General features: G+C 40.7%; 3 protein-coding genes, 2 long non-coding RNA genes and 2 pseudogenes across 7 annotated transcripts in view; 4 read left to right on the top strand and 3 right to left on the bottom strand.

Moving 5' to 3' along the window:
• The window catches only part of CLPS (colipase), a 2065-nt gene extending 1888 nt beyond the window's left edge, over nt 1-177 (bottom strand). Inside the window, exon 1 of the mRNA NM_001003287.1 lies at nt 39-177. Coding sequence (NP_001003287.1) covers nt 39-122 — 84 coding nt within the window. The 5' untranslated portion in view covers nt 123-177. The remainder of the gene's footprint in view (nt 1-38) is intronic.
• A 6295-nt stretch (nt 178-6472) lies between these two features.
• LHFPL5 (LHFPL tetraspan subfamily member 5) lies at nt 6473-23805 on the top strand. Of its 3 annotated transcripts, XR_005367607.1 has the most exons (5): nt 6473-7261; nt 13377-13613; nt 13714-13862; nt 19661-19687; nt 23379-23805. XR_005367607.1 is itself a non-coding variant. In XM_038553850.1 (4 exons), exons 1-3 carry the CDS (start codon nt 6850-6852, stop codon nt 19669-19671), a joined length of 660 nt encoding a protein of 219 aa, XP_038409778.1. In that variant the 5' UTR covers nt 6480-6849; the 3' UTR covers nt 19672-19687; nt 23379-23805. The 3 variants fall into 3 exon arrangements, 2 of the variants coding, with proteins under 2 accessions (XP_038409777.1, XP_038409778.1); XM_038553850.1 differs by lacking the exon at nt 13714-13862 and having other exon boundaries at nt 6480-7261; XM_038553849.1 differs by lacking the exons at nt 13714-13862; nt 19661-19687 and having other exon boundaries at nt 6474-7261.
• A 4467-nt stretch (nt 23806-28272) lies between these two features.
• On the bottom strand, nt 28273-121144 carry SRPK1 (SRSF protein kinase 1). Its single transcript, XM_038553848.1, is given in 16 exon segments — nt 28273-30790; nt 32173-32265; nt 36035-36104; nt 40616-40723; nt 49588-49688; nt 50132-50551; nt 50927-51140; nt 51565-51590; nt 53337-53502; nt 54350-54456; nt 62742-62829; nt 64299-64386; nt 65697-65805; nt 68288-68406; nt 120556-121066; nt 121069-121144. Coding segments are annotated over 16 exon segments (2481 nt in total). The 3' UTR covers nt 28273-30605.
• On the top strand, nt 33488-50902 carry LOC111098232. Its single transcript, XR_005367608.1, has 2 exons — nt 33488-33616; nt 50182-50902. It is a non-coding gene; the product is annotated as an uncharacterized LOC111098232 (long non-coding RNA).
• Nucleotides 60399-62735, bottom strand: LOC111098233. The gene is made up of 3 exons (XR_005367609.1): nt 62092-62735; nt 61684-61723; nt 60399-60778 (listed from the first exon to the last, which is right to left on the bottom strand). It is a non-coding gene; the product is annotated as an uncharacterized LOC111098233 (long non-coding RNA).
• Nucleotides 121145-131170: 10026 nt separating the features above from the next.
• LOC100688609 lies at nt 131171-132274 on the top strand (annotated as a pseudogene).
• Nucleotides 132275-133910: 1636 nt separating this feature from the next.
• LOC106559591 lies at nt 133911-134392 on the top strand (annotated as a pseudogene).
• Nucleotides 134393-144179: the final 9787 nt, after the last annotated feature.

A 144179-nucleotide genomic window follows, 5' to 3' on the forward strand; every position in this document is an offset into this window, starting at 1 on the left:
GGATGTTAAGATGACTCCTCCCCTGAAGTCCCTCTTACCAGGTGGATAATGATCCCCCGAGGGTCAGGAACCGCGTAGACCACCGCAAGGGCAACGAGCAGAAGGACGAGGATCTTTTCCATGACGGATGGGGACAGCCGGTATAGGTAGCAGCTGGCAGGTCAGGTGGCAGTAGACAGAGCCAGGTGGGGTGGTAGAGCTATAAAAGGGGCCTGTCCACAGGTGACCCCCCCCTTCCCCACCCCACGGGGCTCGACGTAACCCGAGGCCCAGCTGTGGCCAATCTGTTGGGGGCGTGTCCTGATAAAGCCCTGGGCGGCCCCTGGCACCTTGGCAGGTGTGCGGGCGTGCACGCACGTGTCGGTGTCCGTGCTGATACTGCGTTAATGGTTGGGTGTGGACTCGGAACAGTTTATAGGCTGGACAAGTTATCTGTTCTTTTTTTTTTTTAATATTTTTTTTAAGATTTTATTTATTTATTCATGATAGTCACAGAGAGAGAGAGAGAGAGGCAGAGACACAGGCAGAGGGAGAAGCAGGCTCCATGCACCGGGAGCCTGATGTGGGATTCGATCCCGGGTCTCCAGGATCGCGCCCTGGGCCAAAGGCAGGCGCCAAACCGCTGCGCCACCCAGGGATCCCAAGTTATCTGTTCTAAGTCTCAATCTCCTTATCTGTCAACGGGATCATTTCGAGAGTTGGGAGGCCTGAGAAAATGAAAATGGTAGACCTACCTTAACACAGTATATATGTCACTCTGGCTGTGCTTTTCGCCTGCCCTCAACCAGGGGGCTGCCTCCATGAGTGATTTTAGGGGCCTTGGGACGTTGCTTCTCTGAAGAGTCTTTCCTGTTTCCTTTCTATTTCCCTTCCTAGCTGCATCCTGGAATTAAAGACCCACCTGGGTGGTTAAGGCTTCCTCTCACCTCCTCCCCTACCCAAGGCCACATGTGAGCGTGAACAGTAGTTGGTCCTGGCTGAGACTGAGGTCCTGTGAGCTTCAGATGACCCCAGGGCTGGAGGCTGGGAAGAGGCACAGCTGCCAGAGTGTGCTCAGGTGTAGGACCAGAGCGATTTTCCCTGGAGGACTGGTCATTGCAGTCAAGGACCCCTTCCCCATCCCAGGATGTGGAAGACTGCTCCACTGTGGAGGCCCCAGATTGGGCTGCTGAGAGCAAAGCTTTGATCCAGACAGACTTGTCTTCCAAACTCAGCACTCACTGTGTGACCCTGGACAAGTATCTGAGCCTCGGTTACTTCATCTATGCAAGGAAGTTGATGGCTCTTTCTTTGTAAGGTTGGGATTGAACAAGACAATGTATGTCAGAGTGCCTGGCGTGTAGTAGATGCTCTGCCCATGTAATACCACCCTCCTTTCTTCCCCCTGATACCGCTAGAGGGTGGAATATAGGGGAGCACCTGGAGGAACCAGCCAGGAGACCCTCAAAATGGCAGAAACCCACCAATTCTAGACAGAAAAATACCACTGATTAAAGAACCACTGTTCTTATTTTTATAGGTCTCAGTCTTTAAAACTGCTTTTCCCCCATGAGCTCATTCTGGCCCTTCCTTCGCTCCCTGCCCTCTCCACCTCATTACACCTGGGAGCTGAGCCACAGGGAGGGTAATGACGCTTTCCCACTCACAAGTCAAGGCCAGGAGGCCCCTGAAGGAACTGGAGGAGCTATTTCCACCTGTAAAGGGAGCTGTGAAAAATCCATCAGTCCTATCTCCAGCTGGGCACAGCCAGCTTCCCAGAGGAGAAAGAATGCATTTTTCCCTTATAAATGAAGAGTATAGCAAAGAGAACTTTGGCCAATGTTTGTGCTTGCAAAACATAAACAAAAATTAATTAGATTTTTTTAAGTAGTTTCCATGTCCAGCATGGAGCCCAACACAGGACTCGAACTCATAAACCTGAGACTGAGACCTGAACTGAGATCAAGAGTCGGACACCTAATTGACTAAGTCACCCAGGTGGCCCAATTAAATGTTTTTTGTATCAAAACCTCATAAGGCTTAACTACCCCATTCACAATCTAAAGAGTGTTGTGCTTTGGGTTTGTTCACTTCAAGAAGGAACCCCACGTGCAGTCACATGGATTAACCTGAGGCATAATACTGAGAGAGGAAAGCCATAGACAAAAACAGACTGTGTATTACATTGGCATGCAGTTCAAGAAAAGGTAAAATTTTTTTAAAAGATTTTATTTATTCATTCATGAGAGACACAGGGAGAGCGAAAGAGGCAGACACACAGGCAGAGGGAGATGCAGGCTCCATGCAGGGAGCCCGACGTGGGACTCGATCCCGGGACTCCGGGATCACGCCCTGGGCCCAAGGCAGGGGCTAAACCGCTGAGCCACCCAGGGATCCCCCAAGAAAAGGTAAAACTAACCTTTTAGTTTTGATGAAAGTCTGCAGCTATCCCCCTGGGAGGGCTGTTGACTGGGAGGGGGGCAGGAAAAAGCCTCCTAGAGTGTTAGAACTGTTCTAAATCTTGATTTGGGGTGTTGGTAACACATATGTAAAAATCCATCTGGTGATTTGCTTAAGATTTCAGTATTTTGGGCAGCCCTGGTGGCGCAGCGGTTTAGCACCGCCTTCAGCCCAGGGCGTGATCCTGGAGACACGAGATCTAGTCCCGCGTCGGGCTCCCTGCATGGGGCCTGCCTCTCCCTCTCCCTCTGCCTGTGTCTCTGCCTCTCTCTCTCTCAATCTCTGAATAAATTAAAATATATATATATATTAAAAAAGATTTGAGTATTTTACTGTGTGTAATGTAGATACTGCACCTCAATGTTATTCAAAAAGGAGGAGATGCCTCTCTGGTCAAGTCATACCACATGGATGGTGAGGGTTGAGGAGGTATCGTGTCTTTTGGTGAGTGGGGTTGGGCCACAGTGGCTGTAGACCTAGAAATGTGGCCAACCTCTTGTGGGTGTCACCTGCTCTATATTCTCCAAGATCTCCCAGGACACAGAGGGTGGGCCTCCAGCAGCAGCCATGTTAATAAATCAGCCCGTCTTGCTCTCCACCACTATGGACTGGACAAGAGACAGACACCTGACCCAAGCCTCTCTTTTCCTGGAATGTAGACTTGCATCCAATAGCTTGCCTTCAAGCTGATCTGAAACATGAAACTAGCAAAGCCCAGGAAGGCAGATCTCTGATGTGCTGACGAAGAGATGGAGAAAGCTGGTCTGCCGAAGGGAGGAAGAGCGGATCAGCCATTCAAGAAGAAGCAGTGGCAGCCATACCCTGACTTCTGATGGATTTCCATGGCTGGCTGCATCCCTGCCCCTGTGGGGCCTGAAGCTCCCTTGTGTTCCTATAGTACATCCCCTTTGCTTAAGCCACAAACACAGACAACTCACTTCTGGGAAGGGGCTTAGAGCTCTGGATCAAAGTTAGATGTATAGCAACCCTGGGAGTCAGAGCAGGAAGCAGACATGGAATCCACTCAAGATTCAAATTCCCCATTGGGAGACTTGCTTGTGTCTTCCAATCCTGTATGCATGAGCCTCACTGGAGAGAGCCCTGAGGCGGACAGCCCACCTGGGCCTCATGAAATGGGGAGGGACATTCTCCAAATAGAGAGTGGATTTTTGTTACCAAAGAAAGGGGAATGATTCTGGGCAAACCAGAATAATAGGTACCCCTTCCATTCCATTGGTGGCTGCCAAGTCCACAGACAATCCCAAGAAGTAGACTCAAATTACAACCAAGGTGTGTGATAATTGTGACTTCCAAATTTTCTCTGACTATCCAATCTCCAACTTCTTTAGGTGAGGGTAGGAAGCGAGGCATGCAGTGACTTTCAGTTTGACAGTCTCTTTTTATGTATTGTATTGTATTGTATTGTATTTTTTATTTTTGACAGTCTCTTTTTAATTCAATACTCAGCCTCAGGGATCCCTGGGTGGCGCAGCGGTTTGGCGCCTGCCTTTGGCCCAGGGCGCGATCCTGGAGACCCGGGATCGAATCCCACATCGGGCTCCCGGTGCATGGAGCCTGCTTCTCCCTCTGCCTGTGTCTCTGCCTCTCTCTCTGTGACTATCATGAATAAATAAATAAAAAATCTTTAAAAAAAAAAAAATACTCAGCCTCAAGTGTTCCTTTCACCACCTCTCTCTCCTGACCAAGGTAGGATGGAGCATGGAGGGAAGCTTAGGCGGCTTCAAGGAAGCAGGGACAGGGGTCTCTATGATCTGAGCCCTCAGTGGCTGCTGTAATGATGTCTCTGGTCCCATCTCATCCTTCTGGTCCTGTATTTTTTTTAAAAAGATTTTATGTATTTATTCATGAGAGAGAGAGAGAAACAGGCAGAGGGAGTACTAAGAAGGCACCATGCAGGGAGCCCGATATGGGACTCCATCAGGGACCCCAGTATCACGCCCTGAGCCAAAGGCAGATGCACAACTGCTGAGCCACCCAGGTGTCCTGTATTTGTAATCTGGGCTCTTATTTTTTTTCATTTTTTAAAAGATTTATTTATTTATTCATGAGAGACACAGAAAGAGAGAGGCAAAGACACAGGCAGAGGGAGAAGCAGGCTCCCCGCAGGGAGCTCCATGCGGACCCTATCCCAAATCCTGGGATCACGCCCTGAGCTGAAGGCAGACACCCAACTGCTGAGCCACCCACCCAGGCGTCCGGTAATCTGGGCTCTTAGTACAGTTCCTCCTTTTGTCTGGTCAACAACCAAGTGAACTCCTTCCCACCTCCCACCCCCATATTTATAATCCCAACTCCTTGCCAGTGCTCCCTTCAAATGTTGCAACTATCCTGTGTCAGATCAAAATGCTAGGGAGATAGCCCGATGTCTCACAAGTCACTGCCCCAGTGCTAAATTCAGGATGTCTGTGTGATGTTGCCTCTCTTTCAGTTTGGTCATGAATATCTCAATATTTTGAAACTTAGAGGCTAAATTGCAAAGTTAGTGACCGTCAAAGAAGAAGGAGGGATAAACACCAAAATGTTAATAGTGGTAGTAATAATGATAAACATTTGAGTACTTTTATATGTGAGGCATTGAGCCAGTTTTGTAATTTTACCTAACTCTTATGTGATAGATAGTACTTAAAAAAAAAAAAAGATTTTATTTATTTATTTACTTGACACACAGAGCACACACAAGCAGGGGGAGCAGGAATGGGAGTGGGAGAGGGAGAAACACACTCGTCGCTGAGCAGGGAGCCTGATGCAATGCGGGGCTTGATCCCAGGACCTTGGGATCATGAGCTGAAGGCAGATGCTTAACTGACTGAGCCACCCAGGCTCCCCGATACTATTTTTGTAAAAATATTTTGTTTATTTGTTTGAAGGAGGGGGAGGAACAGAGGGAGAGCAGGGGGACAAGCAGACTCCCTGATGAGCAGATCTCATCAAGCCCCGTGAGGCTTGATCTCAGGATGCTGAGATCTTGACCTGAGCTGAAACCAAGAGTCAGATGCTCAAAGGAGTGAGCCACTCAGGTGTCCCTGTGAGAGATACTATTATCTTCTCCATTTTATAGATGAAGAAACTGAGGTTTGGGAAGATTAAACCATGGATGGTCACATAGATTAGTAAGCAGTTAACTCAATCCAGATATGTCTAAAGCCAAAGTCTGTTTTTAAGATGATCTTGGCTCTCCTTTGCTCCCAGCGTTGGGGTTATGAGTGATTTATATTCTTTTATGTAATCTTTCCTGGATTTTCCTATCTCTCTACACCAAACATGTATTTACCTATGCAGTCAGGAGAAATACATATTTTGAAGAAGAGAGGTAAAAGAGGAATATGCAACAAAAACATAAATAGGAGAAAGATACTGTATTGAACAGAAACATGTTAAGGTCTGGGATGCTTCCTTTGCCGCACTTTGTAGTTGTCTCTTATCACACTATCAGTGTGCATTGCGAATATACAGACGCATATACATATATGTAAGCGTCTCACTGTCTTTGAGGGCAGGGGCCCTGTCATTTTTATCTCTGTAGTTTTGCTTAGGGAAGATATCCTCCAGCACAGGGCTTCAGGACATGGTACGCACTTGGTAATTGTTGATGGAGGAGAAACCACAGAGATGAGAAACCAGTGACTGGAAGACACAATCAGAAAAGGTTTTGCTGGACTCCACAGGGTTGGGAGTGCTGAGAGGGCGACTAGGGAGCCAGGGAGGAGTTTAATGGGACCACGTGGGTGTGGTGGGTACGGACAGTGCTCAGGAAAAGGTTTTGGTTTTGAGGCAAGAAGGCAGGAATTGAAAGGGAGGAATGTGACAGTCGCAACCCTCCCCTCCCAATTTTTGTGTGTTCCCCCCCCTCCATCCCCCACCCCCGGCTCGGGCGGGTGAAGAGGAGTCTCCGTTCCCCGCGGCGGGAGTGCGCGGTGGGCGGGCCGCGCCTCCCCAGGCCGGGTCCTGGGTTTCCACTCCCTCCCCCCGCCCGAGTCCCGAGCGCTGGCCGCGGTGCTGAAGCCGCGCTCTCGCAGGAGGGAGCAAGGAGGGGCCGCGCGGCGGCGGAGGGGCGGAGCTCTCTGGAGCTCGGAGCTGGAAAGGGGAGCGGGGGGCAGGGCGGCGCCAGTAGGCCTGAGACCCTGGCCGGCAGGAGAGGAGGCAGGACAGGGAGACAGCCTGGCTGGAGCGGACAAAGGCATCTGGACAAGCTTCCCCCAAAGAAACCAAGGTTGTCTTCCTTGTCTTATTTCCTAATTCTCTTTCTTCTACCTTGCAGGGACCCCCATCTTGCACCCCCCCAGCCTCCTCCCCAAACTCGGCTTAGGAGTGACCCACTTCTAGGCCTCCATCTGCAAAGCCACTGGCTTACAGCCCCCAGGATTCCAGCCCAGGGCCTACAGCCTCACCATGGTGAAGCTGCTGCCTGCCCAGGAGGCGGCCAAGATCTACCATACCAACTATGTGCGCAACTCGAGGGCTGTGGGTGTGATGTGGGGCACACTCACCATCTGCTTCTCTGTACTGGTCATGGCCCTCTTCATCCAGCCCTACTGGATCGGTGACAGTGTTAACACACCTCAGGCAGGCTATTTTGGCCTCTTCTCCTACTGTGTGGGCAACGTGCTGTCCTCTGAACTCATCTGCAAGGGTGGCCCACTGGACTTCTCCTCCATTCCCTCTAGAGCCTTCAAGACTGCCATGTTTTTTGTGGCCTTGGCCATGTTCCTCATCATTGGCTCCATCATCTGCTTTAGCCTCTTTTTCGTCTGCAACACAGCCACTGTCTACAAGATCTGCGCATGGATGCAGCTGGCTGCAGGTGAGCAGGATTAATGGGAGGGCAAGCAGGGGCCCACTTCAGGCTATAGGGTAAGCTGCACCATTCCATCCTCTGTGAAGCCTCCGGGTCTCTTACCCAGTCGTTCTCCTTTAGTTTAATTTTATTTTTTTTCAAAGATTTTTTTTTTTGAGTACTCTCTATACCCGACATGGGGCTCAAACCTGCAACCCCAAGATCGAGAGTCACTGGCTTCACCGACTGAGCTAGCCAGGTACCCTTTAGCTATTCTTCTTTAACCCAGTTCTACTCTATGCTCTGCCGAAGCTTCTGAGGAGTAGAAAATTTTAGAATGGCTAAGACCAAAAGGATGGTTGAGGTCAAACTGTTCAACCCTCTCATCTTGCAGATGAGAACTGAGGTCCAGAGAGAGGAAGTGACTAGCCCAAGAACACACAGATAGTTGATAGAATGTGTCCTGACTCCCAGGCCACCACATCAGAGGTTATTGTTGCTCTGGGAAGGAAAAAGAAGGAAGCCTCCATTGTTGGCCCTCTGGGAATAGTATCCAACCCAGGGCAAAATAAGTAAAGTACATCCTAGACAGCTCTATCTCCCACTTCTGGGTATTTGTTCTTTCTTCTTTAAGTATCCCCAGATCCCTGCCTTCAATCCTTCCCTCCCACCCCAATTGTTCTGAGGGAGATTCTAAGGTCAGTCATTGATTTGGAGTGTTATGCTGTGACCTTTCCCATAGAAATTTGCATTAAGTTCCCTCTTTCTCGGTGGAGTGAAAAGCTTTATTCCCTAGTTATCAGTTGCCATACTTGAGGCAATAAATGACAGTGATATTTTGTGATGGGGCAGTTGGGTGGTGGCTAGAGTCTTTTATTATTTTTTTTTTATTTTTTATTTTTTTTAAATTTTTTTATTTATGATAGTCACAGAGAGAGAGAGAGAGAGAGAGGCAGAGACACAGGCAGAGGGAGAAGCAGGCTCCATGCACCGGGAGCCTGATGTGGGATTCGATCCCGGGTCTCCCGGATCGTGCCCTGGGCCAAAGGCAGGCGCCAAACCGCTGCGCCACCCAGGGATCCCGGCTAGAGTCTTTTAAAACTATGTGGGATTGGTAGCTACTTATGGTGCCCAGAGGCAAGGCCTTCCCCTTTTTCTTGTTCCTGGCCCAGGCAGCCCTCTCAGTCTTTGGGTCAGCTGGTCCTGTTCTCCTCTAAAGCCTAGAAAGAGATGGCTCAAGGCCTTGCCCTGTAGCCCTTGGTCCCTTTCTACTCCAAGGTCATGCACAGACTGCCCATGCTAGGGAGATGTCCAGGAGCAGTGGTGGGACTGCAGACTCCAAAGAAAACCATCTTGACATCGTTGGTTAGAATGAGAAGCAGCATTATCCACAATAGGGGGAATGGTGCCAGGATCAGAATCCCAGACAACTGAACACATAGACTCAATACTCTGTCAGAGTTGGAGGGGACCCCAGAGAGCTGTGGGTATCCCCCCAGCTACAGATGAGGAATCTGGGGCTAAGAAAGAGGAAAAGACTTGACCAAGACTATAGCAGAGCAACTGGCAACTAAGGACCAAGGGGAACTAAAGCAGTGGGTTCCAGGAAACTAGATGTGTTCCAAAGATATTTTTATGGAAGCCACATATTTATGTAAGTATAATGACTTATAAAGCACTTTCATATATCTCATCTAGAAGAGCCCCATCCCTACCTAGGGAGGTAGCTAGTCCTCTTATTTTATAGATAAGGCTCTTCGTGGGTAACTTGTCTTTTAGCAAATGGACAGGACCTTTGATTCCGAATCTTGTACTCAGGCTACTGACTTGGCTCCAGAGCTGCCTCCCCAGTCTGTCCACCATCTCCCTCTCCTCTGGTCTCTATATGATGAGGGAGGGGCTGGGGCAGGGCTGAGGTTAATCTTGGGCAGTGGGGAGAAGGAAGGGGAATGAAGATTTAGCAGTTTTGTGACAAACTGGCATGCTTACCAGCTGGCCCTCCCTATCAGAACTATGGAATGCTGGAACCACAACCATTCCTTTCATTCTTCACACTGCCCCCTCCCACAACCTCCTGCAACAGGTGCTATTTGCTGAACAGGCAGTGCCTGGGAGAGTTTGGGTGGGGGAGGCATCATCAGGCCATTTGAATTAGACTCTATGTCATGGAGCTGGAGACACTGATAGTAGAAGTGGCCAGATGCCATCCTATGAAACATTTATGTCAGGGGAGAGCGAAGGTGGTGTCATGTTCCATTCTTTGGTGTAGGGGAATGGAAGATGAGCCAAAGGGAGGGACGAAGAGCGCATGTACTCTGCAGACAGCAACTGGGACATGCATCCATTTGAAGATGTCTCAACCAGTTAGTTTAATCGAGAAACCTGAGATCAGGGAAAGGGACAGGAGAAAGGAAAGAGGATAGATAACTGGGACAGTGTGGGGCTATAGTTTAACAATGTTAATTTAGCTTCTGGATGCCAGTTGTAAACTGTGTGTGGTTCTAGCTCCTAGAAACATAGGTAGGGCAAGTTGCATGTCTTTCTGAGTCTTGGTAACCTCCTCTGTAAGAATGTAGCAACAGTACCTCCTATCACAAGGTTCTGTGAGGATGGGACGTATAAGGCATATAAAACACCTTCTACAGTGCTTGTCACATAGTAGGTGCTCAGTAGCTGTGAAAAAACTCAAAAACAACTTTATCAGTTAGGATAGGTGAGGTAACAACTCTTAAATCCAAGTGTCTTAAAACAAAAGTTTATTTTTTGCTTGTGGTACATGCTTATTGAGGATCAGTGCTCTCACAGTTCTCTCCTGGAACCCTGGCTGATATAATATCAGGTGTCAACCAGCTTTCATCATTGCAGAGTGAAAGGGAGCTCTGGAAGGTCTCCTCCTAGCAGTTAAACACTCTACATTTCTGCTCATATTTTGTTGTCTAAGGGAAGTCTTATGGCCTTGCCTAACTTGAAAAGAGGAGACCAAGGAAGTATAATCCTACTATGTACCTGAAATATTTGTGAACACCTCTAATGCCATGCACATCCACTGAAGCTGCTTCCATTTGACTTTAGTGCCAATAATAATAGCAACAAATGGCAGTAACTGGCTGCTTGCTATGAATCAGATGCTGCACTGAGCATTTTCTCCACATGACCACACTTAATCCTCATAATACTGTTATGAGTCATGCATTATTATCTCATTCTTTTACAGATGAGAGACTGGAAATCAGAAAGGGTAGGAAAACTTGCTCGAGAATAGCATGCTGGCCTCCCCTTAGACCTCTGAGACACTATAAATAGGGTTGACCCCTACCATGTGTCCAGGTGCCTGGGTCAGGTGCTCACAGAGGGTTGCTTCCAGGTTAGAGGCCCTGGGATATTTTCCAGAGATGCTATGGAAGGAGAATTGTGCCAAGGGGAGGAGATGGGGAGAATGGAAAGTCCATAAGGAAGACTTCTTTCCACATTGACCTGTTCCCCCTCCCACCACGGTTAAGGTAGGGGCCATGCTAGTCACCAAAGCACAGGTCTTACACTAACTGGGGAAGGACATAGGTTTTACCAAAGAGCTCTGGGAGGGTTCCTGCTCTCCTTCCCTAGGTATATACCTGAAACACTTCTCATTTTGTCACTAGGTATGAAATGTCAGGACTAAATACATTCAGCTCTTTGGAGAAGTGTGTCTGGGAGTTGAGGGAATTAATTTTGGGGTCAAAAAAGTCAGGATGAGTTCAGGTGTTGGCTCTGCTCTAGCTGGATGACTGGGCAACTCACTTGGTTTCTCTGAGACTTCAGTTTTCTAATCTGTAAAATGGGATATTAATACATGGCCTACTTCACAGAGCTGTTGTCAGAATCAAGAGAAAAATGGTATGGGAAGTATTTTGTGACCTATAAGAGAACTATATAAGTAAGCTTGTCCTGTATAAAATCAAAGGAGAATTGATATACATTTAGGTGAGGAGGTGGGATCCTGATCTTTATATTTTACTGTACATTCATTTGATCTGCCGACCTTCCTTGCAAGCAGAAGCTGAGCTCAAGGTAGGTAACTAGGTCCTGTGAGGTTCTTCTTAGGTGCTCCTGGGTATGGTACAACCTTGGAACTAGAGAGCCTTCAGGCCTGTGGAAGGAGGATCAGGGATGGGAAAGTAGCACAGATCATGGAAGGCACCCCTTGCCTACATGGTGGTGGTCCTTGGGGTTGCCTTGGTCACATTCCAGGATTGTCACCTACTTGTGCAGCTGAGGTGGGATGGTCATTGGTGGGAGGGCATGGGAGAAGTGAAGAGAAGGTAGGGAAAATGACATTTTTGGCTGTAAATACTAAGTCAATGAACACACAGGATGGGATAATCGTAGCTAACACTCATGACGTACTAAGTATGTGCCAAGCACTTTTCCGTTATTAACCCATTTGAACCTCACTACAATCCAAATGAGTAGGGACTATTCATATTCCTACTTTACAGATGAGGAAACTGAGGCCCAAAAAATCTCAAGTGGCTTGCTCTGGCCCACGCAGTTAGTTAGCAAAGAGCTGGGCTTGGAATCCAGGCTGACTTTGCTAGTGTTTCCCCGCTTTTCCTATTGAGAGAATTACCTGAAAGAATGTTTTATTTTTATTTTATTTTATTTTTTTTTAGATTTTATTTATTTATTTATGAGAAACACAGAGAGAGAGAGAGAGAGAGAGAGAATGAGGCAGAGACACAGGCAGAGAGAGAAGCAGGCTCCACGCAGGGAGCCCAACGTGGGACTCCATCCCGAGTCTCCAGGACCAGGCCCTGGGCTGAAGGCAGCGCTAAACCGCTGAGCCACCCGGGCTGCCCTGAAAGAGTGTTTTTTATTTATTTATTTATTTATTTATTTATTTATTTATTTATTTATTTTTAATTTTTATTTATTTATGATAGTCACAGAGAGAGAGAGAGAGGCAGAGACATAGGCAGAGGGAGAAGCAGGCTCCATGCACCGGGAGCCCGACGTGGGATTCGATCCCGGGTCTCCAGGATCACGGCCTGAGCCAAAGGCAGGCGCTAAACTGCTGCACCACCCAGGGATCCCGAAAGAGTGTTTTAAAAACAGGGATTCTTGAGCTCTGGAAATCAGCATTTTATTTTATTTTATTTTATCTTATTTTATTTTATTTTTAAAGATTTTATTTATTTATTCATGAGAGACACACACACAGAGAGAGAGAGAGAGAGGCAAAGACACAGGCAGAGGGAGAAGCAGGCTCCATGTAGGGAGGCTGACGTGGGACTCCATCCCCGTTCTCCAGGATCACACCCTGGGCTGAAGGTGGCGCTAAACCACTGAGCCACCTGGGCTTCCCTGGAAATCAGCATTTTAAATAAATATTAGAGATTCTTAAATTCAGGAAAGGGTTAGCAACTGCACTGAACTCTACTAAGTAAGGCTTGAAGAGGCTTATTTGCTTGAATGAAAAGTTCATGAAGGAAGAAGCCAGAGATGGGGCTGGAAAATTTTGTGTATTCATTAAATCTAAGATTCCCAAGTTGTAGAACATGCCATTATTGTATGTGCTGTAAGGAGGAAAAATACTTTTTTTTTTTCTTAAATAGCAGAATGTGGGACTTGAACTTGCAACCCTGAGATTAAGACCTGAGCTGATATCAAGAGTCAGAGCTTCACCGACTGAACCACCCAGATGCCCAGGAAAAATACTCTAATCAAACGATGGCCTGAAACTTTCTTATTATACTTATTTCAGAGCTATTGGAGTATGAAGAGATATTCATCTTAGGAGTGATGAGTTCTCTGGGCTGGGACCAGATTTTGGCAGGGTTTGAAGCCAGGGTAGCCGATGCTTCATCAAGTCCACAGTGAGGGTCGTGGCTGAGGGCCTAGTAGGACCACCTGGTGCCATGGCAGGCTCTACTGAGGAGCTCTGCTTTCTGCCTCTACCCATGACCAAGGGCAATTGACTTTAGTTCTTGGATCTTTAATTTTCAACCATGTGTTCTACAAGAGTGATGGTAGGAGCGGTCCCATATGTCACAGGCTGTTAACACCAGGAGAAGGGAGGTGACAAGATGTCAGCAGTGCAGGGTGGGAGGTAGCAGGCAGAGCATACCCAGTCTGACAGCATCTGCACCCCCTGCTGCCCTCTCAGCCACAGGCCTGATGATTGGCTGCCTGGTCTACCCAGATGGTTGGGACTCAAGTGAGGTGCGGCGCATGTGTGGGGAGCAGACGGGCAAGTATACACTGGGCCAGTGCACCATCCGCTGGGCCTTCATGCTGGCCATCCTCAGCATCGGAGATGCCCTCATCCTCTCCTTCCTGGCCTTTGTGCTGGGCTACCGGCAGGACAAGCTCCTCCCGGATGACTACAAGGCAGATGGAAAAGGTAACTCTCATCCCCCAAGGAGGTGGGGCTTCCTTTCAGCCATTGGTCCTTGGCCAAGGGTTGGGGACACCAAGACCAATCAGACATGCCCTTATTCCAGAGGCCAACGGTCAGTGGGGGTTTGCAAGCCAGCAGGTGATGAGGTGATGACAGCAGCTGTCTGTGATAGAAGAGTGTCTTTCCTTCTCCCTCATGCCCTCACTCCTGTCAGGGTCTACAGAGGAGAGAACCCTGGTCCAGCCTGGGGAGGTAGGTATGGCCTCCTATAGAAGGCAGCACTGACTGGGTCTTAAAGTTCACTGGGAGTTTGCTCAGTGCAGAGAGAGGAACAACAGGTTAGCAGAGGGCTGAGTTGTGGGGGCTAGAGGAGAAAGGCAGGTTGGGGGCAGATGTGACAGCTTGTGGAGTGCAGACGGTGGGTGCTCCCTTGAGTTAAAAGTAGCTTTGGGGTTCTCTGTTTCATTGTTTTTTAATTTTTTAAAGATTTTATTTTTTTATTCATGAGAGACACACAGAGAGAAAGAGGTAGAGACACAGGCATAGAGAAAAGCAGGCTCCATGCAGAGACCTCTCCAGTCTCCTTTCCCCATAGTTGTCTTCACCCCATTGACCTGAACTAGAAGAAAGAGGCAAACTCCCTTGCCCCCTCGCCCCCCATGACCAAGGACCCTTCCCAGACGAGGAACTTAAAGCCCGGAAGGGAGACCCACCCAGAAGTACACAGAAAGGTGGTGCAAAGAGCCCAGAACTCTGGGCTTCTCTGGCTCAGCCCAGGGCCCACTTCTCCATAAGGAAGTAATCAAACATCTCACCCTTCTTTGTAAATAGAAGAGTGACTCCCACACCTAAGCTAAGTGGTTAAAGATGAAAAGCAAATTATTAGAATGAGCTGGGCCAAGGAGGAGAGAAAAGAGAGGTACCTTTCCATTTTAGGAGGTGCCTATAGCTTCTAGGTTCTGGGGATACTCAAAGCCTGGGTCCCTTGAAAACCCCATAAAGGGAAAGGAAATGGAACTAGCAATCCTGTGAGGACAGGTTGGAGGTGGCGAGTCTAGCAGCAAGCTGCACAACCAGCACTTTCTCCATTGATGGAGGGTTTTCCAGAAAGGCTTTAGCAGGAGCTGCTGGAGGCATTTTATTTAGCTCTCATCCTCAAGGCAGGGCCAGCCTTAAATCTGTCTGGACACAGCAGAGAACACCTTTATATAGCTCATTTGCATTCTTTCCTTTTCAGAAAGGATTCTTTCAGCTGGAAAGAAATTTCATTGACATTATCCACTCATTCACCTGTTTAGCTCACAACCCTGAGATCAAGACCTCAACTGAGATCAAGAGTCAGGGTCTACAGAGGAGAGAGCTACTTAACTGACTGAGCCACCCAGGCATCCCCACATACCTCCCTTTAAAGTCCTTTCTTTGGGCAGCCCAGGTGGCTCAGCGGTTTAGCGCCACCTTGGGCCCAGGGTGTGGTCCTGGAGACCCAGTATCTAGTCCCGCATCGGGCTCCCTGCATCGGGCTCCCTGCGTGGAACCTGCTTCTCCCTCTGCCTGTGCCTCTGCCTCTCTCTCTCTGTGTCTCTCATGAATAGATAAATAAAAAAATCTTTAAAAAAAGTGCTTTCTTTTAAAATCTTATTTTATTTTTGAAAAGATTTTATTTATGTGACAGAGAGAGAAAGCCCAAGGAGGGGGAGCAGCAGAGGGAGAGGGATAAGTTCCCTGCTCATCAGGGAGCCCGATGTGAGGCTCCATCTTAGGACCCTGGGATCATGACCTGATCCAAGGGCAGATGCGCAACCAACTGAGCCATCCAGGTGCCACTCCCCCCCCTTCCCCCTGCCGCCTCTTTAAAGTGCTTTCTTATGAAGAGATGGTTTTGTCCATTTGACACTTTTCTTTACAAATCATAATGTCAGTTGGCTCTCCTCTCCTTCCCTTTCTCCTTTCATATCCCCTCGACCTGTTTTCAATCTTTTCAGATTTTTTTCTCTCCATATTTTAGTTTCTTCACTATCATGCAGGATTTAATTCATCCTTTTTGTTTATTATCTGTTAGAAAATACCCAAATAACCTTTCTGAATACATCTAACTATTCAGTGAAGTAGTTATTGCCTCTGTCAAAGCACAGAATTGAATCAGGAAAGCAGAGTTTGAATCCCAGTTCTTCCAAGTCACTTTCTTCAAGGTAAAAAGGGCAACACCAACTCCTGCTCTGTTACCTCCATTAGTGTGTGGCATGAGCGAAACAATGAAAGCAGGAATGAAGCCTTGCACAAGTACAGAGTTGCTGATCCACTCTTTAAGAGTTAAGGAGGCAGAGGAGAATGAGTGTGGGCTTTGGAGTCAGACCTGGATTTAAAATTTGGGCTCCACTGTTATCTAACTGTGACTTTGCAGAGATTGATTAACTTCTCTGAGTCTCAGCTTCCTCATCTGAGCCTCATTTTTATGGAGAGAGATAGGCGGCAGGTTTCTCTTCATTTGTAAAAAATACCTACTTCAAAAAATCATGAACAAGATAAGGCTCAGCAACAAGATAAGGATATGTGCTCTTGTCACTGCTGTTGAAGACTGTACTGGAGGTTATAGCCAGGGAAATTAGGCAAGAAAAAGAAAGAAAAGAAATCCAGTTTGGAGAGGAAGAAGTATAACTATCTCTATTAGTAGATGACATGATTTTGCACATGGAAAATCCTAAATAATCCACTAAAAATCTATTAAAGCTAATATATAACATCAGCAAAGTTGCAAGATACAAGCAATATACAAGAATCTATTGCATTTGTATACACTAGCAATGAACAATCTGAACATGACATTAAAACAATTTCATTTATAATAGCATAAAAAAGAATAAAATATGTATAAATAAATTTAACAAAAGAAATATAAGATTTATACATGAAAATTAAAAAACATTGTTGGAAGTTATTAAAGGCCTAAATAGATGGAAACATCCATGTTTATTGATCAGAAAACTTAATATATTAAGATGGCAGTGCTCCCCAAACTGATCTACAGATTCAAGGCAATCCTTATCAAAATCTCAGTTGGTTTTTTGCAGAAATTGATAAGCTGATCCTAAAATGGAAATGCAAGGGACCCAGAATAGCCAAAACAATCACAAAAAAGAAAGAGATTGGAGGACACTCATGTCCTGATTTTGAAACTTACTACAAAGCTACAGTAATCAAGATGGTGTGGTACTGGTATGAGGACAGACATACAGATCAATGGAATAAAATGGAGATTCCAGAAATAAAGCCAAGCATCTATGGCAATTTTTCTTTCTTTCCTTTCTTTCTTTCTTTCTTTCTTTCTTTCTTTCTTTCTTTCTTTCTTTCTTTCTTCTTTCTTTCTTTCTTCTTTTATTTATTCATGAGATACACAGAGAGAGAGAGAGGCAGAGACATAGGCAGAGGGAGAAGCAGGCTCCCTGTGGGGAGCTTGATGTAGAACTCGATCCCAGGACCCGGGGATCATACCTGGAGGCAAAGGCAGACACTCAACCACTGAGCCACCCAGATGCCCCAGGGAAAATTGATTTTCAACAAAGATGCCAAGACCACTCAGTGAAGGAAAAGAATAGTGTTTTCAGGGATCCCTGGGTGGCGCAGCGGTTTGGCGCCTGCCTTTGGCCCAGGGCACGATCCTGGAGACCCGGGATCGAATCCCACTTCGGGCTCCCGGTGCATGGAGCCTGCTTCTCCGCCTTTCTCTCTCTCTCTGTGTGACTATCATAAATAAATAAAAATTAAAAAAAAAAAAGAATACTGTTTTCAATAAATGGTGCTGGAACAACCACATGCAAAAGAATGAAGTTGGACTACATAGCCACCTCACAATGTATATAAAAAACTCAGAATGGATCAAAGACCTAAATGTAAGATGTAAAATTATAAAAATCTTAGAAGAAAGCAAAGGTATAAATCTTTGTGATCCTAGATTAGGCAGAGGTTTCTTAGATGTGATACCTAATACACAAGCAACTAAAGGAAAAATATAAATAAATCAGATTTCATGAAAAACAGAAACTTTATTTTTTTAAATCCTTTTTTTTTTAAGATCTTATTTATTTATTCATAGAGACACAGAGAGAGGCAGAGACACAGGCAGAGAGAGAAGCAGGCTCCATGCAGGGAGCCCGATGCAGGACTCGATCCCAGGTCTCCAGGATCACACCCCAGGCTGCAGGCAGTGCTAAACCGCCGCGCCACCGGGGCTGCCTGAAAAACAAAAACTTTAAAGATTATCAACCAGAAAGTGAAAAGACAATCCAAAGATTGGGAGAAAATACTTGCAAATAATGATTCTAGTATCCAGAATATATTAAGAACTCCTACAACTTAAGTAAAAAATATAAATAACCCGATTTTTAAAGTGGGCAAAGGATTTGAACAGACATTTCTCCAAGGAAGGCATCCAAATAAGCATATGAAAAGACAGTCTTCGTCACTAGTCATCAGGAAAATGCAAATCAAAACCCCAGTGAGCTATTTTACAGTCACTAGGATAAAGTCAGTAAAAAAGATGAACAATAACAGGTGTTGGTGGGCACGTGGGGAAATTGGAACTCTCATATGCTGCTAGTGAAAATGCAAAATCATGCAGTTGCTGTGGAAAACAGAAGGGCAGTTCCTCAAATGGTTAAACATAGAGTTACCATGTGACTAGATATGTAGATATAATTTACTCCTAAATGTGTGTGCAAGAAAATTGAAAATATGTTTGTACCACAACTTGTATACAAATGGTCATAGCAGCCTAATAGCCGAAAAGTGGAAACAACCCAAATATGCATCAACTGATGACTTGGGTAGACGATATGTGTATATCCGCCCAGTGGAATATTATTTAGCTTTAAAAAGGAAAGAAGAGGGGTAGCCCAGGTGGCTCAGCGGTTTAGCGCCGCCTTCTGCCCAGGGCGTGATCCTGGAGAGCCAGGATCGAGTCCCATGTCAGGCTCCCTGCATGGAGCCTGCTTCTCTCTCTGCCTCTCTCTCTCTCTCTCTCTCTGTCTCTCATGAATAAATAAAATCTTTAAAAATAATAATAATAAAGAAAGAAAGAAAAAGGAATGAAGTGCTCCTAAGTGCTACCATATGGATGAACCTTGAAGACATTGTGAGAGGAGCCATACACAAAAGACCATATGTTGTATGGTCCCATTTATATAAAGTGTTCAGAATAGGCAGATCCGTAAAGAAAGAATGTAGGTTTCAGTAGTTGTCCAGAGCTGTAAAGAGGGGGAAACAGGGAGTGATTGATAATAGGTTTCTCTTTGGGGCGATGGAAATGTTCTAGAATTGGATATCAGTGGTGGTTGCACAACTCGGTGATTATACTGACAACCCACCAAGCTGTACACTTTAAATGAGTAAATTTTATGTTAGTAAGTTATACCTCAATAATAAAAAAAAAGACAGTGTGAGGGATCCCTGGGTGGTGCAGCGGTTTGGCGCCTGCCTTTGGCCCAGGGCGCGATCCTGGAGACCCGGGATCGAATCCCACGTCGGGCTCCCGGTGCATGGAGCCTGCTTCTCCCTCTGCCTGTGTCTCTGCCTCTCTCTCTCTCTCTCTCACTGTGTGCCTATCATAAATAAATAAAAAAATTTAAAAAAAATATTAAAAAAAAAAGACAGTGTGAGGGATTAGATAGTGTGTATAGAGCACTAACAGTGTCTGCATGTTATACAGGTGATTCATAAATATTAGTTCTCTCCCCCTTCTGTCCTTCCAGCATCTCCAACTTTTCACAGCATCCATCTGCCCACCCAGTAACAGCCCCTGCACTCCATGTGCCCACCGACAGGTTCAGGCACTGGGGGTACAGGATTGAGGGAAGAAGTCTAATTGGACCTTCCCATCTGATAAGGGACACCACAGGCAAAATGGAATCACAAGCTGATGAACATTATGAAGAAAAAAACCCCTCAAGGCTTTTTGAGAGTGAATGAAAGAAATCTGATCTAGTTTGGAGAGGGAGAGGGAGTTATCCTGAAAACAAGGCTTGGTTGTAAACAAATGATGTTCTTTTTCCTTGCAGAGGAAGTCTGAAGCAGCTGAAGGGTTGGTGAGTAATTCCATTGTTGGGTGGTCTTCGTGCTTTTGCGAGGGCTGTGGCCTCCCTGGCTGGTGGGGCTGGGGAGAGGAACAAGGACTCTGGCAGGGGCTCACTGGCATCTGAGACCCTCTCGTTCTACTTCTGTCTCCAGAAGGGGAAAAAGAACAGGAAGAAATAATTTATTTTTTTTTAAAGTTTATTTATGATAGTCACACAGAGAGAGAGAGAGAGGCGGAGACATAGGCAGAGGGAGAAGCAGGCTCCATGCACCAGGAGCCCGATGTGGGATTCGATCCCGGGTCTCCAGGATCGTGCCCTGAGCCAAAGGCAGGCGCTAAACCGCTGCGCCACCCAGGGATCCCGGGAAGAAATAATTTAAAACAGGCAGGTAGTTTCATAAACTCATCTTTCTCTGGAGCCTGGCAAAAAAGAACAGACTGTTTAGAAGTCATTATTCTAATTTGGGCCTTTATTTTCAGGAAGATTTTCAGTGGTTTGTAAGAAACATAATAGAAAACTTAGTAAAATAAAAAATAAAAGTCACAGAGAAAAACAAATATTCCCAAAAGCTAGGCTAATAGAAATACTGTGTTGAGTATTAAATTTAGCTTTATGCTTCTTGATAGCTGAGGCAAAAGAAAAATATGATGTAACCAGTTTTAATGTCTGGTTGAAAAGGAAGCACAACATATCAATTTCCTTATTGTCTTTTAAGTTTCCAAAATACGGAATATTAAGGAACACATTAAAAAAAAAGCTCATCATAGTATCACCTTCCAGATGCTGCCACTTAATGAGGACCTCCAGCAGGCCAGGCACTTTGGGGAGGAGGGATTATCTACATTTCAGCTATTTAAATTTTTGCAAAGTACCTTCCAATCCTTGACCACATATACTTTTCTGAATAAATGTAAATTAGTATTGCTCTCCTCCTGCATATTTATTAGATGATTCTCAAACTCTAATATGCATACAAGCCACCAGGGGTCTTGTTAAAATCAGCTTCTGATTCAGTTGAAGTGGGGCCACAGACACTGTGTTTCTAACCTGCTTCTCATAATGGTTACACTTTGAGTAGCAAACTATTAGACTATTAGAGCATGAACATTTTCACATCTCTTATCAATGTTCGTTACTAAGTATTTTTTTAAGATTTTATTTATTTAAAGATGTTATTTATTCTTCAGAGACACATAAAGAGAGACAGAGACACAGGCAGAGGGAGAAGCAGGCTCCCTGTGGGGAGCCTAATGCGGGACTTGATCCTAGGATCCTGGATCACGACCTGAGCCGATGGCTGACGACCTGAGCCGATGGCAGACGCTCAACCCCTGAGCCACCCAGGCAACCCAAAGATTTTATTTTTAAGTAATTTCTATGCCCAATGTGGGGCTTGAGCTCACAATCCCAAAATAAAGAGTTGCATGCTCAATCAACAGAGCCAGCCAGGTACTCCCATTATTAAAGTTTTTAAAAGCCACCAACTCCACAGCACTGGTGTACCATTTAATTGCTAAACTAGACCTTGGTTTTTACCCATTTAGGATTGTTCTCACAGATAATAACTTTTTGCTTCTGCTGATAAATCTTGGATTGGAATGACTGAATCAAAGATAACTACACTTTTTTCTTTTTGCACTCTTTCAAAAAATCTGAATAATGGGGACGCCTGGATGGTTCAGCAATTGAGCATCTGCCTTCGGCTCAGGTCGTGATCCTCAGTTGGCGATTGCGATCGAGTCGCGCATTGGGCTCCCTGCAGGGAGCCTGTTTCTCCCTCAGCCTGTGTCTCTGGCTCTCTCTCTGTGTCTCTCATAGATAAATAAATACAATCTTTAGAAAAAAAATCTGAACAATGTATTTAAAGATTTTATTTGAGAAAGAGGAGAGAGAGAGAGAGAGTGAGCATGAGCAGGGGGAGGGGTAGAGAGAGAGGTAGAGGGAGAAGCAGAGGCCCCGCTGAGCAGGGAGCCCAATGAGAGGCTCAATCCTGGGACCTGAGCTGAAGGTGAATGCTTAACTGACTGAGCCACCCAGGTGCCCCTGAACAATGTATTTTAAAAAAACAGTTCACCCATTTCTTACACCTCACTGTCCATATGTTTGTTATTGTTGTTGTTGTGTGTGTGTACCTTTCAGGATTCCACATATGAGAGTATATGTAGTATTTGTCTTTGGCTGAGTAATATTCTATTGTGTATATGTAGCACAATTTTTAAATCTATTCATCTGTTGACACTTAGGTTATAAATAATGCTGTGATGAACATGGAAGTGTGTGTATCTTTTTGAGTTAGTGTTTTTGTTTTCTTTGGATAGATACCCTAAAGTGGAATTGCTGGACAATATGGTAGCTCTATTTTTAATCTGTTGAGGAACCTCCATATTATTTTTCATGGTGGCTGCACCAATTTATATTCCCACTAACACTGCACAAAGGTTCTCTTTTCTCCACAAACTCACCAACACTTATTTCTTGTCTGATAACAGCCATTCTAACATGTGTGAGGTGCCCTCTCACTGTGGTTTTGATTTGCATTTCCCTAATAGTTGAACATCTTTTCATGTGCCTGTTGGCCATGAAGAAGACATATGTCTTCTTTGGGAAAATGTTTATTCATATCCTTTGCTCATTTTTTTTCTAATGGATCATAGGTTTATTTTTTTAAGGACTTTATTTATTTATTCAGAGAGAGAGAGAGAGAGGCAGAGACACAGGCAGAGAGAAGCAGGCACCATGCAAAGAGCCTGACATGGGACTCGATCCAGGGTCTCCAGGATCACGCCCTGGGCTGCAGGCGGCGCTAAACCGCTGCACCACCGGGGCTGCCCTCCTTTGCCCATTTTTAAATTAGATTGTTTTCTTGCTACTAACTTAAATGAGCTCTTTATATATTTTGGATATTAATCCCTTATCAGATATATGACTTGCTAATGTCTCCTATTCAGTAGGTTGCCTTTTCATTTTGTTGGTGGTTTCCTTCACTGTGCAGAGCTTTTTGTGTAGTCCTGCATGGTTTTTCTGCTTTTGGTGTCAGATTTTTTTTTTTCTTTTTCTTTTTTTTTTTTTTTTGGTGTCTGATTCAAAAAGCACTGCCAAGACCTACATCAAGGAGCTAACTGCCTATGTTTTCTTCTAGGAGTTTTATGGTTTCAGGTCTTATATTTAAGTCTTTAGTCCAATTTGAGTTAACTTTTGTGTATAGTTTAGGATAGTGGTCCAGTTTCATTCTTTAGCATGGGGTTGTCCAGTTTCCCCAGCACCATTTATTGAAGAGACTGTCCTTTCCTCATTGTATATTCATGGCTCCTTTGTCATAAATTGACCAAATATGCAGGGGTTTATTTCTGGGCTTTCTACTCTCTTCCACTGATTGATGTGTCTGTTTTTATGCCAATACCATACTCTTTAAGCTTATATAGTTTGAAATCAGGGAGCCATGATGTGATGCCTCTAGCTTTGTTCCTTCCCAGATTGCTTTGGCTTTTCTTTTTTTACAACATTTTATTTACATTTTATGAGACATAAGTTATTACCTGAGGCACATTGAATACTATCTTATACATTAAGGAAATGTGCATGTCTGGGTAGAACTAAATCAAAATGTGAACATACATGGGGAAGTTTTTGTTTGTTTTGATTTGCTTTTTTAAAAAATGTCAAATTTTATACTCTTGCCTTTTTTTTTTTAATACCACAGGTCATCTATTTCCCTGACAATGGAAAATTAAGGAATCAAATTCTTCAGAGATAAGAACTTTTTCCTTCCATGCTTCCCTGTCCTTGGCTACTATAGGCCTGATGTTCTCGTTCTGAAGCCTTTCATGATAGGATTAGAACCTGACATTCTCCTGAGACAAGACAGAAAACTTACAAGTGAAGCAGAACTACAGTGACCCGCATCAAAGATATTCAGAGAGACAATGGGTGGTACTCTACCCAAGCCCCAGCTCTCTTCTTATCCCCTTTACACCAGCGATCACTTTACCCTCTAGAGGCTTCTCTGTAAAATGAGAGGGCTAAATGAATCCATGTATTGGGGCCCCCGAGGTCAGATTCTCCGACAGACTGCATTGAACGCACATTGGAAACTGCCACTCAGCTCTAAAAGGGCAGCTGAGAAAGAGGTGATTGTAAGCCTGCTAGACCATTTCAGATTGAGGTATTGGGGGTCCTTTGCTTCTTCTCACATTTTTTAAAAAGATGTTCTTTATTTATTCATGAGAGACAAAGAGGCAGAGACACAGGCAGAGGGAGAAGCAGGCTCCATGCAGGGAGCCCAACATGGGACTCGATCCTGGGACCCCAGGATCACGACCTGAGCCTAAGGCGGTGCTAAACTGCTGAGCCACCCAGGCTGCCCACATTTTGTTTTCTTATTGATGATCAGGGGTGGGTAAGGAATGGAGGGGCCACTGAACCTGAATCCATCAGGAAGTCCTATTAAGACTGGGTGAACACAAAATCTAAAAACTTAGGACTTTAGACTACTCCCTGCCTAGGGGATGGTACATAGAAACAGGGTTTTGTTGATCATTCACAGTGGATAAACCTGAGGAACAGGTGTTTTTTTCCTGGTCGTGTGCATTCACTAAGAAGATGTGGCTGCTGGTGGAGAGGAGAGGAGGTAAATGATGAACTGTAATGGATCTTGTTACTTGACCAAGGAGCTGTCACTAACACAGTAAACCATAGGTTTCTCATTCCTGGGCTGCAAGGCATGCTTTTTTTTTTTTTTTCCTTAAACACTACCCCCAACTTATAACCTAGGCGAGGGTCCCATGTTCTACTGAATGAGCCAGCCAGGTGCCCCATAGGGCATGCTTTTTAACCAATGCACCAACAACCCACTCAGTCAGTGTGGTTTCTTGTACAGTTCAGATGGATTAGGAATGAGTACCCCAACACTGTCCTGTTGTTGGTAATGGGAACTAGTAGAATGGGACTCAAGGGTGATGATGTTTATATTTTTGTGTGTTGATAAAATTGTCAGGCATTTTATGCAGACCTCATGAATGACAGACTCCCAACAAATTCCATAGCTTAGTGCCTTTTCGAGTTATATTCGTTTACTTCTCATAATTTTACGTTTTATATAACTTTTCTAAAAGTCTACCTTCTAAAAATTTCTTGCTAAAATAGTAACTGTGGTGGTCCACAGAAGCTTCTGGGGCACTTAGGGTGCGCTTGCCAACAGCCTGCACCTTGCTCTTGGCAGGAACAGCACGTTTCACCAAAGCACTCAAGAGTCAGTTTACCAATAACCAGTGCTGGGAAGGATCTGCAGATTTAAGTCAGATGACCCAGATGACCTTTTGCTTTATGTTAAAAAAAACTCAGAATTCAACCTCTCAAATCACAGTATTGATTTTGGTTGATATCTAAGTAACTGTTTATCAGCTCAAGTGGCTTTCCTTTTAAATTCTTTTTTAAGATTTTATTTATTTATTCATGAGAGACAGACACACACACACACACACACACACACACACAGAGGCAAAGACACAGGCAGAGGGAGAATCAGGCTCCATGCAGGGAGCCCGACCTGGGACTCAATCCCAGGTCTCCAGGATCACGTCCTGGGCTGACGGCGGCACTAAACCGCTGAGCCACCCGGGCTGCCCTCCTTTTAAATTCTTAAAGGCAGGAATCTCATCTCTGAAAGCATTAGAGAATCAGTAAAGTCAGCACTCCTCTAACCAAGTATTCCTCACTTCAGGCTTGCCTCTGTTGGGCTGGGCTGTTGGGCTGGTTGTGAGGCCCAACTGTTACCAACAGTGACTAGGCCTGAGTAGATGTGGTCGAGAGGACCAGTCATTTGTATCAGAGATGTGAACTGGAAGGATACTGGAAATGCTTTCATTGTCTTACATCCTTGTATTAGTTATCTGTTGCTGTATACCTAACATGTTACCACGGAACTCAGTGACTTGAAACGTTTTAATTTTTGTGGGTTAGAGATCTGGCAAGAGTTAGTTAGGTGTCCCTGTCTCAAGGTTTCTCACAAGGCTGCAAGTTGTCTAATCATTCTGAACTCAGTGGTTGTCTGCGGGAGGCAGTTTTTCACAAGCAGCTGGACTGAGGGCCTCCCCAGAAGGTTCTCACATGGCAGCTTGCTTCTCCAGAAGAGTTCCAGGACAGAGCAAGGGAGAGGCACAAAGAACAGCAGCCACAGCCCTTTGTAACCCATCTCAGTAATAACACCTGTCATGTTCACCTTAATCTGTTACAACAGTCACAAAGTCGGCCTGAAGTCAAGGTGAGGGGATTATACAAGTGCATTAGTATCAGGTGGGAATCACTGGGGTCTTTTTTAAAGTTGTTTTTCAAGTTATTCATGATTTTCTGCCGAAATGGGCACTTACCAGAATGCTTTTATTGAAATGAAGGTTAGATTATAGTAATCTTACTTGCTGATGGCTACATGTGTTTTGTAATAAATTACATTGAAGATCAAATGAGGGCTCAAACCCTCAAAACTCACCCCTTTTGTTATCTCAATTAGACTGATAGTAGGGTCCACTAATTTCCAACACCAATAGTACCTTATTTACTTATGAAATCCAGAGCAACAAATGCATTGTCCTAAGGGCACAACTTCTAGGAACATAGTTCAAATTGTAGACAGCCAATGCACTTATACAAAGTCCAGTTTTGGCAAATGGGAGGACAAGGCTTGTCACTAAAATGGGCAAAAAGTAGATCTGAATGAAGGACAAAGATTATGATGACAAAGCCTCATCGCTTATAAGAAATGGTACAGCCAGCAACACTACATACCTAATGTAAATTTGCTTGATTTTAAAGAACTTCTAAACATGATCTCAAATTTTCTGGCTTTTTAACTGGGTTATAGGATATCACAAGGAGTTGGTATGAATATTTGTGCAAATACTTAAAGTGCAAAGACAAATGTGTATCGGACATGTAATTTTTAAATTCCAACTTTTAAAAACAAGACTAGAGACATAAAAACAAACTTCCTTCTCAGGAAGTCTCAAGGTTCATAGATTTTATGTATGTTTACATATTTAATCTTCATATACTGCAGAGTGTGCAAGACATCTTAGTTACCAATGCCCTGCTAACTCCAAAGGGACCAAATTGGTGGGCAAAACAAAAAAGGACTATTCAAGTTTCTCTGGTGTCATCAGGCCTTATTTTTCGAACAAATCTCTAATTTTATTATCAATAACTCACCAGTATACAGTAATTTAACAGCAAATCCCTTTCCTCGTAGGGACAAACTGGAAGACTCAACAGGCTTCAAAAATAGAATGGGCAGTAATAAAGTTCACTTGCAACCTGGGCTGGCTCTGGAGCAGCTAAATGGTTCCCCTGTGGACACCTGAACCCTGGTTTGCTGGTTCTCCTAGGATAGCGGTTAAGTTTCCCCAAACCCTTGGGAGTTCCAGGCCATACATTTAACACAAGGCTTAGAGAGACTGCCTACATTGGTCAGTCTGGGGAGCACACTGGCTTGATAAATTCTAGTTTAATTGTTTAGGTTGCTTTTTAAATGTTACATTCTCTTCTGGTCAACTACAATATGAACACAACTATGTATGTCTTATATGACGCAATTAACTAGAAGATTTTATATAGCTCAGGGCTGGGGAAGAACTTTCTATGAACAACACTTAACACCACAAATAAAAATGAAAGGCAAATTAAAAACTGGAGAAGTAGGTGATGGAAAAATGACTAAAATGCATGATCTTTAATACAGAATAAATCTTTATCAAATATGGAAGCACACCAAAGAAAAAAGCTGGGCAATGTAGCACATAACCCAAAAAATACAAATGGCCAATAAAACCCATCAAAGTTTGACTTCACTAGTCATCCACTATGCAATTTAAAACAAGATTCTCTTGTTTTTTGGCAATCAAATTGGCTATTGGGAATAAAACGAGTGTGATCATAACAGGCCCATTCACATACTGTTCATAGCACAAGTCTTCACTCTTCTTCACGTAAGTTAGGGGACATTACAAACCATAAAAATTTGCTTATTCTCTGGCCCAGTCATCCCATTTTTAAGAATTTATCCGAAGGAATGAATTAGAGAAGGGTACGAAAGCCTGTGTACAATAGGGTTTGTCATGCCAGTCCTTAGGCTGAGTTCATAAACCTTTGGCATTTGCATATACTGTGATTGTAATCTGAGGGTGGAGTGGTAAGGACACACTACAAATATTCTGGGAAAATACCATTGAATATAGGGAATAACAACTGTCCTAAGATTTTCCAAGACGTACTCTGTTAATGTCACCTACCCCCCAATTTCAAGATAGAAGAAAGTGCACCTTGGTGGCTCAGTTAACTGTCTGGCTCAGGTCATGATCTCAGGGCCTGGGATCACCCGTATTGGGCTCCCTGCCCAGCAGGGAGTCTGCTTCTTCCTCTCTCTGCTCATGCTTTCTCTCTTAAATATTTAAAAAGGAAAGCTAACATCATAAAATGAGTATGTTCCAGCTGTACAGTTTCACTGCATATTTAAGTTCAAAAAGCATACTCAACCTTTCCTGCATTTTGAAGCATGGATGAGACCAATTTGGGCAACAAAGGAACAGAAATGCTCTGGAAACATGTAGGTTATTAAATAATTTGTTTATTGTACTGCATTTATAAAGAAAACAGACAATGCACCCAGTAGAAAGAATAAAAATGCATTTGGGGTTGTAACTGACAGCAATAGAAATCCTTTAGTGAGATCATGGCAATTCGACAGTATTATGATTAAGTTCAATAAAGGTAAATGGGGTACTTGGAAGATCAAATTCTATAGCTGCCTCTTTCTACGGCTTCTAATTCATCTGGCTCCTTAAATAATAGGGGGAAAGCCCTTATTTGGTGGGAAAACATTTCCAGAAAGAAGTTATAGGTTCTCTCTTATTAAAATTTCTTCTCACACCAGTTGATAAAACGGGGCCTTCTGTATGTGTTTTGGTTATTTCACTTTTAATATCATCACCAGAATTCCTGTAATTTAATTGCACAATTGTTATTTTACAGTATAGACAAGAATTCAGTTCTAGTCTGCTATTGCTTTAGATGTATATATCGCTGAAAAGCCAAAGTGGATTAGAATTGCCGAAGGATTTTCCCTGCCGTTGTTGGATACAATCGCTTTTCTTTATTCTTGATAGGTGCATAGACAGCCTCACTTAAAATTCTTTCTACAGGAACATGTCTGATTTCAGGACTACCCAATCAAGGATCCGATGAATGGCTGGCCATAGTTACTTAGGGTTCTAGGTTTATGAGTTAAATGGATTGCATAATTGCACCACTTTTTCCTTTGCTGTTGTTGGTGGGGAAAATGGCAGAATCTGGCCTCCAATCTCCCATGTAGAGAGTCAGCTACCTGAAAGTCTCATAGGCAGCTCTGCTAGTAGAGCCTCAACTTGCACCTCCTTGGCTTTCGGTCAATCAGTCCTGGAGCCGCCTCCGCAGAATGCTGCAATCCCCAAGGCCCACCTGGTCTGTGCTGAACAAGTGGCTGGGACCCCAAACCTGCCCTTCTCTTGCTTTCCAATATGACCCGAGGAATAGGTAATGTCTAGGACAAGTCTAGAAGAGGCCCATCCTAAAATAAGATTCGCAAAGCCTTTTCTCGTTTAAAAAAAAAAAAAAGGTAAAGAAAAAAGCCTCAAGTACATCTTAATTATCTCAAAATTGCAGTTAAAAACTTACATTATACAAAGAAATAGCAGCAGAGAGTGGCTAATCTTAAACCAAAAAACAAACAAAAACCCCAATAAACAAAAAAACCCAACCCCCAAACCCCAAAAAGTGCCATCCCCCCCTCCTACTTGGCCTTGGTTCTTTTATGTTGGGATTTCATTCAAGACCTGAAGCCTCTGAGAAAATGAGAATGGCAAAGCCACAGAGGAAAACTGCTTCATGGTTAAATTTTGGACAAGGTAAAGAAAATGCTGTAAATAGAAGTAGGGGACTGACTGGAAAAGAACCAGGAATTCTAGGACATTTTCTTCTTAGATGGGAAATCTCAAACCCAGATCTCCTTTCTAAAGTCATCCTGAATTCTTTAGTTATGGGGCAGTAAACTCAAGTGCAATGAGTAAAGTGCCAGCCAGATATTAAAACAAAAACCAAAACAACCAATCAAAGTAACTCCGCAGTTAGGGTGACAGAAGACACACAGAAAAGGACTTTTTGTAGAACATCTGTGGTTCTGAAGAAATGTCCATGGTTCTATCTGTGTCCACCAAAAATCAGACCAAAGATTTAAGAATCTCAGAGTCACGGGAGGATGAAAGGAATTTCATAGTGCTTTGAACAGTGATAAAATGGTACCCAAATTTGGTGTTTATATAGCACACTTAAAAAAAGATAGTAGCTTCAAAGTCGCAGGACAAAATGTGAACATGAGAACAACAGAAACAATCCAGGATGATGATGCAGCCTAGATACAGCAAGTTTAATGTCTCTGCTGTACACAGAAGTAACACCCTTTTCCCGTTCTCATCCTTATGATGGCAATAGGAGATGCACTAGAAAATTTGACTCTTAGAGTCAGTGAATAAAAGGATGAGCTCATCATCTTCATAGCTCTTTTTAAAAAGGATGCTTATAATTTAAAGGGTGTTCTAATGGAAAGACAAGGGTACAGGGTGAGAGGCTGTTTCACATTTTAGTCTTTGGCAGAGCCCAATCAAGGCCAAATTCACTTAGGATGCCCAATTGCTGTGGGGGGTGGTGTGTGGGGTCTCCACAGGGTCAAGTAAGCAAACCCAAATGAACATATTGATTAAAAAAAAAAAAAAAAAAAAAAACAAAACCCAAAAAACCCAGGAAACCCTTGAAGGAAGAGCTTCACCCTAAAAAGGGAAGAGGGAAATGCCTGGCAGAGAGGGGCGAGGGTCAGCATGTGATCTCTGCTGCGGTGCTGGGCTGGGGCTTAGGAGTTGAGCCAAGGGTGCCGGAGACAATCGGCGGCAGTGGCTCTCTTCTCGGGTATCAGCTCCAGCATGGGCAGTAAGAAATCCGTGAAGCCAGCTGCCTCTTCCTGAGACCACTCATACTTCTCCACTAGAACCTCAAAAAGGCCCCAGGGTTTCAGTTTCGTGATGTGTTTCAGGTCACCTACAGTAAAGACAATACAAAAGAAAATGACTGACATGGACAAGTGAAAAGATCCTTTCATGGAAATCCAGGAACTAATCCAGGTACTCTATAAAGAGCCAAATTTTGCCACCAGAATCTAATCCTTTTCTATTCACAAAGCTCTTCCTTATCACATTCCTTGGAAGTGTCTCCATTTTCAGTGAGGGTCTAAAAACTTAAGAATAATTTGTTTGCTCTACCATTTTAGGACATTTTGTCCTGGTCAAATTGGATAGGCCTAGCAGGAACTAGGCATTCATTAAAGTAAGTATTAAATGCTCATATGGTGTTCAAAGACAGTTTATCATCACATAACAAGAACAATTTGTCAGACCTGTAAAAAAGCAACAAGACTAAAAGAACAAACCCCATACAGCTTTCAGATATAGCTACATCAACACTTTGTACTATTCTGAAATGTCATTCTAATTCTTGCTTGACATTGACCATCTTTACTTATACAACACTTAATTGAAGCCTTTTCTGTTAGCAGCAACTGCAACTGTCTAATTAATCACCTACTAGGCACACACATGCCATTAATTGGTCTTTGCACAAGGAGGAATTCTTATGAAGCACTTCACAATTTTCCTGCCAAAAAAGAAACATTAAGAAATGTTTCTGAGGATACTTGCTGTCAAGTGTATAGAGGTTGTGAGGAAAAAGGGAACCACAGCAAACAAGGGAAAGGAGGCCAGTTTTCTAGTCCTTTCTAAGTCACATTTTCAAATATGAGCTTTTAAATTTTATTTGGATGCATAAGAAATACATAACTATGCCAAGATATATTATCAAGTCAAAAATTTGAGGTGAGAGTATTATCTTTGTTTGCCTCCACTAATCGGTGATAACAACTTATAAAACTGGAGGGTAAAGTTAATTTGTGGGACTAATGTGCTTCAGTGACTGTGTTAGGTATCATTGGACTAGAAGATGAGTGAGATATAGTTCTGCCCAAAGCTTAAACTAAACTACTTGCCCTTTGAGAAGAGGCAGTTCTTAGATCAAATGCTACCAAAAATCTGCCCATTTTTCAGAAGTAGTGTAGTAGAAGTAATCAACCAATTGTGTGCCAGGTACTACACACACAGTAACTTATTTAGTGTGACGTAAACACTTAAAATCCCCATTTAGAAATCAGCAGACCAAGGTCGTGTACAAGCAGCTGGAATATGAACCCAGATAGTGCGGCTCGTTTCTGCTCTTGACCACACTAATTCACCTTTCTGCTGTTACAGCTCAGCATTCAAAGCAGGATCATTCTTCTGTAGGTGCTGGGAACAGGTACCCAGCTGTACTTACCTTTCCATTTTTAAACACTTTGCCCCCTTAATGTCTGGGAACAAACACATTTATTTTACCTTTTTTGGTGAAAAATTCCTTGGAATATTTTCCTGCCACAATGAGCTTGCGAGGCACCTTCCCCAGAAGTTCTATGATCAATGCAATGTGATCTGTATGTTTCAAACGTTTCAGGAGAGGGGGAAAAAAAACACATACATAACAGGGGTAACAAATGCAGTTCTAGACAATGGCAGAAAGAGTAGCATGCACACCTCTTTGTAAAGCATTTCAGCCTTGCTTTCTGTCCTAAATAGGAAGAGGACTCTATCCATCTAATGGAGAATCCAGGAAACTATAAAAAATCAGGTGTCCACTCCAGTGGGACTTGAGTGGTAACTAAAAACAATCTTGGTGTGAATGCTCTGCTTCCTGAAGTTGTATCCCTGGGGCCTAGATGAAAACTCATGTTAATAATACTACCTCTGCGATTGAAGAAGTCCTGTGAATATTTCCCACTGAGGGCAAAGCGTCTTGGAATTCTGCCTATCAGCTCTATAATGTGCACAATGTGGTCTAAAATAGAAGGGTAAGAAGAACAGGATCAAGGACAAGCTGTAAAAGAGTTTTTTAAAAAACTGAATAGATTTCTCAGGACTGTTTAAAAGTAACTACAAATATAACCAAGGATACTCCATGGCAGACTGGGAAGGTCAAGAATTATTTCAGGTGGTTAATCACCTGATAGCAGCTGGCAAGTCCCACTCTATAGAGTCTGAAGGTTTATTTACATCTTTAGTTCTATTTTGTCTATACATCTACATTTAAGTGGGTTAAAGTAAAAAACTACCAATATGCTTTAGACATTCTAGAACCTTTATTTATGATACTGCTCGAGATTTCAAGTAGTAATAATATCACCTTAATTTTTTTTTTAATTTTTTAAAAATTATTTATGATAGTCACACAGAGAGAGGCAGAGACACAGGCAGAGGGAGAAGCAGGCTCCATGCACCAGGAGCCCAATGTGGGATTCGATCCCGGGTCTCCAGGATCGCGCCCTGGGCCAAAGGCAGGCGCTAAACCGCTGCGCCACCCAGGGATCCCCAATATCACCTTATTTAATGAAGTTCGTGACAAAGCACTCACATGATTATCTCAATTTTTATTATAACTCTGTAAAACAGGTCAAAATTAATAAATACCCCCATTTTAATGATGAGAAAAGAGAACCTCCGAATAAATGGCCTACTTGAAGGTACAGGGCTAACAGGAACTAGAACTCAAAATGAACTCACATCTTATCATGTTTAGTTCGGAGCTGCGTGTTTGTTTTAAAATAAATCACATCTTAAAGTAGAAATTAGCACAAACATCTACTTGACTTCTGTAGAACACTAAAAGGTGTCCATATCATAGTAGTGCCTTGTTATGTCACAGCATGAATATGGACTGTGAGCATGCTAGGGAGTGTGCATGTCACCAGGCAGTGAGCCTGGGAACAGGCGGCATCCACATGTACAGGTAACTCTACTACTTTTTTACTCTGCAGATGAAAGCAACTGAGAATATGAAGAAATTTTAAAAAGTGATGGGTGTTAGTCATTTTTGTAAATGACTTTAATCCTGTAGTTATATACATTCCTTAAGGTAAAAAGGAATGAGTATAAAACTTCGACTAATATTATCTGACAGGGAAATAATAATATGCCAGAGACATTAATCTATCTGAGAATTTGTAAAAGTTTCAGGTCATATTTATTTCTCATATAAAGGACTCAGTGCTGTCATTTTAAAAGGGCTTTACATCAATTCACTACAAACTTTTGTCAGTTTTGACTGAACTTAGTTTGCTGACAAGAACATTGGCTGCCAAGAAATTTCTGCCTATTTTAGGCAAAACCCGCAAATAAAGGTCTTTGTATAACTAATTATAAGTGAGACTACAGTTTATCTTACTGTAAACTTCCAAGTGAAGTACTGGTTCTTTTAATATTTTTCCTAGACCAAGGAATTATTTTTCCCTTGAATGTGTTATTTTACATTTAATTCCAGCAGTCTATCTCTGGCATATCAGTTAATCATAGGGCTGATATACCTGATAGGCAAAATTGTCAAATATTATTCCAAGAGTCAGGGCTGTAGAACACCAAGACATCAGAAAATATGCTTCCCAGGTAGGGCCCAGTCCTATCCTGATTTGTAATAAACTATGCATACACTAGCTAGGGGTTAAGAGTTTGCTTTGTTTCTGCTCTTGTGTGCCAAATTGCAATAGTCTGAAGTTTCATCTAAGGACTATTAGTACTGACTGGTATGGGAGGAAATAAATTTGGATCTAAATACCTAGAATAGATGGTTCTCCCTTGCTGCTTACTTTGGACTTTTTATATACATTTCAATTTTCAGGTTTGGTAGTTTAAGATCCTACAGAATATAATTCCAGCTGCTATCTGTGTATTCTGTAACACATACTATTTACAGGGAGTCTAGGAAAGTAATGAGGGGAAAAAACCTCAATTACTCTCTTAAACAGATAAAGTAGGGCATTTCTAAAAGTTTATAGCCCCAAACTTAAAACTGGCACACACACACACACACACACACACACACACACACACAAAAGACGCAGATTAGGGAAAATTGTGTACATAGATAGTAATTACAGTATATTCTTACAAGGACTCATATATAGAAAACACTGTACCCACTAAAAGAAGTATTTGGTTAACGAAATTAGTGTAACTTTTCCCAAACTACATGTGTTAAGAGTAACATTGTGTATTAATATCCCAAGGGACCATGGTTTAAGAAATGGAGAACATTCTTGGTTTCAGAGAATAAACCTGATTTTCCTAAGAACTGAGGAAAGTGCAGAAAATAAAGGACGTGTTTTCCACACTGGGAGGGAGGGTACATTGCTAGTGTTCCCTCAAAGTTAATTCCCATTAATCCTAAAAATAAAATCTGCTGAAACTGTATAATAAAGAAGGCAAAAACATTTCTCTAATAGTTTTTCGACTCACGTTATTATCTAAGTTATTTGGACACCACCATGATTTAAAAAAAAAAAATCACATATTCAGTTGTGTGCTTTTGACAACCCGTCAGATGGAGCAACTGACAGCTTGGGCCTTTCCCATCAGCTATCACAAAATGTTAAATGAGTAACACTTTTATTTTATTTTATTAAAGATTTTTTACTTATTTGAGAGAAAGCAAGAGAGCACACACACAAGCATGGGGAGGGACAAAAGGAGAGGAAGATGCAGTTTCCCTGCAGAGGGACTTGAAACCAGGACCCAGGGATCATGACCTAAGCCCAAAACAACAGTCAGCTGCTTAACTGACGGAGCCACTCAGGTACCCTAATAACACTGTTTTAAAATAGAATTCTAAATGTTAGTATCATTTACACACACAAAAAAAGTATGGCTTTAATTTTAATTTTTACAAAGGGTAAAAAGATTGCTAAATTTTAGAGAATTTATATAAACAAACAGAATATAGTCTTTGCATTCACAAATACTACTTAAGTAGTGTGTCTGTATATAAAATGACTGACATCCAAATAAAGTTACAGGCATAACTCAGCAGTAAGTTGATGAGCATGCAATTCAAAGTGGGTAAAGAATGAATCACTGATTTATATATAAAGAAAAATAACCAGATGTTTTAGAAGAAATCATCTGGCAAACACAAGTTGTAGTGTAATGAATTGTGGCCGTTCCTCTCGTCCTCAGAGTTCTTAAATAGCCATTATAAAATATCTAGTTACCTAATACTTAATATACATAAATCCTATATATTTCTATCTTTTCTGGAATTTATATATCCTTGGCACACTAAAAAGACCAAGTGCTTCAGTACTAACAAATCATGTTAGCCACATGTGAGAAGTGTAACTGCCATGCATAGACATCCTCAGTTAAGGAGACTTACCTTCATCTCGAGTGTACTCTTCCCCGGAATGAGGTTCAAACAAATAGTCGCCTGTGGCCAGTTCAAAGGCCTAAGAAAAGGAGGACAGCATATGAAAGCATTAAAACAAAACAAAACAAAACAAAGAGGCAGCCTCTGGGAAGCTTATTGCTTGCTATTTATTTAGCTCAATAGGAGGTAACATTTTCTTCTTTGAAAAAGCCGCAATGATCATTCAAAAAAAAGTCTGATATTATTTCTAAAGAGCTTTCCTTCCACACCTGTATTTTAGTAAAATACAGAAGGACAAGAGCAAAAACTGTTAACATCAACATATGGATGTTGATAACATCCCCTTATCAGTAATTCAGCTCTCTTCAATTTCTTTTTGCCCAGAGAGGGCCATATGTGGACATTAAGGTGATTCTAAGTTAATTAAATTATTCGTGAGAAGAGCACGTCTTATTTTCTTATAATTTCACATGGCTAGAAATTAAGATTCTGTACACAAAATCAAAACCAAAAAACTCAGACATCTCTCTTCTTATGACTCTTAATTATAAAAGTACATTTTTAAGTTTTCCTTTGGGAAGTACTCCCTAAACTGTTGAGCAGAAGCCCCAATTCCCAAATTTATAGAAAAATCAGAAAAATATTATGTGTAAATGCAGTGAAGAGTTATTCATGTTTTATGTGACTAGCAGGTTTGGCACTCACCCACCAGGAAGAGATAGGTACGTGTCTTCTACACGAAAACCTTTTGTAAACAGTGTTCAAGAAATAGGAAAAAGTGATTTCCTTTAGAATACATGCCGAGCAGTATGGAAAAACAGCACCTGAGTGATAGAGCTATATTAATCTTTCATTGATTAAAAGGACTATACTGGTATAAAAGTATAGTTTAAGTGCCAGTTGCAGGTCAATTTTGATTAAGTCAATGGTCTGGACAATTTCAGGAACTGTGGGGTGGATTCTGGAGTACATTCTCTAATTTGGTCCTAGGTATTAGGTCTCAGTGGCTTGCCAGAGTCAGCTTCTGCAGTTTCATGAGAGAACAGCTTTTCTCAAAAACTATTATTACCTGAACTGTACTACCGCCCAGGTATACCTGGTTTTATACTGAAGGTGATACTGGCTCTACCCTCCCCTCTAACTGTCCTGAGGCTTAGAGTCCCAAAGCAGAACAGAAACGAACTGTGATTCTAATTTATCAAAATTTGTTAATCTCTTCAGAAACTAGTATTTTTTCAAAGCCTTGTAGTGTGACTTCAGTAAAAATACTGTAATTAAAATTCAAAGAAATAAAGAAAATGCACAACTAAACCAAATAATTACAATGTCAGAACTGAAACTAGCAGAAGCTCTAGGTTACAAAACACTTTAGTCCCCTCCCTTTATAGATGAGAAAACTGGCTATAACTGAAAGGCAAAAAAAAGCCCAGCCTAGAATCCAGGTTTCCTGATTCCCACTTCTGTGCTTGTCTCACACTAACCAAAGAGCCTATTCTGTGACAGTCATGCTGACAAACAGAGGCAACATCAGTTATGAAATCCAGTGTGCTGGTGTATCTAGACAATGCAGTATTATTTAGTGCAAAAAAAGAAAAAGCTATCAAGACATGAAAAACCATAGAAGAACCTTAAATGAGTATCACGAAGTAAAAGAAGCCAATCTGAAACATCTACATACTTTATGATTCCAACTACATGACATTTTGAAAAAGGCAAAACTGTGAAGACAATAAAAAGATCAGTGGTGGGGCAGCCAGCGTGGCTCAGCGGTTTAGCGCCACCTTCAGCCAGGGCGTGATCCTAGAGACTTGGGATCGAGTCCCACGTTGGGCTCCCTGCATGGAGTCTGCTTCTCCCTGTGCCTGTGTCGCTGCCTCTCTTTCTCTCTCATGAATAAATAAAAAATCTTAAAAAAAAAAAAAAATCAGTGGTGGCCAGATCAATGGAGGAGATGGAGCAGGGATAAACAGGCAGAGCACGGAGGAATTTTAAGGCAGTTAAACTACTCTGTATGATACTACAGTGGTAGATACATGTCATCATACATTTGTCAAAATCTACAGAATGAAGGATTTAAAAACATCTATTCTTTGTCAACTCTAAAATGGCCTTCACAGAACACTCCCTTGTTATAACTGCCCTCTCACTGGGTAGTCTCAATCACTACGGAGGCAGGCAATTTCTTTTATCTCTCAGCAAAGACTCCTATCTTTCCATTAATTACCCTGGATGTAGGATGACCTACCTTTCCAGGCATTTCAGATATTCTGGGATTTATTTATCTTTACTTCCTGGTTATGGCTAAAGGGAAAGCAACATTCCTACGTCTGTTAGCAAAAGGAGAGAAACTTCGGGAATGGGAATAAAGGGGCTCAAGTTTCCATGACACGGTCTCATGTCAGGTAAGTGCTTTCCCTCTCTTGGTCAAGAAATTCCTGCATATGAGCTGCTCCAAACAGGGGGCAAGGTTAATTCCCTTTTTGTCTTATTGCCTTAGTATTAATATACTAAATAGTAAGCAGGACTTACTGTCCCCAAACAACCCATGACTAAGAACCACATCATAATAAATCAGATGTGATCTATAAACTGTTTTGTATTTAGTGGCAGCTCTATCACTTATTTTGTCTCACAAATCAAATTCCTCAAAATACAAAGCTTTAAAGTATGGCAAGAAAGAAGCTAGATTTTCTTTTAATATTCTTTGATCTTGTGCACACAGTATAAACTTGAATTTCACACAGTCTACCATCTGAACAGACTACTGGTGTGCCATAACACAAACATTTACAAGGTCATGCCATATAAACAATACGGTTTTAATTCTATTACCTTTGGAAGACAAAGTTTTTTTAAGAATGTGGATATCAAGAAATCTACGACCTAAAATAGGTTGGGGCCTCTAGTCTGTAGCTTCTCAAGTTTTCCCCCAAAGCTGACTTTGAATAATGTTAATTGAAATGACAGTTTAATAGGTTTCTGGTTTAGTTTACTCATTCGATGGTCCATCAACATTCAGTAAGTACTATTATATAATAGATAATTTGTTTGGTCTTGGAAGCCTCTCAAAGCTTGGTATTTCCACTTGATGAGTGCCCTTTGTCATTCATGGTACCCCTTCCAGGTGACTCACGGTGACTCATGGTGGGCTCCTACGTAGTTTTTAAGAAGCTTCACCTTTGCTACCCTCTTAGGCCTCACTCTATGTGTGTTTTCATTTGACTGGTTCTAATTTGTAGCCTTTATGACAAAACTGTAATAGCAGTTGAACGCTTTCCCAAGTTCTGTGAGTCATTCCAATAAGATACTGAATCTGAAAGGATAATGGATCCTCCCAACCTGTAGCCAGTGGTCAGAAATGCAGGTGGCCTGTGGACTCCAGAGTTTGCAGGCAGTGTCTGAAGGGAGGGGGCTTGTAGGGAATTATGCCCTTAACCTGTGAAGTCTGCCATAACTCTGGGTAGTTAGCACCAGAATTGCACTATTAGAACCTACTGGAAATGTGCCAGGCCCTGAACCAGACACTAAGCTATATATAACAGACATGGTTCCTGTCAGCATGACACTTAAACCTAGTAAAAGAGAAACAAGTAAAGAAACACATAATTACAAACTGAAGAGTGCACTCCATAGAACACATTCCAACATAGGCTATTTGTGGGAAACCATTCAATATCAAGTACTTGAGTACTCGAGTAGTTGTTTGGCAGGGACAAAGCAGCAGTTTAAGAAATTTAGGATGACTGGGCTTTCACATCTTTTGAGGTACAAAGATGTTTGAGGAACTGTCAAACTATACAGAATGAAGTAGTTTCCAAGGGTTTCCCTAATCTGAGAACAGGTCAGAGCTGAAAGGACAAAGGTACTCGTAACCAGGGGCCTGGGTAGCTCAGTCAGTTAAGCTTCTGTCTTTGGCTTGGGTTGTGATTCCAGGGTCCTGGGAGAGTTCTGCACTGGGTTCCCTGCTCCACAGGGAGCCTGCTTCTCCCTCTCTGCCATTCCCCTTGTTTGTGCTCTTGCTCTCTCTCTCTGATAAATTAGAAAGAAAAAAAAAAAAAAAAAGGTACTGATAACCTCCTAATCAAAAGTGGTTTACCACTTTAGAGCAGTTGTTTTTAATCCCCTTTGCCAAAGCCCACAATAAGAAAGTCTGATGCTTTCAACCAACAGCAATTTGGCAGAACAAAACAGAATGCTGGATTTTTTTGACAGAGAGGGTAAGAGTGAGCATGCACATGTGCACGGATGGGGTTGGGGGGCTTGGGGTTAGGGGGAGAGGCAGAGAGACAATCTCAAGCAGGCTCCACGCCCAGAATAGAGCCCAATCTCATGAACCTGAGATCATGACCTGAGCTGAAATCAAGAGCTGGACGCTTAACCGACTAACTGCTAACCACTTAAGCCACTCAGGTACCATGGAATGCCAGATGTTTTTAACTGGCTTTTGAATTCCCACCTCTCTAGACAGATTTAAAGTGCATCACATGAAGTACATCACAAAAAATTTTCCTGTTTGTAAATTTGCAGGTCTACTAAAATTAACAAACAGGGCAAGGTGTAGAAATACCACATAAGGGGAAAAAACATTACCATGCATGCTGTGCTCCAAATGTCAGCAGGGGTATTATAGCCAGATCCTATCAGAACTTCCAAGGAACGATATTGCCTTGTTTGAATATCTTCAGTGAAATGTTTGTGCTGAGTAAATAGAGAAGGAAACAGTATTTTAAAATTTATTTATTCTAAAAAGTAACAAATCATGAAGAAAAATGGAAATTAAAATAATTTCTCTTAAGTTTTCCTCAAACCAGTTTTCATTTAAGTATCATTTTGATACTATAGCTTCAAAGAGTACTTTAACACACTTTCTACTCCAAATTATTTTTATAAACACATGTGTCTAACCTTAATATAGATATACATTCTTAAAAAATGCTATTTAAGAAATGGAAAACTTATTACCCCAAACAAAAATTAAGTTGGTCATTTGTCTACAGTTAATAAGCACTTCAACAAATATATGACACCAATTTAGATTCAAATGAAACTTTCCTTCTTATGTGCTCATTATGAAGAAATAAAAGATTTGGTTTCAAGTTTCAAGAATCTTGTAACCACCTATAAAGAACTCTTGGCCTCATTCTCCCCCATCCCCATCACTCCAAAAAATTCAAACATGATTCTAGGGGAAACAGAGACCATGTTAAGTACCATGGGAATGCAATCAGCAAAACCACTGGAATTTCTTTAACACATAAACTGTATGGGAAGAAAAGGGAAAAAAGTATAGTAAAAGCAATTCAAGAGACATAGTACCTACTTTTGTATTTATAGATTTTACTTGGATCCCATTTCAAATAAACAAAATTGAAAGAATGTTTACAAGGTAAAAACTGATTGAATACTTGTTATTGGTGAATTGCCAACTTTTTAGGTAACAACTGTGTCATGGTTACCTGCAAGAATCGTCTTTTAGAGAGCCATATTTAGGAATGAAAATAAGATACCTGGGATATAGTTCAAAATAATTTGGAATGGGTGGGAGACTGGGGCAATAGATGCAAACAAACTGGCAATCAGTTGATAATTGCTGGGTGACACTAGTTTAATGGCACAGGATTTCATCACTGTTCTATTCTCTCTATTTTAGTACAGGCTTGAAGTTGGCCATAATAAAAAATATTGCAGAAAAAAGTTTAGAATGAGTCATACATACAGAACACAATACAGATAATATTAAAAAACATTTAACAAGAATGTGTGGAAGATGATTCTTTAATTTTCCTGGAACTCATAAACAAGATCAATTGCTTTTTTTGCCCCATTCATTCAAGTTTTATTTATTTAAAGTAATCTTTATACTCAACGTAGGGCTTGAACTCACAACCCTAAGATCAAGAGTTGCATGCTCCTCTGACTGAGCTAGCCAGAAACTCCAAGAAAGAACATTTGTGAAAAGGAGATTATTAGGAAGAGAAAGCTTCAGGGAGAAAACCAGTATTGACCAGAGCTTCTAAGGGACAAAGACTGACCAAAAAGAGCAACTTTTGTACTTCTGGTAGAGACAACATCACCAATTGAACAGAAAGACATCTGTTGAAGCCAAATACAGTTAACCGCTAGGTTAAACAGTTTGGATTTCATCTGGCATCACTGCATGTTAATGCGCAGGACAGAGTGCTACAAGAAGACTGACAAGGGATCCCTGGGTGGCGCAGCGGTTTGGCGCCTGCCTTTGGCCCAGGGCACGATCCTGGACACCCGGGATCGAATCCCACGTCGGGCTCCCGGTGCATGGAGCCTGCTTCTCCCTCTGCCTGTTGTGTCTCTGCCTCTCTCTCTCTCTGTAGGACTATCATAAATAAATTAAAAAAAAATGTAAAAAAAAAAAAAAAAATTTAAACCCCAAGCTTTGGCCTTTAAAAAAAAAAAAAAAAAAAAAAAAGACTGACAAGAAATCTGAGGACATCATTCCAGTGATTTTCTGGTTGGTGGCCAGATTTAGGTTTAGGAATGAAAATCTGAACACTGGTTGTGGAGATAGGAGAGGGAGGACTAAACATAAGGACAGTCAAAGAAAGAATAAGCAGAATTTAAAAATTTGATGGCTCTATGTGGGAGGTAAGGAGGAAGAGCCAAAAAGAACTCAGTGGCAGAGGCCTAATGGATTAGCTGTCTGTTGAAAAACCAGAAAAGACTTAGGGAAGTGGTTTTACAGAAAAACAATGGGTTCAGATATTGAGTTTCAAGTGGAAATGTACTGTAGGTGATTGTGTGTGTGTGTGATCATTCATATGTATGCATCATTCAAAATGTATTTCTCATATATATTTGGTCTTTATCCACTGTTCTTGGCTCACAACTCCCTAAATCCCTGGAATTTCTGGAGCACTAAGAGTAATGGGAACATATTTGATATAAATTGTCTCCTGTCCTCAGTTCCTGAAAACACTCCAGAACTGTAAAGGTAAAATGGGTGTCTTATTATTCTAAGAAGCCCTTTTCTACCACAACTGAATCTATGTTCATGAACCAACTTTTGGAACCCACCTTAGGATGGGGACTGGTTGCTAGAGGAACTAACTATGACTAGAGGGTGGGAATTTTCAGTCCATATCTCTGATTTCTGGGTGGGGGGAGAGGGGTAAGGGACTGAATAGTCACTGGTGGTGAGTTAATCAATCATGCCTATGTAATAAAGCCTCCATAAAAACACAAAAGGAGGGGGTCTGGGAAGCTTCCACATGGGGGAACCAAAATGCTTCCAGCACATGGCACTGGGGCAGGCCCCCAGCTCTGTAAGGACAGAGGTGCCTTTGAGACCTCACCCTATATATCCCTTCCTCTGGCTATTGATAACATCCTTTGCAATAAATCAGTAACGTAGTGAGTAAAGGGATTTTTCTGGGCTTTGTTAGCCATTCTAGCAAATCAATCAAGCCCAAGGAAAGGGCTGTGGGAATCTCTGCTTTACAGCCAGTTGAGTCAGAAGTACAGGGAACAACCTGGACCTGTGATTGGTATCTTGAGTTGGTCAAGAAGCAAAGGTAACATGGGCTTGCCACTGGCATCTAAAGTGGAGGGAGGTCTTGTGGGACTGACCCCTTACCCTGTGGAATCTCATTATCTCCAGGTAGATAATGTCAGAATTGAACTGAATTCTCAGACTAGTGCCCAAGAATTGTTTGGTGTGAGAGAGCCTTCACATACACATACACTTTAGCATTGGGTCCAGGCATCCTTTTCAGTGATATATTTAGAAAAATGGACACACTGTTCAAGGGAGTTATCTTTACTCCTCCTGTCTCACTACTGCCTTTAAAAAGACGCTGTAAAAAAAATAAATAAATAAAAATAAAATAAAAAGACGCTGTAGAGATGCCTAGGTGGCTCAGTGGTTGAGCATCTGCCTTCGGATGGGGTTGTGATCCACGATCCGGGGATCAAGTCCCACATCAGGCTTCCTGCATGAAGCCTGCTTCTCCCTCTGCCTCTGCCTCTCTTTCTCTGTGTCTCTCATGAATAGATAAATGGAATCTTTTTTTTTTTTTTAAGACACTGTAATGATAAATGAGGTCCAGAATCAGCAAAAGTAAAGAAGGTGGATCACATACACACATTTACTCACTCCTAAAACTCTACCTTAGTAAGAATTGTGTTAATTTTTATTTATCTTTTTTAAGGATTGATTGATTGATTGATTGATTGATTGATTTATTTATTTATGAATGAATGAGACTCACACAGAGAGAGGGGTAGAGACACAGGCAGAGGGAGAAGCAGGACCCATGCAGGGAGCCCGACATGGGACTCAATCCCGGGTCTCCAGGATAAGGCCCTGGGCTGAAGGCAGCACTAAACTGCTGAGCCACCAGGGCTGCCCCACAGTGTTAATTTTTAAAGGATAAACTAACGAAGATAATGGCAAAGAAGTTAGAGTAATAAAATTTACAACATGAAAACCAGATCACTGGTAAATATCTTAATGGATCCAAGAAAACTGAATAAACCACTGGTGAAAGCTGAGAAGCAGCGTGATGTATACCACAGTACCCCTTGCCTCAAGGATCAGGGTTTGGCAGTATCAGGTATCACAAGAAAACAGGGGTGAGGGTGGGATTTAATCAGAAATGTGCTTTATAAAAACATCTTTTAAAGATGGGGCACCTGAGTGGCTTAGTCAGTTAAGTATCTAACTCTTGGTTTCAGCTTAGATCATGATCTCAGGGTCATGATATCAAGCCCTGTGTTGGGCTCCATGCTCAGCAGGGAGTCCGCTTGTCCCACTCCCTTTGCTCCTCCCCTCTACCCCACACCTCTCACTCTTTAGTACACTCTTTAAATACATAAAAATAAAATAACAACAAAAACATCTTTTAAAGAAACAGGGCTCCAGAACAGAGGGCATCATGCACTCTAACAGCCCCTTTCTTGGCCAGACAGATCATTTGGAGGTTTTCTCCCAAGTGGGTAAAACAGGATCTATGAAGGATGCTCCACACAATTGAGGGGAGAGTACCTCTGAGAGGTAATTAGAAAACCAAAGAACTTGGAGGAAATAAACGAATAAGTAAACCCCCCCGCCCCCCAAAAAAGAAAGAAAACCAAAGAACTCTTGAAAAGTAAAATGCAATAGGAGAAATGAGAAAAAAATAAAGCTAGTTGAGAAATCTCCCAGAAAATAAAGCAAAAAGAAAATGACAGAAAATAGGAGAGAAAGGTAAGATAAGATCTGCATAAAAGGTCTAACATTTGGATAATATTTCAGAGCTAGAGAATAGAGACCAAGGAAAGAAAAGAAAGAAAACAAAAAACCAAACAGACAAACAAACAAAGCCAAAACCAAAGAACTAGAATTTCAATATTAAGTGTACACACACCAGGGGTGCCTGGCTGGCTCAGTTGGAAGAGCATGTGACTCTTGATCTTGAAGCCCTACACTGGGTGTACAAACTGCTTAAATAAACTTAAAAAAAGTAAGTGCACATCAAGTCCATAGTATAACGGATAAAAACAGACCCAAGTGAGGCATAGCACCATGAAATAACAATCTTATAAGACTTTCACAGGGGAAAAGGTTTTGGATCAAGAATCAGAATAGCATTGGTCTTTAGCAGCAACAAGTCAGGGAATTAGAAGATAATGGAGCAATGACAAACATTCTGAGAGAAAATTATATCTATCTATCTATCTATCTATCTATTCACCCATCCATCCATTCATTCATGAGAGACAGAGAGGGAGAGAGGCAGAGAGGGAGAGAGGCAGAGACACAGGCAGAGGGAGAAGCAGGCTCCGTGCAAGGAGCCCGACACAGGACTCCACCCTGGGTCTCCAGGATCATGCCCTGAGCTGAAGGTGATGCTAAACCGCTGAGCCACCCAGGCTGCCCGAGAAAATAATTTTCAACCGAAAACTGCATTGCAGCCAACTGAGTGTGAAAGTAGGACATTAGCAGACATGCAAGACGCCCCTCCCAGTCTCACATATTTTCTTAGGAAGCTACGACAAGTTGTACATACTCCAAAAAACAAAACAAAACAAAACCACAAACAAAGAACAAACAAACAAAAATGATGGAGAAAACCAAGAAAGAAAATCAGAGGGCAGCCCGGGTGTCTCAGTGGTTTAGTGCTGCCTTCAGCCCAGGGTGTGACTTGGGGTCCCGGGATTGAGTCCCACCTCAGGCTCCCTGCATGGAGCCAGCTTCTCCCTCTGTCCGTGTCTCTGCCTCTCTCTCTCTCTCTCTCTCTGTCTCTCATGAATAAATAAATAAAATCTTTAAAAAAAAAAGAAAATAAGAGAGACAGAAAGTAGAGGATATAAAGATAGAGTAAACATAATCTCCAGGAATGATGGGGAAAGGAAATCTGAATGGCAGTAATGCCATAGGCATATGAGGCAATCCAACAGTGAACTCAGGGTAGAAGACTCAGGTTCCACACAGAGCTCTTCAGGAAGAAGTTGAAAGAGTACCCAAGGTATCTGTATGCATTAGAGTATATGTATTTATACCACTTGGTGAAAGTATGCGGTTGAATTAAAGTAATAAATAGTACAAAGACAACTAAGCAAATGAAACACAGTGTTAGGCAGAAAAGGAAAAGGAATCAGTACAATTTATGCTCAAAACAGCACTGGGTCCCAATAATGCAAACATGGAATAAATAACCAGCCAAAATCATATATTAAATTGGGAACATGGGGGATGGGTTTAGTGATAGTATGTAAATCCTGTTTTCTAGGAAGAAATAATGCTTAATATTGAAAGAAAAAAATTGGGAGCAGTATAGCTTAGATGTTTATTAGTGATATGAAGGTAAATACTGTCGTGTGGGGAGTAACAAATTGGCAAAGGGAAAGGGCAGATTTTTTTTTTAAGATTTTATTTATTCATAGAGAGAGAGAGAGAGAGAGAGAAGAGGAGAGAGAGGGGCAGAGACACAAGCACCATGCAGGGAGCCTGATGTGGGGCTTGATCCCGGGTCTCCAGGATCATGCCCTGGACTGCAGGTGGCGATAAACTGCTGTGCCACCAGGGCTGCCCAAGGGGCAGATTTTTGAAACAACATCCAAACTATATACATGCAAAACTAGTAAGAATATTTTTTAAAAATCAAGCAATTTGAATATCATATACAATCCCATTACTGAATGCTAGATGCTGCTCTGCTGCAGAGAGTAGTAAGATTCGAGATTTGACCAGGATCCAGCAGGTAAGATACCGTTGTCTAGTTCACACTGTGTCCTACTAGTAGGTCAGAGCATGTGCCAATGTTTGCTGAAGGAGTGAATTAATGAAAAGAAGGCAAAGTCTTTTATAGCACAGAGACACATTTAAAAAGAGAAGAGACATGCAGATTAAAAAAAGAGAGTAACTGTAAAAGTGACAGGAAAAATGTAGCAGAATAAAGGTGTGTCAAATGTGTTAGAAAATAATGGAAGAAGGATGCCTGGATGGCTGAGTAGTAGAGTGTCTGCCTTTGGCTCAGGTCCTGATCCCGGGATCTGGGATCGAGTCCTGCATCCGGCTCCTTGCAGGGAGTCTGCTTCTCTCTCTGCCTAGGTCTCTGCCTCTCCGTGTGTCTCTCATGAATAAATAAATAAAATATTTAAAACAATAATGGAAAAAAAAATAAAACAATAATGGAGGAAGGTGTCCTATACACAAAGGCACAGAAGCTTGAAGCATCTGATGCTTGTACAACGTGGTGTCTGGGACAGAGCCAATGTGTTTCTTACAATTCATTTACTTGCATATTTATTTATTTTTTTAAAGATTTTATTTATTTATTCATAGACACACAGAGAGAGGCAGAGACATAGGCAGAGGGAAAAGCAGGCTCCATGCAGGGAGCCTGTTGTGGGACTCGACCCGGGGTCTCCAGGATCACACCCCAGGCTGCAGGCGGCACCAAACCGCTGCGCCACCGGGGCTGCCCTACTTGCATATTTATTGAGAACCTCTTAGGTACCAGGTTCTGTTATAAGTACTATTATACAGCTGTGAACAAAAAAAATCTGTCATGATGGGATGTACATTTAGGGAGAGGGATGGTAAGCAGACAATTATATAGTATCAGACTGTGTGTGATAAGTGCTATGGGGAAAAAAAAATTGAGGGGAGAGAGGAAGAAAGAGAAAATACATGAATGAATATAATACAGGTGTACGGGTTTGGAGAGTAGTGCTTTGCTAAATATGTTAGGTGTTCAGGGAAGGAGCTCCCTGGTAAGACGACAGCTGAATAAGAACTTGAAGAAAATGAGTGAGTTGTATACATTATCTTGGGAAGAGAATTTCAGGCAGAAGGAAGACATCATTTGCTTGGTGGTGTGTGGGACATGGTAAAGACTGTGGCATTCATCTTGAGGGAAGTCACTGCAACTCACATTTAAAAGGATCACTGATAGCTGTGTTGTCAACTCCGTAGGGGGCACAGGCAGCTGAAGGGAGAGAGTGAGTAGGCTACTGCAGTAATCCAGGTGAACCCCGGCTGGCCTAGACCAGAGTGATTTATCGTAATAATTTTAATAACTTATCATAACTTATGGTAATTTGATTTATGATAAATTAATAGTGGAGTAATTCTAATTACTTGAAGAGTTTTTCCCCATTCCTACCAGTCAGTGCTAAGCTCTGACTTCATTTTTTTTTCTAAAAAGTTATCACAATATCCTAGAAGTGAGGTACAGAATGTCTCATGGAATAAAAAATCTGAAGTATAAAATAAGTGTAAAACCTATTAAAGTCGATTTTCAACAATGCATAGTTTTTGCTTCAGCAATCTTCAACATTCCTGTTAGAAAGTATAGGATTCCAAGTACTGTCATTTATGTGCAAATCATTCTACTGTCGATTTTTGAGATGTTCATTCAAAAATAATGTGCCCCCCTCTTAATTCTTCACTAATTCTTAACTAGATAAACAACAGTATTAATATGACACTATACATCAAAAACCCCTTTTTTAAAAAGCACCCAACTTTTGACTTTGGAATTCTATGTCTAGGGTATGTCCTAAGGACAACCACACAAGGATCATGAGCAAAGATACTCATCACAATGAGCCATCCAAAATGTGTAAAACGTACAATACCTTAGGGAATATTACATAATAAACATAATTTGATGTAAATTTCTGGGTGACAAAGAAAGGTGTCCAAAATATGTTAAGGGACTTAAAAGATTACAATGAGTTAAGTTAGATGCCAATTTTGAAAAAGGGAAGTACAAATATAAGCACTGTGCATATGAAAGTGAATGAGGATACAGATAAAACAAGACTGGCCAGGAGTTAACATTACTGTATCTGGGTGATAGGTACCTGGAGTGGGAGTGAGGAGTATACCACTCTCTCTACTTCTGGAAATATATTTGAACTTTCCAATAACAGAAGGCTAATAAGAAAACAGTGAAAAAAATGTTCACTAAAATGTTAACTGGCAACCTGGATATAGATCTGCAGATGTTTTTTCTTCCTTAGCACAATTAAAGTTCAAGTTCTCATTTATTCCTAGTCACTTCAAAACACAGCACTAAGATAAAATAAGTTTAACTTACCACCCAACAGGCATTTCCAAGATCAGCAATCTTCACTTGGAGCTTTTCTGCATTTTTTGGCTCAAGGGGATTAACAAGAAAATTTCCAGCAGTGGATTTTCCTATAGACAAAGGATACCATTAGTAAGACTGTTTAGTGAACACACAAATACCCCAAAATTAATAAAACTCTCTGAAGCAATATACCTAGGTCCTTGACTGGCAAAATTTATCTAATTTTTGTAAGATAAAAAGAGTATAGTGACACCTTCAGTTTACACAATTAAAACCTACCTCTAAAAAAAAAAACACACACACACAAAAAAACACACACACACACACAAAAAAACTACCTCTGCCTTTGGAGCAAAAAAGTGAAATGCTGTGCGCATACTACATGACTAATACAACTCAAAATTAGTTAGAAATGTACACAGTGGAAGGTAACTTGGGTACTTGCTGTAGAGCTTTATTTATAAAAACAATGAATGGTAGCTTCGGTCTAGAAATTCATGAATATACTATTCAGGGAAGGAGTATTGGGGCAGTATGTCTATCTAGGTACCTTTGTTGTCCAATGGTCCATTTTGTTCTTGCTCTTGCTCATCTTCACAGGGTATCTCTGCCCGGATGCTTTCCTGAAGTTGGCTGATGTCCTGTTCATTGAATGACTGCTCTGCATTTGGTGAAGCCTGGCACATCATGGTATCTGATACCTCAGAGGTTATAGGTGTACAAGAGTCTGTTTCTTGAGATGTGCTGCTGTCTCCATTTTGGGAGCCTAGGAAACTAGGTTCCTGCTTCAAATTTTGGACATCACAGTCATTAGCATTATGTAGATCCTCCTTAAGCCTCAATGTTTCTTTATTACTGTTTTCAGTATAATTAATGATTTCAGTTACTCCATTGCAATTAATTTCTGGTGCACCACCCTCTACACCACGTTCCATAAGTGTTTGATCCTGGTCAATGGTACTTGACTCTTCTAAGAACAAACAGACAAAAAGGATGTATGTGTTATGTGTATGAGTAAAAGAACAAAAAAATTTTCTCCACAAGATTAAAACGTTTTCTAGAACTTACACAGGGTGACATAAAAACATGACTGAACATCTACGACCTATTTATGGAAGGACAAAGATCTTATCCTTATTCAATTGCAAAATGAAGTCTATGTTGCATTTCCATAGAAAATTCAGAAATTACATTTAAATATTACCTGCCTGACATTTATGAAGGTTCTGTACTCTTACTGTATAAGGACACCCCCAGAGATGTGCTGTATGCATGAAACCAGTAATATTATAGAACAATGATAAATTAATGTTAAAGTAAATTTTTGTGTATGCTCTATTTATACCAAGTTTTTCTTGGGTCATTTTATTAGGTGGGTTCTCTTTCAAGGGTCTTTCAACAGGACTCTCTGATTCTTCTTGCTTGTTTGGTCTTTTTTGCCCAGGGCCCGACTCTTTCTCCATTTCCTCAATTTCCTGCATTCGCTTCTCTAGTAATTCTGCCTGGCGCTTCTGCTTCTTCTTCAATTTCTTCTTCTTATTCTTTGACATTTTGTCAGCCTGGGCGGAGATTACAAACAGATAAAGCCTTCAGGTGGCTAATCCATTACCCCCAGTTGGAGATAACTGTTAACTTTAATATTTCCTAATTACATTTCAATCTTTCCCTAACATAGCACTGAAGTTTCTCATTAACTTAAACAATGTGGATACCCTTATGAAACCAAATAAAAACAAACTTAACAATAAATTTTGGTCCTCTGAGCTGTGTGTGGGGCTGGTGTACTCTCAGATACACTCAAGTTTACAGAAGCCTCACCAGTACAAACTTGTTAAAAATGCAAGAGAATTTATTGGAGAAAATATAGAAGCGCAGGAATATGTTTTTCTTTGGTTTTCATACTCTATACAGTGATCCCTAAAACAAGAATCCCTGCCCACTGCCCAGAGATCAGAATTAAATATAGAAACACCTTATACTTACTGGTTTAGGCTGGGGCGCAGTACTGACTGAAAAGAAAAGAAAACCAAGTAAGAATCCTGGCATTCAGCAAGCAATGCAGGTTTATGTTACAGAGAAAACTACTGTTTTTAAGCAACTTCGATAGAAGTACCATTTAAAAAAAAAAGAATAATGCATATACAACTTGGCAAAATTAATTAAGTTTAAATAAATTCTTTCCCAGATAAAACCTGTAATTGCAAAGAGCCAAGTCCCCATATTTTGTTTCCACTATTAATGCTGCAAAAATCTCACTCCTATATATGCTTAAAATAGAAAATGACAGGCAATAACCCCATCGTTCCCACCCAGAACCCCGTCTCTTACTTCTTCCCCTTGGCAGTGGTCAGTTTTAAATGGAGCATGGCATCAAGAATTATATAGTAATTTATTACACATCATGTTATAGATGTTAGTTTAGCTTAGGCAGGAGGTAGAATCTTCCGCAAGAAATTTTTTTTAAATTGTAGGAAAATCCACACTAAGTAAAATTTCCCTCTGAACCATTCTTAAGCATACAGTTCAAATAGTGCTAATTATACTCACACTTTTGTGTAATATTTCTAGAATGTTTTCATTTTGGAAAAAATCAAACTCTATGCCTATCAAACACCTTCTCATTTCCCCTTCTTTAGGCTTCATTATTATTATTTTTAAAGATTTTATTTATTTATTCATGGGAGACAGAGGCAGAGACATAGGCAGAGGCAGGAGCCTGATGTGGGACTTGATCCCACTCCGAGCCAAAGGCAGACGCTCAACCGCTGAGCCACCTAGACATCCCTAGGCTTCATTTGCCTTGAGGATCAAGAAAGTTCCTCAAAAAACCCCTCAAATATAATAAAACTATTAAAATTAAAAAATATATATTCCAAATGGCAAAAAAACCATCATAATCAGCCATCATTTATTTGGCACAACACTGTGTGGCAACCTATTAACTGCTTTAACATGGAACTAAATCTCAAGAACTCCTGCATGAAAGAAAAGAAAGTCAAAGCAAGTCAAGAACTTGCTCAAGAACACCCAGCCAGTGATGAAGCCAGGATTCAAACCAGGTCTGTCCACTCCAGTGCTTAAATTCAAGTTCTTAATAGCAAAGTTATTTTGCTCCCGCACAGATCACACTGATCTATAAGCAAGCATACAGGTTATGCTCATGGTAAGAGGTAAACACACCAAAAATGGACACTAAATCACAAGAGAAAATATTTTAAAACAAGAACATGAGGGCAGCCCGGGTGGCTCAGCAGTTTAGTGCCTGCCTTCAGCCTAGGGCCTGATCCTGGAGACCCAGGATCGAGTCCCACGTCCGGCTCCCTGCATGGAACCAGCTTCTCCCTCTGCCTGTGTCTCTGATTATCTTGCTCCCCTGTGTGTCTCTCATAAAATAAATAAAACCTTAAAAAAAAAACAAACAAACAAACAAGAAGATGAGTCAGCTTTTATAGCATACAAATGAATGAGTAGCAGAATTAAAATAAGAACTTCTCTTAACTTTTTTTTTTATAGATTTATTTACATATTTGAAAGACACAGAGACAGAGTGGGTGAGCAGGAGGTAGGGTAGAAGGAGAAGGGAGCAAGCAGACTCCCTGCTCAGTGGGGAGCCCGACTTGGGGCTTGATCCAAGGACCCTGAAATCATGACCTGAGCTGAAATCAAGAGTTGGACATTTAACCAACTAACCCACCCAGGTGCCCCAGAACTTCTCTTAACTTCTAATGAGACCAAAGTCCTCAAAGAAAACATACCCGCAGATCCAGAAGGTGGAGGAGCTCCAGATCGCTGCCACTCTGTTGCTTCTGCAGCCAGTCTTCGGATGTACTGCTCATTCACTGACAACAAGATGTTTTCTGGTTTAATGTCAGTGTGAATGATACGGCACTTGGTGTGTAAATAATCAAGACCCTGTAACACCTGGATGGGAATAGAGCAATAGACTTGCAAACACAGAATACAAGTCTTTCTGGAGAAGAAAGAAATCACAACACAACATTTAAAAAAATAAAAATATAAAAACAATATGGTAGTTTTCAACAGAGAATAAAGCATTTTTAATAAGGCAGAAAGAAACTTCCCCAGAAAGATAACTTGTCAACTATGAGCAAAGGTAAGAGTTTATAATAAAGTTTTAAAAAGCTAATTGTATTTGGAGATATTTAATGAAGTACACAAAGACTCAGAAAAAAGGTCATTATGCTCTTTAAATGTTGACATATGTGTGATGAAAGAGATTTGGATTATGTCTTTAATTCAAATTTCCTTGCTGATATAGAACTGAGATCTCTTGATTCCTAGTTTGGAGCTCTTTCCACCAAAACACATTACCCAAACAATTATTTGCCCTTTCAAATACTAATATTTTCCTGAGAGTAAACTCCTTTACTGTATATTGAAACCTATTTAGAATATTAGAAAATGCCCTTGAATAATATTCTATAATGATATTAATAATTTGACATAGTAATTCTCTATTACCACATAATCAATATTTGCAACAGAACTCCTGGGTACGGGCTCCAAATTTCCAACATCAGTCACTGAACACACCTTCCCCTCTAATGATTATTACAGGAGATGAATCTGGAAAAATGGTTATTGCTAAGACACTTAATGACAGAATAAACACTAGGGGCTAAACCACTTAATTTTAGCAAATAAAATTCTCTAGTTTTTAAAATAAAAATTCTATTGGATATAGGAAACTCTTGCCACTTTTAAGAATCTAAAACAATCAGCACATAGAAAATACTAAAATACATACTTGCTGGATAATTTTTTTAACACAAGGCAGTGGAAGCCCCTGATAATTAGACTTGATGATCCACTTGAGCAGATGATGCCCCAAGACTTCAAACACCATGCAGATATCTAGGAGTTTGTTAAGGAAGGAAGAGGAAGGCACAAGAGAAGAAAAGAGGCAAAATAATGCGCTCCACCCCAATGAAATTATTACTGTTTTATTCCTTCAGTATACAAAGATAGAGTATGACTAAAAAGATATCTGGCTGTCAATATTCTGAATTCCAAAGATTCATGAATGCTTTAGTAACTGAAAACAGCCAAGAAATAGAAAATTTCAGGGGGTGGGACGGGACTGGTTTATCAATAAAACTGTGCACATTAAAATACTCAGTAGTGGGCAGCCTGGGTGGCTCAGCAGTTTAGCGCCACCTTCAGCCCAGGGCGTGATCCTGGAGACCCAGGATCGCGTCCCACGGGCTCCCTGCATAGAGCCTGCTTCTCCCTCTGCCTGGGTCTCTGCCTCTCTCTGAGTGTGTCTCTCCATAAATAAATAAATAAGATCTTTAAAAAAATTAAATTAAAATACTCAGTAGTAAAAGAACAGGGAAACCACATCCAATTAGTGGAAGCACTAGGCTTAGGCACTTTTCCCTGATGCAAAATTAATGTTCAGAGTAACAATCCCTACTCTCACAGTCTCAAAGCAGGAAAAAAATAACTTCTGTTTTAACAACAGGAGATAATGTACCAAAACTTAACCTAAAAAAAAAAAAAAAAAAAACACCGTGAAGGCCAACATTTTCTAAAAATAAGAAACTGGCTTGCTTTATGCTCTGTAGATTACAAAACTAATCTTGATTCTACTGCCACCATGTGTTCTCTTTATGTATGAGAACATAAGCCCAATCAACATAAGCAGGAATAACTCTACAAACCTACTAGCCTGCAGGGCACTGCTGGGATTTCAGTAGTATGTTGCTACCTTGTACCTCCAGAAATGGCAAAGTCAAGATATACATATGTAATAATGACCTAGTACCCACATTTTTCCATTAAATAAGATTCTCCACTAAAGGAAAACCTAGGTTCCTTAAGAAATGGCTAAATCCCAGGCGAACCTGGAAACCTTGCTGTGTGAACAGTAATGGAACATATCAAAAAGGAACAGGAACCAGCTTGAAGAGGATACCAGCCAAGCTGAAAACATTTTAAATAATGAAGTTATGACTTAACTCAAAAGTAAAAATTGAATGAGTCCAAACAGATACTAAAAAAAAAGGTATGTGTTGTGAATAAGGAATTATCTTTTTTAGTTTTAAATTTTTATTATTTTTAACTTTTTAAAGATTTTAAGTTATCTCTATAGCCAACATGAGGCTTGGAGTCATGACTGCAAGACTAAGCCAGTCTGATGCTCCTGTAAATATTTCTTTATAGAAAAAGTCAACTAGGGGCAGCCCCAGTGGTGCAGTGGTTTAGCGCCGCCTGCAGCCCAGGGCGTGATCCTGAGAGCCGGGATCGAGTCCCACATTGGGCTCCCTGCATGGAGCCTGCTTCTCTCTCTGCCTGTGTCTCTGCCTCTCTCTCTCTCTCTGTGTCTCTCATGAATAAATAAATAAAATCTTAAAAAAAAAAAGTCAACTAAATAAGTATACAAAGAGACAGAAATAGAAAATCACACTTTTACAATTCCTATAGTGATAATTGATTCAAGTATGAATCAATGAACACTAAAACTACTAGTGAAAGACTGTTGGGAATAAAGTCACAATGTCACAGTATCATCCCAGATTGCTTATTAATTATAAAAGGAAAAAGGTACCAGACCAAATGTAGGGAAGGATGTGGAACAATTAAAACTCTCATATTTGCTAACGAAAGTGTAAAATTGTATAACCACTTTGGAAAACTGGTTGGCAATTGCTTAAGAGCTAAACATTTACCTAGAAACTTCTGCTTCAGTCAAAATGGAGTTAGCAAGGACTGGACTGACCTTCCTAGTTAAAATGACAACAACAAAAGCAGACAGAACACATAAACAACAGATTTATTGACCCTGACATTAGGCAACAAAGGCAGTGATCCTTGAGAAAGGAGAAACAAATGAGGTGAATCCTATGATTGCCCCATCTTACTGCCTTGAGCCTTTCCAGATCCCTTGAGTTTAAGAGATGGAGCTAAGAGTCTTGGGAGACCAAGGCAGCTACATGTCATAGAACAAAGTACCAGAGGGAGACAGCTGCAGAAAGAGAATCCCGGAGATCTGCAGAGGGATGCCCTCAAGTATTTAGCACAGACTAATCAGCAGAGGTATACAAGGAAACTACTGGAGGCAGGGGGAAAGTATCTGAAGGGATTAGAGGGAACAGTGGCCACTGTTTCCAGAGGACTCCAACAATGTCTGTTCTCATCAAAAAGGCTAGACAAATTCATGGTCATAGTCATGGGCCAGAAATAAACCCATATATATAGTCAATTCATTTATGACAAGGAGTTGTAAATATACACTGGGGAAAGAACAAGTCTCTTCAATAAATGGTGTTGGGAAAATTAGCAACATGCAAAATAAAGCAACTTGAACACTATCTTACACTACATACAGAAAATTAACTCAAAATAGAGACCTGAACATTAAGATCTGAAACTATAAAACTCCTAGACAAAAACATAGGAGGTAAGCTCCTTGACACTAGTCTTGGCGATTATTTTTTTGGATCTGACACCAAAAGAAAGCAAAGGCGACAAAAGTAGAAATGAACAGAGGACTAAATCAAGCTAAAACTCTGGGCAGCCTGAGTGGCTCAATGGTTTAGCGTCACCTTCAGCCCAGGGCCTGATCCTGGAGAACCAGGATCCAGTCCCACATCAGGCTCCCTGCATGGAGCCTGCTTCTCCCTCTGCCTGTGTCTCTGCCTCTCTCTTTCTCTGTGTCTGTCATGAATAAATAAATAAAATCTTTAAAAAATAAATAATACTCTTCTGCACACCAAAAGAAACCATTAACAAAATGAGACGGCAATGTACTGAATAGGAGAAAATATCTGCAAACTATGTATCTGATAAGGGGTTAATATATAAGGAACTTGCACAACTCAATTGAAAAAAATCTTATTAAAAAATGAGGTGTGGGGATCCCTGAGTGGCTCAGTGGTTTAGCGCCTGCCTTTGGCCTTGGGGCGCGATCCTGGAGACCCGGGGTCGAGTCCCACGTCAGGCTCCCTGCATGGAGCCTGCTTCTCCCTCTGCCTGTGTCTCTGCCTCTCTCTCTCTCTATGTCTATCATGAATAAATAAAATCTTTTAAAAAAGTAAAAATAAAATAAAAAAATAAAAAATGAGGTGTGCCTGGTTGGCTCAATCCATTAAGCATCTGTCTTTGGCTCAGGTCATGATCTCAGAGTCCTGCAATTGAGTCCGGAGTTGGGTTCCCTGATCAATCGGGAGACTGCTTCTCCCTCTCCCTCCACCCTTTCTCTGCTTCTGCTCTCTGTCAAATAAATAAAATATTTTTTTAAAAATGAGCAGAGGATATAACTAGACATTCTTCCCAAAAAGACATTAAGATGGCCAACAGGTAAATGAAAAGGTGCTCAACATCACTAAATCATCACAGAAATGCAAATCAAAACCACAACAAAATAGCACCTCACAACTGTCAGGATGACTATTATCAAAAAGAGAGAGAGAACAAGTGTTGGTGAGGATGTGGAGAAAAGGGAACCCTTGTGTGCTGCTGGTGGAAACATAAATTGGTGCAGAAAACTACAGAAAATAGGGTCAGTGGTTCCTCAAGAGATTAAAAATAGACCCAGCAATTCTACTTCTGAGTATTTATCTGAAAGAAATGAAACTGTTATCTCAAATTAAGTTACCTACATCCTCATGCTCATTACAGCATTACCTACAATAGCCAAGACACAGTCCACTGATGGAAGAATGGATAAAGATGTGGTGTGTGTATACAAACTTCCAGTAATTTTTTTTTAAGATTTTATTTATTTTTATTCATGAGAATACACATAGAGGAGAGAGAGGCAGAGACACAGGCGGAGAGAGAAGCAGGCTCCATGCAGGGAGCCTGACGTGGGACTCGATCCTGGGACTCCAGGATCATGCCCTGGGCTGAAGGCGGGGCTAAACCGCTGAGCCACCCAGGCTGCCCCAAACTTCCAATTATAAAATGAATAAGTCTTGGGGATATAATGTACAGAATGGTGACTAGAGTTAACAATGCTATATTGTGTATTTGATAGTTGCTCAGAAAGTAGATCTTAAAAGTTCTCATCACAAGGAAAGATTTACTTGTTATTCAGAGTTACTCACCTGCAACAGGAAAAATGTTAACTCACTGTTACAGGTGAGTAACTATGAATGGTAATGGATGTTATCTTACTGTGGTAAGATATGTTTTATCTTACTGTGTATAAATCATTCATTTGTGTACATTCAAAATTAATGTAATGTCACGTGAATTTTCTATGTTCTACGTGAATTTTATCTCAATTAAAAAAACATAAAGGCTAGAAAAATTCATAGTCATGGGTGTGCTTGGGTATTCAGGGAGGTGTTGCCTCAGTACAGGGAATTAATAATTAGTCCTAGACTGAACACTACCCTGGATCTATCTAACAAATCATAAATGTAAAATCTGAAAAGGATCCAACTGTTTCCAAGTGATATAACTGCATCCCAGAACAAAGCTCAAGAAGATTTATGGGAATGGAAAATATCCAGCAGCCAAATGCAAAAAAAAAAAAAAAAAAAAAATCACAAGATTACTAGGCAGCAAAGATGCAAGAAAACAAACCTGAAAACTCCAATAATCAATCATTCAAAACGAACCAGAACTGACATAGGCGCCAGAATTAGCAGACAAGGAAATTAAGCAGTTATAGCTATAGTCTGTATGTTAAAAAGTAGAGACATAGTACTATAAATATATAAACCTAAAATGAACTTCTGAGATGAAAAGTACAGTGTAAGAGATGAAAAACACACTGTATTGGATAAATGGCAGATTAGGCACTGCAGAATGAAAAGATTAGTGAACATGAATGGCACAGCAATAGAAACCATGCAAAATGATAAATACATGGAGAAAAAATATCGAAACCAACTAACCAGCTTACCCACCCACAAGAATAAGCTGTGGGGACAACTTCATGCAATGTAAAAAATAAAAAATAAAAAATAAATAAATAAATAAATAAAGGAGGGGAAGAAGAGAATGAAGATTTCTGCTCTTTGCCAACAGATCAACAAATCATAAAAGTAATGGCAGTTAACAACTCCATGACAATGTGTACTTCTAGTGCTTAGATTATGCTTGCCATTTCCTACTAAAAGGAATTAAGGCTTAAGAAGTAATGGCCAATTCCAGGTTCAGGACAGGAAATGTACAAGAGCCTGGAATATCTCGATGTGGCAAAGAATAAAGAAACTGCAAAGACTTATGTGTACCCTGACCTAAGTAAGAATTAAAAACTGAAAGAACAAAAAATATGAGACATTTAGAGACTGAAACACTGACTAGATTAGACACTGAATAACAAAAAAACTGGTCCCAATTTTTTTTAGGTGTAATAATTGTATTGAGGTTATATTTTAACATCCTTGTCTCTTGGAGACACATTCTTTTTTAAGATTTTATTCATGAGACACAGACAGAGAGAGAGAGAGAGACAGGCAGAGACACAGGCAGAGGGAGAAGCAAGTTCCATGCAGGAAGCCCGATGTGGAATTTGATCCCAGGACCTCAGGATCATGCCCTGAGCCAAAGGCAGATGCCCAATTGCTGAGCCACCCAGGCGTCCCTGGAGATACATTCTAAGATAACTGTGAGTGAAATAATATATCTAAGGTTGGCCACAAAATTAGCAGGAGGTAGACAGAGACAAAACAAGATTACACAAGATCTAAAATGGGTAATGTGTCTTGTGGGGATTCATTAAACTATTCTACTTTTGTATACATGAAATATACCAAAACAGGATTTTTTGAAAATGCAGGTTCCTTAAAGAAACAACCCCCCCCCAAAAAAAACAAAAAAAATTTAAGTTATTCTCTTATATTCCTAGTTTCAATCTTTAATTTGTTGAAAGCTTACAATTTGACAATGGTATTTTAATCTGTAAGCAGTGATATAAAAATGACCAAACATTTAGTAGCTTAAGAAACAGAAAGAACTAGATAGAAGGATACATGAAAATTTTTTCTTGGGGAGGTGGTGTAAAGAAAAAACTTACAAAGTACTAAACACTGACGAGTCACATTTAGAGCACATTATGAGTAAGAGGAGCTAGGAAGAGGCAAAATACATATTAAAAAAAAGAAGTCTCCTAAAGACATAGTAGGTCATACAGATGGCCAAAAAAGGACACTCACCAGTTAATGTCAATAGTATATATAGAACAGTTGTCCCTCTTTCATCACTTCTTGCCCCTTACCACCTACGGAAGTAGAATGAACGATGTATACTGAAGTCTACATAACTGACTTTCTAGTTCAAGGCCCCTTATATTTCAGTATGGGAAAGGACAGTGCTCTGGAAATGCTCAGATGCAAAGAAAAATACAGATATATACCTCCATGCAGACATGCTTATGTTGTGAGAAGAGAACAGCATAATCCATTAACCATTAACTCAGTGCTCTGAGTTTTATCCTTTTCAATCTCTATTAGCAGCAAAACTGCAGTAGCCAAGATACTTGGGAGACAAGCAGAAGGAAGGGCAAAGAGAACCGGGCTCAGGACAAAGGACTCAGTGGATAAAACTACAGAGAAACCACCTGTTAATACTTGGGAAATCCCTTGGAACTTTAAATTCAAATCCACTAAGATTTCAATAGTTAAAAGCAAAATCAAAAACAAAACCTTTCTTCATTAGACTCCAAAGGTACTCAGCATTACTGAAGAGACTATTTAGAATATTTCTAATTTTACTTGTAACTTTCCCAAATGAGCAGAGAGTTGGCATGACATTATAAGATCAAATAATAGGGAAACAGAATCTAATGGCCATCGTGACATCCTAATGTATGATTTTAGATCTTGGTTATTAGCCTTATTATATGCACACAGAGTAAGCCATCTACAAAGTGACCACAATAGTCACAAGATTCTATTTTATTTATTTATTTAAAGATTTTTTTATTCATGTATTCGAGAGAGATAGAGAAGAGACAGAGAGGCAGAGGGAGAAGCAGGCCAAAGGCAGAATCTTAACCCCAGAACCACCCAGGCATCCCTGTGATTTGTACTTTTCCAAGGAAGTAACTCACAACTAAATTCAGAATGGCAGGTATAATACACATTATCACCTGTTTTCTCTCATTTTTCCATTCAAATCTCTTACCATAGTCCACATGATGCCAGAATCAGATGAAGCCCATCTCCTTAAAAAAAGATCATAATTGGCAATTAACAGTATGTGTTAATTTAGCTTCTCTTAAGAAGCTAAATATGTAAGAATAGTAGAATGAGAAATGAAATTTCTTTCCTTTTACATTTTTCAGTAGTTTATGAACAGGCAGTTTTAGACTCTCCAATCCAAGTGAGATTCTACTTCATCTTTTATTTTGAAAAGTCTGACAGGCCTTCATAAGCATGGCTGTCACAACAATCAATCAGCTCACTACTTGTCACTTTGATATTAACTTAGGAAAATATCAGGTAAGGTTCCTTCCAACACTAGAAATTCTAAAAATGCAGATAAAAACATAAAACAAGTCAGTTTTTTCAATATGCTAAAATGCAATCATACCTGTTTAAATTCTAAGCATAACCTATATGCACAGTCTCCTCAATGCTGAAGGCTGGAAGATAATAAAATGTGTTACATTTTTCTTCGCCCAGTGTTTCTCATGAAAAATTACTTCCATTAAAGTTTCTGTACTAGGGATCCCTGGGTGGCGCAGCGGTTTGGTGCCTGCCTTTGGCCCGGGGCACGATCCTGGAGACCCGGGATCGAATCCCACGTCGGGCTCCCGGTGCATGGAGCCTGCTTCTCCCTCTGCCTGTGTCTCTGCCTCTCTCTCTCTCTCTCTGTGACTATCATAAATAAATAAAAATTTAAAAATTAAAAAAAAAAAAGTTTCTGTACTAATTGATAAAAATCTCAGAACCTATACTACTACTGTTTTTATTTTTTTACGTTTTTCTTTTGACTTGGTTTGATTTGCTTGGGAAGGGGAAAAAATGTAAAGCAATACCTTGACATCGCTCTACAACACTGTAAGTTACAACATATAAAGATAAACAAGATTTACATCTGTGTTCAGAAGTTTACAATAACACAAAGTAGTTTGATTATACTTTGCCTTGAGAAAAGAGATGAATGCTATAAATCTGGTTCCTTTCATGGAGATAAGGTTATTTCGTGATTTATTTTCAAACAGGTTCTTAAAAGGATACGTGTTCCATTAACTCCTGATATTTTAAAGTCATCTAGTAGTTGAACAACCATTTCTCTATTTGGATCATTAGGGTCTGAATTACGAACCTACGGTGGGAAAGAGACAGTATTTAGTGTAAAGGAAATCACTGAAATAAGCCAAATGGTGGGGAGGGAACACCTGCAACATATGTAACAAAAGATTAATGACAAAGAAAAACATTAAAATTTTAGTAACTCAAATATGCAAAGAAATAAATGGAGCACAAAAGGAAATACAACTGACAAAGACTATTGCTCTAATTCAACCATTTTTCTACTAAAAGTGTGACTCCCAAATTAACTGCTGGTTACCAAGCCATAAGGAATTAAGGAGTTTTACAGGATGCAAATCAACCATTGAACCAACATTCATCATGCTGTTTACTCAAGCTGACCTTTCCCCCGCATAGGAAAACCTTCTCAATGAAGGGAGCAAGCAGTACTGATTTAATTTTCGGACACAGGCTTGTCAGAGTGGCACTTTGAAAATTACTTTTAGAGCTCTCCTGGTCTAACATCCTCACTTTACAAATGAAAACTCTAAGGCTCAGAAGAAATGTAGTGATGACCTGGAGGAGAATACTGGACTAGGGCTGGTCTTAAAGCCCAGGTTTTACAACTCTGAATTTAAGCTCCTTCTACCATAGCTTCCTAATTTATAACAAAACTAAGTTTTTATAAATTTGCCAAGTTTTCAGATATAAAAGGAATAAGCAGTGTTTGTTTTATAGATTTTTGTAATACTTTAAAGCATAAAATAGAAGTGATATACTTATTCACACTTTACTTTTTTTTTTAATTAATTTCAGAGGTATGGTTTAGTGATTCAGCTATTGTATATGACACCCAGTGTTCATTACATCCCGTGCCCTCCTTAATGCCCATCACCCAGTTACCTCATTCTCCCAACCTCCCCTCTAGCAACCCTATTTATTTCCTATAGTTAGGAGTCTCCTAAGGTTTGTCTCTCTCTAATTTTGCCATATTTTACTTTTCCTTCCTCTATGTTCATCTATTTTGTTTCTTAAATTCCACACATAAAAAAAAATTCCACATGACTGAAAACATACTTGTTTTTCTCTGACTTATTTCACTTAGCATTCCATCCACATCATAACAAATGGCAAGGATTTGCCATTTGATGGCTAAGTAATATTCCATTGTATATACACACACATCTTCTTTATCCATTCATCTGTGATGGACATCTGGGCTCTTATTTTGGTTATTGTCACACTTTACTTTTAACCTCAGTAGGAAAGTAAAACATATTTTGTGCTATCTGGTATATAAAACATGCTCAATAAACATTTCCATTTATTTGAAAGTTTTTTTCAGTGTTTATGATGGAAATCCACCACTTCCCCCATCACATGCACAGAATGTATAAATATTGTTATCTGCCTCTACATCTTTAAAGGATATTGGAACTTTACAATAAAAATTAGTCATGCTAAAAAGTCTACATTTGGTATATCTTAATTCAGTAAAATTTTGCTTACGATGCTTTTTCACACATATGATCTAATACTCACTGATTTCAGCAACCGGATTTCATCTAGTGCTGTTTCAGTATAATGTTCAGCACTTTTAACTACTTTCATTGCCACAAACTTCTTCCCCCTGAGAACAAACACAAGCAGTTTAGACTAATGCTCTATCCTTACTTTAGGAAGGTAAGATTTAGCCATAATCGGGAGGCAGTGACAAAGTACAAATAATGATCCATGTTTCCTTGTACTTTAAACATAGATTATTTCTATGCAATCACGTGTAAGTGGTAATGGGACTAACTGACCAGATTTCGTTTAGAGAAGGAAGAAAACCTGTTCTCAGGTAATGTCAGCCACACATATTTTCTCCAAGTTAAAGTCTATCTTCTGAATGTTTCTTTGAATCCAAGTAAAACCACAAAATGGGAGTAAGCAAGGGGGAGAACCACATCAGACCAGAAGTATCCTGTGTATCTATCTACATGTTGAAAGCTAAAAGCTTAAAAACTATAACCAAAAAAAAAAAAAAAAAAAAAAACCCACCTATAACCCTTTGCTATAAGAAGCCAGAAGAAATACTTGGGGTGAAATCAAACTGATTTAAAAAAAAAAGTGTTTAGATCTCAATTACTGTCTCATCAAAGATTATCTATATTTGTAGGTAAGCATCCAATGTTAATTGCCTATACTTTTATGTAGGAAAAATTTTAGAGGTTGAGCAAATCTGGGGCAGCCCTGGTGGCCCAGCAGTTTAGCACCTTTGGCCCAGGGCAGGATCCTAGAGACCTGGGATTGAGTCCCACATCAGGCTCCCTGCATGGAGCCTGGTTCTCCCTCTGCCTCTGTCTCTGCCTCTCTCTGTGTGTCTCTCATGAATAATAACTACCCCAATTAAAACAAAACAGACAAAAACACTCTATGAATTTATATACCACACTTTCATTGAATATTTGCAATGCTTTTAATTTCTGAGTTCCAAGTGCCTTATGAATACTAATTTAAAACAATCTTTTGTCTTTAAGGTGCCTCTTTCCCAGAGGAAAGACAATCTTGCTCAAGAACATAAAGATTATCAGGCGGCCCCGGTGGCGCAGCGGTTTAGTGCCGCCTGCAGCCCAGGGTGTGATCCTGGAGACCCGGGATCGAGTCCCACATTGGGCTCCCTGCATGGAGCGTGCTTCTCCCTCTCTGCCTCTCTCTGTGTGTGTGTCTCTCGTAAATAAATAAAATCTTAAAAATAAAAAAAGGAAGGTTGTGTGTGGCATAACCTCCACCGCCATCCTTATAAAAAAAAAAAAAAACATAAAGATTATCAACAACAAAATTCTGATCAAGAAATCAGCCTAGAGCTAGAGTGAAGGCAGGATTATCTCTGGAAAATCATATGAAAAAACTAAGGCATTACCTAACTAATTCTTTTGCAGGACCACTACAACTTACTGAATATCCCATGATAACCACACTGTTGAAAAGTGTCCCCAGCCCAACTTTCGGATGACGTGATATCTCCCATTGAATAAATCTCCAATTTTCACAAGATGATAACCTCCTGGAAAAAACAAGAGGAAGTAAACAATCACTTGAGTAGTAAGAAAAAATACCTCTCATTTCATTTTTTAACATCTATACACCGTTCATCAAGTAAAAGTGGCTTCTTCTATATAATCAGTTGAATAGACAAAATTTAAGTCAGCTACACAGTATTACTGAACTCATAAGAAAAAATCTTAGGGATGTCTGGGTAGCTCAGGTGGTTAAGCATCCAACTCTTGATTTCAACTTAGTCATGATTCTCGAGGGTCATGAGATAGAGTCCTGCACTGAGCTCTATGCTCAAGAGGGAGTCTGCTAGAGATTCTCTCTCTTTCTGCCCCTGCCCCCTCTCTGATGTGCTCTCTAGATAAATCAATAAATCTTAGGGACGCTTGGGTGGCTCAGCGGTTGGGTATCTGCCCTTGGCCCAAGGCGTGATCCTGGAGTCCCAGGATCCAGTCTCACATTGGGTTCCCTGCATGGAGCCTGCTTCTCTCTCTGTGTGTGTCTTGTCCCATCCCCTCTGTGTCTCTCAGGAATAAACTTAAAAAAAAAAAACTTTAATAAATAAATAAATCTTTAAAAAGAAGCCTTAGAGAGTAAGATTAATGATTTATTTATTATTTTTAAAGATTTTATTTATTTATTCATGAGAGACACACAGAGAGAGAGAGAGAGAGAGAGAGAGAGAGAGAGAGAGATGCAGAGACACAGGCAGAGGGAGAAGCAGGCTCCATGCAGGGAGCCTGACATGGGACTCAATCCCGGGTCTCCAGGATCAGGCCCCGGGCTGAAGGTGGCACTAAGCTGCTGAGCCACCGAGGCTGCCCAAGATTAATGATTTAGAGTAAGCAAATAATCTTTTGTTGAACAACCAAGTTACTTAAAAAAAAATAAGTCATTCTCGGGATGCCTTGAGTGGCTCAGTGGTTGAGCGGCTGCCTTTGGCTCAGGGCGTGATCCCAGGGTCCTAGGATCGAGTCCCACATCGGGCTCCCTGCGTGGAGCCTGCTTCTGCCTCTGCCTGTGTCTCTGCCTCTCTCTCCGTGTCTCTCATGAATAAATAAATAAAACCTTTAAAAAAAAAAATAAGGGATCCCTGGGTGGCGCAGAGGTTTAGCGCCTGCTTTGGCCCAGGGCGTGATCCTGGAGATCCGGGATCGAATCCCACATCAGGCTCCCAGTGCATGGAGCCTGCTTCTCCCTCTGCCTATGTCTCTGCCTCTCTCTCTCTCTCTCTCTCTCTCTGTGTGACTATCATAAATAAATAAAAATTAAAAAAAAAAAAAATAAGTCATTCTCAAACAAAAATAAGGCTATGGGGCAGCCCAGATGGCTCAGCGGTTTAGCGCCACCTTCAGTCCAGGGCGTGATCCCGGAGACCCGGGATCGAGTCCCATGTCAGGCTCCCTGCATTGGGCCTGTTTCTCCCTCTGCCTGTCTCTCTCTCTCTCTCTCTCTCTCTCTCTCTCTCTCTGTATCTGTGAATAAATAAAATCTTAAAAAAAAAAAAAAAAAGGCTATGTACGACAATATTCTCACCCCTCAATAATCGATTACTTATCTAAATATACACGTTTATAAATAAAATCTATTTATACTTGTAGTCTTAGGGTGTATTTTTATGAGATTAATTAATTCCATTTAACTAAAAAGAGAGAGTGGGGGGGCAGGGTGCCTGAGTGGCTCAGCAGTTTAGCGCCCGGGGTGGTCCCGAGGTCCCGGGATCGACTCCCACATTGGGCTTCTTCCTGCATGGAGCCTGCTTCTCCCTCTGCCTGTGTCTTTGCCTCTCTCTCTCTCATGAATAAATAAATAAATAAAATCTTTTAAAAAGAGAGAGAGACAGAGACAGAGATAGAGATTCTTTTCATAAAATACAACACAACACAACACAACACAACACAGGAAGGCCTAAAAAGGCTGCCAACAGTGGCAGGAATCAAGAATATTTTTACATCTCTCTCTGCTTGCTCAGAATAACACAAACCAGGTTCTCCTAGATGGTAAGATACATTCTGTCATTACTTGCCACCCAGAATCCTAGAAAGTCTCATAAAGAAACAAAAAAGATCCCAGGTAACTTTAACAGTTGAAGTATCTCTAATTTCAGTTTAACTTAGCTTAGCAATCAACACTATGAAAAAAAGGTAATGAAATGGTTTTTTGAAGTCTATATACCAAATCTCATCTGTGGTTATTTCTGGGTGATACATATTACAGAGGACTTTTCTTTTTTAATATATTCTGAAATTTTCTAAGGAGAAAGTGCACTAGCATTTTTAAGGAGAAAAAAAGGTAAAAACAGATTTAATATAAAACCAAGCTTTAATAAACTAAATTGAACTGAGAGGAAATACTATTTTTTATACTTCAAGAAAAGGATGCAAGAAGCAGAAAACATCAAAACAGCTTATGTTTATAGACCAAACAGTCAGGTGAGATAGGGCATTACATGAATCAGGTCTTACTTGGTATCTCCTCTTCAAAAGGCTTACCTTTACAATAGTCATTGGGATCTTCCTGCTCATCATCATCAGATCCGAGAATCTCCTCTTCCTGCTCTGGTAGATCACTTTCAGAGTGGGGAGCAGAGCCTCGGTGCTGAGTTTCAGATCTAAGAAATAATACAAACATGTTCATTCCATAAGGACAGAATAAAATGGGACATTAAGAAAACATCATTATCAAAATGTCTCCCCACTCAACAGATAATATAAACAGAATATTATCTAGTGGCATCCTAAGAAAGTATTAGCTACAGCTACCACTTTATCTTCTTAGGAAAATAATACTTAAAGGAAAAAAAAGGATTTATTTGAGACGGAGAGAGTGAGTGTGCATGAGTGGGAGGGGCTGAGGGGTAGGGAGAGAGAATCTCAAGCGGACTTATGCTGAGCCCAACATGGAACTTGATCTCCTGACCCTAACTAAGATCACAACCTAAGCTGAAACCAAGAGTTGGGAGACTTAACTGTGCCACCCAGATGCCCCAGGAAAGCAATACTTTAAAAAAAGTTAATACATGATTAAATAAAATCTGGGAAACACATAGAAGTACAAAAGGAAAAAAATTACTTAAAAAAAAATATCCAGGGATCCCTGGGTGGCGCAGCGGTTTAGCGCCTGCCTTTGGCCCAGGGCGCGATCCTGGAGACCCGGGATCAAATCCCACGTCGGGCTCCCAGTGCATGGAGCCTGCTTCTCCCTCTGCCTATGTCTCTGCCTCTCTCTCTCTGTGACTATCAAAAAAAAAAAAAATTAAAATAAAAAAAATATCCAAACAAAATTGCTGATAAAGCTATTTTTTTCAGTATTTTCCTATACTTTTATGAAAATATAGATCTCTAATCACAAACTACATAAACAAATTTGTATCCTGCTTTTCCTGTTTTAAGTTTTCTCCCATTCCTATGCAATCTCTTAAATCTCACATATTTCCCTTACACATATCACCCTCACTTTGGCACATACTAGTTGAGTGTTTGCCTTCGGCTTGGGTTGTGATCTCAGGTCCTGAGATCAAGTCCTGCATCGGGCTCCCCACAGGGAGCCTGCTTCTCCCTCTGCCTATGTCTCTGCCTCTCTCTGTGTCCCTCATGAATAAATGGATGGAATCTTAAAAACAAAAAAGACAGAAACATTCTCCCTATTTATAAAAATAACATGTTATATATAGAAAATTTGGAAAATATTTTAAGACACTTCTCCTCTGAAAAAAATTAATATTTTAAACTATTTCTTTCCAGCCTGTGGCCATGAATGGCTTTTAGAGTTATTATATAACTATGACTTTTCTAAAGGAGTTGTAACTGAGTTATATCTCCTGCCATATCTGGGCTTCTGGTATTTGAGTATTAACAGGTTTGGAAAATTTAGCTTACTTCATAGGTAAAAATGGTTTCTCATTTTATAATGAGTTAATTTTAGTAATTCCTTTCTCTACATGCCATCAATTAAATGTAACATATTTTGTACACTGAGACGTTCAAAGGCAAAAAGACTTGGGTTTGCATTCAGGTTAACACCTATTACACCTCCCTGGTTTATAAAGTTTTAAGCACAATAAGCTGGGTACACAACATTCCTTTCAGTAGTTATAGGAAAAGGAATTTTAATTCTCATTTTTCAATACATTATTTACCTTTTCATCATCCTCTTTTATCAGATTGTTTTTTCTGACTAATGATTCAGATTTAGACTTTTGGTGACCTTTCCAACCTGCCTCAATTCTTGGTATTTTTTTTTTTTTGTCTTCCAAGAGTACAAAAGTAGCTATAATATATGATTCAATGTGTTCATTTTTAGTGAAAACAAGTCTTTGGGATACTCATTTAGTAAAGAACTACTTGGCCGACTTTCTTAGGTGGAAACAAGGAGTCTGAATGGATATTCCTAAATTTAAGATTAAGATGAATTTCTAAAACAGATTCTCTAATTTCAAACTTGTACCTTTCACAATTAAAAATACAAAAAATAAATTATACTTTGTAGGAACTACAATTGTATGTGTGCTGCTGAAGCAAACACAAGAACTACAATTGTGAAACTTCTGAAAAGTAGTGAGATACAAGCAGTGAAAACCAAACATAAAAATACTGAAATGGGGGGATCTCTGGGTGGCTCAGTGGTTTAGCGCCTGCCGTTGGCCCAGGGCGCGATCCTGGAGTCCCGGGGTCGAGTCCCGTGTTGGGCTCCTGGCATGGAGCCTGCTTCTCCCTCCTCCTGTGTCTCTGCCTCTCTCTCTCTATGTCTATCATAAATAATAAATAAATAAATATTTTTTAAAAAAATACTGAAATGGGACACCTGAGTGGCTCAGTGGTTGAGTGTCTGCCTTTGGTTCGGGTCATGATCCCAGGGGTCCTGGGATGGAGTCCTGTACCAGGCTCCCCGCAGGGAGCCTGCTTTTTCCTCTACTTATGTCTCTGCCTCTCTCTGTGTGTGTCTCATGAATAAATAAATACAATCTTTTTTAAAATGCCAAAATATGGGATCCCTGGGTGGTGCAGCGGTTTGGCGCCTGCCTTTGGCCCAGGGCGCGATCCGGGAGACCCTAGATCGAATCCCACATCGGGCTCCCGGTGCATGGAGCCTGCTTCTCCCTCTGCCTGTGTCTCTGCCTCTCTCTCTCTCTCTGTGTGACTATCATAAATAAATAAAAATTAAAAAAATAAAAATAAAAAAATAAAATGCCAAAATATTAGAATTCTACAAATATCATGGGATTCGTAACATTAAAAAATTATTCTTTAAAGATCTGGACATTCTTTTTTTTTTTTTAATCCCTGTTTGAATTTTAAAGATTGATTGATTGATTTATGAGAGAGAGAGAGAGAGAGAGAGAGAGGCGCAGAGACACAGGCAGAGGGAGCAGCAGGCTCCATGCAGGGCCCAACGTGGGATTCCATCCTGGACCTGGGGATCAAGCCCTCAGATGCTCAACTGCTGAGCCACCTAGGCGCCCCAATTTCCTGTATTTCAATGTAAATTTAATCCTTTTCATTATGTCTATTCTCTCTGGAACATGTTTTTTTCAGACACTGGACTCTAACTGACTACCTTAGTTTTCTTATATTTTCTATCTCCTTAGATTTTATTGTTCTTCTACTTTTTAGATTTATTTTCCTAACTTGTGCTGTTACACTTCTACCATATTTTAAATTTCCTACTTTAGGTAAACTCTATGCCCAATGCAGGGCTTGAACTCACAACCCTGAGATCAAGACTTGTATGCTCTTCTGACTGGGCTGCACTCCATTTTTGCTCTTTTTTTTACAGACTCCTGCTGAGGAGTTTAATGATGCACTGCCTTTTTTTTTTTTTTCTTAAAGATTTTATTTATTCATTATAGACAGAGAGAGAGGGAGAGAGGGAGAGAGGGAGAGAGAGAGAGAGAGAGAGAGAGGCAGAGACACAGGCAGAGGGAGAAGCAGGCTCCATGCAGGGAGCCTGATGTGGGTGGGACTTGATCCCGGGACTCCAGCATCATGCCCTGGGCAGAAGGCAGGCACTAAGACCACTAAGCTACCCATGGATCTCGATGCACTGCCTTCTTTAACCTTAAGGATACTAGTTATGGCTTTAAGTTTCTTTCTGATCCTGTATATCATCCTGGTTTTCTCAAACTGCCCATGTTTAACTAAAGCCTTGCTTTTATAAACAATGTCCCTCAAGGAATATCAGGCAACTGAAAAAGTCTGTCATAAAAAGATAAAAACAAAAATAAATTTTGATGAGACAGTTACTATTAGATAATGAAGATAATATGGTGACAGGATTAAAGAATTCAGAATTAGTGTTAACTTTCACTGATGAGGAGTTTTAAGAATAAAAAAACGGAAAGAAATGCTACAGAAAAAAATTTCAACTTAATATTAGGAGCTAAAACCCATTCTTCCTAGAACAAAAAAGAGGGTTCTAAAATAGTTTCAGTCTGTGCTTTTGAACTTTTCATACCTACACCTCAAGCCTCAAATTTTGCTATTTATGTTCTGAAGAAAAAAAAATATGTCAGCACTTTAAAGATCTCAAAGCGGGGGATCCCTGGGTGGCTCAGCGGTTTAGCGCCTGCCTTTGGCCCAGGGCTTGATCCTGGAGTCCCGGGATCGAGTCCCACATTGGGCTCCCTGCATGGAGCCTGCTTCTCCCTCGGCCTGTCTCTCTCTCTCTCTGTCTCTCATGAATAAATAAATACAATCTTTAAAAAATAAAAAAATAAAAGTCTCAAAGCATGTAAAATTTAAACCATTAACATCTATAAAATCTCATACAAATTGAAATGGACAAAGGATCAAGTATTATTTCAAAAGAGATAACCTGATCAAAACAGCAGTACTGTTAGAAATAGTAATATACTTGGCTAGGGTACAGAATGAGGCCAAGGCAAAAATCTGTGAGGAAGGCAGAAAGCAATGGGAAAGTTTGACAGTTTTGCTCCTTTATTTCCAAGCTAGTCTTGACAGAGAAGGAGTAAAAAAAAAAAACACAGATGATAAAAGTCAAATTAGTCAAGGTGTGTTCCCCCTTATTTCTAAGCATCCCCCCCCTTTTTTAAAAAGATTTTATCCATTTATTCATGAGAGACACGGGGGGGGGGGTGGGGTGGTGGGCAGAGACACAGGTAGATGGAGAAGCAGACTCCATTCAGGGAGCCTGACATAGGACTCAATCCCAGGTCTCCAAGATCACGCCCTAGGGTAAAGGCGGTGCTAAACCACTGAGCTGAGCCACCCAGGCTGTCCCTCTAAGGATCCTTTGGATTCAGATTCCATTTGTGATATAATCCTCATTCCTTGCTTCTCCCTCTGCCTGTGTCTCTGCCTCTCTCTATCACAAATAAATAAAAATAAATTTAAAAGGGGGGTGGGGGGATCCCTGGGTGGCTCAGCGGTTTCGCGCCTGCCTTTGGCCCAGGGCGCGATCCTGGAGTCCCGGGATGGAGTCCCAGGTCGGGCTCCCAGCATGGAGCCTGCTTCTCCCTCTGCCTGTGCCTCTGCCCCTCCCCCCTCTCTTCTCTATCATAAATAAATAAAAATAAATTTTTAAAAAAATTCTCATTCCTAACCATCCTTCACTCCAATCTCTTATCACCCAAATAAATAGTAAAACCAAAGTGCCAAACAAAAACTTACTGTCTTTTGTGAGCAAATACTATATATTCCTAACTGCCATAAAGAATAGGATAGTTATGAGTTTTCACTTACACATTTCATGAATTTATATATTAACATTAGCTACATGAGCTCCCCACTTGGACACCTCCCCCCACCCCTTTAAAACGTCTATTACTAACCCAGGTCATGATTCTGGGGTCCTGGGATCTAGTCCTGCATCAAGCTCCCTGCACGGAGCCTGCTTCTCCCTCTGCCTCCTTGTGTCTCTCATGAATACACATACATAAATCTTTAAAGAACCCACTTTTCAATATATATGTCAATTATATCTCAAATAAAGCTGAGGAAAAAAGTAATTTAAGAAGCAAGATAGGGCAGCCCGGGTGGCTCAGTGGTTTAGCGCTGCCTTCAGCCCAGGGTCTGATCCTGAAGTCCCGGGATCGAGCCCCACGTCAGGCTCGCTTGCGTGGAGCCTGCTTCTCCCTCTGCCTGTGTCTCTGCCTCTCTCTCTCTCTCTCTCTCTCTCTCTCTCTCTCTCGAATAAATAAATGTTTAAAAAAAAAAGTGAAGAAGCAAAATGATGGAGAATAAAGAAACTGAGAAAATAAAAAGAATTTGTGATCACTAAACCAGCCCTTCAAGAAATATTAAAAGGAATCCTTTAGGAACGCCTGGGTGGCTCAGCATTGAGTGTCTGCTCAGGGCATGATCCTGGAGTTCCAGGATGGAATTCACAAGAGAAAATTTGGAAAGAACTCAAATATATGGAGGCTAAAAAGCATCCTACTAAAGAATGAATGAGTGAACCAGGAAACTAAAGAAAATTTTTAAAAACTCATGTAAACAAATGAAAATGAAAACACAACTGTTCAAAACCTTTGGGATGCAGCAAAGAAAGTCCTAAGAGGGAAGTATATAGCAGTACAAGCCTTTCTCAGGAAACAAAAAAGGTCTCAAATACACAACCTAACCTTACACCTACAGGAGCTGGTTCTTTCAAAGAATTAATAAGACTGATAAGCCACTGGCCAAATTTATCAAAAAGAAAAGAGAAAGGACCCAAATAAAATCATGAATGAAAGAGGAGAGATCACAACCAACACCAAATAAATGCAATTTTAAGAACGTATTATGAGCAACTGTATGCCAACAAATTAGGCAATCTAGAAGAAATGGATGCTTTCCTTGAGACATTTAAACTACCACAAATGGAATAGGAAAAAGAGAAAACCTGAACAGATGGACTACCAGGAAGGAAATGAAGTAGTTATCAAAAATCTCCCAACAGGGGCAGGGCAGCCCGGGTGGCTCAGCAGTTTAGTGCCGCCTTCAGCCCAGGGCATGATCCCGGAGACCCGGGATCAAGTCCCACGTCAGGCTTCCTGCATGAGCCTGGTTCTCCCTCTGCCTGTGTCTCTGTCCCTGTCCTCTGTGTGTGTCAAAAAAATCTTCCAATAGGGATCCCTGGGTGGCGCAGCGGTTTGGCGCCTGCCTTTGGCCCAGGGCGCGATCCTGGAGACCCGGGATCGAATCCCACATCAGGCTCCCGGTGCATGGAGCCTGCTTCTCCCTCTGCCTATGTCTCTGCCTCTCTCTCTCTTTCTCTCTGTGACTATCATAAAAAAAAAAAAAAAAAAAAAAAATCTCCCAATAAACAAGAGTCCAGGTCTGGATGGCTTCCCAGGGGAATTCTACCAACATTAAAAAAATTAATACCTATTCTTCTGAAGCGGTTTCAAAAAACAGAAATGGAGGGGCACCTGGGTGGCTCAGCGGTTTAGTGCCTGCCTTTGGCCCAGGGCATGATCCTGGAGTCCCAGGATCGAGTCCCAAGTCGGGCTCCCTGTATGAAGCCTGCTTCTCCCTCTGCCTGTGTCTCTGCCTCTCTCTGTGGGTCTCTCATGAATAAATTTAATAAATCTTAAAAAAAAAAAATCTGTCTTTAAAAACAAAAAAACAAAAAACACAGAAATGGAAAGAAAACTTCTGAACTCTATGAGGCATTATCTTGATCCTAAAACCAAACAAAGATCCCACAAAAAAGGGAGAATTACATACCAATATCCCTGATGAACATGAATGCAAAAGTTCTCACCAAGATACTACCCAATAGATCCAAGAATACATTAAAAGGATTATTCACCACGACCAAGTGTGATTTATATCTGGCCTGCAAGGATGGTTCAATATCCACAAATCAATGTGACAAACTATATTAGTAAAAAAAAAAGGGACAAGAATCATGATCCTCTCAATAGATGCAGAAAAAGCACATGACAAACTATAACATCCTTTTTTTTGGTTAAAACTCTTCACAGTGTAGGGATAGAGGAAACATTCTTCATTATCATAAAAGCCATATATGAAAAGCCGACAACAAATATCACTCACTCTTCACAGATGACATAATACTCTGGGTGGAAAAACCCAAAAGATTCCACCCAAGATTGCTAGAACTCACACAGGAATTCAGCAAAATCAGGTGCATTTCTATACATTAACAGTGAGACAGGGACGCCTGGGTGGCTCAGTGGTTTAGTGCCTGCCTTTGGCCCAGGGCATGATCCTGGGGTTCCAGGATCAAGTCCCACATCAGGCTCCCTGCGTGGAGCCTGCTCCTCCCTCTGCCTATGTCTCTGCCTCTCTCTCTCTCTCTCTCTGTCTCTCATGAATAAATAAATAAAATCTTAAAAAAAAAAAAAAAAAACAGTGAGACAGAAAAAAAGAGAAATTACGGAATCAATCCCATTTATAATCGCATTCTGCCCCAAACCGTAAGATACCTAGGAATAAACCTAACCAAAGAGGCAAAGGATCTGTACTAGAAAACCAAAGAACACCCATGAAAGAAATTGAGGAAGACACAAAGAAATGGAAAAATGTTCTATGCTCATGGACTGGAAGAACAAATATTGTTAAAATGTTTGTCCCAACTAGGGCAATCTATATATTCAATGAAATCCCTATCAAAATACCATCAACTTATTTCACAAAATTCAAACAAATAATCCTAAAATTTCTATGGAACCAGAAAAGGCCCCAAATAGCCAAAAGAATGTTGAAAAAAACCAAAACTGGTGGCACCACAATCCCAGACTTCAAGCTCTATTACAAAGCTGTAATCATCAAGACAGTATGGTACTGGCACAAAAAGACACATAGATCAATGCAACAGAATTGAGAACCCAAAAATGGACCATCAACTCTATGGTCAACCAATCTTTGACAAGGCAGGAAAGAATATCCAGTGGAAAAAGTCTCTTCAACAAATGGTGTTAGAAAAATTGGACAGCCACATGCAGAAGAATGAAACTGGACCATTCTTTTACACCAAACACAAAAACAGACTCAAAATGGATGGAAGACTTAGATGTGAGACAGGAATCCATCAAAATCCTAGAGGAGAACCCAGGCAGTAACTTCTATGACCTCAGCCGCAGGAACTTCTTGCTCCAAAGGCAAGGGAAACAAAGGCAAAAATGAACTACTGGGACTTCATCAAGATAAAAAGCTTTTTGCACAGCAAAGGAAACAGTTGACAAATCCAAAAGACAACTGACAGAATGAGAGGGTATTTGCAAATGCCTTATCAGATAAAGGGCTAGTATCCAAAATCTATAAACAACTTATCAAACTAGTATCTAAAGAACAAATAATCCAATCAAAAAATTGGCAGAAGACATATAAATGGCCAAGAGTCACACGGAAAAAATGCTCAAAATCTCTCGGTATCAGGGGAAAAAATGCTCAACATCACTCAGCATTGAGGAAATACAAATCAAAACCACAATGAGATACCACCTCATACCAGGCAGAATGGCTAAAATTAACAAGTCAGGAAACGACAGATGTTGGCAAGGATGCAGAGCAAGGGGAATCCTCATACACTGTTGGTGGGAATGCAAGCTTGTGCAGCTACTCTGGAAGACAGTATGGAAGTTCCTCAAAAAATTGAGAATAGAGCTACCCTACCACCCAGCAATTACACTACTAGGGGTTTACCCCAAAGATATAATGGTAGTGCTCCGAAGGGGTACCTGCACCCCACTGTTTATAGCAGCAATGTCCACAGTAACCAGTTTGGGAAAAAACCAGATGTCCATTGATAGATGAATCGGTAAAGACGTGGTGCGTGTATGTATATATGTATATACATGCATACACACACGCACACACAAATATATAGACTACCCAGGCACCAAAAAAAAAAAAGAAAAGAAAAATCTTGCCATTTGCAATGATATGGATAGAACGAGAGCGTATTATGCTAACCAAAATAAATCATACCAAGACAATTATCATATGATCACCCTCATATGTGGAATTTAAGAAACAAAACAGGATCACAGAGGAACAGAGGAAAAAACTAAGACGAAATCTGAGAGAGAGAGACAAACCACAAGAGACTCAACTAGAGGAAACAAATGGAGGGTTGCTGGCTGTAAGGGAGGTGGGGAGATGGTATAACTGGGTGATGGACATTAAGGAGAGCATATGATGTACTGAGCACGGGGTATTTTAAGAATGATGAATCACTGACCTCTACCTCTGAAACTAATAATATACATTAAGTGAATTTAAATTTTAAAAAAATTTAAAATAACAAAAAAGAAAATACACAACAAATTCAGAGTAACTATAAATTCTATAGTGGATGGATCCCTGGGTGGTGCAGCGGTTTGGCGCCTGCCTTTGGCCCAGGGCGCGATCCTGGAGACCCGGGATTGAATCCCACGTCGGGCTCTCGGTGCATGGAGCCTGCTTCTCCCTCTGCCTGTGTCTCTGCCTTTCTCTCTCTCTCTCTCTCTCTGTGTGACTATCATAAATTAAAAAAAAAAAAGTATTTAAAAAAAATTTCTAGGGGCAGCCCCGGTGGCGCAGCGGTTTAGCACTGCCTGCAGCCCAGGGCGTGATCCTGGAGACCCGGAATCGAGTCCCACGTTGGGCTCCCTGCATGGGGCCTGCTTCTCCCTCTGCCTGTGTCTCTGCCTCTCTCTGTGTGTCTCTCATGAATAAATAAATAAAATAAAATCTTAAAAAAAAATAAAAATAAAAATAAAAAAATAAAAAAATTTTCTATAGTGGAGCTACAAATATAGGGATATTTCAAGGAGGAGTACACATGGGCATCAACTATATGATAACTTAATAATATAAGTCGATACTTGTATGTATACTTTATATCTAGTTTTTCCAAACACATCCAAAAAAAGATCCCAATTAGGCATATATAAAATACAATAAAAAATATCTTAGATGCTGATTTAAAGAGAATGAAATTTAAAATTTCAATGTGGGTAGCCCAGGTGGCTCAGCAGTTTAGTGCCACCTTCAGCCCAGTGCCTGAGACTGGAGACATGGGACCGAGTTCCACATCAGGCTCCCTGAATGGAGCCTGCTTCTCCCTCTGCCTGTGTCTCTGCCTCTCTCTCTCTCTCTCTCTCTCTCTCTCTCTCTCTGTGTCTCTCTCACAAATAAATAAATAAAATCTTAAAAAAAAATTCAAAGTGTTTAAAAAAGAGTACATTACATATTAAAATCTATGAGTTGGGCAGCCCTGGTGGCTCAGCAGTTTAGCGCCGCCTGCAGCCCAGGGCGTGATCCTGGAGACCCTGGATCGAGTCCCACATCAAGCTCTCTGCATGGAGCCTGCTCCTCCCTCTGCCTGTGTCTCTGCCTCTCTCTCTCTCTCTATCTCTATGAATAAAATATTTTTAAAAAATAAAAATAAAATCTATGAGTTTCACTTGAGAAACATTTGTAACCATGAATATACCAATTATAAAACAAAAGCTGTTACTCATGAAATATTCACATCACTTAAAAAATAGGTAAAATTTTAAAAAGATGCAATTCAGTGTTAGGTTGGTAAGAGTATACGGACAGGACTGCTACTTTCATACTCTGATTCATCTTCTAACCAGCATTATTTCCTTTCAGGAAATGACCCTCTACAACTTGCCAAGGCTGCCAATCACATGGCCCTATCCATCCTATGTCCCTATGGGGGTGGACACATGATCCAGCAAGATCCTTTTGAGGCAGAAATGATGGATGCTGGGAACTCTATTTCTGAAATCTTAAGCAATAATGACCAAGGAGTTGTCCTATATGATTACTGCTGCCAAGGAGGGACAGAATGTCTGCGAATGATGCCAAAATAAAGAAAACTAAGTCATTTACTGACTAGGGGTGGAGGAAAATTGGCACTGAATGTACCTCCAGGATTCATAGACAGCTCCCTACCTATTAGTCTCTCTGGATACAGGCTATGAGTTTCAATTTGAGTACTTCTAACAAGAAGCATTCTAAATAAGACATACATAAACATAATTAGGCAATAATCACAATTTAAAATTATTTCACTTCTAAATATGTATTCTATAATAAGATAAATATACATATAAACATACACTTTATATCAATGTTAAATTCCTAGTTTTGATATAGTTACATAAGCAGTAACTACTGGGGGAAACTGGAAACTCCCTATACTATTTCTGCAACTTCCTGTAAATCTGCAATTATTGTTAAAATTTAAAAAGCTTTAAAAATTTGTGGAAAAATTAAAATATGTACAAAGATTTGGGCATAATAATAATGATGGTCATCACAGCACTTATTATAACAAAAAACTAGAAACAAAAACTTTAAGATAATGGATTTTACAACTATATTTATATCATCTTCCTGCTCAAAGCCAACAAAAGTAAAATAAAGGAATAAGGTTTAAATCTAAAACAATGTGGAGGCAAAAAGAGCAATGCCCTGGCAACCCAGAAAAACAAAGGTAGGGTGAACTACATACAGTGGTGGAGGGAGACCACCAACCTGTGATACCTGATTAAACTATGGATACATGGGTATGATGGAATGCAGGTATGAAATGAGGGATAAAGAAAGAGATCAACTGGAAGTTTGTAAAATACTACTGACACCCTAACACAACACAGTAGACAGCCTAGCAGTTATCCTTGTAGGGCTATTGTCTAAAGAAAATGAACAGAAATGGAATAACAAAGGCTATCAGTGTGGATTGGATGCTGGTACTCCAGAGTAAGTTCTCCAGATTCTGGTGCCCGGGATCGTGGACAACTCTCTCCTTATTCACTGAAAGCAAAAACCTTGCTAGGAACACAAAGTTTTCAATCAGTTCTCTAATGGCTCATTTCATAAATACAAAAAGCTGACCAAGTATTAGTAAACATTTGAGGAACACCCAAAGATAGAGTATAAGATAAATAACTGGAAAACGGATCTAAGAGAAATGCATTTTTTAAAAAAAAGATTATTTTTCTTACACATTTAAAAGAAAAGATTTTCATTCATTCATTTTGAGAGAGAGGGAAGCAAGCATAAGTGGGGCATGGGAAACACAGAAGGAGAGAGACGGGAAGTAGACTTTAGTGAACGGAGAGTCATGGAGTTTGATCTCAGGACCCTGAGATCATGACCTGAACTGAAACCAAGTGTCAGATACCCAACTGAATGAGCCACCCAGGTGCCTTATGAAGAGCACAGTTTTTAAAACTACAGTTGACCCTTGAACAACATAGGTTTGAACTACACGGTATTACTTATATGCACAATTTTCTTGATTATAAACACAGTATAGTCTTATAAAATGTATGTTCCTTATGATTTTCTTAGTAACGTTTTCCTCTCTCTAGCTTACTTTATTGAAAGATTATGGTATATAATACATACAACATACAAAATACCTGTTAATCAACTATGTTATTGGCAAGGCGAGGGTTCAGTAAGCTTTTGGAAGTTGAGTTTTGGGGGATTCAAAACATATGTGGATTTTTTACTGTGTTGGAGTTTGGCATCCCACCCCCTTTGTTGTTCCAGGGTCAACTATAATTTATGTGAATGAAGAGATCTTAAATGATATTGACTTCCAAATGGAAAGAGGTACTCTAAAAGAGAAGTAATTAACGTGAGAAAGAAGCTTTGTTGGGGATCCCTGGGTGGAGCAGCAGTTTGGCGGGGGAGGGGGGGGGGCACGATCCTGGAGACACAGGATCGAGTCCCACGTCGGGCTCCCGGTAGATGGAGCTTGCTTCTCCCTCTATCATAAATAAATAAATAAATAAATAAATAAATAAATAAATAAATAAATAGGAAAAGGAAAAAAGTAGGGAAGGAGGGAGGGAGGAAGGAAGGAAGAAAAGAAAGAAAGAAAGAAAGAAAGAAAGAAAGAAAGAAAGAAAGAAAGAAAGAAAGAAAGAAAGAAAGAAGAGAAAGAAAGAAAGAAAGAAAGAAAGAAAGAAAGAAAGAAAGAAAGAAAAACTTTGTTAATATACACAGTCTTCTAAATGTGTGTGGGGGGGGGTGGGAATCACCTATGGAAATGATAAACGCACCAAAAGAGGTAAGAGACAAAGACAATCCATTTAGAACGTCCATCATCTGCATGGGAGTTGCAGAACAAGAAACTTACATTTGGGGGGGGGGGGGCGGATATTATTAAAGGAGTACAAGAACTGCCTGGAGATTAAATGGAATCTCCATTTAAAACAGCCCTCCTGGTTCTAAAATAGGATTACTTTAATCTATATATAGAGATGACTAGGGAAATTTCAGAATCCAGAATCCAGTATTAAGATCCTAATGACTTTTAGAGGCAAAAAAAGGTTTATAAGGGCAATAATAATCGCACTGGTACCAAATGTCTCATTAGAAACCCAAGATACAAGGCAGCCGGCGGGGGGGGGGGGGGGGAGTTGGCCTCAGCAGTTTGGCGCCACCTTCAGCCCAGGGCCTGATCCTGAAGACCGGGAATCGAGTCCCATGTTGGGCTCTCTGCATGGAGTCTGCTTCTCCCTCTGCCTGTGTCTCTGCCTCTCTCTCTCTGTGTCTGAGGAAAAGGAAAAGGAAAAGGAAAAGGAACCCAATATAAAGAAAGACCATGAGGCAATGACTCCTCTAATTTCTGAGAAAAATAATTTCTTTTACCCAATCTAACTCTGAATAGCATTTGAGGGCAGTCTTTTAAATATAAAGGGATATAGAAGTTATCTATCATTAGGGGATCCCTGGGTGGCTCAGCGGTTTAGCGCCTGCCTTTGGCCCTGGGCATGATCCTGGAGTCCCAGGATCGAGTCCCACGTTGGGCTCCCGGCATGGAGCCTGCTTCTCCCTCCTCCTGTATCTCTGCCTCTCTCTCTCTCTCTCTCTCTCTCTCTCTCTCTCTCTCATAAATGAGTAAGTAAATAAATAAATAAATTTTTTTTTTAAAGAAGTTATCTATCATTCACCTTTTCTTTTTTTTTCATTCACCTTTTCTGAAGAAGTCATTTGAGGACAGCAAACAAAAGATTATAGATAGAAGACATGAGATCCAGGTAAACAGTGAATCCAAACAGATGACAGGAAAAAAAAAAAGTTCCAAGAGAATAATTGTAAAGAAAATCTATGAGGACTAAGGAGTACACTTGTGATGGACAATGGGTCATGTATGGAATTGCTGAATCATGATACTGTACACCTGAAACTAATATGGCACTGTGTATGTTAACTATACTGGAATTAAAAACAAATCCTGGAATGTATTTAATCGAAGATTAATCTACAGTCAGAAACTGGAGGGCTCTAAGAGGGAGGTCTCAGGGAAAACACACAGACAAGAAAAGTATACTTGAGACATTGGAGATACATGATAAAAGGAGATGACACAAGGGAAAAGTAAGAAAAATTCCAGAAAACAACCAAAAGCCAAATGAAAAAGGATATATAATTACAGGCATAATAGTTAAAGTAACATTAGTTATTGATAGATTACTGAATTTCTACTTTGAAAATCAATATAATTAAACATGCATCTAAGGGCTGACTAGTCCTTTCCAGAGACTTCAGAGGGTAGGCACTATCTCTGCACTCTCCTGTCATGCTCTGGAGCACCACTGACTCCTGGAGGGGAATTTTACATATAGTTGGTGCTCTGGTTTTTATGTTCTATGCCCTGGTATTTTGCAGCTGCCACTAAGAGGATGCCCCATCATCACCTGGTTCTGGTGCCTGGTAGGGCTTGCATTCCTGGGTACCATGGGTCTCTGGCAATCAAGGAGATAGTTCCCAGCCAGGAAGCTACCTCCAGGGTACTGTACAGACTGCATGTCAAGGCACAACCCCCGGTCTTTCTGTGAAGGCCTCCTGGCTTGTCCTGGAGCTTTTATTTTATCATGTATCTCCAATGTCTCAAGTATACTTGAGATCTGTGGCACACATCTAGTAGACTAGGGAACTGCTGTCAAGATACATGGCTGTGGACACCTCTTGGCACTCTTGCTCTATCATACTCCAGCTCACCAGTATCTCCCAGAAAGAAATTATACACTCATCTGGAGGCCTGATTTTTGCAACTGCTCCCCAGGGGACACTGCCAGATTGCCTGGCGAGAGAGGCTTATGCTTCTGGTCCCACAGGAATGTATATATCTGCACACATTTAAAAACTGCTGCCTAGGGAATCCTGGGTGGCACAGAGGTTTAGTGCCTGCCTTTGGCCCAGGGCGCGATCCTGGAGACCCAGGATCGAGTCCCACATCGGGCTCCCGGTGCATGGAGCCTGCTTCTCCCTCTGCCTGGGTCTCTGCCTCTCTCTCTCTCTCTGTGACTATCATAAATAAATAAAAATTAAAAAAATATATATATAACAGGCTGCTTGGAAAACCACAAAGGTTTGAAAGACAAGAGAGTTGGGGCAGGGCTAAACAACAAGATTCAGGGCAGCCCCAGTGGCGCAGCAGTTTAGCGCTGCCTGCAGCCCAGGGTGTGATTCTGGAGATCCAGGATCGAGTCCCACATCGGGCTTCCTGCATGGAGCCTGCTTCTCCCTCTGCCTGTGTCTGCCGCTCTCTTCGCTCTCTCTGAATGAATAAATAAATAAATCTTTAAAAAAAAGGTTCGTCTACATAAGGCTACTCTTTCAAGACGCTGACAGGTGGTGGTTTCCAATAAATCAACAGAGTCAAGCAAAATGATGAAACAGAGGAATATGTTCCAAATGAATGAACAAAATAAAACCTCAAAAAATAAACCTTAATGAAACAGAGATAAATTTGAAACAATGGCTATAAATACACTCACCAATCTTGGGAGAAGAAGGGATGGACACAGTGAGAACTTCAAGAGAGAAGTAGTAAATACTAGAAAGTACCAAATAGAAGTCACATACATAGCTGAATACAATAACTGAACTGAAAAATACACTTAGATACAACAGCAAACTAGATGAAGTAGAAGAAAGGATCAGTCAACTCAAAGACAAGACAGTGAAACTCAATCAATGCAAGAAAAAAAAAAAGCACGGATATAGCCTAAGGGGCTTATGGGACAAGATCAAATGGACTAACATTTGCATTATAGGGGTCCCAGAAGGTGAAGAAAGACGCAGAAATCTCTTTTGAAAAAATAATGGATGAAAACTTCCCTAACTTGGGAAAAGATCTAGGAAGCCAACAGAATTCCAAACAAGATGAATCCAAGGACAGCTACCACAAGACACACATAACTAAAATCTCAAAAATTAGGGAGCCTGGGTGGCTCAGTCAGTTAAACATCTTTCTTTGTCTCAGGTCATGATCCCAGAGTCCTAGGATCGAGCCCTGCATCAGGCTCCCTGTTCAGTGGAGCCTGCTTCTCCCTCTGCTTCACCCCACTCTTGTGCTTTCTTGTTCTCTCTCAAATAAATAAAATCTTAAAAAAAAAAAAACTAGAAAAAATCTTTAAAAAAATCTCAAAAGTTAAAGGCAAGCAGAAAATTAAAAACAGCAGGAGAAAAATAACTCATTATGTGCAAGGAACCCTCATGAAAATATGAGCAGACTGTTGAGTAGAAACTGCAAGCCAGAAAGGAGTAACACAATACACTCAGAGTACTTCAAAAAAAAAAAAAAAAAAAGTTCCAGCTAGGAGTACCCTATCCAGCAGTTATTCTTCAATGTTGAGGAAGAGATGAGAGTTTTGCAAACAAAAGCAAAAGGAACTTCTTCTTCTTCTTTTTTTTTTATGATAGTCACACAGAGAGAGAGAGAGAGAGGGGGGGGGGGGCAGGCTCCACACACTGGGAACCCGACGTGGGACTCGATCCCGGGTCTCCAGGATCGCGCCCTGGGCCAAAGGCAGGCGCCAAACCGCTGCGCAAGAACTTCTTTAAGCTGAAAAGGCACTAATTGGCAACAAGAAAACATATGAAAGAAATCTCACTGGAAAAGTAAATGTAAAGAAAACAGATTCATCATTTATAAAGCTAGATGGAAGTTAAAAGATAAAAGCAATAAAAATAATTATGATTTCAATAATTAGTTAAGGATACACAATAAAATGTGACATAAAAAACAAACCACAGGGGTGGGAGAATAAAAATGTTAAGCTTTAGAATGGCCTCAAATGTAAGCTGTCAGTAACTTTATAAAATAGATTATTAGATATAAGATGTTATATATAAGCCTCATGGTAACCACAAAGCAAAAATCTATACACAAAAGGTAAAAAGAAGGGAATATATAATTATACCACTAAAGAAAGTCATCAAAGAAAGCAAGAAAAGAAGAAACAGAAAGGGACTACAAAAACAGACAGTAATCAATTAACAATAAGTATATACCTGTCAATAATTACTTAAAAATGTAAATGGAGTAAATGTTCCAATTAAAAGACACAGAATGGCTGAAAGGATAAAAAAGACAAGACTCATATATATGTGGCCTAGAAGAGACTCACTTTTGAGGTAAGGGCACACTCAGACTGAAGTAAAAGTATGGAAAAGTATTCTATGCAAATGGAAACAAAAGAAAGCTGAAATAGCTATACTTTTATCAGAAAAAAATAGATTTTAAAACAAAGACTGTGGGATCCCTGGGTGGCGCAGCGGTTTTGGCGCCTGCCTTTGGCCCAGGGCGCGATCCTGGAGACCCGGGATTGAATCCTATGTTGGGCTCCCGGTGCATGGAGCCTGCTTCTCCCTCTGCCTGTGTCTCTGCCTCTCTCTCTCTCTGTATGTGACTATCGTAGATAAAAAAAATTTTAAAAATAAATAAATAAAACAAAGACTGTAATAAGAGACAAAGATGGCATTACAAAATGATAAAGGGGGGATCCCTGGGTGGCGCAGCAGTTTAGCGCCTGCCTTTGGCCCAGGGCTCGATCCTGGAGACCCGGGATCGAATCCCATGTCGGGCTCCCGGTGCATGGAGCCTGCTTCTCCCTCTGCCTATGTCTCTGCCTCTCTCTCTCTGTGTGTGTGACTATCATAAATAAATAAAAATTAAAAAAAAATGATAAATGGGTCAATCCAACAAGATGACTTAACATTTGTAAATATTATTGTACCTAACATAGGAGTACCTAAATATATTAACGGACCTCAAGGGAGAAAATGATACAAGGCAATAATAATAAAAATCTTAATGTCCTACTTACATCAATATATCATCCAGACAGAAAATTAGTAAGATAACTATGGCCTTAAATGACTCATCAGACCAAATGGACTTAACAGATACATACAGAATATCCCACCCAAAGGCAAAATACACATTCTTCTCAAATACATGCAACATTCTCCAAGATAGACCACATACTCACAAAACAAGTAATAAATTTTAAAAGACTGAAATATATCAAGCATATATTTTCTGAGCACAATGGTATGAAACTAGAAATAAACTACAAGAAAACTAGAAAATAGAGATTAAGTAACATGCTACTGTACAACCAACGAATTAAAGAAATCAAAGTAAAATAAAAAATACCTGGAGACAAATGAAAATTGAAATGTACCAAAATTTATGGGATGCAACAAAAGTACTTCTAAGAGGGAAAGTCATAGTGATAAATGCCTACCTTAAGAAACAAGAAAAGTCTCAAACAACGTAACTTTACACTTCAAGGAACTAGAAAAAGAAAAACAAAGCCCAAAGTTAGTACAAGGAAGGAAATAACAAAAACTAGAGCTGAAATATATAAAACAGAGACTAAAAAGACAATAGAGAAGATCAACGAAACTAAGGGTCGATTTTTTTGAAAAGAAACAAAACCGACAAGCCTTTAACTATACTAAGAAAAGATAACTCAAAATCAGAAATGAAAGAGACGTTATAACTGTGCTATAAATATACATAAGATCCTAAGAGACCACTATGAACAATCATATGCTAATAAACTGGACAAACTAGAAGAAACTAATAAACTGCTAGAAACATACAACCTATACCAATAATGAATCAGGAAGAAACAGAAAGTCTGAAAAGACCATTAACTAGTAAGGAGACTGAATTAACCCAACAAACAAAAACCAATGGGTTCACTGGTAAATTCTACCAAAAAGTCAAAGAACAATGCTAATTCTTCTCAAACTCTTCCAAAAAATAGAAAAGGAGGGAACTCTTCTGAATTCATTTTATGAGGCCAGACTTACCCTGATAACAATTACAGGTTAATATCCTCAATAAACATAGATGCAAAAAATCTTCAACAAGATATTAGCAAATCAAATTCAACAGATTAAAGGATCATCTCTACAATAGTGGGACTTATTCCAGGGATGCAAGGATGGTTCAACCTTCACGAATCAGTCAGCATGGACACATTATCAAAATGAAGGATTAAAGGAATATGATCGGGGCAGCCCTGGTGGCCCAGCGGTTTAGCGCCGCCTTCAGCCCGGGGTGTGATCCTGGAGACCCAGGACTGACTCCCACATCAGGCTCCATGAATGGAGCCTGCTTCTCCCTCTGCCTGTGTCTCTGCCTCCCTCTGTGTTTCTCAAGAATAAATAAATAAAATCTTAAAAAAAAATAAATAAATAAAATATGACCATCTTGAAAAAAGAGAAAGATTTAACAAAATTCCACACCCATTCATCATACAAACTCTCAACAAAGTAGGTATAAAGAGAACAAACCTTAACACAATAAAGGTTTATATAAATACAGCCCACAGCTGATATTGTATTCAACAATGAGAAAGCCTTTTCTCTCTAAGATCAGGAATAAGACAAGGATGTTCATCTCACTGCTTCCAGTCAACAGAGTACTAAAGTCCTAACCAGAGCAATTAGGCAAGAAAAAGAAATAAAAGGCACCCAAACTGGAAAGGAATAAATAAAACTGTCACTATTTGCAGACAACATGATATTATATACAGAAAAATCTAAAGACTCCACCAAAAAACTGTTAGAAGTAATAAATTCAGTTGAGTTATGGAATACAAAATCAATACACAAAAATTGGTTGTGTTTCTATATACTCATAATGAACTATCAGAAAATTAAGAAAATAATGTCATTTACAATTGTATCCAAAATAACAAAATACCTAGGAATAAAACGAGGGAAAACACCTGTATATTGAAAACTATAAAAACTTAATGAAAGAAAATTAAAAAGATACAAATAAATGGACAGTCCAAGCTCTTGGATTGAAAGAATCAATGCTGTTAAAATATCCATACTACCTGCCGCAATCTGCACATTCAATTTAATTACCATGAAAATTCAAATAGCATTTTTTCAAAAAAAATGGAATAATATTACAATTTTTTAAATCTTACAATTTGTATGGAACCATAAAAAAACCTCAATAACCAAACAATCTTGAGAAAAATGTACAAAGCTGGAAGTATCATGGTCTCTGATTTCAAATTTTATTACAAAACAATGGTAATCAAAAAAACAAACAAACAAAACAATGGTAATCAAACAGTAATAGTACTAGGGATGCCTGGGTGATTGAGCCTGCTTAAGATTCTTTCTCCTTCTTCCTCTCCTCCCTCAGCCCTTGCTTGTGCTGTCTCTCTCAAAACAAAAACAAACAGGGCAGTCCGGGTGGCTCAGCGGTTTAACACCTGCCAGCCCAGGGTGTGATCCTGGAGACCCGGGATCAAGTCCCATGTCAGGCTCGCTGCATGGAGCATGCTTCTCCCTCTGCCTGTGTCTCTGCCTCTCTCTCTCTCTCTCTCTCTCTCTCTGTCTCTCATGAATAAATAAATAAAATCTTAAAAACAAAAACAAACAAAAAACCAGTATGGTACTAGCATAAAAACAGACATATAGATCAGTGGAACAGAATAGAGAACTTAGAAACAAATCCACATTGGGATGCTTGGGTGGCTCAGGGGTTGAGTGTGTCTGCCTTCGGCTCAGGGCATGATCCTGAAGTCTCAGGATTAAGTCCCACATCAGGCTCCCTGAATAGAGCCTGCTTTTCCCTCTGCCTGTGCCTCTGCCTCTCTCTCCCTCTCTGTGTCTCTAATGAATAAGTAGATAAAATCTTAAAAAAAGAAATAAAATATTTTTTTCAATTTTTATTTATTTATGATAGTCACAGAGAGAGAGAGAGAGAGAGAGAGAGGCAGAGACATAGGCCGAGGGAGAAGCAGGCTCCATGCACCAGGAGCCCGATGTGGGATTCGATCCCGGGTCTCCAGGATCGCGCCCTGGGCTAAAGGCAGGCGCCAAACTGCTGCGCCACCCAGGGATCCCTTAAAAAAAGAAATAAATCCACTCATATATAGTCAATTAGCTTATGACAAAGGAGCTATGAATATACAATGGCGAAAGGATAGTCTCTTCAATAAATGTTGCTGGGAAAACTGGACAGCCATAGGCATTAAGAAAGAAACTGGACCACTATCTTACATCATACACAAATAGATTAAACACTTAAACATAAGATCGGAAACAATGAAACTCCTAAAAGAAAACATAGGTTGTTAACTCATTGACAAAAGTCTTGATTTTCCGAATTTGACACCAAAAGCAAATACAACAAAAGTTTTTAAAAATAAGTGTGAAATCATACTTAAAAAAAGCTTCTGCAGAGTAAAGGAAACCATCAATAAAATCAAAGGTAAGCTACTGAATGGGAGGAAACATTTGAAATCATGTATCTGATAAGGGGCTAATATCCAAAATATTGAAGAATTCATACACTCAACAGGGGAAAAACAAACTTCAATTAAAAAATGGGCAGAGGGATCCCTGGGTGGCGCAGCGGTTTGGTGCCTGCCTTTGGCCCAGGGCGTGATCCTGGAGACCCGGGATCGAATCCCACGTCGGGCTCCCGGTGCATGGAGCCTGCTTCTCCCTCTGCCTATGTCTCTGCCTCTCTCTCTCTCTCTCTCTGTATGACTATCATAAATAAATAAAAATTTAAAAAAAAAAATGGGCAGAAAAAAAAAGGGGAAAAAATGGGCAGACGATCTGAAGAGACATTTTCGCCAAGAAGACATACAGATGGCCAAAAGGTACTTCTCAACATCAGGGAAATGGAAATCAAAACTGTAATGAGATAGCACCTCACACCTGTTTGAAAGGCTATTATCAGACAAAAAATAACAAGTGTTGGTGAGCATGGGGGGAAACTGGAACACTCACAGACTGCTGGTGGAAATGTGAAATAATGCAAATACTTTGGGAAACAGTTTGTCAGTTTCTCATAACGTTAAATATGAGCATTACCATTTGACCCAATAATTCTACTTCTAGGTATATATCCAAGAGAAATGAAAATATACCCACACACACAGAAAAAAAAACTACAACTGTTCACAACAGCATTAACTATAATAGTCCAAAAGTGGAACAACTCAAATGTCCATCAACTGATGAGTGGATATATAAAAGGTAGTATATCCATGTGACAAAATATTATTCAGCCTTAAAAAGAAATGAAGTACTGACATATCCTGCAACATGAATGAACCTTAAAAACATTATACTAAGTGGAAGAAGTAGCCACAAAAGACCACATATTATATTATTCCCCTTATATGAAATGTCCAGAATAGGCAAATTCCCAGGGACAGAAAGTAGATTAGTTGCCAGAATCTGAGAAAAGAGTATAATGGTGAGTGACTGCAGTGAGTTTGTTTTATTTTTGGGGGGAGGAGGGTGCAGGGGCAGTGAAAATGTTCTAAATTTAGACTGTGGTTAAGACTGTACAACTCTGATGTCAGAAAGGAGAGTGGAAGTAGGATAAATGAATTAAATCTTCTTTAACCATAGCACAAGTTGATGGTAATAGCTAAAGCCGATCAATCAAGAAATAGCAATAAGCATGATGGAGCTATACATTAAACAAAAGAATATGAAATGAAGGACGCCTGGGTGGCTCAGCAGTTGAGCATGACTTTGGCTCAGGATGTGATCCCAGGAGTCCCAGGATCGAGTCCCACACTGGGCTTCCTGCATGAAGCCTGCTTTTCCCTCTGCCTATCTCTATCTTTCTGTCTTTCATGAATAAATAAAATCTGGGGCAGCCCCGGTGGTGCAGCGGTTTAGCGCCGCCTGCAGCCCAGGGTGTGATCCTGGGGACCTGGGATCCAGTCCCACATCAGGCTCCTGCATGGATCCTGCTTCTCCCTCCTCCTGTGTCTCTGCCTCTGCCTCTCTCTCTCTCATAAATAAATCTTTAAAAAATAATAAATAAAATATTTTTTAAAAAATGAAATGAACATAATGTTACATGTCAATTATATCTCAATAAAACGAAACCATCAACTACACAGACACAGGTCAAAAATAGTTGCTTTAAGAAAGTAGGCTCAGGACTCAGGAAAGGGTAGGACAAAAGACTATATATATATGTACCTTTTACTAAAAGGTTTCCATTCTGGGGTGCCTCGGTGGCTCAGTTAGTTGAGTGTCTGCCTTCGGCTCAGGTCATGATCTCAGGGTCCAGGATTGGGCCTCCCTCACATAGGTTCCCTGCTCAGGGGGGAGCCTGCTTCTCCCTCTCCCCCCATGCTCATGCTCTTACTATCTCAAATAAATAATAAAAAAAAGTTTCCATTCCATTTTTTAATACCAAGAGACATAATTCCTTATGGAACAAACAAAAAGCCTAAACACCCAGCAAGAAAGGGCTAAGTAAATTTATTGACTGTTTAAATCACCATTTATGTAAACTTTGATTGCTAATTTGTTCTTTTAATGTAAAGATTGTAATTTCTGAAAGGATTATCTATTTGTACCCTTTAATCAATACCTTCCACTTTATTTTATTTTTTAAAATATTTTATTTATTTATTCATGAGAGACGGCGGGGGGGGTGGCGGGGAGGCAGAGACACAAGCAGAGGAAGAAGCAGGCTCCACGCAAGGAGCCTGGTGTGGGACTCAATCTCGGGACTCCAGGATCATGCCCCAGGCCAAAGGCAGGTGCTAAACCACTGAGCCACCCAGGTGTCCCAATACCTTCCATTTTAAATGTTTACTATTCCTTAAAATGTTTCTGTGCAATGAACTTCGAAAGTATATATTACTATCTTTTTTTAAATAGTCAGTTTATCATACTATCACATTTTTCCAGTGTCCCATATCTACTTTCTTGTCTACGTGTTTTCCCTAAGACTTCCCTCTTAGCACCTTTTGACCTCTGGCTCCAGTTCAGATTTTCCAAAACAAACAAACAAACAAACAAACAAACAAAAGACAACAAAAACATTGTATATTAACACATGCAGGAAAAGAAAAAGGAGTTATTAGCATTATTTCTGCATCTTCATAGTCCCAATAAGACTAAAGGACAATATAAGGGAATTCATGGCAATTCAGATTATGTAGAAAAAGAAAACAGGAGCACTTGGTGGCTCAGTCGGTTAAGCACCTGCCTTTGGCTCTGGTCAGGATCCCAGAGTCCTGGGATCAAGCCCCACATTGCCCTCCCTGCTCAGTGTGGGAGTCTGTTTCTCCCTCTCCCTCTGTCTGCCTGTGCTTTGTCTCAAATAAATATTTTTTAAAAAGAAAAAGAAAAAAGATTCTCCTCTATATGAATTGACCGTAAGACCTTTGATTCTATAGACACATATGTGCCCTGTTGTCTCCACTCTTCCAGAACCTCAATGCCAACTATCACATCTTACGAGACATTATAATAGAGTGTAAAAGCATGGACTGCAGCATAACATGTTTGTAGTCAAATCTTGGCTTTGCTTTTATTCCGTGTGATCTTAGGCAAGTAATTTAACCTGTTTCCTTACCTATAAAGTCATAAAAATAAAAGCACTAAGTTTATGAGGTTGCAATGAGCATGAAATGAGTTAGCAGTACTTATAAAAGGCTTAGGATAGTTGTCTGGCAACAGATACTATTATTTCAAATAGAGAAATTTGGATAGTCTCTTTGGCTGGAGCTCCTCTCTGTGACAGTTTGATATTAACAAATATTGGCAGTGAATCTGAGGAATGCAACTTTAAAGTTCTGGGAGAAAGGTACATGCATATAACCCAAATAAAATTAATTTTAAGACAGGATACTTAAAAAAAAAAAAAAAAAAAAAAGACAGGATACTATTTGAGAGAAAAATACTCTCTGGAGGGACGCCCGGGTAGCTAAGTGGTTGAGCGTCTGCCTTTGGCTCTGAGAGTGATCCCGTGGTCCCGGGATCAAGTCCCATATCGGGCTCCCAGCATGGAGAGCCTGCGTCTCCCTCTGCCTATGTCTCTGCCTCTGTGTATCTCTCATGAATAAATAAAATCTTAAAAAAAAAAAACTCTCTGGACTTAAAAAATGTTTTTTTTTTTCTTTTCTTTTTAGAGTGCCTTTTTTGTCAGTTGAATCATCACTTACTAGGATACTTAAAGCCATGGATGCACGGATTCTATATGCTATCCCTGTCAATAAATAAGGGATCTTCTTTTGTTGCTTGACACTTAAAAATATATATATATATTTAAATTACTTCAGTAAAGCTTCTTGTGTGATCATGTACACAAAAAGCACTCTGATACAGAAAGAATAATGGGGGTTTTTCCTGTAATTATGAAGTTGCTTAGCTGTGCTCATCTATTTGTGCTTAATGCTTATCAAACACTGACATGCCAGCAAACAATTAATTTTGTTGCTTCTCTCAAGGGAGAGTAATTGTTCATCAAAAGTAGAAAAAGGACAGGAAGAAAAAAAAGTCTTATTATGTGATTTTCCTCCTCTTTATTCTATTGGGAGATAGTCAACTCATTCATGACTATGCAATAATTTGCTGGTAACAATAACCTTAAAATATCTCTTGACTTCAAATTATTATGTTACCTAGAAAAGGCAAGGGACATCTCCAATCTAAGACAGTTTCTGCACTCCAAAAGAATATAGTTTAGAAGTTTCAACCCATAAGCCACGTTACAATCTTCCCTCTCCAAAGAGGGATCAGATTTAAAAGAAGCAATAGTTTTTTTTTTTTTTTAAGATTTTATTTATTCATGAGAGAGAGTATTCATGAGTATGTCTCTCATACACAGAGAGAGAGAGGCAGAGACACACAGGCAGACAGAAAAGCAGGAAGCAGAGACACAGGTAGAGGGAGAAGCAGGCTCCATCTGTGGGACTCAATCCTGGGATTCCAGAATCACGCCCTGAGCCAAAGGCAGACGCTCTACCATGAGCTACCCAGGACTCCCAAAGCAATAGGTTTTAAACAACAAAAATATCAACCTTAAAAAAGTTCATACACCCCTACTTTTCAAATTAGTAATACCAAAAAGACCAAGCCTCCTTGTTTCAGTCTAATTCAAAACACAAGGATATTAAACTCTACCATTAAATAAATAAATAAATAAATAAATAAATAAATAAATAAATAAATAAGCTCTACCACTGCTTTACGTAGTGGGTATGTACATAATGGAAGAAAAGTTGTTTTGAATATTTTACCAAAGTACATGTGAATATAGAACAAAATTGCAAAAACACCCAAAAAACAAAATTGCATTGCTGATCCAGAAATGAAGCCATTATACTTCCTGTCCAGTTCTTTAAGCACTACTGAAAATAGCAGTCCAGGAGAAAGTATGCGAGAAAATAAAAACTCACTCTCCTGTTTGAGGGACAGAGAAAGCCATCAGGTTCAATACATTCACAAATATTAATGTTTTCTAGTGTAATCAAAGGGGATGTACATTGTAACACGGTTTTACCTTAAAAATTATTTAAAAACTAGCTTCCAATAACCATATGGTCAAACTTCCCATTACAAATAATGATACAGGGATCCCTGGGTGGCGCAGCGGTTTAGTGCCTGCCTTTGGCCCAGGGCGCGATCCTGGAGACCCGGGATCGAATCCCACGTTGGGCTCCCGGTGCATGGAGCCTGCTTCTCCCTCTGCCTGTGTCTCTGCCTCTCTCTCTCTCTCTCTCTCTCTCTCTGTGTGTGACTATCATAAATAAATAAAAATTAAAAAAAAAAAAACAATGATACAATAATATGCAGTATACAGCATCTTGATTGCTCTCAACAAAATATTTAACTAAAACCTAATCAATCTTTTAGTCTGAACTTCCAGTTTTAAGAAAATACAATGGAGAGAGAACAAGTTAAATCCAGAATGTGGGATATTTTCCAAGAAAATATGAAAAAAAAAGAAATTCAGTTATTGGGGTAGTGGAGGGGAGGGAGATGGTTTTAGATGAAGAGATAAACATACACCTCTAAAATAGGAGAACCTGGGGAACCCTGGGTGGCGCAGCGGTTTAGCGCCTGCCTTTGGCCCCCAGGGCGCGATCCTGGAGACCCGGGATCGAATTCCACGTTGGGCTCCCGGTGCATGGAGCCTGTTTCTCCCTCTGCCTATGTCTCTGCCTCTCTCTCTCTCTCTGTGTGACTATCATAAATAAAATTAAAAAAAAAAAAGGAGAACCTTGTTTTAATCAAGATTTAAACAGCAGACATTTATTAGGCAACTGGGGAGATATGACTATTAACTGGCTGTAAGATGATACTGGGGAATTACTGCTAACCATAACACCATTACTGCAGCTGACAAAAATATGTAAAAGAACATCCTTATTCTTCTGAGGAGCAAGCTGAAGTATTCAGGGATATGGTATCATGGTTTCTGCAGCTTACTTTCAAATAATTCAGCCAAAAATAATTTATATGCATATGTCTACATATACATATCAATATAATACATATATACCTAAGTAATATACCTAAATAGCCAAATATACAAAGTATTTATAATGCTATCTTTCAACTTTTCTAGATTTTTGAAATTTCTCATCACTGAGATAAAGGATTAGGATAGAATCGAACTGTCTTATGTTTTATATATATTTTATTAAACATTTTATAGCCATTATTGCACTTAAAAACATTAATATTCCACATAGATGCATTGTTATTTCTAATTTTCTGAAAATTTAGGTTTCTGTGATTAACAACCTCAAACATAAAAAAGTGGGATACACAGGAAAGCATTAAATGAGCACTTTCTTGACATGGTGTAACTATAAACTAATAAATGATTTTCTTGTGGCTTACAGAAACTTAGTATAGGTAGATTCAATAATGAAAAGTGTTTTGTGTGTTTTCTTTAGAGACAGAGAATGCACGCATGTGTGTGCGCGTGTGCACGCACATGTGCTAGAGTGGGCAGGAGAATCTCAAGCAGGCTCTACATTCAGTGTGAGTCCAATTCAGGGCGCTTGATCCCATGACCTGAGCCGAAATCAAGAGTCTGACACTTAAATGACTGAGCCATCGAGGCACCCCAATAAAGTGTTTTTCTGACACCTGGCAAACCAGGGTTAGTCAACAGTTAGAATATCTGTGTAATAATACTAATTTTTCTTTGCCCTCACCAATCTGAAACTAAGCTGTAATTTTCACAAGGACAGGGACTGTGTCTTATCCATTTTTGTTTTACATGTGCCCTAATTTCATAGGCATTCAAAAGTTTACTGAAAAAGACTTATTTGACACCTATTAATAAATCATAATCATCTTTCAATTTTACAGAAGTTTTTATATTATCTACCGATTTCCATGAAAAGGAATGCTTTCTTGTTAAGAAAACATTTTGAGGTTTCTCCCAGGTCCAATCCTAGTGAAATGAAAAGGTATGTTCAAAGATTTATACACAAATTCATAGAAACTTTATTCTTGGGCAGCTCGGGTGGCTCAGCGGTTTGGCGCCTTCTTGAGCCCAGGGCCTGATCCTGGAGACCCAGGATCGAGTCCCATGTCAGGCTCCCTGCATAGAGCCTGCTTCTCTCTCTGCCTCTCTCTCTCTCTCTCTCTCTCTGCGTGTCTCTCATAAATAAATGAATAAAATCTTTTAAATATATATATACATTTAAATATATTTCCTACCTTTACCCTCTATGCCTGCTGAAAAAGCCTAGAAACAACAGAATCCTAATAGCAATGAGCAGGACCAGCAACTAGACCCTCATTTCCATATATAATTCCTCACTAAAAAGCACAAAGGGATTCTTTGGAGCAATAGGTGATTCCAGTCTTGGGCAGAGAAAGCATAAAGAATCTGGAATATCTCCTTATGCAGAATAAGACATAACTAAAGTTGAAGAGATGTAACCAAATGTAATGCTCAAACTCTTGACTAAATCCTAGATCCAAAAAAAAAGGTGTAAAAGACATATTTGAGGGGATCCCTGGGTGGCTCAGCGGTTTAGCGCCTGCCTTTGGCCCAGGGGGCGATCCTGGAGTCCCGGGATCGAGTCCCATGTCGGGCTCCCGGCATGGAGCCTGCTTCTCCCTCCTCCTGTCTCTCTGCCTGCCTGCCTCTCTCTCTCTCATAAATAAGTAAATAAATAAAATTTTTTTTTAAAAAAGACATATTTGAGATAATAGGAAAATCAAAATATGGTCAGAGTGTTAGATGATATTGAATTAATATTCACTTTCTTAAGTGTGATCATTATCAGTATAATAACATTATTGCTTTTATTAAAGGAAAATGTGATTCTTAGGAGAGTATCTTGAAGTCTATACAGATGATGTGTCATGAGATCTGCAACTTCCAAATGTTTCAGCATCAAATTTACCATGTCGACAGCTTTATTTCATAAAGGCCAAAAACGGGAAACAACCTAGATGATTATCAAAAAGTGAATGGATAAACAAACTGTGGTATATCCATAAACTGGAATACTGTGCAGTAATAAAAAGAAATAAACTACCAATACACATAAAGCATGGATGCATCTCAAAATCATTATGCTGAATAAAAGATGCCAGGGATCCCTGGGTGGCGCAGCGGTTTGGCACCTGCCTTTGGCCCAGGGCACGATCCTGGAGACCCGGGATCAAGTCCCATGTTGGGCTCCCGGTGCATGAAGCCTGCTTCTCCCTCTGCCTGTGTCTCTGCCTCTCTCTCTCTCTCTCTGTGTGACTATCATAAATTAAAAAAAAAAAAAAGTATTAAAAAAAAAAAAGACGCCAAATACAAAAGAATACATGCTGGGCAGCCCCGGTGGTGCAGCGGTTTAGCGCCACCTGCAGCCCAGGGTGTGATCCTGGAGACCCTGGATGAGTCCCATGTCAGGCTCTCTCCATGGTGCCTGCTTCTCCCTCTGCCTGGGTCTCTGGGTCTCTGCCTCTCTCTCTCTCTCTCTGTGTGTCTCTATAAATAAATAAATAATATTTTTTTTAAAAAGAATACATGCTGTGTATTTACATTTATATAAAACTCTAGAAAAGGTAAACTGATGTATAATGTCAGAGAACAGAGCAGTCATTGCCTGGGGGCAACAGTATAGGAAGGGATGGGAGCATGAGGAAACTTCTGGACACAATGAAATTTTGTGTACTTTGGTGGTGGTTTCATGGATGCATACAGCTAGCTGCCAAATCATCAAATTGTGTACTTTGTTATAGAAAGATGGAAGAAAACAGGGCAAAATGTCAGCAGTAAGTAACAGTAACAGGAGAAGAATTATAGGTTATCATACCATTTTTTTTTCAACTTTACTACAGGCTTAAAATTTTTTTTCAAAAAAAGTTGAATGGAGAACAACTCACAAAAAGATAAAAATGACACTCCACACATATTTTTTAAAAAGGTCAAACACCCTGAAAGAGAAATGTAAATTCATTACTGAGTTATCATTTCTCATCTATCAGACTGCCAAATAATTACAACACATTCTGTTGGTGAAGCAGTTGGAAAATGAGCACTTACACACTCAAACTAGTGAGAATGTATGCATAGTACAATCTTGCTGAAAGGAAATCTGGTAATACTTAAATGATAAATCTACTTGGGTTCCAACCCAGCAATCCAATTCTAGGAATCTGTCCTGAAAGATACACCTTCAACAAATTGGAAATACATTTACAAAAGGCTATTCACTGCAGTCTTGTTTGTAATCACAAAATATTGAAAACATCCTAAATGCCCATACATGGGAGTGGCTGAATACAGTGCGTTATATGCACACAACTGAGGAACATTGTACAGGGAGCCCGATGTGGGACTCTGCACTATGCAGCTGCAAAAGAAAAAAAAAAAAAAGGATGACGTTCTTTATGAACTGATATAAGGTAATAGATAACCAAGACATACAGCCAAGTGAAAAAAGGAGAGTGCAAAGGAGTATCTATAGGACACTACCCTCCAGGGAAGAAAGAAAAGGGTATTAAAACAAATACACATACCTCCTCACCTGTGCAAAATAAAGCACAGGAATAACAGAGAACTAAAACAACAACGGGCAATGGAAAGAGGTGGAAAAAGAGGGATCTGGGGTATCTGGGATGGGAAGGAAGTGCACTTCTGAGTAGAACTCTTTGTATAGCTCTGGATCTTCAGAACCACACGTAGTGTGTTGTCTGGCTCCCAAAATAAAAAAATAAAACCAACCAAAATGCAAAGAGAACCCAAAATGAAACACAAACACTAACAAATGAACCTTACTGCATGTCAAATGAACATCGCACTTTGAGCACAGGTTGAAAAGGATTTTTTCCCTGGTATTTTTTGGTTTTGATTCTGACTTTCTTCCTTTTGTCATGCATACACTTTTTATTCTTATGAGATAAAATATTTCAAGCTTTATATATACAGCTTTTGGTCATGCGTAGGGGGCCTGCCAGCTTCTAAGATGATTTCGCTTTTAACTTTCACATTTTTTCTTATGTGTTCATGGTTTCTTTTTTATTTTTTTTATTATTTTTTAATTTTTTTTCATGGTTTCTTTTTTAATGTTTAAATATTTGATCCACCTCTAAGTAATTCTTTTTTTAAAAGGTTTTATTTATTTATTCATGAAAGACAGAGAGAGAGAGAGAGATGCAGAGACACAGGCAGAGGGAGAAGCAGCCTCCATGCAGGGAGCCCGATGTGGGACTCGATCCTGGGACTCCAGGATCACGCCCTGAGTTGAAGGCAGACGCTCATGCTCTGGGCACCACCCAGGTGTCCCCACCTCTAACTAATTGTGTTAATAGGGCAAGAATAATTTTTTTTTTAACCCTAGTTATTCCAATAGCAGTTGGAATCCATTTTTTCTGAATTCATTTGAAATACAACTTTTATGGTGTTAAATTCCCATGCATTTACTGCCTTTTTAGATTCTCTGTTCTGTTCCACCATCTTGTTTATTCAAGGATTAAGTATCAAGCAATTTTAATTATTATAACTTCACAGCATTTAAAATACCTGGGCAGTTCCCACCACATTCTTATTATTACACTTTTTCAAGTTTTATCTACATGACACAGAAAGAGAGCACAGAGGGAAGAGCAGAGGGAGAAGCAGGCTCCCTGTTGAGCAGGGAACCAGATGTGGGGCTGGGATCATGACCTGAGCCTAAGGCAGACGCTTAACTGACCTAGCCACCCAGGCACCCCTTACTATTACACTTTTCACAATTTTTATTATTCTTACATTCGTATTTTTCCATGAAGTTTAAAATCCGCTTTAGTTCTTCACAGAATATTGTCACTAGATAGGACATTTATGTATTAATTTAGGGAGAACTAATTATTATTTAAATGAATCTTCATGTATTCAATATTTTAGAGGACTTATTAATAACAAATTCTACAATGTACTATTTCAAGAATAGAAATATGGAGCTTCGCTACAACATTAATTACCATCGCTTCAGTAGCCTACTCAATGTAGAGTAATGCCAAAGGTGTGAGATCATCACAGGTTCTGCCACCTGAGATTTTCATTGGAAATAAAGAACTGACTGTGATGTCACAGAAACCTACTAGTATGCCAACATACTGTACAACATAAAATTTTGAGGACCTTAAAATCATACCCTAATATTGGTTTCTAAATACCAATCTTTACTAAAAGGAACCAGGGCTCCTTAGAGAAAGGACTGATCCCAGGGTTGCAACACACAAAGTACAAGATGAACTTCGAACACTTTGTGCTAAAGTATGTAAGTGCTCAAAGAATGCAGGAGACTTGTTGAAAGACAAGGTGCCAGCTTGAAGAGGCTCCCACTGACCAAATATGAAAGAGTATGAGCATCAAATAATGATGGTACTGGATTAAAATTGACTGAATAAAACAGACTCCCTAAGATCATACCAATGTTGAATACGGAAGGAGGAAAGTTTTTTGTAGTAACAGAATGCTGACCAGTAACTATAGAAGGAAATGGGAGAATCATTTGGTAATCACCATTTACAACTGTCATAATAACTGATTTAGGCAAGAATCAACAAGGATACTAAAACAGTGAATTTTTAATGAGGAAAAAGTTATTTACACAGGTCAAAGTATCTCTCCACAAAGAATTTATGATTTGCAAAGGAGAAAAACATGCTGAAGAAACTTGGTAGTCACTACCTTAACCAAGCAATCAAAGGTAACACTACCCATACTGGGACAGATATAATGTGTCTGTTGATGTGATGCACCAAGGAAGATACAATTTACTTAGGTGGTACCAACATGCATAACCTGAATCATGAAGAAACAGACAAACCCAAACTGAAGGACATTCTAGAAAATACCCTATATTCTTTAAAAATATCAATGTTAGGAAAGACAAAGGCAGGCTATGGAACTATTCTAGTTTTTTTTTTTTTTTTTTTTTAAGATTTTATTTATTTATTCATGAGAGACACAGAGAGAGGCAGAGACACAGGCAGAAAGAAGCAGACTCCACGCAGGGAGCCCGATGTGGGACTCGATCCCAGGACTCCAGGATCACGCCCTGGGCCGAAGGCAGGCACTAAACCGCTGCGCCACCCAGGGATCCCGGAACTATTCTAGTTTTAAGAGACTTAAAAACAAAATGCAATGTATGTTCCTGGATTAGATACTAGGCCAGGGGAAAAAAAAAAAAAAAAAAAACTTTATTTCTATAAAGACATTGGGACAGTTGGCAAAATTTGAAAAAGATCCAAATTAAGTATTAATACTGTATCAATGTTTTATTTCTTATTCTGGTTATATAAGGGAACATTCTTGTTCTAAGGCAATACATGAAGTATTTAGGAGTATGGGGGTCAATGTCTGTAACTAACTCTTAAATAGTTCAAAAACAAAAGTTTTCTTCAGGCATACACATTTTCCATTTACATGACTGAGCTAGCAAAACTACTGTAGAGCCTAGTTGTCTGGAAGGCTCACCCACGTCTATGATAAACAGCCAGTAGATGGCACTCTGTGATCGATCTCCCAATCCCAGCAGCCTGGTTTTCCGTAGACAGCATTTTAGACTTCATTATATTTAGAAAACAAAAACACAACTGATCTGTAAAAAAGCACCAATACCAGGCAACTACTACATTCAAAACAGATGCTTTCACAACGGCCTTACATAGCCTTTCATGATCCAATTTTTAATTGCCCCCAAACCCATCTCTGACCATATCTCTTTAGTTGCCTTTTCAGAGAACTTTCTCAACACTCCTATTTAAAATAGCAGGTGGCTGCATGCTCTCCCCTCCACCCACTTACCCTGCTCTATTTTTCTTCAGCACTTGACATTTTCTTGTCTTCCTTCCCACGATCCCAGAATATAAGTCTCATGAGGACAGACTTTATTTTGCTCAATGTCTGCATCCCAAATGCCTAGAAAAGGGATACACATAAGGCATGTATCTATCTTCTCTTTCATCCCTAGGTATTACCACACTTCGTTTGTCCATTACACCCCAAACCAGTCCCTTAATGGAAGGAGACTGCAAAGAGCCTTAAATCTTAAATGTCCCAGCACTGACTTATTTTATGTGGAAGTCATCAAAACAGGTAAGCAGCAAAAGGGACCTTATAAAAACAGCGCTTTAGAAAAATTCTTTGGTCAAGGTGGTAAAAGGTAACAGAAGTAGAAACCAAAGATACAGGAGACACTGGAAAGGTAGTTGTTATAAGCAAGGCCTCTGATGCCAGGAGACTTAGGTTTGATCCTGGCTCTTTAGTTTACCAGAGCTCCAGGACTTTGGATAAACCGCAAATTCAGGAAGCTTTGTTCTTCAGCCCAGTGGATAAAGAGAGGACGGGGGAAAAAAAATCTACGTTATAGAGAACATACACTTTATATGCTTATCCTATGCTTAGTACAGGGGACTGATACATAAATTTTAGCACTGCCTGTAGGAATAAAGGAAAACAAATAAGCAATCCTCTGTTCGTTAGCCAACTAATTTTTACTAAGTATTTGTGTCAGGCACTTTTCTAGGCACTGGAAATGCAGCCATGAGCAAAAAAAAAAAAAAAGAAGTAGTAGTCCACGGTCTTCATCATGTTTACATTTGAGCATGGGGTAACAAAAAATAGCCCTCAATATCTGAATCTATCTGGTTCTTGAGTTTCTGCCATGAATAACTAAAGTTGGGTCAGCAAAGTCCCATCAAAGTCCTATCTCAATGTATCTCAAGGAGATACATGTTCTATAATGCCAGACTACAACAAGGGCTATGAAGAAAAATTAAGGCAAGGGGACAGAGTAGATTGTCATTATTTCAAATTGGATTGTGACATTTGAGTGAAGAGGTGAGAGATGCTGGAGTTTAATCTGGAATTGATCAAAATAAAACTGAAATCCAGGAGGAAGAACTGATTTGAAGATACTGGGTTTTCGGTCTTATAAATGATTTAGTTCTGGCTTCAAAAGACAAACTAAAAAGCTGACTAGAGAAAGCACCCTAGCAACTCTAGTTTACTTGTAAACTTTAGTCTTCATTTCTTTTGACTTATGGGGAATGAATAATTGTAGGATCATCTAATATAGAGAACTGTCTTCTAGGGACTGTGTTACGGGTTGCATTGTATCTCCCCCGCCGAGTTAGCTTAGCCTCCAGTATCTCAGAATGTGACTTTATTTGGAGATAGTATCTTTATAGAGGTGAACAAGCTAAAATGAAGTCCTTGGGATGAACCCTAATCCAATACAACCAATGTCTTTATTAAGAAGGGAAAATTTGGATACAAATCAAGACACACACAGAGGGAAGATGATACGGAGGGAGAAGATGGCCATCTTCAAGACAAGGACGGAAGCCTAAAACAGATCCTTCCCTCTCAGCCCTCAGAAGGAATCAACCTTGCTGATTCCTTGATTTCTGACTTGTAGCCCCCAGAACTGTGAGACAATAAATTTCTTTGGGTTAAGACACCCAGTTTGTGGTACGTTGTTACAGTAACTCTAGGAAACTAATACAAAGAGAAAATCCTGTCTGTATGCTCATCTCCCCTTGAGAAGAGCTGACCCTACTTGAAATCATCTTTGTATCTCTTCTGAAGTACCTGATCTGATGCAAAAATTTAATAAGATACTATTTTAAGTTACAGCACCTAAACACAGTAGAGTTCAATAAGAACTCAAATTCTCCCACTACTTTTCCATACATATTTTTCCTGACAGCTATTTCTTTCTTTTGCAAATTGACAAGCTGAACTTAACTTCTGAGACATATTCAAGTAGTAATCTCAACTCAGGAATCCTAAACTGGAGCTAGGGTTTGGTACCATCAAAATAAAAGTTTGAGTGCCTAAGTTTATCAAGTATTAATTAAATATAAATGAACCCCAATCTTTAGGCAATTATACCCCAAATTAGACTTTATATTTAGAGATTCATATAGAGGAAACACCAACAGAGAAGTTAAAACCATTTGTTTGATAACGAATAATACTAAGAAATGTCACATAAAAGTCAAAAGGTAAAATCACCTAAGGTCAGGAAGAAAGCATGAGGAGGGAAGGAAGTAACCACCAGAACACTTTAGTTAGTGCTAGGCTAGGCACTCATATGCAACTTCACCCTCAGAATCTCAGCATTTACAGATAAGCCAAGTCAGACTCAGGGGAAGTCAAATGACATTGTCCAAGTTCACCCAGCAATGGCGTAGAAGGAAAGCTGGAACCCAGGACTGTGTGATTTAAATGGACAAGCTCTTTTTGGTAAAGAGAACGTGTACCATGAATACATGTTTCTAACCTTCCACTTAGAAACATGATGAGCACAAGTCACCTAATTTAATCACATTGTACTATTAATAATATTAGCAAAGAAAAAATGCAAAATACAACTTCTGTTAAACCTATTCTCAAAGGCACAGGTAGGTGTCGAAGGGAAAAGGAGTATCAAGGGACCTCGCCATCACGCTCACATTGTAAAAAGAACCTGACATCTTTGATCAAACTCCTTGGTTAAAAGGACTTTCAAGAACATTCACAAACTGGAACAGCACCACAATTAAAGGCAAAGTGAATGAGAAGATACAGTTGCCATAAATTACATTTATAATCAGTTACAAAATAAGACTACCTTGGTATTTCAGGAAACAAAGGTTCTCAAAATCACCTCCAAAGTTCTGGCAGCCTTTCAAAAAATGTCTAGCCACTCAGAACAAAAACTTTAGAATTTGAGTAAATTAAATACACAAAGATCATCAACGTGGCTCATGGTACCTACCAACACCAAACTTAATGGCATTGATGTTTGTACATCACTACTGGTTACAATTTCTATATATAGTAGTAAAAATATGTAGTAAGCAGAGTCTGGCTGGCTCAGTTGGTGGGGCATGCAACTATTGATCTCGGGGTTCTAAATTCAAGCCCCACATTGGGCACAGAGATTACTTAAAATAAAAAAATATTAAAAAAAAAAACCTATGTATTAAACATTCTCAAACTTCTTTACAAGCTATCCTAAAATACCCATCCATATTGTCCAAAGTATTTAAGCCACCAATAAACATATTACCCAAGAGCAACACATTACACCTGACTTTAATCTTCATCTACACAACTGAAAGCACATCATGACAAATGAACATGATTTTTCTTTTTTTAAGATTTATTTATTTATTTATTTATTTATGTATTTATGAGAGAGAGAGAGAGAGAGAGAGAAAAGAGACAGAGACAGAGACACAGGCAGAGGGAGCAGGCTCCATGCCGGGAACCCGATGCGGGTCTTGATCCCGGGACTCCAGAATCTTGCCCTGGGCCAAAGGCAGGCGCCAAACCGCTGAGCCACCCAGGGATCCCCCGAACATGATTTTTATTTAGCTAGCTCCTGCCAACCGACTTTTGTGTCCAGTGCGACGAATTTTCTCTGCAAAGGAACAAAGTATATTTAACTTATTTTGTGGCTTCTGATAACTTTCTGAAATCATTTTGTCAAAAGAGTTGAAAAACTAGATACTCCAGTCTACACAGCTGGTATCATGGGTTTTTTTCAAATTCCCAAAGTTAATTCTCCAGCAAGAGTACACAGAACCACAGGGCTCTTCCACAATTGTGTCTACTCTAACTTTAGGAAAGGGTACTTGAGATAGCATTAAGCCTAGGCCTATTAAGGCCTAACCCTCATCCTGTTCAGAATCTATGGCAGAGATTACAAACTCCAGACTAGAAGCCAAATTCTGCCCCTGAACTTTTGTTTACAATGACTGAAAAAGAAAAAAATAATCAAAATAGCTATAAACAAATAATCTGGAGAATCACATGAAAACAAAGATTTCCAGAGTCTGTTGAAAAATCTGAAGATGGGACATGTGGGTGGCTTAGTGGTTGAGCTTCTGCCTTCGGCTGAGGGTATCCTGAGTCCCACATTGATCCTGGAGTCCCAGGATTGAGTCCCACATTGGGCTGCCCACATGGAGCCTGCTTCTCCCTCTGCCTATGTCTCTGCCTCTCTGTGTCTCTCATAAATAAATAAAATATTTAAAAAAGAAAAAACAAAATCTGACGATCTGGTTACACTGGGCTCATCTCACAGGACGAGTGCTAAGAAGTCTTTTCTTCTTCAGATATAAAGGAGGAGGCCTACTCCACACATTCTAATAATCACTATCCTCTTTTGGCTTACTCAGAGTATGCTTCTAAGCCACATTCTAAAAATAAATCAACACAATTACAAATTACATACAATATTCATTTTGTTTTTATCATTATTTTTAAAAGATTTTGTTTGTTCATGAGAGACACTGAGAGAAAGGCAGAGACACAGGCAGAGAGAGAAGCAGGTTCCGTGCAGTGAGCCCAACGTGGGACTCGATCCTGAGTCTCCAGGATCAGTCCCTGGGCTGAAAGGCACTAAACCGCTTGGCCACCCGGGCTGCCCACAATATTCATTTTAAATTAAGAACACAGGTGACCCAAATTCTGTAAGACTTGGAATCTTTGGGGAAAAATGCCGAAGATGATGTAAAATGACAAATAAATCTGTGTTAACCAGGCAGTAACATAATTACACAGGAAGGAACTGGCCCAAGTAACTTTAAAACTCAGTTAATTTGGGACGCCTGGGTGGTTCAGCGGTTTTAGTGCCTGACTTCGGCCCAGGGCACGATCCTGGAGACCCGGGATCGAGGTCTCCCTGCAAGGAGCCTGCTTCTCTTTGCCTCTGTCTCTGCCTCTCTCTCTGTGTCTCTCATTAATAAATAAATAAAATCTTTTTTTTTTTATTTTTATTTATTTATGATAGTCACACACAGAGAGAGAGAGAGAGGGGCAGAGACATAGGCAGAGGGAGAAGCAGGCTTCATGCCGGGAGCCTGATGTGGGATTCGATCCTGGGTCTCCAGGATCGCACCCTGGTCCAAAGGCAGGCGCTAAACCGCTGCGCCACCCAGGGATCCCTAAATAAAATCTTAAAAAAAAAAAAAAAAAAAAAAACTCAGCCATTTGACTATACCCTTAGGGAAATATACCCTAAGGTTTAAAACAATAAAACAACAACAAACCATTAGCTTTCCTCAATAATCATATTGCTGGTGGTAGATTTGGCATTGTCATTCTGAGACTATTTTGTATTTATACTATGGGAAAAGGAAAACAAGTTAATCATGTAGACACTGTTGAAAACTAGGGGTTTTCATTGTTAGAGACTGGAGATGTAAAATCAAAGATTAAGGGAAAAGTCCCTGGGTCATTTATTTTGATTTTTAAGTATAACATGAACTCATTATTTTTTTTAAGAAAAGAAAAAAACACAACTTATTTTCTAGCTCCAATCACAAATAAGGCCTCGAAACAAAGTGTTTCTTCCTACTGAGTTAGTCATGAAGTGCCTAGATTGTGATCTTGAAAAGCCATTTCCCACTAAAAAGCTTCACAGAGAAAGGGCTATTTCCTGGTCTAGGCAGAAAATGTACCACAAGGTAAATATGAACAAATTGTCATACCAGATAGCAAAAAAGTTATCAAAGATGCCTTAGACTGAGTCAAATGGACTTTGGGGCTAGGCCATTGCAAAGGGACTCCAACTGGCCAAAGAAGGGACAATCACTAAAAATAACTATACATGCTACAAAATACATGAATACTGGGCAACCCGGGTGACTCAGAGGTTTAGCATCGCCTTCAGCCCAAGGTGTGATCCTGGGGACCCAGGATCCAGTCCCAGGTCAGGCTCTCTGCATGGGGCCTGCTTCTCCCTCTGCCTGTGTCTCTGCCTCTCTCTCTCTCTGTCATGAATAAATAAAAGACCACTTACTAAAAAAAAAAAAAAAAAAAAAAAAAAAAAAAAAAGACCACTTACTAGTATGATTCCATTTATATGAACTGTTCAGACTAGGCAAATTTAGGGACACAAAGTGGATTAGTCAGTGCCTAGGGTTGGAGGTAGAATACTGTTAGGGGGTAATGAGGAGTGACTGTTAATGGGTACAGGTTTCTTTTTGGGGTGATGAAAATGTTTCAAATTTATTAGATCATGGTGATAGTTACACAACTCTGACCAAACTAAAAACCACTAAATTATACATGTAAAACAGGTGAATGTCATGGTATATAAATTGTACCTCCATAAAGTTGTACCAGGAAAAAAAAAAAAAAACTACAATGGACTGAACCACAAATGTTTAAATCTGTTGAGTTTATATTAAAATAAATCTTTAGGGATCCCTGGGTGGCGCAGCGGTTTGGCGCCTGCCTTTGGCCCAGGGCGCGATCCTGGAGACCCGGGATCGAATCCCACATCAGGCTCCCGGTGCATGGAGCCTGCTTCTCCCTCTGCCTATGTCTCTGCCTCTCTCTCTCTCTCTCTCTGTGACTATCATAAATAAATAAAAATTAAAAATAAAAATAAAAATAAAATAAATCTTTAGGGCAGCCCGGGTGGCTCAGCGGTTTAGCGCCCCCTTCAGCCCAGGGTGTGATCCTGGAGACCAGGGATGGAGTCCCAGGTCCAGCTCCCTGCATAAAGCCTGCTTCTCCCTCTGCCTGTGTCTCTGCCTCTCTCTCTCTTTCTCTCTCTGTGCCTCTCATGAATAAATAAAATCTTAAAAAAAATAAAATAGGGCAGCCCCGGTGGCTAAGTGGTTTGGCGCCACCTTCAGCCCAGGGCGTGATCCTGGAGACCCAGGATCGAATCCCACATGGGGCTCCCTACGTGGGGCCTGCTTCTCCCTCTGCCTGTGTCTCTGCTCCCCCCTCTTATGAATAAATAAATAAAATATGTTAAAAAAAATAAAAAATAAATCTTTATTGATCACTATGGAGGATGCTAGGACTCTAATTATATGAAAACCAGAAATTATCAAATATATACCCTGCGTCTTACATATATTTAGTGTCTCTCTGAGTAACCAAAGGGAGGAGATAAAGTTTCTCTTTACAGAACAATACAATTAATAAATTAAAGAACAGAATTATTAACACTTTGCAACCCTAAATAAAATGGATCTAGGCAATAATCAGTGGTCGCTAACATCACAAAAAGTTAACCAGACAGCAGGTGTTTCCTAGTAGAAGTATATACATCATCATCTATGAAGCAGTCTAGCAAAAACAAGATGGCAGGAGAAAAAAAAAAATAAAAAAAAACATGAAGAACCTATAGATAAAAAGACCAAGAGAGGGCAGCCCAGGTGGGCTCAGCGGTTTAGCGCCGCCTTCTGCCCAGGGCATGATCCTGGAGAGCCAGGATCGAGTCCCATGTCAGGCTCCCTGCATGGAGCCTGCTTCTCCCTCTGCCTGTGTCTCTGCCTCTCTCACTCTCTCTCTCATGAATAAATAAATAAAATCTTAAAACAAAACAAAACAAAAAGACCAAGACTTTTCAAACAATAGCAATATAATGAATGACCTTATGAATCCTGATTCAAACAAAATTAAAATTTGAACCCTGAATGGGTATTTGATATTAATACCTTGGTGGCTCAGCGGTTGAGTATCTGCCTTCAACTCAAGGCATGATCTCGGAGTTCTGGGATCAAGTCTCACAACAGGCTCCCTACAGGGAGCCTGCTTCTCCCTCTGCCTAGGTCTCTGCCTTCTCTCATGAATAAATAAATAAAATCTTTGGGGGAAAAAAAAAAGACCGTGGTTCAAAAAAATTTTTTTAAAGATTTTATTTATTTACTCATAGAGACAGAGAGAGAGAGGCAGAGACACAGGCAGAGGGAGAAGCAGGCTCCATGCAGAGAGCCCGACGTGGGACTCGATCCAGGGTCTCCAGGATCACGCCCTGGGCTGCAGGCGGCGCTAAACCGCTGCGCCATCGGGGCTACCGGTTCAAAATTTTTAAGTGTGAAAATAATACTGTAGCTATGTTTAGAAAATTAAAGAGTTGGGGTGCCTAGGTGCCTCAGTCAGTTAAGCAACTGCCGTGGGCTCGGGTCATGATCCCAGGGTCCTGAGACTGAGCCCCCATCAGGCTCTCTGCTCAGCTGAGAGCCTGCTTCTCCCTCTCCCTGCCACTCCTCTTGCTTGTGCTCTTTCTCTGTCAAAAAAAAAAAAAAAACTTAAAAAAAAAAAAAGAAGAAGAAAGTTAAGAGTCTGTATCTTACATAATGATATGATATCTGGGGTTTGCTTTAAAATAGAGGAAAAAGGGATCCCTTTGTGGCGCAGCGGTTTGGCGCCTGCCTTTGGCCCAGGGCGCGATACTGGAGACCCGGGATCGAATCCCACATCGGGCTCCCGGTGCATGGAGCCTGCTTCTCTCTCTGCCTGTGTTTCTGCCTCTCTCTCTCTCTATCATAAATAAATAAAAATTAAAAAAATAAAATAAAATAAAATACAGGAAAAAAATAAATAAAATACAATAATAAAAAATAAAATACATAAATAAAATAAAATAAAATAAATAAAATAAAATAAGGGGGGCAGCCTGGGTCAGCGGTTTAGCACTGCCTTTAGCCCAAGGCCTGATCCTGGAGACCCGGGATCAAGTCCCACATCGGGCTCCCTGCATGGAGCCTGCTTCTCCCTCTGCCTGTGTCTGTGCCTCTCTCTCTCTGTGTCTCTCATGAATAAATAATCATTAACTAATTAATTAATTAAAAATAAAATAAAATAAAATAAAATAAAATAGGGGGAGTAGAAGGGAATAAGGATCAAACAGTAGCCATAGTTGGTAACTGTTAAAGTTGAGATGGTTACACAAGGGTTTTTTTTTTGCCATTTTCTTGTTTGTATACATTTGAAAATTTCCACAATAAAGCTTTTAAAAAGACAAAATGCTGCCAAGCCCTTCATTGGAAGTATTGCATTTCACAAATTCAAACACAAATAGGTCTCCCAACCATACCCATATGTCTGAAATCAAAATGCATCTTACAGTGAATGATCAGTTTTAAGTGGTAGTATTTTTCCTACGTGGTACATAAAATGGTGTAATTTAAAACTGACTGGGCAGCCCAGGTGGCTCAGTGGATCAGCGCTGCCTTCGGCCCAGGGTGTGATCCTGGAGACCCGTGATCGGGTCCTGCCATCAGGATCCCTGCACGGAGCCTGCTTCTCCCTCTGCCTGTGTCTCTGCCTCTCTCTCTCTCTTTTTCTCTGTGTCTCTCATGAATGGATAAATAAAATCTTAAAAAAAAAAAAAAAATAGGGCAGACCTGGTGGCTCAGCGGTTCAGCGCCATCTTCAGCCCGGGGTGTGATCCTGGAGATCCGGGATCGAGTCCCACATCAGGCTCCCTGCATGAAGCCTGCTTCTCCCTCTGCCTGTGTCTCTGCCTCTCTCTCTCTCTCTCTGTGGTCTCTCATGAATAAATAAAAAAATAAATAAAATCTTAAAAAAATAAAAATAAAAATAAGTAAATAAATAAAAAACTGCATCTCAAATTCAATGGGGAAAAAAAAGCCCTCCAAGATTACAAATACATCTAGTTATCTTCTCACCTTAGCTAAATCATTATTTGCATTGTACTGGAAATGAAGAGTTCAAAAATACCCTCTTGGCTATCCAAATTTTTTTTACTTGTATGGAATTAATTCAGTTACAGTCAGAGAAGCATTAAAATAATACGTTAGCCAATATAGGAGTCCTTAATCTCCCATTAGTGATAGAGAAGATCAGATGAACATGGAGCAAGAAGTCTCCCTAAGATGGAGGAGAAAAAAACATTGCCACAGTTATCTCACCATGTCAAAAAAAAAAAAAAAAAAAATAGTAAAAACTGAGTCCAGTTGACTAGCCTGTCTTTTCTTCATTTTTCATAAAGGAGTTTCTAAGTACCCACCACTTCGACACTTCCATAAATTGCCTGTTTCAAATATTCTAAAGGAACATAGTATTCTGGCAAGCCTCTGCTATTAATGGACTCTCCATTATACCAGAAAGACTAATGTAAACAAAATTTACCAACATTATATAAACTTACTAAGGAAGAAAAGAGGACAAGAAACGATTTCTGACAACTGCAATTCTAGAAATCCAATTTTGCAACCACATATTTCAATGGAATCACAAATATAAAACTTTATTTAATGATAACTGACACTGAAAATTTCAGATGAAAAGCAAAGGAAAAAACAGATTTGGGGCAGCCCTGGTGGCTCAGAGGGTTTAGCATTGCCTTCAGCCCAGGGCGGGATCCTGGCGGCCTGGGATAGTCTCAAGTCGGGCTCCCTGCATGCAACCTGCTTCTCCCTCTGCCCATGTCTCTGCCTCTCTGTGTGTCTCTCATGAATGAATACATACATAAAAAAAAAAAAAAAGATTTGCCACATTTAAAAAAAAAATCAATGTATGTAAAAAACACACTATAAATGAAATCAGAAAGGCTATCAACATTCTGAGAAATATAAATCTGCCACATGACAAAAGGTATATTCTTTTTTTTTTTTTTTAATTTTTTTTATTTATTTATGATAGTCACACAGAGAGAGGAGAGAGGCTGAGACACAGGCAGAGGGAGAAGCAGGCTCCATGCACCGGGAGCCCGACGTGGGATTCGATCCCGGGTCTCCAGGATCGCGCCCTGGGCCAAAGGCAGGCGCCAAACCGCTGCGCCACCCAGGGATCCCCAAAAGGTATATTCTTAAACAGCTCTTAAGATCAAGAAAATGATCAACAATCCAATATAAAAATGGGTAAAAGATAGGAGCAGCCCAATAAATACATCTCAGAAATGGCCCACCTTATTGTAACAGAAATTATAACAAGATACCTTATCAATTACCAAATTTGGGAAACTTTTTAAGTAACACTGCCCAGTTCTACTGGCCAAGCAGGATGTGCAAGAATATTCCCACTTCCAACCCTTTGCTTGGAACAGTCTTCCTTCATTCCCTACGTGGTGTTATCTTCTCAGTATGGCTTCAATTACCCTATTTTAAACTGCACCCTCCTCTCCACTTCTCAATTTGCCTTATCTTCCTCTATTTTTCCAACTTATTGCCTTACATGCCACGTAATTTACTTATTATGTACATTGTTTATTCTCTGCCCCCACCTCCATGAAAATAAAGTTTCCAAGGACAAAGATGCTCTTCCTTCACTGACATATTACAGGGATGGAAAACTGCTTGGGATATGGGAGATGTTCAAAAATTATTTGTTTAATGACTAGGAAAATCCAACTAGTTAATTCCTAATTAAACTAGTTAATGTCTCTGGAGAAAACTTTGTTTATGTTGTTAAACATAAATTTAAAAACCTTTATTATTTATTTATTTGTGAGAAAGAGCATGAGAAATAGGGAGAGTTAGAGAGAGAGAGGAAGAAACAGACACCTCGATGAGCAGAGAGCCCGACTCAGGGTTTGGTCCTGAGCCGAAGGCAGATGCTTAACTAAGCCACCCAGGCGCTCCAAATTTAAAAACCTTTAAAATGTACATACCAGTAATATCATTTCTAAGAATTTATCCTAAGTAAATAATCACTGACATGAGCAATGGCTATCCAAAAGCTTATTCATCTTCACTATGAATTGTGAAGAACTAGAAACAACGTATACTAGAACACTGAAAAGGATGTGGAATATTTAATGCTATGGTAGCTGGGGGGAAAAGTATACCCAATGATTCCATTTTTGTCTTGAGTATATGAATAATAAATGTTTGGGATCCCTGGGTGGCTCAGCCGTTTAGTGCCTGCCTTCGGCCCAGGGCGTGATCCTGGAGTCCTGGGATCGAGTCCCACATCGGGGTCCCTACGTGGAGCCTGCTTCTCCCTGACACAGGCACTGTGTCACTGACACTGCCTCTCCCTCTCTCTCTGTGTCTCTCATGAATAAATAACAAATCTTTAAAAAAATAATGTTTATTAATAGGCGCTAATATAAATAATGATATACCAATTAACAGAATGATGGAATACTAGATGAAGCTACTCACTGTGTCATGATACAGAATCATTTATTCTTCTTTTTAAAATTTTTTTAAGCAGGCTCCATGCCCAGCCTGGAACCCAACACAGGGCTTGAACTCACGACTTTGAAATCAAGACCTGTGGGGATCCCTGGGTGGCTCAGCAGTTTAGCGCCTGCCTTAGGCTCAGGGCGTGATCCTGGAATCCCAGGATTGAGTCGTACATCAGGCTCCCTACATGGAGCCTGCTTCTCCCTCTGCCTGTGTCTCTGCTTCTCTCTCTGTGTCTCTCATGAATAAATAAATAAAATCTTTAAAAAATAAAAGGAATCAAGACCTGTAAGCCCTGAGCTGAGATCAAGAATCGGAGGCTTGCTTAACCAGCTGAGCCACCCAGGTGCCCCATACACAATCATTTCTAAGCCTCATGAAAGAGGCAGACTTAAAAAAAAAAAATAGTAAGGCTATACTATAAAGAACTGATCCAAGGTACATTGTTAAGTGTAAAAAGCATCCAAAACCATTTAATTAAAAAAAAAAAAGTTTCGGGATCCCTGGGTGGCGCAGCGGTTTGGCGCCTGCCTTTGGCCCAGGGCGCGATCCTGGAGACCCGGGATCGAATCCCACGTTGGGCTCCCTGCATGGAGCCTGCTTCTCCCTCTGCCTGTGTCTCTGCCTCTCTCTCTCTGTGTGTGACTGTCATGAATAAATAAATAAAATCTTTAAAAAAAAAAAAGTTTCAAGTTTATGTACTCTACTAACTAGATAAAAATGTTAGACATTTTCAACCATCTTTTTTTTTTTTTAAAGATTTATTTATTCATGAGAGACAGAGAGAGAGAAAGGCAGAGATATAGGCAGAGAGAGAAGCAGGCTCTCCACAGGGAGCCCGATGCAAGACTCGATCCCAGATCCCGGGATCACGTCCAGAGCCGAAGGCAGACGACGCCCAACCACTTGAGCCACCCAGGTGTCCCCATCTTTTCTTCTTAATTTTCAATGTAACAATTAAATTTTTTTTTTCATTTTTTTGGAAAATTAGGAAATAAAGCCATCTCTCCTTTGACTCCATAGATCAAATATGAGCAAAATCACTTCTCCAGGTCAAATAATTTTACTACCAAATTTATACTAAACCCATGAAGTTCTTTAACTGCAAAGAAATTAAAAATTACTGTCCAAACATCCTAAGCTAAGTAATACAATCATTAGATAAGAAATCCATTCTGGAATTATGTTCCATAGAAATAATGCCAAAAGCAAACATAAAATGTGTTAAATTATAAAAGCTTATGGCAGATAAAAGCACACACCTATTAGTGTATATATACTGAAAACCAAATGACCAAAAGACAACAGAGAATTGTGCCCTTTTAGCCAGTAGGCCATGAAAGGGTACTTAAAACTTTACCCCAGGCATCCTGAGGTACTTTATTAAGAAGACCCAGTTTGCTCAGTTTCTACCTTGTTTGTCCTCCCAGACTTATCAAAAGGAACTGTCACTTGGAGATAGCAATGGTTAGTACTGAGGCCTTTGGGATGGATATATCAGACCCAGATATATGTTGGTAAAGAGTACAGTGTCTGAAAAAGTGAAATGGAGACAAAATTCTTCAAAATAGACTAGAAATCCCCAAAGTCCAATCTTTCAGCACAGTGAAAGAACCCAAAGGAAATACTAGAGAGCACTGACCTGGAAGGTAGGAGCCCTGGATCCCAGTTCTGATCCAACTACAAACAGCTCCAGCTCCGTGGACATATTATTTCATGTATGTAGTTTCTAGTTTTAAGATCTACGAAATTAGGGATCCCTGGGTGGCGCAGCGGTTTAGCACCTGCCTTTGGCCCAGGGCGTGATCCTGGAGACCCGGGATCGAATCCCACATCGGGCTCCCGGTGCATGGAGCCTGCTTCTCCTCTGTCTGTGTCTCTGCCTCTCTCTCTCTCTGTGTGAGTATCATAAATAAATAAAAATTTAAAAAAAAAAAAAAGATCTACGAAATTAGTAGACTGAAATCCTTTCCACTGGTACCACACCATGACTGACTAAATTACTAAGATGTGGTTACAGCTGTACTCCTAAGTTTTCTAAAATTCTTCATTTAAATGCTTAACTTGGGCAGCCGGGGTGGCTCAGCGGTTTAGCGCCACCTTCAGCCCAGGGCGGGATCCTGGAGACACGGGATGGAGTCTCATGTGGGGCTCCCTCCATGGAGCCTGCTTCTCCCTCTGCCTGTGTCTCTGCCTCTCCCTCTCTCTGTATCTCTCATGAATAAATAAATAAAATCTTAAAAAAATAAAAATAAATAAACGCTTAGCTTCTGTAACTTTTTAATCAGTTTTTGCCATGACTAAACTACCAGTCATAACAACATAGAAGACCATTTCCTTAACTAAATTTTCCAAGGTCAGATTGCTAAAAGTGGCAAAATCATAATTCAAACCAGATCTGACTCACTTTGAAGACCAAATTTATGGCATACTTCTTCCTCAGACCTTCTCCCTGACTAATCTAGTAACCAACTAGATTAGATACTAATCTTAGGGGATCCCTGGGTGGCGCAGCGGTTTGGCGCCTGCCTTTGGCCCAGGGCGCGATCCTGGAGACCCGGGATCGAATCCCACATCAGGCTCCCAGTGCATGGAGCCTGCTTCTCCCTCTGCCTGTGTCTCTGCCTCTCTCTCTCTCTCTCTGTGACTATCATAAATAAATAAAAAAAAAAATAAAAAAAAAAAAAGATACTAATCTTAGCTTGCTTTTGCAAAATGACTGGAAGTCCGGAATGCAGTCAGAAGTCAGGGAGCAGGGATCCCTGGGTGGCGCAGCGGTTTGGCGCCTGCCTTTGGCCCAGGGCGCGATCCTGGAGACCCAGGATCAAATCCCACATCAGGCTCCCGGTGCATGGAGCCTGCTTCTCCCTCTGCCTGTGTCTCTGCCTCTCTCTCTCTCTCTCTGTGACTATCATAAATAAATAAAAATTAAAAAAAAAAAAAAAAAAAAATTAGAAGTCAGGGAGCAAAGTCAAGTTACTTGAGTTAGGTGGGACTTGAACTTCCGACACAGTATTCTAACCTAAGTTAATTAGACATTTCAGGATCCCTGGGTGGCGCAGCGGTTTGGCGCCTGCCTTTGGCACAGGGCGCGATCCTGGAGACCCGGGATCGAATCCCACATCGGGCTCCTGGTGCATGGAGCCTGCTTCTCTCTCTGCCTGTGTCTCTGCCTCTCTCTCTCTCTGTCTGTGACTTAAATAAATAAATAATAAATAAAATATTAAAAAAAAAATTAGACATTTCAGCTACTTAAAAAATAAGAAAGGTAAAATTGTCAAGAAAAACTATTAACTGAAGACAAAAATAAAACACCTCTGAAACTACAAGTAAACAAGGGTGATTCATTTACATAAAGTTTCATATACATAGAACCTGTACAAGATGAAATATACAGTAAAACAACTGCTAGATTATCTGTGCTATTCACTTGCTTTTGTGAATGTAAATAATGAACACAAATTATCCAGCAGTGAAGGAAGGAGTAACAGATAATCCAAAACACATATATTTGGCTTTAGAAATAAAGCATACGTCTAAATAGATAATCCAAAAGTAATGAATATCTGGTGCTAAAAATATATTATCAGGGTGCTTGGCTGGCTCAGTTGGTAAAGCACACGACTCTTGATCTCAGGGTGGTAAGTTCAAGCCCCATGTTGAATGAATGAATGAATTAATGAATGAGTATCACCTAGATATATTTTCCTCCCAAATGACAGGTTATTCAGGTTAATACAAAATTAATTTCCAAGTGGAGAGACCAGGACACATCATTCCTAAACAATACAGAAAATAATGAAATTACCATCTCCCTACATCAGAAAATAAAACGTTTTATAACATTCACATCAGCTCCAGAGGGAATAACAAAACTAAGGCACATACAAAAAAAATGTAACATTTACACTCCCACTGGAGACAAGAACCAGGTTAGCTCCTCAGCTATTTCCATTAAACCAACCTGGGATTAAAAACTAGTTTTGGGGGATCCCTGGGTGGCGCAGCGGTTTAGCGCCTGCCTTTGGCCCAGGGCGCGATCCTGGAGACCCGGGATCGAACCCCACGTCAGGCTCCCAGTGCATGGAGCCTGCTTCTCCCTCTGCCTATGTCTCTGCCTCTCTCTCTATCTCTGTGTGACTATCATAAATAAATAAAAATTCAAGAAAAAAAAAAAACTAGTTTTGGAATAATCCATATGTGGATAATCAAGAGGCAAACACACACAAACACATGTAGATAAACTCACATTTAAATGCATAGGTTACCTACCAAGCACCTTACAAAATAAAAAATTTCGTAAGACAGTTGACAGAAATGGAGCAAGCGGTGAGGTCACCTACCACGTTAGCTACATTGATAAAAGTCATTAGGTGCTCATCTCAAACATTAGGTAGCCACCAAGACCCACACTTACACACACACCCCGCATGTGGGAACATTCAGAAAGGTAACCTAGGAAAACCTCAGAAACTGCTCCTTTTACCAGCTCAAGAATGAAGTTGTATTCAACAAGTAAATGGAAAAGGGTCAAGAAAATAATGCATTTCCCCCCTTCAATCCAAATTGTCTAAAAGACAACTTTCAGGACCCTCGGCAAGTAAACGCTGGTTTGAGCTAAAGTTCTTTAGACTAAGCCTCGCTGGCAGGAGCCCTCTACCGGGCGTTTCTCAGATGTGACCAACTTTTGTGTTTCCCACAGTAGCGCTAAACCACGGTTACGCATCCTGCTGATAAAACCGGACTTGAGGCACTTAACACCCCAAACCAGATTCACCAGCGGTGTGGCTAAAGGGCTCTCCCGTCACTACTGTGAGGCCCACTCCAGCAGGGATCCGCACCGAGCGCGAGGACTTAGGGTTTGGAGAGAAGAGCAGCAGCACCAGCCGCCGGCTGTGTCCTCAGTGGTCCGCCCGCACTTAACCCAGGGGGAAAGCTCCATGCCCTCGTCTACAAAAGACGGCGTGCGGCGGGCAGACCCCAATGCGGAAAATTCACTTTAAGAACTTCCCAACGGCCTACCGTGCTGACTTAGGGGTCCAGTTAGGACACCGGGAAGCAGGTAGGGAAGAGACCACAGTCCACAAACTGATCAGGATCAACCAGCCCCGCCGGGAGGCCCAAACTCGGGGGGAGCTGGGGAGCTAAGGCACCGGACGGGCTCCGGTCCTCCTCCGACAGCCCTGTCCAGCAGGCCCGGCGCCGCTGAGACCCAGGCCCGGCCCTCAGCAACACCAGCTCCGTTCCACACGGTTCAGGAGGCGCGACCCTCCGGGGCCACTCCGAGGCCATGCGGCCGCGGGGCGCCCCAACCCGGCGCACGTTCAAGAGGTGAAACCAGAGGGCAGGAGGTGCGGGAGGAAATCCAAAGAAGGAACGAGACTCACTTCCTTTGGGCTTTGTCCTTCTTGGCCTTGGTCCTTTTCTTTCGGGCCTGGAGCGCAAGCACTGCAGGAGAGAGGGATGGATGAAGGGCGACCGTGGAGGAAAGGAGCCGACCAAGGTGAGGGCGGAGACCCAGCAGGGGCGCGAGGCCCGGGTGCGGGGCCTGCCTGAAGGGCGGCTCCGGGGCGAGCGCCGCGGCTTCGGCCGGGCGGCGGGCGGCCCCCCGGGTGCACAGCAGCGCCCAGGCTGGGGGCGCCGGCGGGGGCCCGGGCCGGGTCAGGGGGCCGGCGGGCCGGGGTCTGCCCGGGTCGCCGAGCGTCGGGCCCTGCAGCTGCCCCAGGACGCGGGCCGGCCTGGCGGGGAACAAGGGGCGAGGGCTGCCGGCGCGGAAGGACGCCGGGGCTGAGGGGCGCGGACCGGCAGCCCAGAGGCGGGGAGTGAGGCGCGGCGCCACCTCAGCGGGGGGGCGCCGCACGCCCGGGGACTGGACCGCGGCGGTTAGGAGGGGCTCCAGCGCTGACCCGGACCTCGCCCCGCCGGCCGTTGCCCCTCGTGGCAGAGGCCGCTCCACCGCTCACCTTTCCGCTCCATGGCGAGACCGGTAACCGCCAGGCGCCTGCGCACTCGAGTGGCGGTGACTCCCGCTCCCGCCGCGGCCCAAAACCCAGCCGGCGCACACCCCGCCCTCCAGGCCCCGCCCCGCCCCGGCCCCACGACGGCGCGCGCCTGCGCGGTGAGCGCGGAGCCTACCACCTGCTCGCCAGGAGAGGGGGGGGCTGTACGGGACCGGGGGCGGGGAGGAGGGAAGAACTCCGCCGTGAATGCCGCACAGGTGCGGAGAACCGGCTTGGAAGCCTGGCGGGGTCAGGTTCGTTCCGCCGGCGGGGCGGCTGCCGCTCAGGAGAGCAGGACCGCGTGGCTTTGAGGGTTCCCTGTGTGCTGAGTCAGTGCTCCGCAGCCACCCGGAGTCCGCCTCAGTTTCCTGGTCTGTAAAATGGATTTGGTCAGGCCTGCCCCAGTTTCTTCGCTGAGCTCTCGCGAGGGTCTGTTGAGACGAAAGAGAGAGAAAGAAAAGAAAGAAGGGGGGGGGGGGGATTGTAAATGAGGAAGAAGGAAAAGTTGGAGCGACGCAGAAGACTGGAAAGAGGGAGCCTGTGACCTTCCCTCCTCACTCTAAAAGTGAAAACTGGGATCCCTGGGTGGCGCAGCGGTTTGGCGCCTGCCTTTGGCCCAGGGCGTGATCCTGGAGACCCGGGATCGAATCCCACGTCGGGCTCCCGGTGCATGGAGCCTGCTTCTCCCTCTGCCTGTGTCTGCCTCTCTCTCTCTCTCTGTGACTATCATAAATTAAAAAATATATAAAAAGTGAAAACTTTAAAAGTGTGTTTTTCTTTTGAAATTTCGAGTTTATACGAAGGCTGTAAGGGAAGGAATGGGGAGAATAAAAACAGCGTTTTCTCATTTTAACACTTCATCTTTTCAGTACATGAGAAATATAGTTATATCTTAGGATGTCTTTATACTTTTGTAAGCGCATTACCTCATTTGATATTTATGACAACCTAAAAGCAAAATATTACCTCCACCATACAAAGAAACTAAAAATTGAAGGGGATGTGTACTCAATCTTGATGTCCCGATGCAAAGATTCAATCATCAAACCCGTATCATAAAACAAGGTTAGCAAAGTTTTTCTGTAAAGGGCCATATAGTACATTATGGCTTGTGGGCCATAGGATCTCTTTCTCAGCTACTCAGTTCTGCCCCTGGAGCTCAAAAGGGAAATAGAAAATAGGGGCTGTGTTCCAATAAAGCTTTATTTATGGTCCCTGACATTTGCATTTCGTGTAATTTTCACGTGTCATGAAATACTATTCTTCTGTTGATCCTTTTCAACTATTTCAATCCCTCTTGGCTTAGGCCAACCCGTGTTGTAAAGCACTAACGCTGGACAGGTGGCAGCTCTGAAGACCTTTGCCCTGAAAGAAGTTAGACTCTATGGGGAAGACGGACAAGTAATTAATTGACTAAGAAGGGAAGATGAAAGTATAATAGTACTGCGCAAGTGAAGCATGGGGACTTGGGCGGGATTTTATTGAGCAAAGTAAATAATTAAATCCAGCCAGGGAGGAGGCAGCTTTTGAAGTGGGTCTTGGGAAATGTGTAAGGGTTTCCATAGATGGAGAAGGAGATGTTAGGCATTTCTGAATGAGAAAATCAATTGAGCAAAAAGGCACAGGTTTGGAATCCTAAGGCGGGGGCGGGGGCTGGTAACGACTGAAGTGGATCAAGTGGCATGTGAGGCCAGAAATGCAGGTTTGCCAAATTCAAAATTTAGATAATTAATATCTGTTGCATGGAACCTGAATGATAACATTTCTGGACATATTGCCAAAGAGGACAGCACCTGTTGGCCAAGGAAAACTGCATCCCAGTTTCCTCTCCACTCTACTTGAGAACAAAAGGAGAGCTGGGGCAGACAGTGAACCCCTGGAACCTGAGGATTCCACTAGCTTGGGAAAACCTCGTGTGATTCAGAAAAGACAGGAAAGCTGCAGTGGCTGAGAAAAAGTCCCAGATTGGCAAAGTACTCTCCACCAGAAAGTAAACTCTATGAGGGTAGGACACTGTTTTGAATTTTCCTTGATTCCTTTCCTGGATTTTCCTTGATCCTCAGTGCCTCGCATAGTATCCAGCACTTAAGGGGCTTAAATATCTGTCTAATCAAAGAATAAGTGATGTGCAGTTTATGAGAAAGTTCTGGACGAGAGAGAGAAAACAATGAGAGGGACAACGTGAAGCTGTGCTAGTACCCAAGTAGGTTACTGCAGATTCATCGGAAGGGAAATTCGTTTAACTTGGCATGAATTCACCTACCTATTCTGGCTCGGAGTAATCATTGCTTCTTTCTCTAAGAGCTTACTATTTAACAACCCATTTGAGAATTTTTCCAAAGTCGGTGTCATGTTCACTGGATTAAGTTCCCTGAATTGACCATTTCGCCCTTTTTTCATTTGTTTTTTTCCCCCCATTCTTTCAGCGTACTTCATTCTCCACACTTTTTCTAAACTCTGTGTAGTTGTTCATATGAGCTAGTTTGTACCCCCCCTTTCTAAAGCCTATGCCTTTAAGAAACAAAACAGATGACCATGGGGTGGGGGGGAGGCAAACCCGGAAACAGACTCTTAACTATAGAGAACAAACAAGGTCACTGAAGGGGAGGTGGGGTGGGGGGTTAATGGGAAAGGGGTATTAAGGAGGGCATTTGTAAAAAAAATAAAAATAATAAAAAATAAAAATAAAAAATTTTTTAAAAATTTTAAAAAAGGAGGGCATTTGTGATGGTGTTGCACCCAGCACTGGGTGTTGCATGCAAGTGATGGATCACTGAATTCTACTCCGGAAACTGATGTTACCCTGTATGTTAATTAACTGTAATTTAAATAGAAACTTGAAAAAAAAAAAAAAAGCCTCTGCCTTTTTTGTGCTTCTTGCTTTAAAAGTAACTTTAAAAATTACTCCCCACCCTCTCATCCCCAGTTTCAGAGGGCTTGTGCCACTCTGGACTTCACCCTTCCTCCTCAAGTGGTGGCCATTCTTACATGCATATCCCTCTTGAACAACTGTTTTTCTCAAGTTCTTTTATTTATTTATTTATTTATTTATTTATTTATTTATTTATTTATTTATTTTTAGAGATTCTATTTATTTATTTGGCAGAGAGAAAGAATGCATAAGCAGCAGGGGGAGAAATAGGCTCCCCACTCTCCCCACTGAGCCTGGACCCTGATGCAGGGCTAGATCCCAGGACCCTGAGATCATGACCTGAGCAGAAGGCAGACATTTAACTGACTGAGCCACCCAGGCGCCCCTGCTCAAGTTCTTTCAAAAGTAGAATTATTTGGAGAATGAAGCAGTGCCAGAATTTAATTTCTGAAAAGATCCCATTCCCCAGGAGTTTATTTATGAAGACTCCCTTGGATCTTCCTTAATGCGTCTTTGAAGTTTTTGAAATGTGATCACCTAAGGTTTAGGACATATATTTTTTTTTTTTAATTTTTATTTATTTATGATAGTCACAGAGAGAGAGAGAGAGAGAGAGAGGCAGAGACACAGGCCGAGGGAGAAGCAGGCTCCATGCACCGGGAGCCTGACGTGGGATTCGATCCCGGGTCTCCAGGATCGCGCCCTGGGCCAAAGGCAGGCGCCAAACCGCTGCGCCACCCAGGGATCCCTAGGACATATATTTCATTAAACCCAACATTCCCTGCTTTGGTTACCACAAATTTGTATTCTTTGTCCAAAGTTTTGATCTGAATTAAAACCAAAGTATTTGTGAGATGAAACAGACAACGGAAGAAAGTGGAACTGTATCAGATGCTTTATTTTGCAGATTCCTAGTAGATGTCTGCATAATTGGAGAACCCCAACAGAATCTTACATAGTTTTGTGAACTATATTGGGAAAACAATTATATTCTAGGCTGAGTTTCAGGAAACACATGGCATGTTCAACAAACGAAGGGAATTGAATGAAAGGATTGAGATGTGAAAAAAAAAAAAGGATTGAGATGTGGGTAAGGTTAAGAGAAATGAAGAAGGGATGGTGAGGCATCCAGGGACTGACATTCCTAGGCTTGAAGGGACAAGGGGTGGAGGTGTTAACCGGAACCCAATAATACCTATGTTGGTCAACTTAGGGTTGCCAAAACAAAGTACCACAAATTAGGTGGCTTAAACAACAAAAATTTATGATCTCACAGTTCTGGAGGCTAGAAATCCAGGTGTCAGTAGGACTGGGTCCTTTTGGGGACCACGAGGGACGGATCTGTCCTCTTTCCTTGGCTTCTAGAGGACTCTGTGTCTCTTTCTAGTTTCTTTTATGTATGTCTCAAACTGTGTCCAAATTTCTCCTTTCATAAGATCATCGGTCATACTGGATTAGGACTCATTCTAAGGATCTCCTTTAACTTGGTTACTTCTGTAAAGGCCCTATCTCAGAATAAGGTCAATTTCAGAGGTACTGAGGGGAGGGGTTAAGACTCCAACATATCTTTTCTGTTGTTGTTGGGGAGGGGACACAATTCAACTCATATCAGAATTGTAGTGAGGCGGGGCAGCCCGGTGGCTCAGCGGTTTAGCGCCGCCTTCAGCCCAGGGCCTGATCCTGGGGACCTGGGATCCAGTCCCACATCAGGCTCCCTGTGGGGAACCTGCTTCTCCCTCTGCCTATGTCTCTGCCTCTCTGTGTCTCTCATGAATAAATAAAAGATAAAAGGACATAACCACTGCCTAGCAGGAAATGAAATGCCCAATTTCTTTCTCCTCTTATCCTCTCAGACTAGTGCCTCCCATTGACTGAACCCACCTGGAAGTTAGAAGGCAAGGGTGCCTGGGTGATGCAGTCTGGGCAAGCCAGCCTCCCAGGGTACAGGGAGGGTGGAGAAGGGTGGAGGGTTCATCTGGAGGGGCAAACAGAGAATATCCAGCACAGCCTGTCTGGGCAGTCTACATGATACACCCAAAGTGGCTAGCACTTTCCAAGCAAAGTAAGCCAGCCTTTTGGGCTCCCTGGTCCCTGAAAAGGCTTGAGAACCAAAGCTGCTTGGAGATAATCCCCTTTCTGGCTTTTTTTTCTTTCCCCCCATAAAAGCTTAAGCTTCACAAGGAAACTGTGCTGGAGCAAAGGGTCGGGGAGAGGAGGTAGGAGAGATAAAAGAATAAAAACTTTGGTTTGGTGGAGTGGGGAACTAAATGAGTTCTTTGCAGTCTCCGTGCTCTGTCCTCTTGGATGCTCTGTCCACAGCAGCAAAGTTGGAGGAGAGAGGAGATGCTCTAGCAATGAGGAGGTTACAGAGATCCGTGGTTCCAGAGACAGGTAGAGCCCTTGCTCTGCTTCCTGGAGGTGCTCTGGGGAGAGAGCCAGGCGTTGCAAGCTGGCCTGAGCTGATCACATCCAACTCTGCATTCTTTTTTGTTGCTAACGATACCTTCCAGCGAAGTTTGAAGGGATGAGGAATTGTCTGCCTCACATCCTCACTCCCGCATATGAAAAGTTGCAGACTAAAATCTGCCGCACACACACATTTGTCAAACATTTGTTTGCAAGCAGGCACAAAAACAGCTCCTGTGACTATGTACATTCTTTGAGGTCTCTGTCCTCTTGGATGCTCTGGCCACTGTGTGAAAGCTTTACTGCTCCCCTCCCTCCCCATGGGGTAACTATCACAGAGGCAGGACTCTGTCACCCGCAGAGTAGGCATCAGGGAACCAGAGAGAGGGTCTTTTGTATAATTCATTATGCTATTCCAATCCTGATCAACACCAGAGGTGTCAGCAGAAGCAGGTTTCCTTTTTTTTTTTTTAGAAGCAGGTTTCCACTTGTGAGATGAGTTGCCTATTAATTTGTGTAATGGATGTTATTTTTTTTTAAAGCTGCTGTTGGCAGAATTTATGTAATCGATGACTCTGAACCCCTTTGTTGAAGCCACCTTCTGATTAGAATGTTCGCAAACTACTCCTGGCCTGGGAATTGCAGATTAGAATATAAGCCGCACCTGGGTGTAACTATAAGTAACTAGCATCTACAAATGTTATCCGGTCTTTGTCAAAAGTTTTCATATGCCCAAGTATTTTATTTTGAAAAGGTGGATTCATTTCTTTAAAAATGCCAATTAAAAAAAAAAAAAAAAGAGTCCATCCCTAGGGGAATGGATTAAAAAAGTTTTACAACACATCCCCTCTAGGTGAGTTGCCAAAACAGGGATACATTGAATTCTTTCTAAGTTTCTGTAAGTACCGGAAAAACATCCTCACCTAGACTATGCTTCTCTTTCCTTGATTCCAATGGGGAATGTCAAAATATTTTAAGGAAGATTGTAAACAACATGAGGTAGAGTGCCCCTCTGAGGCTGCCAGGCCAGGCGAAGATGCTCCACTATACTAAATATGTTCATGGAGCCATGCAGACTTGGACAATAAAAACAACGGACTGAAGATCAAACGTATTTTCCCTATTTTCTGAGCAAGGCATAAACCTCCTAGACTCTCTAAGGGGACCCCAGGGAGAGGAAGCACGTAATGAGAGCGATCTAATTTCTCCAGCTTGGCAATCTCAGGTTCAGAGCAAAGGCAGTATAGGAAAAACATAGAAATATGACTTATGCACTTGAATTCTGATTTCTACCTGCGATGCAATGTTGAATCCATTTTGCTTTTCTTTCTTTCAGATACTTCTCACCACATCACCCTCGTGATGAACATTCATTGAGCATCCACTGCAGGCCAGGGCCGTGAGAAGCAGAGAAGGAAAAAAGCCAACACCTTGCCCTCTAGGACTTAATAGCTAACTCATATAATAATTACTATTTGTCCCTCAGCTGTCAAAACAACTCTACCAAAAATAGGTGTTATTATCACCCTCTCTGGCAGATGAGGAGACTGAGGCACAACCAAGTTCACGCAAGCAAGGAAGAGGCAGGGTTTTGAATATAGGCCATTGGGTTCTGGAATCCACACTCTTGGCTACACACCATATCACCTAGTTTAGTGGGGGATGGACATATAAATAAATAATTCACACAGTGCTTAATGTGTGGGAGCACAAAAAAGAGGCCCACTCAGCTCAAGGTCCTAGGAAGGATGAGGAGAGAGGCATCTCTTGAATGAGATGACACCTGGATGGCGGTGGAGAGCATGAATAGATGTCAGCTGGGAATAGAAAGAGGAGAAAGAAAACTCCAGCCAGATAAGACAGCATGGTATTGGAGGGTGGGGCGAGGGGGAGCAGAGACACCATAGAATCACTGGAGAATAAAATGCCAAGGGAGCGATAGGGAAGTTTGCTCCTCAATTGTTTGCTGGGCCTCTTCTATGTACAGGACTATTCTTGTTGCTGTGGATATAGCAGGGCTAGAGCATCGAAGGAGCTTCAACTTGAACTTCCAAACATTTTGCACCCTTGCTCACTGAAATAACTTTTAAACTACCACCATGCAAAACATTCAACAAACTAGAAACAGAAGGGTGCCTCCTCAATCTGATAAAGAGCATCTGTGAAAACCCCACAGCTAACATCATATCTAACGGTAAGAGATTAAATGTCTTCACCCTAAGATCAGGTATAAGACAAGGATGTCCACTCACACCACTTCTATTCAGTGTTGTACTGGAGGTTCCAGCCAGGATCACTAGGCAAGAAAATTAAATAAAAGCATACAAATTGGAAAGGAAGTTGACACTTTGAAATACAAGTGTTACATCAGCTTTGAATGCCAATTTGATACCTGCATCTATCCATTAATATAAGCAAAAAAAGTAAAATTACTTTAACTACAAGAAATTTTACATTACTTTTTTTCTCCTTTAACTTGTAATTCTATTCCATTTTACTGTCACAGTAGCTTATCCTAAAGTCATATAATTTTATACTTTAAAGTCTTTATTGAAAGTTGAGAATAGAGCTCCCCTATGATACAGCAATTCCACTACTAGGTATTTACCCCAAAGATACAAATGTAGTGATCTAAAGGGGTACCTGCACCCCAATGTTTATAGCAGTAATGTCCACAATAGCTATATGGAGACCCCAGATGGCCATCAACAGGTCAATAGATAAAGATACACACAAACATACATAGACACATGCACACACACTGGAATACTACTCAGCCATCAGAAAGAATGAGATCTTGCCATTTGCAATGACTTAGATGGAATTAGAGGATATTATGCTAAGGGAAATAAATCAATTAGAAAAAGACAACTATTATAAGATCTCACTCATGTAGAATTTAAGAAACAAAACAGAGGATCATGGGAAAAGGGGGGAAAAATAAAACCAGAGCAAATGAGAGAGGGAGACAAACCATAAGACACTTTTTTTTTTTTTTAAAGATTTTAATTATTTATTCATGAGAGAGAGAGAGAGAGAGAGAGAGAGAGGCAGAGACCTAGACACAGGGAGAAGCAGGCTCCCTGCGGGAGTCCAATGTGGGACTCAATCACCTGACCCCAGGATCACCACCAGAGCTGAAGGTAGATGCTCAGCCACTGAGTCACCCAGGCGCCTCCCTATAGGAGATTCTTAACTCTAGGAAACAAACTGAGGCTTGCTGGAGGGGAAAGGGGTGGGGAGATGGGGTAACATGGTGACAGGCTTTAAGGAGGGCCTGTGATGTAATGAGCAATGGGTATTGTATGCAACTAATGAATCACTGACCTTCTTAAACCAATAATACATTATATGTTAATGAAATGAATTTAAATTAAAAAAGAAGGTATGAGACAGGAATAAAATCTCACCTGGGCAAGAAAATAACTGCAAAATATTGGAGTTGGAAATAAAGTCCAGTTGACTTATGATGAAAAAAAAAAGTCTTTATTGATCATCCTGTCATACTTCTCTAACACATAAATGCGCATTTACATTGAAATTTAATTTTTGGGATCCCTGGGTGGCTCAGAGGTTTAGTACCTGCCTTTGGCCTGGGGCGTGATCCTGGAGTCCCTGGATCGAGTCCCACATCGGGCTCCTTGCATGGAGCCTGCTTCTCCCTCTGTCTGTGTCTCTGCCCCTCTCTCTCTCTCCTGAGTAAATAAATAAAATCTTTAAAAAAAAAAAAAAGGGATGCCTGGGTGACGCAGCGGTCTAGCGCCTACCTTTGGCCCAGGGCGCAATCCTGGAGACCCGGAATCGAGTCCCACGTCGGGCTCCCGGTGCATGGAGCCTGCTTCTCCCTCTGCCTGTGTCTCTGCCTCTCTCTCTCTCTCTCTCACTGTGTGCCTATCATTAAAAAAAAAAAAAAAATTAAAAACGTTTCCTGAGATCATAATCTTTTAAAAACTTTCTTTTAAAAACTCTTTTAGGGACGCCTGGGTGGCTCAGCAGTTGAGCATCAGCCTTCCGCCCAGGGCGTGATCCTGGAGACCCAGGATCGAGTCCCACATCGGGCTCCCTGCATGGAGCCTGCTTCTCCCTCTGCCTATGACTCTGCCTGCCTCTCTCTCTGTGTCTCTCATGAATAAATAAATAAAATCTTTAAAAATAAATAAATAAACAAATAATCTTTAAAAAAAAATAAAATAAAATCTTTTAAAAACTTTCTTACCAAGAACAACAACAACAACAACAACAAAAAAACACTTTCTTACCTATTACAAGTATTCTTATTGCAGGATTAATCAAAATAATGTATAGCATAATTTTTTGATACATGGAATTTTATTGCAAATGCATCTCATTAGAATGGTGGGTGATTTTTCTCCAAGAGTCCTGCATCATTCCCTTCCTTCCTTCCTTCCTTCCTTTCTTTCTTTCTTTCTTTCTTTCTTTCTTTCTTTCTTTCTTTCTTTCGTAATGGCCAAGAAAACTGGCCCATATAAAACAAGTGGATGGGAACCAAAAGGGTTTTGCTACAGTAATATAGTTCTTGGTGTTCTTTTGGAACTCCTTCCAAATAATTTGCCAAAACCCTTCAGTAATCATCACCAAAGCTTGTTTTAATCACTCATCACCTGACAATTCCTGGAGGTGTTTTTTTTTTTTTTTTTTTTCCTGGAGGTGTTTATTCAATTTTGTCAAAATCAAATAATGGGAAACCATCTGAATTGCAAAAAGATGTGTTACCTGGTCATTAAAGTTATTTACTTTCTAATTCAGACATCAGTATTTCATTATGTCCCTTTGTTTGAACCCCTGAAGGGAAGTCAGTCTCTGGGACAAAGGTTGCAGGATACTGTGAGTTTGTGTTTTTCCATGAGAATTTACAAGCAGTTAAAGCCCTTTTCTCCCCCTCCCCTCCTTTTTTTTAATGAAAGAAAAATACACCTGTCTGAATTAATCCTTGCAAACCGCCCTTTTCCTGCTGGCTCAGATTTAGTTCCAAAATGGCATTTGATTACATAGTATAGAGGCCCTGAGAAACCACATTCAACATTTTTTGATACACTTGATCCATATTTGGCTTCTACAGAAGATAAAGAAGATAAGCTTAGAGGGAGAAGATGACCTAGTATTGCAGATGGGGTTGACACCTCTCCCATTGCACATACATTGCAATGTACATACATTGAAGCCACTGCACAGGTTAACTTGTATTAACTAGGACCAAAGTTAGCTCATGGATTGCCTGAAATAAGCAGGGATAATTTTGCCATTTCATAAACTAATTGTGACTCAGAAGAGGACACAACCACCCTGTGTTTGCAGTCACGTAGGCAGAAGCAACATCAGGTATCTGGAGACAACTATGCCCACGGTAGCGGACTGGGAGCTTGGGAAGTCTATCCACAGATTGATTACATACACAGCCTCATGTCTGATTTGCTTCTGATTCCAGGTAATCAAGAAAACAGAAGCCTTTCTTGAAGGGAGAGCTGCAGGCACATTTTTGCTCAGGGACTCTGCCCAAGAGGACTATCTCTCCTCTGTGAGCTTCCTTTGCCACTGCAGATCCCTTCGTGCCCAAATTGAACAGTAGAACCACAAACTTTAGTTTTGATGTCCATGACCTGTGTGTATTTCACTCCTCTGCTGTAACAGGGCTTTTGGAACATTAAAAAGATCCCAGTTCTTGCATATATTTTGAACCATTGCTTACTATATCACTAGACGACTTTCCCTTTTAGTCTGCAATATATCCGCCATTCAATAATCTGCAGATGCACTGCATATAATGGAATTGATGGGCTTCCTTTACCATCAATGGTGCAGAATTTTTAGAGTGTAATTAGGGCAGCCCCGGTGGCACAGAGGTTTAGCGCCGCCCGCAGCCTGGGGTGTGATCCTGGAGACCCAGGATGGAGTCCCACATCAGGCTCCCTGCATGGAGCCCGCTTCTCCCTCTGCCTGTGTCTCTGCCTTTCTCTCTCTCTCTGTATGTCTCTATGAATAAATAAATTAAAAATCTTAAAAAAAAAGAGGGTAATTATAAGGGTACCTGGGGTACCCAGTCGGCTGGGTGTCAGACTCTTGGTTTCAGCTCACATCCTGATCTCAGTCAGGGCCCTGGGATTGAACTCTCTATCAGGCTCTGCACTGAGCACAGAGTCTGCTGGGGAGTCTCTCTCCCTCTCCCTTGGCCCCACCCCTGCTTATACTGTCTTTCAAATAAATAAATAAATCTTTTTTCTTTTTAAATATCGTTATAAACAAAAAGTTAAGAGTGTGCCACTTAACAAAGAGTTAAGAGAGAACTCTCCTGTTCTCAAAGGGCATTAACTAGATCTGCTTTTATGTGCATCGGACAGTATACCTACAGCAAGCACACATGTCACCTTTAGGCTTTTTCAGGACAGTATACAAGCTTAGTGTTAGTATCTGTCAGATGTGATCTGTTGTTACTTAGATAAATGTGGTGCCTATTGAGACAGCAGAGGATAAAGCTACAGGTACAGGTGTTCAGTAAGGTTACAAAAATATTTTGCTGATTTTTTTTTTTTTTTTTTTTTTTATGATAGTCACACAGAGAGAGCGAGAGAGGCAGAGACACAGGCAGAGGGAGAAACAGGCTCCATGCACCGGGAGCCCGATGTGGGATTCGATCCCGGGTCTCCAGGATCGCGCCCTGGGCCAAAGGCAGGCGCCAAACCGCTGCGCCACCCAGGGATCCCTATTTTGCTGATTTAGCTAACAGTTTGGTTTTTAATGTCTGTGGTAATTGAGTGAGGCAACTCTGGGGCATTTGCTATGAGGAATTCTACTTCTTACTGAAGAGTGAATTATTAATATTAGATGAGTATTTCACCAGTATGCCTAATGTTTAGGGGTTTTTTTAAAAGAATTTTTCTATAAATTTCTCAAAGCAGAAATGCTTGTAGTTCTGTAAATTAAACTTAGGAAGTCCAAAAAATAATAACTATCTTCCTTTTACAAAAAAAATGCAATTTTCTGGCCCCAAGGGCATAGTAGAATTCACTTACATGTTGATATAGTTTATATTCAGTTTCTTTGTCTCTTCTGCAAAAGATACTGTTTATAAGCCAGGTCTTAAAAATAATAGTTCTAAAATTTCAGATTTATAAAGTTGGTAATAAAATTGTATTTATAGGTTAGGTATTAATAGTTTAATGGGTGCTTTAATTTAAAACAGACATTTGAGGGATCCCTGGGTGGCGCAGCGGTTTGGCGCCTGCCTTTGGCCCAGGGCGTGATCCTGGATACCCGGGATTGAATCCCACGTCGGGCTCCTGGTGCATGGAGCCTGCTTCTCCCTCTGCCTGTGTCTCTGCCTCTCTCTCTCTGTGTGTGACTATCATAAATAAATAAAAAAAAATTTAAAACAGACATTTGGAACCTTGTAGACACTGCTGCCTTGGAGCCATCCACACCAACCAACCTTGATCAACCCCAAGAATCCATGGTGTTCTTTGACATTGCTGGTGAGGGTGAGCCCTTGGGTCCTGTCTCCTTTGAGCTGTTTGCAGACAAAGTTCCAAAAACAGCAGAGAACTTTCATGCCCTGAGCACTGGGGAAAAAGAGTTTTATTATAGTTTCCTGCTTTCACAGGATTATTCTAGGATTTCTATGCCAGGGTGGTGATTTCGCACACCATAATGGCACTGGCAACAAGTCCATCTATAGGGAGAAATTTGATGATGAGAATTTCATCCTGAAGCACACAGGTCCTGGCATCTTGTCCATGCCAAATGCTGGACCCAGCACAAAAGCTTTCCAGTTTTTCATCTGCACTACCAATACCAACTGGGTTGGATGGCTAGCATGTGATCTTTGGCAAGACAAAAGAGGGCAGGAATATCATCGAAGTCATGGAGCACTTTGGGTCCAGGAATGGCAAGACCAGCAAGAAGATCACCATTGCTGACTGTGGACAAATCTAATAAATTTGACTTGTGCTTTACCTAAGCTGCCAGACCATTCCTTCTGTGGCTTAAGAGAGCACCCTTTCACTCTCATCTACTTGAAATATCCTATAATCTTTGTGCTTTTAATGCAGTTTTATGGATTCCATATTTTCCTTACTCCCCTCCAAGTCTAGCTGGATTGCAGAGTTAAGTTTATAATTGTGAAATAAAAACTAAATGACAAAAAAAAAAAAAAAAAAAAAAAAACTAAACTAAACAACAATCACAAGACACACAAAAATCCCAGACATTTGGGATAGCTGCTGCAATGTAATCCTGTGTGTGACTTTTGATTTTAAGATTTTATTTATTTATGAGAGAGAGAGAGACAAAGGAGCAGGGCGACAGGGGGCAGAGGGAAAGGGACAAGCAGGCAAGCCCTCCTCAGGGCTCCATCTCGGGACTTTGAGATCATGACCTGAGCCATAAATCAAGAGTAAGACATTCAACTGACTGCACCACCCAGGCACCCCCGTACATGACTTATAAGTTGACAAATGTAGTCTAATCATTGATTCCCATACTGAGCTCCTATTCCTATGTTGAGTTTGTGGACCATGAAAGAAGTGAGACTAGAGGATGCCTGAACAAGTCAGATAATAATAAGTGCAGTGGCTGCTGATGTTGAGTTTATTGTTAAACTATAATTAATAGTTTGGATAGCAGTATTTCTCTTCGCTATAAACTCTCATAGCCCAGTTACTTAAGTACAATTTATAATATTTCAGTGCAGTTAATTTTTAATAGAAAATCTGGAACCTAAATTACAGATTTAAAAGGTACTGTATGGGGATGCCTGGGTAGCTCATTGGTTGAGCGTCTGCCTTTGGCTCAAGTCATGATCCTGGGATTGAGTCCCACATCGGGCTCCCCATGGGGAGCCTGCTTCTCCCTCTGCCTGTGTCTCTGCCTCTCTCTCTGTGTCTCTCATGAATAAATAAATAAAATCTTTTTAAAAAGGTACTGTACAGCCATTGTCTGTGTAAATGAGTTTACGCAGCACCCTTTTGTCACTTAGAATAGTGTGCAATACTTCTTGAGTGAGCTATTTTGGAAGAAATATCAAATTCTAGTATTTGCTCCTTGGTATTAAGCTGAATTTACAGTTCTGTGCTAGACATTTTTCACTAAAGTGGTCAAATCCATTCTTGTGTGTTTTTGTTAATGTGCTCAAAACTACTGGTGAGTGCCCCTCAGTTTCCTAACCTGCTGCTACAAAATGTTCTTTTATATCCCTATGGCTAGTGCCAAAGCTACAAAAGAGAAAATATATATTTGTATATAACACTAACCCTTTGATTGCTAATGTGTGTTCCTACTTAATGCGACTCGTAACAGCTGGATTTTTTTTTTTTTTTTTTTTGCTAATAAAATATGTTTGGTGTTCTTGTAAAAAACAGAAACCATCCAACCAACCAAAACTAAAATTCTTTCCTGTTGCTCCCAGCAGAGGGCAATGCAGAATCCTGCCTCATGCTTTGCCCTCAAAGCCCTGCAGCATTTTCCAACAGGGGTTTGGTGTATTTAGCATTACAGTCCTTGGGTTATATGCTGTCTCCTCCTCCCGCCTATAATTTCCTCCAGAGCAGAGAGGCATTTTTTAAAAGCCCAGACAAGCATAAGGCTCAGCAATTGGCAAGCACACAAATGTTCCCTAAGTGAAAAAAATCTGGAGACAAATTGCTAACATCACAGGTTGGCCCAGGACAACTTGCCCTGAACCTGGAGGAGCAGCCATGACCCAAGGTTTCCTAAAAAAGAGTGTCAGAGAATGGTCACAGCTTCTGTCTACTGTCTGGTAGTTCCTTGAGTTTATTAAATCTGAAGAAAGAACTCTAGAAACAAACTTGTAGGCCTGGGAGGTCCCTGTAGGGCTGGGGCCAGATGTGGGCAGCCAGCAGCACTTCCCAGATTCTTTATGAATCAACCTGAGGTCAAGAAATGCATATTAGCATGGGTTATTTTCTTCTAGATTTAATCGAAATACTCTCCCTAATTTGTTGAAGTTTTAGAAAGTTCTGTAACTATGGAGGGGAGAATCCTTGCATTACTAGGGGAAAGCCCATGCTTTCTAGTAAAGCAAAGGAAGCCTCTTGGAATGTTAACAGAGTGGAAGTACAAGGGATTTTTTTCCCTGTGTTTCTACATTTTGTAGATTTTTAAAAATTTAATTTAATTTTTAAAGATTTTATTTATTTATTCTTGAGAGACACACACAGAGAGGCAGAGACACAGGCAGAGGAAGAAGCAGGCTCACATGGGGAGTCTGATGTAGGACTTGATCCCCGGACTCCAGGATCTTGCCCTGAGCCGAAGACAGATGCTCAATTGCTGAGCCATCTAGGGATCCCCTGTAGATTTTTTTTTTTAAAAGAAGGTTTTCGGGGATCCCTGGGTGGCGCAGCAGTTTGGCGCCTGCCTTTGGCCCAGGGCGCAATCCTGGAGACACGGGATCGAATCCCACATCGGGCTCCCGGTGCATGGAGCCTGCTTCTCCCTCTGCCTGTTGTGTCTCTGCCTCTCTCTCTCTCTGTATGACTATCATAAATAAATAAAAAAATGTTTAAAAAAAATAAAATAAAAGAAGGTTTTCTAGGAAAAAAAAAAAAAAAAAAAGAAGGTTTTCTAGGGCAGCCTGGGTGGCTCAGCGGTTTAGCGCCACCTTCAGCCCAGGGCATGATCCTGGAGACCCAGGATGGAGTCCTATGTCAAGCTCCCTGCATGGAGCCTGCTTCTCCCTGTCTGTGTCTGTGTCTTTCTCTTTCTGTGTCTCTCATGAATATATAAATAAAAATTTTTTTTCTAAAAATAAATAAAGGTTTTCTTTCTTTTTTTAAAAAAAGATTTTATTTATTTATTTGAGAAAAAGTGCTCACAAGCTGCTTGGAGGGGTAAAAAGAGAGGGAGAAGCAGACTCCCCACTGAGCAGCAAGCTTGATGCAGGCCTTGATTCCAGGACTCTGGACTTATGACCTGAGCTGAAGGCAGACTGAGTCACCCAAGTGCCCCTATTTTGTCAATCTTCATTTATTTATTATTTTTTAAGATTTTGTTTATTTATTCATGAGAAACACAGAGAGAGGCAGAGACACAGGCAGAGGGAGAGGCAGGCTCACATGGGGAGTCTGATGTAGGACTTGATCCCAGGACTTCAGGATCATGACCTGAGCCAAAGGCAGAGGCTCAACCTCTGAGGCACCCAGGGGCCCTGTCAATCTTCATTTTTTTTTTTAAGATTTATTTATTTTTTAAATCTTTTTACTTTATTTTATTTTTTTATTCCTAAGAGAGAGAGAGAGAGAGAGAGAGAGAGGCAGAGACACAGGCAGAGGGAGAAGCAGGCTCCATGCAGGGAGCCTGAGGTGGGATTCGATCCCAGGTCTCCAGGATCCTGCCCTGGACTGAAGGTGGCATTAAACCTCTGAGCCACTGGGGCTGCCCCTCAATCTTCATTTAAAAGCAAGTATTAGGGATCCCTGGGTGGCGTAGCAGTTTAGCGCCTGCCTTTGGCCCAGGGCGCGGTCCTGGAGACCCGGGATCGAATCCCATGTCAGGCTCCTGGGGCATGGAGCCTGCTTCTCCCTCTGCCTATGTCTCTGCCTCTCTTTCTCTCTCTGTGTGACTATCATAAATAAATAAAAAATTTTAAAAAATTCAGATAATTAAAATAAAATAAAAGCAAGTATTCTTCTTCTTTTTTTTTGTAATTCATGAGAGACACACAGAGAGAAGCAGAGACACAGGGAGGGAGAAGCAGGCCCCATGCAGGAAGCCTGATGCGGGACTCGATCCCAGGACTCCAGGATCACGCCCTGGGTCGAAGCCAGGTGCTAAACCGCTGAGCCATTCAGGGATCCCCAGCAAGTATTATTCTTATAATGAAAAACTTTACTAACAAATCTGTATCATGAGCTCAAAAAAGTCTCCATCTGCAAATTTATAAAATAACACAAATTAAAGCATAAGGCTCCTTTGACTATGTTAAATCTAATATTCAGAGCATTGGGTATATTTAGACTTTGTCTCCGTTTGGGGGAAAATTAGCCCTAGACTAAATGCTGCTCTGGTCTCACCTAACAAAGCATAAATAAGTCATACTTAAAGTGATCAAAATGTTTCCAAGTCATTTAACCACATCCCAGAACAAAGGTCAAGAATATTTATAGGAATATAATTATATTTCAGGCCCCAAAAGATAAAATTTACAATATCTAACATAATTGGTCTACTATCTAATAAAATTTAATGTATATACAAAGAGTCAGAAAAAAATGACCCTTAATGAGAAGGAAAATCAGCCAATTGAAACTGACCTAAAAAGTACCTTGATAGAATCAATAGAAAAGAACACACACACACACACACACACACACACAAAATAGAAAAGAACACAAAAACTATTACTATATTCTGTATGTTTTTTTTATATTCTGTATGTTTAAGACACTAGAAGAAATAATAATATGTTAAGTAGAGATGTAGAAGATATAAAAAGACCAACACTGAACTTCTAGAAATGAAAACAACAATGTCTGATATGGAAAAATCTACTGTATGGGATTACCAGCTGAGTAGACATTACAGAAGAAAAAAATATCTATGAATCTGAAGATATAACCAGAAGCCATCCAAAATGAAACACAGGAAAAAAAAAATGAAACAGAGAGAAAGCATAAAGAAAATAAATAGAGGGCAGCCCCGGTGGCTCAGCAGTTTAGCACCGCCTTCAGCTCAGGGTGTGATCCTGAAGACCTGGAGTCGAGTCCCATGACGGGTTCCCTGCATGGAGCCTGCTTCTTTCTCTGCCTGTGTCTCTGCCTCTCTCTCTCCCTCTGTGTCTCTCGTGAATAAATAAATAAAAATTTTTAAAAGAAAATAAATAGAAAAGGGGAAAACCAAAACCCCAGTGTATCAGTTTGCTACAGGATGACTTCAAGTGGACTAATAACATGTTAGAGGAGTTCCTGAAGAGGAAGGTAAAGAGATAGTAAATATTTGAAGAAGAATGGCCAAAATTTTTATAAATTTGATGAAAACTAGAACCCAAAGGATTCCTAAAGCTCAATGAACCGCAAGCGGAAGAAACATAAAGACTTACTTAAAAATAAAATCTTAGAAAAAGAGAACTATTCCAAAGCACATTATAACAAATTGCTTAAAACCAGCAATAAGGAACAGTCTTTTTTTTTTTTTTTTTTTTTTAAGATTTATTTATTTATTTATTCAGAGAGAGCGAGAGAGAGGCAGAGACATAGGCAGAGGGAAAAGCAGGCTCCATGCAGGAAGCCCGACGAGGGCTCAATCCCCCATCTCCAGGATCACACCCCGGGCTTCAGGCGGCGCTAAACCGCTGCGCCAAACCCCACCGGGGCTGCCCTAAGGAACAAATTCTTAATAAAACTAAGCAAAAATAAAAATTCTGGTACTTCTTCTTTTTTTAAAAAAAATATTTTATTTATTTATTCATGAGAGGCACACACAGAAAGAGAGGCAGAGACACAAACAGGCTCCATGTAGGGAGCCTGACATGGGACTCGATCTCGGGTCTCTAGGATCAGGCCCTAGGCTGAAGGCGGTGCTAAACCGCAAAGCCACCCGGGCTGCCCAGTTCTGGTACTTCTTAAAAACAAACAAATGAACGAACAAATCTTAAAAGCAATGGGAGATAAAAGACACATTACATATAGGGGAACAGGAAAAAGATGATAGAGGATTTCTCTTTAGAAAAACGATGCAAGCCAGAAGAGAGTGGAATAGACTCTTTAGAATACTTAAACTGTTTTTTTTTTAATTTTTTTTTATTTATTATGATAGTCACAGAGAGAGAGAGAGAGAGAGAGAGAGAATGAGGCAGAGACACAGGCAGAGGAAGAAGCAGGCTCCATGCACCGGGAGCCCGACGTGGGATTCGATCCCGCGTGTCCAGGATCGCGCCCTGGGCCAAAGGCAGGCGCCAAACCGCTGCGCCACCCAGGGATCCCAAGAATACTTAAACTGTTAAGCCTAGATTCTACTTAGTGAAAATATCTTTCAAAAACAAAGATGAGGGGACACCTGGGTGGCTCAGTGGTTAAGCATCTGGCTTCAGCTAGGGGCGTGATCCTAGAGTCCCAGGACTGAGTCCTGTATTGGGCTCCCTGGCAGAAGCCTGCTTCTCTCTCTGCCTATGTCTCTGCCTCTCTCTCTGTGTCTCTCGTGAATAAATAAAATCTTTAAAAAGCAAAACAAAAAACAAAGATGAGGGTGCTCAGTCAGTTAAGCGTCTGCCTTCAGCTCAGGTCATGATGCTGGGGTCCTGGGATGGAGCCCCAAGTCAGGCTCCTTCTTTAGTGGAGAGTCTGCTTCTCCCTCTCCCTCTGTCCCTCCCCTTGCTCCCTCTCTCTCTCTCTTGCTCATTCTCTCTCTTTCTCAAATAAATAAAATCTTATAAAAAACTTGGAAAACAAAGATGAAATATGGACTTTTTCAGATATAAAAAATTCTGAAAAAAAAAATCTGAAAGACCGACACTTCAAGAAATGTTCAAGGAACTCCTTCAGGCAAAAGGAGAACAATTCCAGGTGGAAATATGAATCTACACCTAGGAATGAAAAGCAATAGAAATGTAATATGGGTAAATAGCAAAAAATTTTTCTTATTATTCAAATCTTCTTAAAGATAAGTGATTATTTAAAGTAAAAATAATAGCAATATGTTTGGGGGCTTCTAACATACATGGAAGTAAAATGTATGACAACAATAGTATGAAGGCTGGAAGGGAAGACGTGGAAGTATACGGTTGTAAGGTTCTTACGGAAGAAGTCACACAATATTACTTGAAGGTAGACTATGATAAGTTAAATATGTATACTATAAACCCTACAGCAACTTCTAAATCAACCCAACAAAGAGTTGTAGCTAACAACCCAACAAAAAGGATAAAAGTGAATCACTGAAAATATTCACCTAATCCAGAAGAAAGCAAAAAAAGGGAAAAGTGGAACAAAGAACAAATTATACAAATAAAAACAAATAGCATGATGATAGGCTCAAACCTAATTATATCAATAATCACATTAAATGCAAATAGTGGGGCAGCCCCGGTGGCTCAGCAGTTTAGTGCCGCCTTCAGCCCAGGGCCTGATCCTGGAGACTGGGGATCGAGTCCATGTCGGGCATGGAGCCTGCTTCTCCCTCTGCCTGTGTCTCTGCCTCTCTCTTTCTGTGTTTCTCATGAATAAATAAATAAATAAATAAATAAATAAATAAATAAATAATCTATAAAAAAATAAATGCAAATAGTCTAAATCCCAAATAAAGATGAGATTTTCAGAGAGAAAAAAAAAAGACCAAATTACATACCACCTACAAGAAACCCACTTTAAATTTAAAGATACAAGTATGTTAAAAATGAAAGCACAGAGAAAAGATTTACCATGGTAACACTATTCTAAAGAAAGCTGTAATGGCAATAATAATATTAGACAAAGTAAAACTCAGAGCAAAAATATCACCAGGCACAAAGAGTGATGTTGAATAAGGAATGAATGGGTCCATTCATCAAGAACACATAGCAAAGGTTAAGATATCTGGAAACTAACACACTTCTAAATAATCCAGAATCAAAGGAGAAATCAAGAGTGAAATCATAAAATATTTTGAATTGAATAAAAAAACAACATATTAAAATTTGTGGAATGTTGCTAAAGCAGTAGATAAAAATTTATAGCATTATAAACCAGTATTAAAGAGAAGAAAGGTCTCAGGTCAATAACCTCAGCTTCCACATTAAGAATCTAATAAAAAAGGGCAAATGAGGGCAGCCCGGATGGTTCAGCGGTTTAGCGCTGCCGTCAGCCCAGGGTGTGATCCTGGAGACCCTGGATCGAGTCCCACGTCAGGATCCCTGCAGGGAACCTGCTTCTCCCTCTGCCTGTGTCTCTGCCTGCCTCTCTCTCTCTCTCTCTCTCTCTCTCTCTCTCTGTGTGTGTGTGTTTCTCATGAACAAATAAAATCTTTTTAAAAAAAAGGGCAAATGAAACCCACAACAAGCAAAGCAAAAAAAAAAAAAAAAAAAAAAAAAAAAAAAAAAAAGATCGGAGTAGAAATCAATGAAATAAAAAACAGAAAAACCATAGAGCAAATCAATAAAACTAAAAGATACATGAATATAAAATAAGCATATGAAAGAATTTTCAACATGATTGGTCATTAGAGAAAGGCAAATTAAAAACACACACAGTGAGAATTACTAGCTATTAGAAAGTATTAAATTAAAAAAACTGAACATGGGACACCTAGGTGGCTCAGCAGTTGGGTGTCTGCTTTTGGCTAAGGGCATGATCCCAGAATCTCAGGTTCGAGTCCCACATTGGGCTCCCTGCATGGAGCCATGGAGCCTGCTTCTCCCTCTGCCTGTGACTCTGCCTTTCTCTCTTTCTCTCTTTCTCTCTCTCTCTCTCTCATGAATCAATCAATCTTTATTATTTTTTTAAAAAACATTTTTAAAAGATTTTATTTATTTATTCATAATAATAAATTATGAGCCCGATGTGGGACTCGATCCTGGGTCTCCAGGATCAGGCCCTGGGCTGAAGGCGGCGCTAAATCGCTGAGCTACCCGGGCTGCCCATAAATAAATCTTTAAAAAAATGAAATAGTTCAAACATTTCAGAAAATTCTTAAAATGTTGATCACACACTCAGCCATTCTGTTCCTAAGGGAAGTGAAATATGTTCATCCAAAGACTTTTGCATTATTGCTTATAGCAACTTTATAATAGCCCCCAACTGGAAACAACTCATGTCCATAAGCAGATGAATGGATAAACAGATCGTGAGATAGTTATACGGGGATCCCTGGGTGGCGCAGCGGTTTGGCGCCTGCCTTTGGCCCAGGGCGCGATCCTGGAGACCCGGGATCGAATCCCACGTCGGGCTCCCGGTGCATGGAGCCTGCTTCTCCCTCTGCCTGTGTCTCTGCCTCTCTCTCTCTCTCTGTGTGACTATCATAAAAAAAAAAAAAAAAAAAAAAAGGAATGAATTAAAAAAAAAAAAGGAATGAATTCTTGGTACATGAAGCAGCATGCATGAATCTTAAAGTAATTATGCTGAGTGAAAGAAGCCAGTTCCCCCGCCTTGCCAGAGACAGCACATACTGTATCATTCCATTTATGTAAAAGTCCAGAAAATAACCAATGTATCGTAATAGCAAGCAGATCAGTGGTTGTCTGGGAGTGGGAACTTAGTTGGGTAGGGCCAGGAGCATGGACTTATCAATGGGTACGAGGAAACTTTTGGGGGTGACTGATATGCTCATCTCAATTGTGGTGATGGTTTCATGAGTGTATACATAGGTCAAAATATCAAATTGGGCACTTAAAATATGTGTCATTTATTGTATGTCAGTTATGATTCAATAAAGCTGTTTAAAATAAAAACTAACCTGAAATCTGGAACAAAAAAAATCAATTAATCAATCAAACAAAACAAAAAATAAATAAATAAATAAATAAATAAATAAATAAATAAATAATCAATCAAACAAATTCAAAAACCCTCCTTTGGCTCAGTATTAATATTAAGAATCTCCAAGATACAAATAAAATTTTTTAGAAAGATTATTTATTTATTTATTTATTTATTTATTTATTTATTTATTTATTCTTGAGAGACACAGAGAGAGAGAGAGGTAGAGACACAGGCAGAGGGAGGAGCAGGCTCCATGCAGGAAGTCCGATGTGGGACTCGATCCCGGGACTCCAGGATCACGCCCTGGGCCGAAG

This window comes from Canis lupus, chromosome 12 (assembly GCF_011100685.1).
Source record: "Canis lupus familiaris isolate Mischka breed German Shepherd chromosome 12, alternate assembly UU_Cfam_GSD_1.0, whole genome shotgun sequence".
NCBI classification, from domain to species: domain Eukaryota; kingdom Metazoa; phylum Chordata; class Mammalia; order Carnivora; family Canidae; genus Canis; species Canis lupus.

Bases quoted from the DNA above. Each gene is read 5' to 3' on its own strand.
- LHFPL5 (XM_038553849.1), top strand. From the start codon at position 6,850: ATGGTGAAGCTGCTGCCTGCCCAGGAGGCGGCCAAGATCTACCATACC. The intron at 7,262-13,376 runs GTGAGCAGGATT...CTGCCCTCTCAG, and splicing joins ATGGATGCAGCTGGCTGCAG to CCACAGGCCTGATGATTGGC.